Here is a 144,179-nt window from a genome sequence, read left to right as displayed (position 1 = left end):
ATGGGATGCCTTCCTACAGACCCAGAAACAATGAAGTCAAGTGAGTATGGACTGAAATCTCTGAAACTAAAAGTCAAAGTAAATCTTTCCTTTTCTCTCAGGTATTTTCTCACAAAGTTGAGTAACAACTAATTTGTATTCTTATAAAATCAGAAAAATATCATTTTGAAACTACAGAGAATATTAAGGCTTTCTGCTATATTTAAATATTATGGAATTTGGGGGGAGTTGGTCAGGAGGTCTGTTCTTTCGCTATAAGTCATTAAATACTTATATGCAAAGGTGATTTCTTATTCTGGTCACCCCTCTACTTTTGCCCCTCTCTTTGATTTCCTCTCATTTCACTTCACTCTTTGTTGACATGAATAAACTGCAACAATCAGTTGCAATTACAACCTTGACTGGACTGCACTCTGAGCTCAGATGAATGGCTGACTGTCACATGCATGTGGTAGACAGAACCAGGACCCTGGTTTTGGATACACTCATCTAAAATAAAGTAGTTGGGGAAAGGAGAAAGGAATCTTGGATTGAGGCCCAAGTATATTTCACCTACCCTGGGGCTCAGCTTTCATTCTCTGTTCCGTCCAGCGGAACCGGCACGGAGAAAGGAGACACCACCAATCTTTAGTTGACCAGATTTATTGCGTCCTCCCTGTTTCTCTGCCTCCTTTCTTCTGCTACTATCTCCTTTCTTCTTCCCTCTCCCTCTCTCCTCCCCCAGGCTCCTAGCTTATCAGCAAATTATAGCAAAGCTTTCTCTCACGCAGGAGAGCATGCAGAGGAATGTCAGCATAGCACTATATGAATCACGAGCTGTCCACGCGCGGCATGATATTAGATAGCCAATCCTAGAGCCTGGCGTCAACACGTCATAAGTCTCCAAGGAACAAGTAGGCAAGCAACCTTTATGGGTACTTCCTTATTTTGGTACCCAGTGCCCTTTGGCTCATTGCCAGGCGCCATCTTGTCCAAGACGGCCCTCAACAGCTCCCCCTTTTTGTTATAAAAAGAAAAGAACAGCGACTGTGCCTGTCTTAGGTGCCAGAGTCAGACTTTATCCTTACCCATCATTGGGAGTCAAAGAGCTGTTGGCATGCTTTGATCCCTGTCTTAGGTTGGTATAAAGTCCACCCTGTGCTTACCTGTCATTGACTACCAGTCCTGTAACTGGGAGGGCCAATCTGAGGATCAGAGCCTTGGTCCATGGCCATAAGGGCTTGCCGCACCACTAAGGCTTGCCGTCTTTGACGACTCCTTAGAGACATCAGATATCTGAGCAGCAATAATAACAGCAAGAACAACAATCCCATCATAGCAAAACTTCCCATCCATTGTTATCAAATTGTAACGCTGACTGTAAGAAACTAATGGCTTCTGGCATACCCGAGACCTTGACCTGAGTACTATTTACCACAAATATAGAATTTCTCAATAGGGTAGTCAAATTAGTAAACTCTTTAGTCCAAGTCCCATTAAGCATGCTACCAAGCTGTTTGGACAGATTGGCAGCAGCAGTAATATTAGAATAGGGTATCGGGTAATGCATACTGCTTGGGCATGCACTAGACAGCTCATCTGTGTGGTAACAGTCAACATGTCCTCTTGTTCTTGTAGTAAGTTCACTCTTTGGTTAGAATCAGGATTCCCATGGCGAGATGCACATTGATGTTTTCCTGGGCTGTCAATGCTTCGGCAGTGGCTCGTGACAGGTTGTTGAGCGCGTGAGCAGTAGGAATAGCAGTTCCTAGGGCAAGTCTAGCAGCAGTGGCAGCAGCTGCAGCAACCACCGCAGCAACAGCGATGGCTATAATGGTTGAGATACCAAAATCTCTTTTTGCTTTCACGGGTAGGAAATTCCACTCACTATGTATTAAGGTCACTGGGACTGGAATGAATTTTGGAATCCCGGCAATCACAGCCAGAGGAAATATTGAAGCATCCCAACAACTAGACACATAACACTCTTAACACATAACACAGTTAAGGACCTCAGTATCATTATCATTGTTATTAGTAATGTTAATATCAAACTTAGAACTCTTAGACAGAATGAACACAAATGGAGACGTGACACATATGGGAGTAGGGGGGAAAACCTGATAAAAGGAAGAGTAATTGGCCTCGCACCCTGTATAACTATAAACAGGTGTATTACTTCCCGTTATATAGGTTTGCTTTAGACTGTACCTTAATGAATGAGAGAGAGATTGCCTCCCTGTATTATGGCAGTTTCTGAGGTGGCTAACCAGAGGAAGCAAAGACTACCTCTTAACTTGAAGTTTAGACTAGTAATAAGTGACTATACAGTGAAACCAGCTGGTAGGTAAGGAATACCTAGAAGTTCTGTACTAGGAAATAATTGAGGGAAAATTTGTGTGCCATGAGTGATATATCCCCAAAAGTTTTAGGAAAGTTAACAACAGCAGGCTTACCACCATCACCATCATTTTGTGTTTCAGTGCCATTTTCTTTCTTATGGATAGTTCTTACCAAGCGCTCCGGAACACAGATAGGTTGTTGTTGGTCCTGAGGAAAAACACAAACAGATCCTCTCCCCCAAATTAATATTGGGTCAGGTCCTTTCCAGGACCCAGTCAAGATGTCTTTCCACATTGCTTGTGGATGGCCACCAGACTTTTCACTAAAATGTCTATCAGCCGCAGTACAGCCCATAGCATCCAAAGTTAAAAAGTTGAGGGTGAATAAAGCAAGGTTAAGTCTGTTCTTGGGAGGGGCTAATGCCCCTATTCCCCCTTTTTGTTTAGTTAAGCAGACTTTCAAATGTTTGATTAGCCCTTTCCACAATAGCTTGTCCTTGTGGATTGTAGGGCAATCCTGTAGAATGATAGATATTAAACTTTGAGCAAAACTGTTGAAATGAAGAAGAAGTATATGCAGGCCCATTATCTGTTTTAAATGATTTTGGCTTTCCCATAGCAACAAAGGCTTGAAGGCAATGACTGATTACATCTTTTGTCTTTTCCCCTGTATGGGTGGTAGCAAATATATATCCTGAGTAGGTATCTACAGTTACAAGTACAAATCTTAAAGTACCAAATTGAGGGATATGGGTGACATCCATCTGCCATAGATGATTTGGAAGGAGTCCTCTAGGATTGACTCCAAAATGAGGAACAGATAAATGAGGCACACAGGCAGGACACTGTTTTACTATATTTCTGGCTTGCTCTTTTGTAATGTTATATTTTATTTTGAGAATAGTAGCATTGACATGAATATCTTTATGGAAATTAATTGATTTTTGTACAATGTTAAACGCATGAGGATCTCGAGTAGCTGAGTCTGCTGTAGAATTTCCTTGAGCTAAAGGCCCAGGTAAGCCTGAATGTGCTCTGATATGGCCTATATATAAGGGTTCTTTGTGAGCCCACAGAAGAGTTTGCACTTGATAAAAACATTGTTGTAAGGTAGATTGGGGACTAATGCGTCCAGCTGTCTCAAGCCGTGGCACTAGCTGGACAATATAGAGACTGTCAGTATAAATATTCAAAGGATCCTCAGGAAATGTTTGTAAGGCAGTTATAATTGCTTCCAGTTCAGTTTTTTGAGCAGACTTATGAGAAGTAATAAAAGTCTGTACTTTATCAGAAACTACTGTAGCTGTGCCGGAGGAGGAGCCATCTGTAAAGATTGTATTTGCTGCTGGAATAGGTTGAGCCTTAACAACCTGAGGGAAAATAACAGGATGTCTTTTGAAGAAGCTGACAATAGGTGAACTCGGCAAGTGATTATCAAAAGTGGCCATGGTGGAACAATAGACAATGGCCCAATCTTCATTATTGTTAACTAGTATTTCAATCTGTTTTGCCGTGTATGGGACAATAACTGTCTGAGGATGAACTCCAAAAACTCGAAGGGCTGTCCTAAGTCCCAATGTAACTAGATTTGCTACCATCACAGGATACGGGGAAACAACATTTTTTGGAGACACCGGCAAATGGATCCATATCAGGGGTCCAGTTTGCCACAACAGACCTGTAGAAGTATATTCAGAATCTAACACTATGAGGCTAAAAGGCAAGGATAGATCAACTCTATCACTATGAGCATTTTCTAAAGCTTGTTCTACCAACCTCAAGGCTTTTCTACCTTCAGGAGTTAAATTTCTGGGGGATGTAGGGTCTGAATCTCCTTGGAGAATATCAAACAGAGGCTTAAGTTGACCAGTGGTGATTCCCAAATTTGGTCTTATCCAATTTATATCACCTAATAATTTTTGGAAATCATTTAGAGTCTTGAGTTTTCCTGTGGCTAATTGAATTTTTTGTGGCCTAACACAGGTATCTAATATTTGATGTCCTAGAAAGGTAATAAGGCTGCGGGTTTGCACCTTTTCTGGGGCCACATGTAATCCCCATCTTTCTAGGGTTTTGATGATATCATCAAATACCCCTAATAAGGTCTCCTGTTCCTTATGAGCCAAAAGAATATCATCCATATAATGGAGACAATAAAGCCCTTTACAATTTTGTCTAATCTGTGATATAGCCTGAACAACATATATTTGACACGTAGTAGGACTATTTGCCATTCCCTGGGGAAGGACCACCCATTGGTATCTAGTATTAGGTCCTTCATTATTCAAAGAGGGAATGGAAAAGGCAAATCGAGGACTATCCTCGGGATGCACAGGAATGGAAAAGAAACAATCTTTTATGTCTATAGAAATGATATGATAATGTTTTGGAATAGCAGCTAATGAGGGGAGACCCAGTTGCACCGGGCCCATAATCTGCATACTGGAATTTATGGCTCTCAGATCTTGCAAGAGTCGCCATTTCCCAGACTTCTTTTTTATGACAAAAATGGGTGTATTCCAAGGGGAAGTGGAAGGAATGATATGATTTTCCTTCAATTGTTGATTAACTATTTCATGGGCCGCCTCTATTTTTTCTTTAGAAAGGGGCCACTGGGGGACCCAGATAGGATTATTGGATTTCCATGTTATCTTTAATGGTTCAGTGGCTCCTCCAGAAAATCCAGCCCCTTAGTCCCTGCAGACCTTTATATATGTACTTAAATCTTTATTTTTCCATGGTCTTATAGCTTCTTTACACCATCTATTTGCTTGCTCATAAGCTAATTGTTTTATTAAGGGCATAGCTTGTTCTGAATCCCCAAATACTCTAGCAGCCGTTTGGAGTAGTCTGTCAACAAAATCTGCAAATGGTTCATTACTCCCCTGAATCACCTTAGACAACTGCCCCTGTAAATCTCCTGTCCCTTGAATTAACCTCCAGGCTTTAGTGGCAGCAGCAGCAATTTGTGCATACACTCCAGGATCATAAATAATCTGCTGTTGAATACCTTCATAGTTTCCTTCCCCTGTTAACATTTCTACATTTCTTTGAGGAAAGCCTGCGGCAGCGTTACAGCGTGCCGTTTCTAATGAGGCTTCCTGCCATGCAGTTTTCCACACTAGGTACTGCCCCCCTGATAGCACAGCTTTACATAGCCTTTTCCAATCTTCCGGCATTAGATTTAGCCCTGATACTGATTCCAACATACTAATTGTAAATGGGGCCTGTGGACCGTACGTAGCCACTGCTTCCTTAAAGTTTTTTACTGTTTTGAAATCCAGAGGTTGGTGGAATCTTTGTCTATTTTGGTCCTCTAGCACAGGGAAGATTTTTGGGACTGCTGAGGTTTCCTTAAGGGGGGTTTCTTCTCCTCGAGGTGAAAAACCCATCTGATTTACAGCATGAGATAACTCCTCCCAAGGGTACTTTGGAGGACATAGGGGACAGGCTGCTTGAGGGGGAGCGGCTGCCTCCAAGAAGGGATTGGTATTCCTTCCCGATATAACTGATGGGGGCGACCGTGTCCTTGATGCTCTTTCTAATTCCTCCCTAGTAAGCCTCTCCTCCTCTTCTTCCTCTTCAGGAGAAGTTACACTTAGTTATTCCTTTATCTCTTCCAGACACATATTTCCTTCTTCTACTAAAGTTTTTACTCTGCCTTTCTCAGATTTTGGACATTCCTTAATGAGCTGCCACATGGGAAAAGTACCTCTAGGTAACGGGGATTGTTTTTCTGCTTTAATAAGATCCTCTTTATGATGTTCCCATTGTGGAATATTTAGGATTCCCTCTTCCAAAAACCAAGGACTAACCTTGGCCAGTGTAGTTACATATGCTGTTACAGTAGATCGTTTTACAGCAGTTCCATTAGCCTTAAGTACATCTTGTATGATTCCTATCATATGATTTCTAGACACTTGTGACCCCATCCTGGAGCTACGAGACCTCCCTTATCGGGGCTATGTAGACTCCCTTCACCGGGGTTATGTGGCCTCCCTTTACCGGGGTTATGTGACCTCCCTTTACCGGGGTTATACAGACTCCCTTTACCGGGGTTATGTGGCCTCCCTTTACCGGGGTTATGCAGACTCCCTTCACCGGGGTGATGTGGCCTCCCTTTACCGGGGTGATACTGACTCCCTTCACCGGGGTGATGTGGCCTCCCTTTACCGGGGTGATACTGACTCCCTTCACCGGGGTGATGTGGCCTCCCTTTACCGGGGTGATACTGACTCCCTTTACTGGGGTGATACTGACTCCCTTTACCAGGGTGATGTGGCCTCCCTTTACCGGGGTGATACAGACTCCCTTTACCGGGTTTATGTGGCCTCCCTTTACCGGGGTTATGCTGCAGTTTTCCTATAGCTTACCTAAAGTTACTTAGTTTTCCTATAGCTTACCTAAAGTTACTTAGTTTTCCTATAGCTTACCTTAAGTTACTTACATGGGAGGACGCAGAAGGAGGAAGAAGTTCCCCGTCCGGGCCACCACTTGTTCCGTCCAGCGGAACCGGCGCGGAGAAAGGAGACACCACCAATCTTTAGTTGACCAGATTTATTGCGTCCTCCCTGTTTCTCTGCCTCCTTTCTTCTGCTACTATCTCCCCTCTTCTTCTCTCTCCCTCTCTCCTCCCCCAGGCTCCTAGCTTATCAGCCAATTATAGCAAAGCTTTCTCTCACGCAGGAGAGCGTGCAGAGGAATGTCAGCATAACACTACATAAATCAGGAGCTGTCCATGCGCGGCATGATATTAGATAGCCAATCCTAGAGCCTGGTGTCAACACGTCATAAGTCTCCAAGGAACTAGTAGGCAAACAACCTTTATGGGTACTCCCTTATTTTGGTACCCAGTGCCCTTTGGCTCATTGCCAGGTGCCATCTTGTTCAAGATGGCCCTTAACAATTCTCTCCCTCCCTGAGTTAGTTTACATCCTGGGGAACAGGGCAAAACTATAGTCAAGTGGAACATAGTTTCAGATTGTCACATGGATATGGAATGTGTTACTCAAGGCGCAAATTATCCCAATTCAATCTTAATCAACATTTACAGAGGATGAAAAGTTCCTAAAAGGTATATTTTGGATCTGGAATGTTCCCCAAGGTCTGTGGGCTAAAAGCTTGGTTTCAAAACAATGGTAGTTATTGCGAGGTGGTGGAACATTTAAGAGGTTAGGCCAAGCTGGAGGAAGTTAGGTCATTAAGGGCATAATCTTGGAGGGGCTACTGGAACTCTGGCCCTTTCCTATCTCTCTCTGCTTGAGAGTCACCATGATGTGAATACCTTCCTCCATCACATGCTCTAGTAATGATATACTGTCTAAATGCAGACCCATCAACCATGAATTGAATTTCTGAAACTGTGAACCAAAATAAACCTTTTCTCTTTGTCAGTTTATCATCTCAGGTATTTTCCTACAGAAATGGAATGATGATTAAATACTTATATATGCTTAGCAGGGATTTGACCCTGGCCCCTCAGCCCATTTATCAATAAATTTCTTTTTTCTTGTTTTAGTCAGTCAGGCCAAATACAAATCCCTTCATATATACTAATTTCATTTTAATAGCAACTTTTTGTCATAGACATCATTTCTAGCATTTTAATCTATAGACAAATGTTTACATTTTCTTCTCATCCTTTGCAAAACATACCCAGTCTCATTTAAAAAAAAAAAATTCTTCTCATATCTATTCAGTTTTTTTTTAAATGTCAAGGGCAAGTATGTTGCTCATTTTCTTAAAATTCACAATCATAAAATTACACATGTATCGAGAGTTTCTAAAAGAATGTGCTAATGAGGGAAATGGAGAGGGGGAGCTGGCCACTCCCTTTATCTTATTCCTTGGGAGAGGATCTGCAGAAAATGACTTAGGTTTGTGAAGTAAAGAAAAGAACTCATAAAACATCTGAAGAAAGCCACCTGTGCAGGGGGCATGCAACCTATCCTATATATTCCCCTAACTTGGAGGCATGGTGTGGCCCTCCATTGTATCTTTGGAGTGTGTACGTAATCAAGTGGCCAAAACCTCTCCATTGAATCCTCCAAGTTCTTCCTTTGGGATTGGTTATCAGTATGCCTGGGATGTTTGCAGCCCTGCAGTGGAACAGCAACTTTAAGGTTTAAACAAAAAATAATAAAATTTAGATTCCCTCTTCTGTCATTTGGAGACTTTCTGGATAGAAGGTCAGCCATCAGTGGGTCAGTAACACTGTCTATTCAGGCTGTTTCAATTGGACATGTGTACAAATCTAACTCAACTTATGGCCAATTTGAAGACACCTTATGTCTCTAAATGAAACCATTTCTTAATAAAAAACAAAATCCAGAATCTCCTAAGTAAGCACTTAAAATAGACTTTCTTAGTCAAAGGCAGGCTAGAATTTAGCTCCTGTGCTCTCTCAGGATGGACAGTGCCCCTCCCCACCCAGTCCCCTAGCATTAGTTACTGGACATGGTGGTGTCTGCTGTAACTCTGGTGCAGGGCATTCTGAGGTAGCTAGATGTGGGCAGATGTGCCCTTTGCTAGATGGAAGATGAAGGTCAAAAGTAAGTGTTTTGGCCTTTCTGAATGTATAGGTCATAGATATAACCATTTTAGAACGAGTATTTCCTTTCTCATGCATACAGAAAACAGATAAGAACATGGCTGAAATCAGATTAGAGAATCATCTGCACATTTTTATGTAAACATAGTGAGAATTTACATATTCAGCATGTGAAACTTCCACCACACCTCCGGATGTCTACGTATGCAATGCTGGATGTGCAGTGTGTCCAAGCAGGGACACCTGAAAATGAAGGGGATGATGAAGGTAATGAAGATGGCTTTATTTAAATATTTTATTGATTGTACATAATAAATACCATAAAAATATATTGTACTAGCAAAGAGAATAGATTTTACAAGTTCTCACAACATAGAAACAATGGATGGGGTATAGCATGTGTTCAATAACTTTATTTGGCCATTTCACAAGGTAAGTTCAGCTGATGGAGCCAATGCTTCCACACATTGCTTTACTTTCTTGGAAATAACAATGATTAATTTAGAATAACAGTCAATCAAATGATAAGTGTCCTTTACAGACTCATATACAAATATATCCTCTGCTGCCCCACGTGTTAGATTGTTGTCTTTGGAAAAATTTTCTTTAAGTAACAACTGACTTGGTCCTGGGGGTGTATCTCAGGGGTAAAGCATGTGCTCAGCATGCGTGAGGCCCTGGTTTTGATCTCCAGTGCCAAAAGCAAAACAAAAACTTCTAATTTACCAAAGGTGGCTTCTCATACATAGTCTGAAGTGGCAACTCCTCCCTGAAATGTTTATGTCTGTTAGTAGCTGCAACCTGCTAGTTTCTGCTTCTGTAACCTTGTTTGCTCAGCATCTATGGCAGGAACAGAAGATGCCTGAAGAAAGGTGGAGACATCAAGGCTACTTGCATGAGTCTTGAAACCTGGAAGTCTGTACTGTGTAAAATATTCTGAGAACAAAGGGCACTGCTCAGCCTTTGGAAAAGACTCCACTGAGCCCACACTGGAGTTGAATAAACCTTGCTCTTTTACATCTCCAAGTGTTGCTTGTTTCTTTCCAGTGTCACAATTTTCCATATTTTTCCATATTTTCCCTAACACCACTGGTCCTAGGACTACACTTTGAGAACAAGGAACTCTTCCAAGATACTGCAAATCTGGTTTAGTAATCTTTATTACCTCTGTCAGAACAAATCCTAAGAAATCAAATCTCAGGTAAAGGGATATAAAATAATGGTCATCCTTTGTTTAGAAACAAACTTAACTCCAATTCTGAAAATACATATTGAAAATACATATTTGATGTATTTCCTATGTATACAGTCAAGAGAAAAGAGCCTATTTGCCCACCAAGATTCATGTACAAGAATGCTCTTGGCAGAGTTTTCACAGAATCCCCAAATTGCAAACAACTGCAATATCTGTAGACAGAAGAATGGATGCACTATGTTTGATGGGTTCACACAATGAAATATAACCCAGAAATGTTTGTCAAAAAGAGCTTGTGTTATATGTAATATGATATGTTTTAGATACCTTGTTGAGCAACATAAGCCCCTTGAAACAGTACACGTGCTAAAATTCCATTTATGAAAATCACAAATAGTCCATATTGATCAGTGGAGGGAGGAATGACTAGGACAAGGGTAAGGGGACCCTGTGTGGATGCTAAAATGCACTAATCTCTCACTCCTGTCCCACATGGGCAAGGGAAAAGGTTCCCATTGGAAGGAGGGGCTGGTGTTAAATAAAGGCTGTGAAGGTAGAACCACAAAATGGACACAAAAGACCAGAAATATATTTTAAAGAGCAGGGTAGAGATGGGTTAACCAACCAGAAGGGTACAGCTTTTCATAAACATGGAGTCCACCCTTGCTTTATTTATAGTGGTACAGTTCAAAGGGAATTGGTAGGTGTAGGGTTTCAGTGTGGGACGAGGCTTGTCTCTGGTCTTGTTCCTTCACAAAAAGGATGTAGGTGGAGGTAAGTAGGCTCTTTGGCTCTAAGCAGGTCCCTCCCATCTCCAAGGCTGCACTTGAACTTGAGCAGTGAGCTAGGACAGGGCATCACATGAATCGGCTGTTCTTGAACCAGTGGATTCTGACTGGGAGTTCCCCAGACCAGGCTTCCCTGCCTAATGGCTCCAATGTAGCTCAGTTCCCACAGGTGGTTCATGGACGGCTCCCAGCACTCATCTTCAACTGCATCTTGGAAACATGGGTGCCTTCATACAAAAAATTTCCTTGAGCCTTAACCTTGTGATTTGAGTAGGACCTCACAGGACTGAATTTCCTACTAGGCCCAGGAAGCCCAGTACTCAGGTTCCATCGTTCCCTAGGGACCCATGAAAATGCTTTAAGTTTTCTAAAATCAAAAGAGAAAAAACTAAATATGGCCCAGTCTGAACTATATTGTCTTTAACACAGTCATAAAATACAGGTTTCAATATTTTTATGGGGGAAAATGTCCAACATTGCAAAAGTAGCTGTGCTCCACAAAAGTCATACACAGCCCTGAAACCAAACCACATGCAAAATCCCTAACAGCCATATGCATTTCCCCACATCTATGTGGTCCTAGAAGAACTTTGTTCTATCCAATTGCAAAGCCTGCTCTAGTCTGTAACAGCTTTCATTCCCTATGACAAAATTCAAAAGTCCAAATGATTCCATGCAATTGTGTCAGATAAAAGACAGAAAACCAAGAAACAGGATGTGCTCTAACTGAATGGGATTTAACAGAAAGAGGGGGTAAGAGCGAAAGGTGTCAGTTTAGAGGTATTTTGAATTAAGTTAACCTCAAAAGGAAGCTTCCAGAAAACTAGAAAGATGGTGGCCCTGTGTCCCCACTTAAAGAGGACAGCAATGACCAAGGGATGCTGGAGGACAGATGGAGGTTCCAAGATCAGGGGGTTCAGGGCTTTGCATTAACTTGATGGGAAACTTGGGTGTTAGAAGGAGAGGCCTAAGGGAAGGTTTGTGTGTGCTTGTTACAGACCTGGTCACACACTGGCAGCTGGGCGCTCCTGAGCACCCCAGATGCCCAGCCCAAGTTCTCCTCTGCAGGCACATGGAAGATCTATAAGACCCCTCAGTGTGTCACAATCCAGCTGGTGGGGATGGTGAACAATGCAGAAAGGGAGCCTTCAAGAGCTCAACCAGTGGGCACCTGGATGCATACCATGGGGATAGACAGATCCAAGCAGATCAAAGTATAGAAAATGGGATGGGAGTCAGTTCTGTCACCAACTAATCCAGCAAGGTCTCAGGAACTCAAGAGCAAAGGGCTGCATTTCAGCCCTGATTCTGACGCAAAAGAACTGGGCTTCAAAATCTGTCACCACTGTTTGTGATTAGTGTGACCAGAGACAAGTAAAGTTATGTTCTTTCTCTATCCTTCATTTCTTCAATGTGCAGAATGGGCATTATAACAGCACCTCTCTCCAAGATTTGGGGGATTAAAAGTTATTCCAAGTTAATCCCTTAGAACAATAACTGGCATAGTGTGTCAGAGTATCTTATTTTTAAATTACTCTTTTGACCAGTATGTCTCCTTTTAGTTTCCTATCTCTTAGTTGAGGCCAGGGTTTATTAACTTTCTTGAATGAACCATCATCTGGCTCTGAACTTCCTTTCAATAACCTTCCAACTGCCATACCTCACAAATATTTTATTAGTGCTGTGAGGTTTGGGTTTCAATTAAAAATCCTCTATCCCCAAGGATACAAATACTGTTCTAATAACCATGAAGATTAAAGACAGCTGGAAGCAAAAGTACTGTTGGTTTGGATCACTGAAAAGAGCCTGAGAGGGTCTGTGCATTTTTAAACCTAAGCATATTGTCATTGAAAGACCATTTTTTGTTTGGAAAAGAATTAAAAAATCATTGTCATAACACAGTGAGCACAATGTGCAGTGATAAAGAAGAGGTGAATTGATAAAACATACTCATGAAAATGTTCAGATTGATGATATACCCCAGTGATATATCACACGAAATAGTGAATGAAATGAAATGGGCATAATTTTCCATCCATACCATTTCATGTTCTTTTTTTTGAAGGCTAAAATGTTCACTTTGAAAATCATTTGAGCAGTGACATCTGGCAAAGGAAGAAAGTGAAAAGCGCTAGCCTTGGGACAACAGAAATATACATTCATAGAGCTCAGCAGTAAAACTTCAACATTCTAAGGACAGACAGACACACATGGAGTCTGGGGAATAGAGTTAGTACTTCTCCATGCTAAATATTCACAGTTAAATATTTTGAAATACCCACATCCTGATAGTAAGTACCAGCTTATTTTCTGCCGCTGTTATTTGCTTCACTTTTCATCTTTCAAAAAGATGATCACTGTGGCATTTACAGCTCTGAGAGAAAACAGATTTCCCAATTGTAAATTATAACATTCAATAAAAGGACACTTTTCCAATTCTAACAAGGAAATGGGGCCTTCTAAGGCAGCAGTGATTTCACAGACAGCTGCCAGCAGTTGCTAGCACTATAGATTCCAAAGGACACTTCTTCCAGGTCTGCAGGTGATCAGGGCTCTTTGAGTTTCCATTGTAACTCAGAAATGAATAAAAGAAATGAAAGTATAAAAGATACTGAGAACAAAGGGCAGTGTTCAGCCTTTGGAAAAGACTCTGCTAAGCCCACACCAGTGGAGAATAAACCTTGCTCTTTACATCTCCAGGTGCTGCTTGTCTCTTTCCACTTCCCTATTGTTTCGTTTTAGTCTGCATTTTGTGTAACAAGTTCACAACACAGGCAGGTGGTTGACCAGGAAAGCGTCATCAAATGATTCTCTACCCAATCTGGAAGACTTACTTGTACCTAGCCAGTCAGGACCAAGCATATGTTTTTGTATCAGAGAGTTTGTCCTTTATATATTGTCTTTGAAGTGGGAGATTTCAGCAAAGTGTCAGTGAGGTAGAAACAGATTCTCTGTTTGCCTTTTTTATTTAACCAAGGTTAAAGTGAGACCCAGTGCACTGTTGTTTTGGTTATCAATTTATTGTCTCATGTCACCTTTCCTTGGCATGTCTGTAAAACTGGAGTTGGATTATGAGCACTTTACCAGCTATGACAATGCAGGGTGTTGTCAATAGAGGGCACTGGTGAGACACTGCCAAGACATAGTAGAAAAGCTCTTCCCTTCTAGGTTCTGGCCCTGCTCTGATTATTCAGTGCAGGGGCCCAGCAGTCCACTGACCATCTTAGCCACACACCCTTAAGCTGTCCCTGTGCAGTGGCCATTTCTGTAGTCACGATGGCTGCAACCTCAAGTGACTCTATCCCTACTTGGCAAATTGTACAGACCAGCTCCATTTATCCTGCCCATACCCTGCTGCTAAGGCAGAGAGCTTCTGTGGGCCAGCTGCCCTCAGGTCAGTGCCTTTACCAGTGGCCAATTTCTTGTTTCCATGGCAGCCATGTCCTCCTCAAAAGTGCTTGAATTCAGCCTGAACTCTGTGCATGTGGGTGCATGTAGGTCTCCGGAGACCCCAGACTTTTCATTCTTCACTTCTCCTTGTCCTAGAAGTTACAGCTGTCCTCTTTACACATACTACTTCTCTCCTTTCCCTAAACAACACTTTTATTAAATCTCTTCTGGTCAAATAACTGATTTATTGTTGGTTTTGTTTTGAGTGGATCCTGTGTGAGGGTCAGCACAGGTAACTTATATGCTCTTAGGAAAGACTGTGGCAGAAACCTGAAGTACAAGTATAGTAGTACTCCTCATCTAAGGTTCTTTTTTCTGTGGTTTCAGTAACTTGCAGTCAACCAGGTTTCAAAGTTAGCAGATGGAAAATCCCAGGTTTAAACAATTCTTAAGTTCAAACTTGATCAGCATTCTATGTATCATGATAAAATGCCACACCATCCTGCTCTGTCCTGCAGAATCATCCCTTTGTCCAGTGTATCCACACTGTATATTCTACCTGCCTATTAATCACTTAGTAACCATACTGACATTCCAGCACTGCAATTTGGGTTCAACTAACCCTCAGTTTACTTAATAATGTCCTCAAAGTACAAGAGTAGTGATGCTGACAATTCAAATGCACCAAAGAGAAGCTGTACAGTTCTTCATTTAAGTGAGGAGGTGAAAATTCTTCACCTAAGGAAAACACATGGTATCTATAGGGTTCAGGATTATCTGTGGTTTCAGGTATCCACTGGGAATCCTGGGATATATCTGGTGGATAAGGGGACCATTGGAAAGATCTGACACACATTCTCCTGTACTTATTAATAAAAATACTTCATTAAAAATGGAAAAAAGTGTTCAGTGTTCAAAAGGAAAGGACACCAGGGTAACAAGCACAACTGAGACCTCAGACAAACCAAGTTGCATAGTCATCCTGTAGATATGCTGTATTCCAAGAGAATGTGATGATTATATTTCCTATTTAAATTTTCTATCTAGAGCACACCCAATCAAGGCACCCCCAAAAGTAATGGATATGTTTAGAAAACAAACATCCCCTTTTTGCAATCCAACTACTTGTTGTTTAGTACTTTCAGGCATTCCCTTAGAATTAATGGGGAAAATAGAAAGGCAGTAATGACAGGCACCAGATGGGGTCATGTGAGAAACACTGTTTCTCTCACAATTTCCTTCAGACACAAAATCCAATAAAGTAACTAATAGGATGTCTACAAACTGACGTTCCCACTGGTTTGCATATTCCTAGGATAGTGCTGAGTTCACATCATTTCTCTCTAATAGCATGCTTTCATTTAGGGGACATCGTAAACCTTTTCATATTAGTATGTTTTGGATTATGTACCTGACCACTTTATAGCTGAGCACTCAACTTTCAGACTGTGTTGATGTTGAGCACTACTAATTTAATTATGGCAGATAATAAAAAAAAAAGGAGTGCAGTAGATCTTAAATAAATGACCCATCAACTCTATGGACAGGCCAGGTGGTATCTAAGAAGGTTCTGTAATCATCTGAAAAGAGCGAAGTGGTATGAAGAGAGAAAAGATTTGGGTCAACTGAATATACATCTTAGTATAGTTGTATTGATTTCCATCTAGTCAGCATCAAACAGTCCATATTATTTAATTATAAAATAGCAATGTAACTTCCATAAAATGGGATCATAGATCACGTGGAAGGAGCCATCCACCCTGGCTCCGCTTGCAGAAAATGAAAATTCCATTCCTTACAAGGTACTCAACTAAGAACCTCCTCTTCCTCCTCCTCCAGGGTGGGGGAGATGAAACCCAGGGCCTCACATATACTAAGAATGTGTCTACCACTGAGCTGTCCCTACTCTGGCCCCTGATTTTATCAGTACCTCTCATCATAATTATACTCTTCCTCCCTCAGTGAGTATGTGGAACACTTTGATTGTTTACGACAACATTATTTCACAGGGCTTGGAAGAAAAAGCTGTGATCTGGCAAGGAGGACACAGGGACCTTGGGCTTGTTTCTCCCAGGAACTCTCCATGGGAGAAACACTCATTCACCATCCCTCTCCTGTGTTAGACAAAAGGAGTACAGTCGACAATCCCCTGAGCACTTTGTAGCTCCTGCAGTGTGTAATGTTCTGGGATTAATTAACGGAATGAACGTGCTTTTACCTGATGACTTCTCAAAACCAGGAGAGCCTGATGTAGATCTCATGGGGAGAGATGAGACAGGGACATAGGCAGTGACCCCTGCTGAAGAACAGGGCCAGTCACTGAGTGTTGGGACCTAGTTAGAAGCCAAGTATGCTGCCTCATGATTAGTGCCAACTCTTCTTTCTCAGGCATGGGGTTTCTTCATCTCACCACAAGGAGTCAAGGGATTTCAACCCATCCTGGGGACTTGGATGGTGTCTGGCTCCACTCTTCCCCTGGGACAGAAGAAGTCTGAGGGAGAGGAGAGATGCTCAGAACCCAGACTGAGGGTTTTCTTAGATGTACAATGTCTGGAGCTGAGGGAATTGGAATTGTGCAGGGTTGACTGGGGTTTGAGCAGCAATGAATCATAGATTCTCTCCTGGACCAAGCTCTAGCCAGGCTCTGCAGAGTCTCCTTCTCAGCTAGGCCTCAACTGTGGCCTATAAAAACTGCACATGATTTTGTTAATTTCTTTCTTCCACATTAAAAGACTTCGACAAACACTCACGTGGTTTCCAACAACTCAAGGCCACATCTGTAGGATGAACCTAGCCATTTTCCTTAAAGAACCCACCTGAGAAAACTCAAGATTGCTGAAGGAATTTACTGTTTGTTCAGCTAACATTTGATGAAAAGGCCCTGACATTTTTCCCCCAAAGCATTTTCTAAAAAGGATTTTTCATTGTAAATCTTTCCTGCGTCCCTCCCTTGGAATACAGAAGTATGCATCTCCTACAACCCAGGAGTGTATTTCTCAAGAACCTGAAAGCCATTCCTTTGGAATGCAATCATCAAGAGGACAGGGCCTCTGTCTCAGTCTCTATGAGGGGACAGAACCCTCACTTGGACAACTATGCTTTGCAATATTTTTATTTCCTTCCTCCCCCTTTCCCCATCCTCCCTCCTACTCTTTCAGTTCTCCCTTTAAAACACCCAGGCATCTCTGCACAAAGTTGAATTTGGTTCATGCTGGACCCTCTTCACTACTGTAATAGTATATTATTGATTAAAACCACAACTGGTTTTATTTATCTTTGACATAGATACTCCAAAGTCTTGGCTGAAGAGCTGTGAATGACACAGGACAAGCTGGAACTTCACTGGGGACTGTGATCTCGCTGGTGGCTGAGGCCTCCGCATACTGCTTGCCCAGGTCCCATTTCACCTTTCCTCTTTCTCACCATTTCCATGACCAGCAGCCCTCCAAGAAATACTCTTCATAATGCAGTCTGGGAACCTTTCTAAAACACAGGTATGATAATTTTCTTCCCCTTCAGAATCATTTCATGGTCACCAATGAGAGAGGAAAAACAGAAATCTGCTTTCTGTGTTGATTAATTTTATGTGTCAGCTTGGTCATCATACTCAGAAAGTCAGTCACCCGCCAGTCTAGCTACTGTTGTAAAGGTATTTTGCAGATGTAATGAACATTTACGTGAGATTTCCTTCCACAGTGTGCATGAACCTCATCTAATCAGCTGAAGTCCTTTAAGAGGAAAAGACTGAAGTCAACAACCACACAATGGAATATTGCTCAGTCCTAAAAATAATGACCTGTCAAGCCACAAAGAGGCATCAAGGAAACTTAAATACATATTACTAAGTGAAAGAGGCCAATTTGTCTCTGCAAAAGGTAAAACTATAAAAATGGTTAAAATATCAGTGTTTGCCAGGGGCTGTGGGGCAGGAGAGGGTGACCTGCATAGCACAGAGGATTTTCAGGGCAGTGAAATGATCTGATTATTCTACAGTGGTACATATGTGTCATTATAAAATTGTTTAAATTCATAGAAATATCAACATGTGGTGAACCCAAGGTATAGTCTTAGTTATAATAATGTATCCATGTATGTTTCTTGATGGTAACAAATATGCCATCATCTGTTGGGGTACTGATAATGGGGAAGTTGTGCATGTGTTGGCAGAGGGGCACATGGATATATTCTGTTCAATATTGCTGTGACCCTAAAACTACTCTTAAGAAAATAAAGTTTTCAGCCAGGTGTGGTAGTACACACCTGTAATCCAAGCAACTCAGAAGGCTGAGGCAGAAGGATTGCAAATTTGAGGCTAGCCTGGGCAATGCAGTGAGGCCCTGTCCCAAAAAGGGCTTGGGATGTAGATTCATGGTAAAGAACCTCTGAATACAACCCAGTACTGCAATCAATCAATTAATCAATCAAGTTTTTAAAAAAAATTCTGCCTGTCCTTGGGATTTGGATTTGAACAACAGCAGTTCTTCTTTGGGTCTCCATCCTGTCAGTCTACTCCTGAAATTTAGGGCTTTCCAGTCCCCACAATCACATGAACCAGAACCAAGAGGTTTGGTGGATCTCCAACAGTTAAAACACAGAAAAAGACAACATTTCAAACCTAGCTTCCAAATGACAGGTATTGCTATAATATGGATCATAGAGGTTCCCCCAAAGGGCTGTATGTTCAAAGTTTGGTCCCAGAGAGGTACTACTGTGAGATAGTGAGACCTACTGGGAGGTGCCTGGGTCATTGGGGATGTGCCCCTATGGGGAATAGTAGATCACAGCTCTCTTCTTCTCTCTCTTGTACTCCTGGCCATGAGGTGATCAGTTTTGCTCTACCACTCAGTTCCTCCCGGACTTGCTAAAGCCATAGGCCCAAGTAACCATCAACTGGGACCTCCCAAAATGAACCAAATTAAACCTCTTCTAAGTTGATTGCCCAGGGTATTTGTTATAGTAAAGGGAAGCTGAACAACACAGATATTCATGGTAATCAATGGTTGGTGCTGGCTGGATTTCATCCTAAAACCTTTGCAGAATTAGCACATAGATAAAAACTCCATAAACCTTTACCAGAGATGTCTTTATTCTATTTTAATCAGCTCATCTTTCTGAGAAAATTTTTCCTGTGACAGTCGTTAATTCAAGTGTGGAAATAAAGGAAACTTAAAATCAGTTCTTTAAAGTACTGTTTTCAAAGCATTAAACCCAGATTTAAGAAAAGATAGACACCTATTCAATTAGACATACTTAATAAGTTTCAATCTTTGTAATCAAAGAAAAATATTCTTAAAGAACATAGTTCTTCCTTCTCATTAAAAAATTCTACTTGTGTCTTATAACTTTTATAAAATATCAAAATGTTACCACATTTAGTTTAATAAAGATGTATTCAGGATGTGTGCTCAAACATTGTACCAATGGGTAGAAAGTACTGATTTTAGGAAACTTTAACCTCTGGTTTTGCTTTTAGTCAGTTTTCAAAATACAGCCACAGTTTTGAAAGTATTCTTGTATATGCACACCCAATCTAAAGACTTTGGACTGGAACGTTGAGCAATCTTGGAACTGTTGAGATTATGGGGACTCTTGGGAATGACAAACTTATAATGAAGGAGGCCAGAGACCCAGAAGACCCATACCATAATTAAGCAGAAACACCCACTATATTTGTTACATGTAAGTTCCTCTTCATCAGAAAGTCTTCTGTCAGCAAAACCTTCTGCACATGAGGATATTGTGATTGGTAGTTTCCTCTTTTTCTAAATGTCAGGATTACTGAATAAAAGAACCTGTGTCTGTCTAGGAGATGGAAAAGAGAGCACTTGTCATGTAAACCTCCAAGGTCCGCCCCCACCACTGGATATAAATTCCTCAGATATCCAGTCTTTTCTGTCCTACTTCAATAAAGGAGAGGAATAATCTTATCTTGTTTATTTTATCCTATATCTAGGACTGTTCCATACCCAATGAGGCAACTGATTTTTAAGGTCTTGTATCTATTTCTCCTATTCTTTGACCAACAATAAACCTTTCCTTGTTGCTCCGTTGGATCTGGGTGTTATTTATCGGTTCTGTATTTTTAAGAGGGAAAAAGAACTCCAGTTTGGGGTTCAAATTGGTAATAACTGATGCTTTTTTTTGTTTTTGTAGCAGGGATTGTACCCAGGGGCACTTCACCTCTGAGCCACATTCCAAGCCCTGTATTTATTTTTTAAAATAATTTTTAATAATAATTGCTGTTCTTTATAGACAAACATCTTTGTTCCTTTCTTCCTTCCTTCCTTCCTCCCTCCCTTCCTCCCTCCCTCTCCCTCCCCTCCCTTTCTTTCTGAGATGAGGTCTTGCTGTGTTGCCCAGGTAGGTCTCAAACTCCTGGGATCAAGTGGTCATACAACCTCGGCTCCTGAGCACTTGGGACTACAGGGCATGCCACATGTCCAGGTAATTTCTATGCTTTGGTCTGGTCATGTGTGAGTTCCAGACTTATGGTCTGATGCCAAGTCCACCTTGAATTCAGTAAGCTAAATATGGGTGGCAACATTCTTTTCCAGTGTGTCTTTGTCAATATAATATATCTAACAAACTAACATTGCTTAGAAATATGCAACATAGCAGGGACTGGGGGTATAGCCCAGTGGTAAAGTACATGTTCAGCATGCCTCAGGGCCTGGGTTTAATAATATAAAATAAAAATGAATAGAACACAACACAGCAAAATGAAATATTTACTTGAAATAATTCCAGATACAGAAGTAAACCAAACTGTTGTTATGATGAGATTGCAATATATCTCCAAGTCCATCTTAAAGCAGGAGATGGAACATTTATTCACCAGCTGTTAGTCAGGATTCACCAGCTGGCAGGCGAAGGGGCAGGCTGCAAGTCTACACCCATCAATCCCGCCCAGGGGTCAGAGCACACCTTTTATACTGTAAGTAAAGCATGTCAGTACATTAATCATTGTCCGTTGGTGTGATTCAAAACTACAAACATCAAGAGATGTAAAATCGTAAGTGGAAGGAAAAGTGGGTCAAAACCACCCAAGTTGAGTACAAGTTAAAGAATGGTTCCTAATGACTAGACAAACATTAAAATTCGATGTTGTTAGGGTACATTGCCCAAGAAAGATGGGAACAAAAAAGAGAACGATTTTATGTAAGAAAAACAGATCCATTTGCATTTCTAAGCAGGGTGTGCTAAGCAGGATCAGGATGGCAGAGAGGGAGTTCTCTCATGGGAGAAGCATTTCTTACATGACTTGGAGTCTCAGGGTAAAATGGAGTCTGTTTGGTCATTGCCCCATATACCTGATCCATAACTGTGTTAATACTCATGACCGAGATTCCTGGTAAATCTTTATTTCCAGTTTACTGATTGTAAATTCAGTTTGCTGTCTAGCTGTCCAGAAGGCTTTGTATACTTTTATTCTGCATGGAGTACTGAAGTCCTTTCAAAACCAAAACGAACCAGCTCTGAACCAGGGATGTTTGGGAAAAGAAAATGTCAAGTTGTTACTGCGTGCGAGCTGTTGCCCCTCATTGTTAGCATCCGGACCAATTAAAGTTGGAGTTAGTGAAAGATCTTTCTTGGAATCAGGTCTTTCTGTTGACATCCTTAGGTATGCAATGAATTTCCTTAGTATTAGACACCAAAGTATCACTGGGTACCACTGAGTCACAGGTGAGCGATTTTCTGCAAATGACTGGGCACCCTTACATTCCACTGCTTATTGTCCTCTGATGGTGGCACCCCCTTCCTCCAGCGACTGCCTGGCACTGAAATGGCTTAGAGGCCCTCCAAACTCAGCTTTCGGGACACTCACCTGGGAACACCACCTGGGTGAAGATAGAGACACAAAAGTCTTGAGGAAATCTACCAAGCAGATGATCCTCAGGGCTCAGGATTTGTTCCTGTTTATCTTTCCTTCCACTGTCTGGACCCCACCTAGGGAGAGGAATACATTTATTGATTGTTCAATTCTTCATTAAATGAGGAAGAGGGGATAGAAGGAAAAAGGACAGAAAAGTTCTGAGATAGCAAGTGTTAGCCTTTACTCTTTATCATGAGTGGGAACGTTTAGTCTTTATCTGGAAAATGGTTGTCAAGAGTCATATTAAAGATGGCCAGGATATTGACTGTGGGGGTGCAGCTCAGGGGACAGCATGTGCTTCACATACAGGAGGCCCTGGGTTCAATCCCTAGGATGAAGAAAAAAAAAAAAAGAAAAAGCAAACAAAACAGAAAAGCAACAACAACAACAAAAAAGAGAGCGGTTTCCAGCACCCCCTCCTATTCCCTTTAGTAAATGGCTAAAAGGAAAGGAAGAAAGACCCTCTAAGCATTTCCAGTGGTGCCACATCAAACTGCTTTTCATGTTGGGTTATAGACAACCCAAGCCCCAGGCCTTTGTCACATGAACACCAGAACCACTTACTCACTAGAATAGTCTCCAATTGTGTATTCCTATCATATATGATTAAAAACCTGGTTACTTTTGATTTTGGTTCTGTTTTTCATTATAAGCCTGTTAGGATTGTGTTACAAAAAGTGAGAAAGATATGCTAAACAACTTCATGTTGAAAAAGTTCCTTAGAAGGCTGCAGAGTTTCATGTGATTTAGAAACATTTCTGTAATTTAAATAACTAGAATCAATCCTTCAAATTAGAACTAGTCCTACAACTAGTCCTTCATGAATATCACAGAGACCTCGTGCAGACATCAAAATCTGCATGTGCTTGAGTTCCTTGTTTAAAATGGAATCTATACATCCTCCCATATATTTAAATCATCTCAAGATTACTTTTAATAACCAATACAAAGTAAATATTGGGTATATATTTGTTATGCCGTGCATGTTCAGTATAGACACTGTTTCCCCACCCCCCAAAATTATTTGGTCAAATATACCCAGAATACCTTGCTTAGAAACCCTACATTAAGGTACAAATGTTAATTCACAATGAAATAATGTGTAAAGTCAATGTATATGTATAAGGTTGTATGAAGTCCCTATTTTTAGTACTTTATTTAGAGACAGGGTCTTGCTAAATTGTTTAGGGCCTAAATTGCTGAGGCCGGCTTTGAACTCATCATCCTCCTGCCTCAACCTACTAATCTGCTGGGATTACAGCCATGTATCACTGAGCCCAGCCTCTTTTTTTTTTTTTTTTAATTTTTTAAGCTAGAGCTAAGCAGGTTGACTCTCAAGTTTGTGTGAAGAGAAAAGCAGGAAAGGTAGCCAGGAAAACCTGAAACAGAAGAGCAATGCAGGGGACTAGCCATGAGCCACTAAGCCACATCATTCATTACACTTCTGAAATTGAGAGTGTGACCAAATATAACAGTCCAGAAACAAACTTAAGTACCTGTAGCAATTTAGCATGGTAAGAAGGTGGCATGTCAAGCCAATGGTAAAAATACAATTTTTTAAAATAAACAGAATGGGGGAAACTGGAAAACCACTTAGAAATGAGTTAAGGTGAGACCAATATTTCTGATAAGCCAGAATAAACTCTACATGAACCAGCAATCTAAATAGAAGATGTGAAACCACACAAATAATGTGGAAAAAATGGTAAAACAGGTAATCTAGGCAGAGACTTCCCACAGTGACTCAACTCTAGAAACAAAGAAGGAAAGTCACTGAATTTGGCTTGGTGAAAAATTGTATGCCAAAGTCACCAGAAGCAATGTTAGAAAACAGATGAGGAGTGGGATGGGGTTGAGGGGGTGTGATTCAGGAATCACAAAGTACTAATTATGCTTTACATAAAGAGATACTAAGAACCAAGAAGAGCCTGGTGCAGTGGCACAGGCCTGTAATCTTGGAGGCTGCGGGGGCTGAGGCAAGAGGATTCCCAGTTCAAACCAGCCTCAGCAACTCAGCAAGGCCCTAAGCAACTTAATGAGACTCTGTGTCAAAGAAACACAAAACCAAAACCAACAACAACAGAAAGAATGGGCTGGGGATCTGACTCAGTTATTAAGCACCCCAGTTTCCATCCCTGGTACCAAAAAAGAAAAAGAACAATTACTAAAAGTGAACATAAGCCAGGAATAATGCACAGGGAAAGAGAATCAGAAATGAGGTGATTTCTTTCAAATACATGAAAAGATGTAAAATGTTCAATCTCCCCTGTTTTTTAATTGTAGAGGATTAAACCCAGGGATGGTTTGCCCTGAGCAACATCCTCAGCTTTCTTTAATTTTGACACAGGATCACTCTAAATTGCTGAGGCTGGCCTTAAACTTGTGATCCTCCTGTCTCAGCTCTGTCAGTCACTGGGGTTAGAGCCATGTGCCACCTCAGGTGGCCCACTCTCACTCCTAACAACAAAATGTTAGGCCTGAGGTGGGAGTTTAGTGCTAGAGACTGTGCTCAGCATGTGAAAGACTCTTAAATTCAATACCCAGCACCAAAAAAAGATTAAGACACAAAATAAAAAAGAAGAAAATGTTGACTAGAACCACACTGATTTAATAGTTCTCTCCTATGAAATTGGCAAAAATCAAAACGTTTGACAGTAACTCTATTATAAGGCTGGGGATACAGCTGGTGAGAGAATGTTAAAGGCAAACATTATTGAATGATATTTGCAAAGTATGGGAAGAAAAACATCTGTAATAGGTGTTAGAGATGAGTGCAATGGAGATGTGCAGTGGGATAAGAGAGATTGAGCTCAGTTTTGAATATGGCATGTGCAAGTGGGAATTTATAGTCAAGAGTAGTGTGTAGGGCTGGGGTTGTGGCTCAGTGGTAGAGCACTTGCTTAGCATGTGCGAGGCACTTGGTTTGATTCTCAGCACTGATATAGATAAATGAATAAACGTCCATTGACAACTAAAAATAAAAAAAAAGGAGGAAAAATCAGGGTAAGGGGGATTTCGGATGAACTGATCTAGCAGGCTTCTTACTGAAGATAGGGGATGAGGAAAATGTTCAGATCAAGGCTGATGAGACACTGAAGTTGAGAATTCTGGCTAAACTGATTTAGCAGGATTTTGGTTAAAACTGAATTTAAGAAGGTAGGAGAAGGCTCAGAAACCCAAGATTTGGTCAAGAGGTTGTGGAGGAAAATGTACACTCATATATGGCTGGTGGGATTGCAAATTCATGCAGTCATTCTGGAAAGCAGTATGGAGATTCCTCAGAAAACTTGGAATGGAGCCCTCATTTGACCCTGCTATCCCACTCCTCAGTTTACACTCAAAGCACTGAAAATAAGCATACTACGGTGACTCAGCCAAATCCATGTTTATAGCAGCTCAATTCATGATAGCTAGATTACATAACTAATCCAGATGCCCTTCAATAGATGAATGGGTAAAGAAACTGTGGTATATATACACAATGGAATATTACTCAGCCATAAAGAAGAATAAAATTATGGCATTTGCAGGTAAATGGATGGATTTGGAGAATATCATGTGAAGTGAAATAAGCCAATCCCAAAGAAACCAAAGGCCAACTGTTTTCTCTGATAAGAGGATGTTGATACATAATGGTGGGGTGGGAGCAAAGGAAGAATGGAGAAACATTGGATTGTGTAGAGAGAAATGAAGGGTGGGAAGGGGTTGGGGGAAGGAAAGATAATGGAATGAAATAAACATAATTACCCTATGTACATGTCTGATTACACAAATGGTGTGACTCTACATCGTGTACAACCAGAGATATGAAAAGTCCTACAATGTGTACAAATGAAACGTGTACAATTAATCAAAAAAAAAAAAAAAAAAAAAAAAAAAAAAAAAAAAAGATTTGGCCAAGCAGAGAATGTTTGTCAAGAACAAAAAGGTAGAGCACTTGCCTGGCCTGTGTGAAGCAGGGGATTCCATTCTCAGCATCACATATAAATTAGTAAATAAAATAAAGGTCCATCAACAATTAATGAATTTTTATTTTAAATAACAAAATGACACAATCTCTATGAAGGGGAATTTTGGTTTAGGAACCAGGGGTTGAACCTAGAGGTGTTTTACCACTAAGACACATCCCCAGCCCTTTTAATTTTTTGAGACAAGAGTGTTGTTAAGTTGCCCAGGCTGGCTTTAAATAAACAATCCTCCTGCCTCAGCCTCCTCAGCTGCTGGGATTACAGGTGTGTAGCACCATGACCAGCTATGAAGGGGAATTTGACAACTAAAACATGTATATCTATCTTTTGACCTTGCAATCCCTTTTCAGAAATCTGGGAATCTGGATTAGTGGATATTTCTCCATTAATACAAAACCATATTGACACTAAGTTCTTGCCATTCAGAGTTTGGTCTGTGGACCAGCAGGATTAGCCACAGATGAACTTGTTAGAGATGCCCAATCTCAGGATCTACTGAATTAGCATCTGCATTTTGACAGCATCTCCAGATGGTCTGCATGTGTGCTAAAGTCTGAGGAGAGTGGCCCTAGGTTACTTATGGTGGCATTATTTCTAATGACATAAATTTGGAAGCAATCCAAAAGGCACAGGAAGGAATACTGTGCAGTCAGGAAACAGAATAGGAAAGATCTCTTCCCAAATTAGAAGGATTTTCAAAGCACACGGAATGAAAACAAGTTGAACAGTAATTGATAGATACTAGAATGTTATGTTTTGTAAGAAAGGTAGAATTAGATATATAAAACTCTAATACATACACAAACATATACACACACATTGTTTATTTTTGCAAAAGATAAGCTAGAAGGATAAGCCTGAAGCAAATAAATGTGGACTAAAAAGGACTGAAGCGGATACAGGTGAGGCATCTTTGAGCATGCCTTAATGTTTCCTTATCCCCAAAATAAAATCAGACGCCAAAAGGGGTGGAGGAAGGAGGTGGTTTGCTATTGCCATCTATTTGGTACAGGGGTAGGGACACTATTAAACATTCTATAATGCTAGGGCAGCCATGCACAACCAAGAATTATCTGGTTCTAATATTAAGATTGTCAATGTTCAGAAACGCTGGCTTACGGTGAGGATGAAGGAGGCAGAACAATAGTCTGGTTTCCAAAACTGAATTTTAAACCTGGTTGGCATTCTCCCCACCTACAGTCACTTGAGAACTTTCTACTGCACTGCGAGTGGCAGTATTGTTCACATTGTCATTATTTGTCAGTAAGTTGGGGCCTCATTCTTACAGAGTACTGGAATCTTTGAATACAGGCAACGAACACCAGAACTTTGCTCATTATTTTCTCTCTCTTTTTCTTTTCCTCCATAGCTGGGGATGGAACCAGGGGCCTCCTGCACGCTAGGCAAGCTCTTCGAGTGAACTCTACCTCCAAGTCCAGTGTTAGACTTTTTTTTCCTTCTCATTTTAAATTTCTGTTCTGCTCTCATTTATGCCCATGAAGAGCTGGCACTCTCTGGTCACCGTGGTCATAATTATTCAGAGTCTGTACAGTAAACAGGCTGGTGGGGCCGCGCACTGACGCCCCCTGCTGGAAAACTCCCAAAGACCAGGTCATGGTTTGGTCCACCATTTCCCTGAAGGTGAAGTCCACACAACCGCGACCTGAAAGGATGCAAGGCGCTCCCAGCAGCAAGGATGGAGCCCGCAGATGGGGCAGATTGCCAGCAGGACTGGCGTCACAGTGCAGTGGCTACCTGGTGCACACCTGGGCTCTCCCAGTGTCATCTTTCCTTCCTTCTTTCTGCCTCCCTCTGCGGAGGCTGCTGCTGGCCCCGTGACATGCTGGCTCTCTTTCCGGGACTCCGCCCCGTTTCCCCGCCCAGCCGGTATTAGAGGCCCAGAGGCCCCTGGCGTCTTCTTACTTGGGCTCTGCCTGATCCCGGTCAGTGGCAGCTGCGAGATCCAGGACCGCTGGTAGCCCCGCCCGCCCGTGTCCGCGTCCGCAGGTATCCCGGCCCGTCAGGAGACCACAGGTGATCCTGCCACGCGCCTGCTAGTGGTGACCTCTCCCTCCTGTCTACCCCAAGGCTGGGCATTGGGAACCTGCAGGGCTGGAGGGGAGAGATAGGCCAAGGGAATCTTGCCAAGTGCCAGCGCCTTTTCTCTGCAGGAGCCATGGTCTCCCCACTCGGGTTGGCCTGGGCTGCCCTTTGACAGGTTCTAAAACACAGCAGGGCGCGCGTTTGGGTTTTCAGTGTTGCAAAGATTGAAAAGGGAGCTGAACCGCGGCCATGACAGGCTGCGTTTACGGCATGGAAGATTTCAGGCCTAGATTTCTATTTGCTGGAGCTCAGATAGTCAATTCTACAATACCACATGAGTCAAGATTAGGACTGGCCTTTGGCAAACAACCAATTGGGAGCCAACGAGCCAATGCCTAACTTTCCAAACCATATGTCAATGTGTTAAGACCTGGGTACCCTAAGCCAATGGAAATGTGCCAACCCACACTTGCTGAAAGATCAGCCAATCGTGTACTTTGTTTTGTTCAAATTTCCTGCTCTACTGTGAAGCTCATAAAAATCCAACTGAATGTTTTGGGTTTGTGTGCTGGATGAAATTGGCATTTAAATTACTTCCTTCTCCCTTTTTCCTTTAAGCTCAATTTTGACAGACTTTATGGAAAATTAATATTCACATGGGCTCAGGAATACTCAGATGCCAGGGGGAAGCTGGGTCTGGTTAGGTACCTTGTTGCTTGGGTGGGGTGCGGTTGTACTGATGTGAGAACAGGCCCCTGACTGCCTGCTTCCTGCTTGGGTTATGATTGCTGGGATGAATTCAGATGAATTAAGTAACCTTTGGATTCAGGGCCTGTGGTTGGGGTATTGCAGTGCTGAGGCTCAGTAACATGCACTGTGATACCCGGAATGACTACTGTTATCGGCATATATTGGGTGTGTGCCAGCATTTCAAGACTACCCTTGCATAATTGCATCCCTTATGATTTGGTGCCTTGACAGAGAAAGTGGGTAGTTGTTTCCATAAACAAAATAGAGTTGGTGCTCCATATACACCTGTTACCTTATCCACAGATTTAACCAGCAATGGATGGAAAATACTGGGGGGGGGGGGTTGATTCTGCACTGAACATATGCAGCCTTTTTTTCTTGTTATTCCCTAAATAATATGTTTAACAACTGTTTATAGAGCACTTAGCTTGTATTAGCTGTCATAAGTAATCTAGAGATGATTTGAAGAGTACAAGAAGATGTGCATAGGTTATATTAAATACTACTACCGAGCATCTGAGGTGTTTTGGTTTGTATGGAGGTCCTGGAAAAAATGTCCCTCGGATACCTAGGAATTACTGTATTTTAGATTTCATTCCAGGGCATTTTATTACAGGTCAGTGAATTACTTTTAACTCAGATCAGTAACAGAATGAAATTAGAACAAATAGCATCCATGTTTTCCCCCTTATATCTGATAGGAAGGGTAACCACGTGGATGTTGTAGGATCACATGGAAGACCACTCACCTTACATTTCCAAACCTTCTGGACAAGGGAGTGTGCCAAGAACGCAACTGCTGCTCAGAAAAGTTACACACAACCACACATATCCAGACACACCTTCAACGGCACAAGAAAGCAGAGACAAAGCAGGAACCCAAGTTTCCATTTAGACCAAATTTACATGGTTACATTGTTGTAGGAAATGAATGTATCATTAGTGGAAGAAGTCAAGAATATAATTAAAGAGTGATACCTTAAAACTTTCTAGATTTGATCAATTGAATAAATTCAGTTGTGAACATGAGCTGCTCGAAGTTACTGGTGATGATACAGAGGAAGAAAGGACCCTAGGGTAGATTTATTACATGTTTCGAATATGTGTAAAACAGCTCATTATAAAAAACCTTTATCTCTTTTTTATGTCACTGATTAATATTTTAATTTGTAAAAGGAATGCTATCTTCAAAGCAGTAATTTTGAAATGTATAATGAATTTTATGTGTGTGTTTGTGTGTGTGTATGAAGCGTCCGCATCTTATTTCCTGCAGCTGTAGAAGTAGGCACTTGGAAAGCCATTGTACGTACTGAGTTAGCAATGTGAACAGTGAAATATGTATCTTTCTTACTGGCACATTAAGAGGTAAGAGAAAGACCTCAGTTAAAAAAAACTCATTAGGCTAATGATTTGCGTTATTTTGGAATACCTTAGTGAGGGGTAAACTTTTAATTCAGATTATTTTCTCTTTTTAGGATTGGAACTCTCTAGTCCTTTTATAATGGATTGCTAAGGATTTATGTATTATTACAAAGTGAAAATGAAAATGGTTTTATGATTATGTACTAGTGCCAGTTTATTTTCGAATTCATGTTTCAGGGAAAAGATTTTAATACATGGGACTTAATGCTTGGACATAAATTTTAATATTAAAAGAGGGACAAAATAATAACTAAAGAAATATGACTTTTAAACATTCACATATATTCTACTCTGCTCCCGAAAAGTTTGTATATTTGTAGCCGCATGTATTCATCTCCTTGTGCTCATAAAACCCTGCTAACCCAACAGTCAAAGAGCACTTTCAATCATTTAAACCAAGGTCAAAGACAATGACAGAGGAGTTGAACAGTGGGCAAAAGATGCCAGCAGAGTTTTGGAGCAGGAAAGTGGCTAGAGGAAGGAGTCAGTGTTTGGAGGGAGGAGGGAGGAGCAGCCCAGGAGCTGACAGTGTCAAACTTCAAGGCCCTGGAGAGGGAGGCTGAAGTGCAGGGTGGCACTAGGGCCCTTGGTAGAAAGTCTGTGCATGGAGTGCTTTGAACCCCAGCTGCCATCCCCTCTGCTCTGGCAACCAGGCAGCCCCCTCTTCCCTGGCAGCCCCCTGATAGGAGGTCAGGTCTCACCCCTGAAAGAAATGATGCTCCAACTCAGGGTCCCCCAGACACTGAGTGTTGGGAAAAGCACTGGGCTGAAATGAGGGGAGTAGGTGTCCAGCACAAGCACCCCCAGCCCCCACTCCATCTATGTAAATGTCACCTCCAGCAGCCAGACCAGGGTATTTTCCACTTGCCAGTGTGTCAGCAGACTACTGTGCTACTGTGACTCCTCGATCATATCAGCAGAGAAGTCCCCAGCTGACAATTCCCACTCATGTAAACAGAATTTCCAGCAGTGTTTTGCATTTTCCCCCAAATATGGACTGATACCCAGGGTTTGGCAGGCACTTTTGGGAATCCTAAGTGTGAAAGAGAAACCTGCATAAAGTAAAACAAATACTAGACACAACCACACCCAAAACCACACTAACAAAAGCCAGAGAAAGACAAGGCAGGGTGCAGAGGAGAGCTCAAGAGAACTATAGTTGATGTTCTTTGAGGAACTGGAACCAGGGACATCACAGAACAACAAAGCCTCCTTGGAAATTTAAAAAAATAACAGCTGACATTGACAAAATAATCAATAGAATGATTGGATGATATGGGTTGGCCTTTCTCAAAAAATGGGATGAAATGTAATTGTTATGGAAAATGCAAGAGAAGAAAGAAGGTCTGAGTCGAACTTTTCACTGTGTGCTGTGGCATTGTGCTGGGACAGGTAAACAGATGTGTCAAGGTGCTGATCTCTCCAACTCAGGGCAGTAGGAGGGGGCAGCCTGGTGGCTGGAACTCTCAGCTGGACACCTCTACAGCAAGTAACCTTGCCCCAAAGTGTAGTAGTAGGATCGCTCTTTGTGTGTGCTGTGATGTGCAGAAGGTTGGAAAGTCCCAGATGAGGTCATTCCAAGAGTCTCAGTGTCTAACAAACAGGAGGTACAAAATCAAGAAAACAGAGATTCTGCAGGAAATGAGAAAGTACCTCAATTTTTTTCCCGAGAGAAGAAAGGAAAATTTTTTACATTGCTTGTGGCTAGGGTCCTCCAAGTGTCCAGCATAAAGAATGAACAGGGCCAGAGCAGGACACATCACTGGGCCCTTTCTGACTATCAGGGAGGAGGATAAGTGCCAGGGGAAGCAGCACCCAGGAGAGCAGGTTCCTGCTAGGACATGTGAGTTGCCTGGGGAAATACCAAGTGTGAAGTAGTCAGTGAGAAATAAAGACAAAGCCAGAGATGAGATTTAGAAAGTGGGCGCTTGATGGGTCTTCAAGCCCTGATAGGAACTGGAACTGAACCAATGGAAAAACTCCCAATGTTTTATTTCACAGGAAGTACATCAAAGGCAGGGATAAGGTTTTAATGTGGGAGGCGTTTTGTTTCTGTGCTTGGCAGGTTAGGCCCATCTTCAGGAGGCTGTGTCTGATACTAAGGCTGTGAGCTAAGGTAGGGTGGCAGCATGACCTGACTTCCTCAAACCAGGGAATTTTACCCAGGACTTCCCAGAATGGCAGCTTCCAGGCCTCATGTTGACTCAGACAATTCCATATTCATATACAGCTTCCGAAAAATAAGATTTCTTAAGCTTCCAAAGCGTAGGGGTGCTCTGGGGTAGATGGAACTGGGTTCAGAATGTCATAGGACTTCTCAACAGTAGAGCTGGAGGTAGAGAAGCAATGAAGTAGTACCTGAAAACTCTGGATGCAAAATCCTGTGCAGCTCATTATAGACCTGCTGAATGCTTTCAGGCATGCAAGAAATCAAAACACCTGTCTTTTGTTTTAGAAAGCTATTGGACCATTTACTCCATCAAAATAAGGGAGTCAACCATGAAGTAGGAAGTCAACCATGAATGTTATTGCCAATGGGAATTCCCTGTATGGCCCAGGGGCCTGGGAAGTACACAGAGCAATGGACCCATCATGGAGTCGTGTCAGAAATGTGGCTGATAAACCCTGGTTGGTGTGACACATAGGTATAATGAAAGAATAGTACAGTTGAGTCCAGATAAAAGCCACTTAGTGCATTCATGTTTTAGAAGCCTCAGGTTCATAAAAACTTTCAGTGGTGATCTAATTTGTAGCATGATACATGAGGGGCTTAAAGGGAAATATCTATCCCAGCTTGTCACTGGTGTGCCCAAAGCAGCAACTATATTTTCTAACAGCACCAATACTCATCTCAAGTATTCATATTTTATACTTTACAATTCCTTCATTAAGAGAAACCAGCAGATAGGTTTTATTGTCACTGGAAGAGGTCTGAGGAGTTTCTGGGGAGGTACACCTGAACTTAGATGAGTGGGGTTCTTGATAAATGTGCAAAAAAGGACTGAAGAACATGTCTGAGGCAGAGATTTATTTAGGAAAGCCAGGAATAGACATTCAGGGGAGAATGTGGGCCATTTTGAGAGTGACAGATGCTTTGGGAATTTTCATGCTCTCCCTTTAAAGGAATTTTGGTGAAGGGTGGACATGGGAATGTATGTGAGGATGACATCTCTCTGATGATCACAAGATGTTTCATGATGGTCTGGAAGTTCTCAGGAATCTTAGACAGATGTGGTCTCTGTTAAGTGACCAATAAATAACATTAGGAAGTAGCCTGGGTTATAAGTTTCTTAAAATATTGTCTCTCTCTGCTTAATCTATTTATTACATATGACAACAGTGCATGAGGAAATTTTCATAAATGGGTGAATTTCCATCAAGTGTAAGATTGACAGTATTCCCAGAAGTTTGGGGGTAAAACTAAACTGGTTGACTTGGGGAGTGACAGACCTGGGAAGAAACATATGCAGAACATCAGCATAAGGCATAAGACTTAGATTAAAGTCAGTATCCTTGTTCTTCCTTCTGTCTCCTTTCTACCTTTCTTTTAGTTCTTCTTTCCAATCTCAGTATCACATTGTTGGACTAGAAAAATTCAACATGGGCGCATAAGGCCCTGTTGTTGACATAAAGCAAGGGAGTTTCAGACCAACAGCTAAGGATAACGTAGCCCATTTGAAGAGCACTCCACTAGCCAAGTTAGTATGGTTTGAGCACCAAGAAGCAAACATCAGTAAATTGAAATATATTATTTATAAAAAGCCCTGAGTCCATTAATTAGTTCAGTTGAGGTAAACAAGGCTTAAAAAGTAATAGAATTCAGTAATATTTGCATTCCATTTAGGATTTCTTTATAAAAAGTTTAGTTATTACAGGTTCCCAGGTGAATAAACAGTCATCATTTTTCTATAAACTAACCTAATGGTATAAGAAGTTAAACCAAAAGTCGTAAGAGCCAAGGTATATGATAGAACTACAGTCTTGGCAACTCAGAGAAAAACCCAAATAATAATTTCCTCTAAAGAAACACAAAGATTACAAGAATCTGAAGTTTGGTGTTTGGCCAAGGCCTTGTAAATCCCATTAAAAGTGAGATCGAAGCCCAGAGATCCACTAAGCAGTCAAATGTGCTGGTTATAAAAAGTGTGAGCACCCAGTGCCAAGCAACAGTGGGGAGGTACAATGACTATGAACCAGTAAGCCCAGCTCCCTTGTTTCTGTAGACAGGAAATGGTCCCCTGAGATTAATTCCATCCTAGAAAACCATTATTTTAAAGTAAGCATGGGCATAAAGTAAAATATGCTTGGGATTTTTTTTTTTTTTTTTGGTACCATGTATTGAGTCTGGGGGCACTTTACTCCTGTGCCACATCCACACTCTGTTTAATTTTTCATTTTGAGACAGGATCTTGCTATGTTGCTAAGGCTGAATTTGACCTTGTGATCCTCCTGCCTCAGTCTCCCAAGCCACTGGGATTACAGGCATGTGCCACTGCGCCTGGCTGCTTAGGCTCTTATTTGTCATTACAAGTTCCTCTGTGGTCTCATCCTCTCCACCCTCACTCCCATGTCTTTGATTTTCATAGTCTGCCCACCCTGGTTTGAAACCTTTACTAATCTCAATGAAAATCTTTTGTTCTAGAGAGCCTCTCTGAGTATCTTTTCTTTTTTATTCAGGTTGACAACTCTTTTATAAACTACTTGTAATTACATTTGGGGGCCACTCAAATGGTCCCTGATAATCTCTCAATCAGAAGATTCTTAGTCACAGCTGCACAGTCTCTTTTGCCATATGAGGGAACTTTCACAGGTTCCAGGGATTAGGACCTGGATGTGTCTGGGGACCTTGTCGAGTGGACAACAGCTATACTTGTAAAGGGCTGCTTTGTGTTCTCGTCACAGTCCTTTAGTTAGGTGCACCTCCCACTCCTGTGTACTCTGAAACACTCTTTTCCCCCTTTCCTTGTTCTGTGGGTTTCCACCCACTGCTCAGGGGAATCACTGGGAATGTCTTAGAATGCTAGCATTCTCCAGCTGGGAAATGAGTTTGGCAGACACCTGTGACCCGTGCAGGAACAGACAAGTCCTGCGCCCACAGACATCTGCCTCTGGCCTGCTCCGCTGCATGTGCAGACGTCCTGGCTGACTGAGCCCTTTCCTTCCTTTTGTCCTCTAGCCTGATTCCTTGCAGGCTCTTCCAGAAGTTCATGACTTCTCCAAGTGCATTTGAAAGAGTTAGTCCATCTACTCAGCTGCAATCATTTCTCTTTAGTGAACTTGAAGATCCCTGTTGACAATGGGAAGTTGTGAAGAGGGATCACTGAAGTCCTGCTGTGCTCTGACCTTTTGTGCTTCTGTGATTACAGCTGGCCTGAAGACACCTCCACCCCACCCACCTCTGACTGGCCAACTGTGATCCTGCCCTTGACCTTGCCAGGGCTAGCAGGGCTCCGGACCCCCCTGAGCTCTGACTCTACAGGTGGACATCGACAAGCACCATGACCACAGATGAGGAGGTGCTGTGAGCACATGGGCCTAGTGCCCTTGCCTGTGGCAGCAGAGGCCATTACCGTGGCCTTAGATTTGGGCTTTGTCACATGCATAGTTTCCTAGGAGAACTGGGGATTAAATGGTGTCTTGCTGAGCACCCCTGTGTGAGCACCCTCATCTACTGGGAGTGATGTGTGGGTACATGATTCAGAGGAGAGAAGGGTCTCATGTGACTTTACTTTCCATATTTATTTCACGTTTCATGTTACCCTAAAATGGGGAATTCTCCCAAATTATAAACACTTGTCTGTCTTGTATTAGTTACTTTGCAAGTGAATTTATAATTTGAAGTGATTTTCAAACTAAATGACACAATAAGCTCTTTCAACACACCAAAGCACAGACATGGAAGCCAAAGTCAGGAACCCCTTCCCTTACCCACTCCAGGAAGCGACTGCAGTGATGTGGTGCGTGTGCCCCTCCCACACTTTCCCATGCACACCAAGGAGTGTGCAGATACAGGTCTTCACAAGACAGGATCGTATTATCAAATTTTACTGTTCTTTTTCATTTGATATTAGAACATAGAACTTGAGACACCAAGAGAGACCCTCAGAGTTGTGCGTGTGTCTCGTTTGCTTACTGAACCGCAGCAGCAGTGGGGTTAACAGGAGTGAGAAAGCAGATGACCTGTGGGCCTGTGTTCCTGTGACACTGACCATAAACCCATCTTTCCAGGCTCACCATCATGGATCCTGTGTTGGAAGGAAGTGGCACCTTTGCCTTAAACCTTCTGAAAATGCTGGGTGAAGACAGTTCCAAAAATGTGTTTTTCTCGCCCATCAGCATCTCCTTGGCCCCAGCCATGGTCTTCATGGGGGCAAAGGGAAGCACAGCAGTCCAGATGGCTCAGGTACCTGGTGTCCTTTGGGAGCAATAGTAAATGCTGTTAATTGTCAGTTGAGCTGATTCTCCACACTTCAGATGCCAAAGGGATTGCTCTTGATGGATATCTGAGGGTATCACTGGGGTGTGGATGGAGAGTGGACAGGAAGCACATGCTACCCCTGCTGAGCACCCTGGTGTGAGCACACTGCAGTCCCTGAACTGGAGCAGTTTCCAAACCCAGCCAGGTGTGTGTGCCAGTCTCCTCTGCTCTTGGGGTAGGAACATTACTTGATTGGCTCCACCTGGGTTTCCTGGGACTCATTCCTAGTCCTCCACATGTCAGGCCATGGCACTTCCCTGTGCATTCTGGGCTTAGCTCTTGGCAGCTCCCTTCCTTTTCCACAAGAAATGGGCCATGTTTGTTGCTCTCCTAGCCCTCCTCCTGCCAAAAGAGAGTCTGGGTCCCAATGGCTCCGCTTCACTTTGAACTGTCTCACAGACAGGATACACAGAGGGATCCTGGAAGGGGCAGTGGAGAGGGAGCTTTCAAGATACTTTCTGTCTTTAGTTGGATGGTGGTAAGGATCTGCCCAGCTTTTAGACCAAGTTTATTGTTTGCTTGTTTCCTGCAGTCAGGGCCTACTGAAACGGTGTGTTTTTGTTCTGTTTCTGATTTCAGGTACTTTCATTAAATAAAAGCAGCAGCAGTGGAGGTGGAGATGTCCACCAGGGCTTCCAGTCCCTTCTTACTGAAGTGAACAAGACTGGCACACAGTACTTGCTTAGAACCGCCAACAGGCTCTTTGGAGAAAAGTCTTGTGATTTCCTCTCAGTAAGTCACGCTCGTTTAGCATAAAGCAAGGTAGTGGGGAGGAGGAGAATTCATGGTACAACAGAAAAGAGTGTGGGCTATGAATTAACTCAGGTTTCTGGCTACTGATTTGTTTATACCCTTTCATTTTAAAAAAAATCAGAAAACTACTCAAGTCACAGGTGAATATATTCTTGTGCAGAATGCAAATAAAGCCAGCAAAGCAAGAGCCCTCACCAAACTCTTTTTCACAATCCACATCCCTCCCAGATTAAGAGCTTGTGTAGATGTGATATGTATCTTCCTGTACATGTAGAAATTTTGTTTTGTGGTAATTTTCCCTATATTATGCTTTTATCCAACACATGTTGTTTGGCAATTTATTTATTTTGTTCTTCAAATCTCAGTGTATGTGGCTCTACTTCAGTGTTATCACCGTCATCATCATCATCATCATCACCATTTGGCACAGGGGATTACACCCAAGACTTCAAATACACTAAGCATGAGCTCTATCACTGAGTGCATCCCCAGCTTCCCCGACTTCACTATTAGAAACCATCATCTGTCCATTCTAAGTTGGACACATTGTAACCTAGAAAACCTTTTGCTCACTGAAGGGCATTGAGTCATACCCAGTCTGGGCAGATACACAGTGTTATCGAATGTGACTTTCGTGCCTATGTGTATGTGTGTGTGCTGCTCCCAAGTGGATTTGTGGAGGAAGGAAGTAGAGCTTTGAGATTTTAATGTATTACTGAGTTTCTCTCCAAAATGCTGTCTGTATTCCCTCCAGGGATATTAGCAGAATGTTGGTTTCCATCTACCATGATCACCACTGCATGTTTGTACCTTTGGAATCCTGATTACTTATGAGATTGTACTTAAGCTTTCTGAGCATATACAATTTGAGACTCTCTAATACCTAAATCCAAAATCAGAAAATTCCCAAATCTAAAATACTTGTGCTCATAAACATTTTGGGATATTCAACCTATATATGTTTTCTGTAAGTTGTTTATTTAGATATTCTCTGCACATTTTTCTATTGGGTTGTATTCCTTTTTCTTATTGACCTAAGATTGTTTTATATGTGTGGGATTTCAACCTTTTCTATGATTTTTTCCTCATTTTTCAAACCTGTTAAGTGTTCTAAAAGGAAGGGATGTAAAATGAATATAATCAAGCATAGGCTCAAAATATTGGTAAGAACTATACACCACAGTATGGTTTTTTACAAACTGTTTCACTTATTTTATTAGTCTTAGCTACTTTATAGTATCAGCACCCTTTTAAACCTTCTATATGAACAAAAATTTCAATACACTGTTAGGGTTGACTGATTTAATTTTGTTTAATGTACTTCTTTCTTAGTGGATATTTTAAGAAAAACACTGATGTTTAAAAATTGATATTGGTATATAAAATAAGGTGATTAGAAATATTTGTCAATTATTTCTCATCAATTTAACATTCCAAAAATTTAGTACCAACCATGACATGTAATTGCATATTCCTTTATTTGATATATAATAGTAATGAATAGCAGATAGTGATTTCTCAGTGTGTTTAAAGTTTGTTAAAATCACCCACAGGTGTGGCAAGTTATCAATATCTGAGTGACCAGTTTGCTTTCAGACTACTTTCTGACATTGGAAGATTTCAAAATTTTCAAAAGCAGAAGGCTGACATTGGCAAAGCAAGAACTCTGTGAGGATGAGATGAATGATACAGGAAGCTCTCCTTTTACAGTACCTGCACTATACTGAAAATTCAGTAATATTAGATAAAGTAGCCATGATGAACATAATTCAGCTGGGCCTCAAAGTAACTGTGGAGATACAGCCACTGCTCTCTCTCATTTACATTCGACTTTCTGAATGCTATGGAGGAGTCAGAGGAGGCAGAGTCTAATTAGCCTTTTTAAGGCTACTCAGCTAATTAATCAAAGAACTTGTGTTTCTAATGACTATGTGTGTGCTGTAGTGAAGGATAAATGTGAAATCTGGCCTTATAAAGGGAATTAAATATGGAGTCACAAGCTGTTCAAAAGGAAGATGAAGAAAATTTCATAGTGCACTGTCAATGTAATGAGTTTTCAGCCTATTTATGTTCCATAGATTTTCTATTTTAACATGGCAGAATATAGGTGTTCATCAATGTCATTATTATTTCATAGGTTATATTCAACAAAATACTTTGAACTTTTTTTTCTGCTTTCTTTTTTGTGGCACTGGGGACTGAATCGTGGGCTTTGCCCTTGCTGGTCAAATGCTTTACCACTGAGCCACACGCACAGCCCTGGAGGTTTTTCAGAGTTGCTCACTACCCAAAACTGAGACGTTCAGCATTGTTAATCTCTAGACACATGTAGTGATTTAAATTCCAGTGTAATTAATTAAAATAGAATAAAACAGAATATTCAGTTCTTCAGCTACACTGACCTGATCTCAGGTGTTCTGTGGTCACTGGTGACATCATTTTGGATGATGCTGAATTTTCTGTTAACACAGGAAGTTGTGGTGGCAGGGTGGTGCTGAATGACTCATTTTCCTATATTCTACTTTCTGTCTTTAGAGTCTCTTGTTCCAGAGTGCAGAGGAGTGGTAGCTCTTGGTGGGTTAACCCTCTTACCACATTTACTACATCTCAGCCTCCCCCCAGTACCTCCTTGAGGCTCAACAACTCACATAAAGATCCAGCCATTCATGAAGTTTATCTGATACTCAGTCCATTAATGATGGCCCAAAACTAAGAAGTTGGAAATTAGGTTCATTCTACATATTTATTTGTCAATTACATCTTTAAATCAACACATCTTTGATTTTCTACTTGGATACATTAAAGAAGTAGGCTGATGGTGTTAATTATTTTTTGAAACCATGCAATTATGTTGTTCTGCCTTAGCCTTTTAAAGATTCCTGCCACAAATTCTACCAAGCAGAGATAGAAAAGCTTGACTTTCTGAATGCTACAGAGGAGTCCAGAAAACACATAAATACCTGAGTAGCTAAAAAGACAGAAGGTAAAAATGTAATTTTATCTGTTGCTGTTGATCATGATGTTGTTGTTCCTTCGTTCATTTGTTTGTAGTGGTGGGGATCTTACCCAGGGCCTTGTGCACACTGAGCACATGCTTTACCACTGAGCTACAGTGCCAGCCTGTTATTCTGTTTTTAATAGTATTTAAATCAGTCTTATTGTCAGTTCCTTCACAAGATTGTCAAATATACACAGGAACAATTTTTTTTTTGTTCTCTAAATAATAGCAGATGTTGAAAGTCTGCTTCTGAAATTCTATCAATTGATGACATTTTCCCTAGCTCTTCCCTGCTCTTATCAATGTATCCATGATGTTTTCCAATAGTCAGCACACCTCTTCCAGAACAATCACACTTTAATGCCTTAATGTTTTTGTTGGTGGCTGTTCTTTCTTTTCACCAATAGCATAAAGAAAAATTCACATGACAGGGCTCATCTGTGTCCTCTAGTGTGAGCTCATGCTCCAGTTTTCATGCATTGTTGCAAGTTGCTTGGCACTATCCTCATTTACCTGTGGTGTTTAGTGAAAACTGTTTAAAAAAAAATTTTGGTACCAGGGATTGAATCCAGAGGGACTTAACCACTTAGGGATAATATTAAGGGACATTTGTCCTAAATAAATATTTTATTTAGAGACAGGGCCTTGCTAAGTTGCTTAGGGCCTAAATTGCTGAGGCTGGCTTTGAATTTTCAATCCTCCTGCCTCAGCCTCCCAAGCTGCTGAGATTATAGGCATGCACCATTATGTCTGGCTAAACCGTGCTTTACATTTTTAAAGAGCACCTTGTAAACACTCATCCTTTTTAAAATTTAAGTATTTTTAGCTGATAACAAAATTGTACATAGTGTACCAAAATATTGTTCAAGGTATTGTACTAAAAATAATAAAATTGTATGTGATACTTCTGTATATAAAGTATATGTATGAAATATAATATATATAGTGTGTAATGTTAAAATCAGGGTAAACATATCTAGCCTCTCAAACATTCAAGTTTAAATTTATAATCACTTTTTTAAACAGTCCTTTAAGTTCTTCAATTTATAGGCACCAATCACTTTTTCCTATCTCATATGATATGAATTCACTTACTAATATCTACTTTTTCCTTTTACGTTTTATTCAAATGATGGAAATTTATTGCTAGAATTTTTTCCCCCCAGTTTCAGGGATGTTGGGTTGTTTTAAGGACAAATTTACCTTTACATTATTCAGGCCATAGTGAGATCCTTTATCTCTGTACTTGACCATTCGAGGAGGTGGACCCCTCTCCATATCATCCCTGATGTACCCAGCAGGAAACTCTTAGCTAACTGGCTCTTTAATTCTTCCTTTCAGATAAAATTCCAGAGTTGCTGTCTGCAGGTTCACTGAGTGCAAACACTAATCTGGTTCTCGTGAATGCCATCTACTTCAAAGGAAACTGGGATCAACAGTTTGACAAAAAGCTCATCAGAAGAGACCATTTAAAGTCAGCAAGGTGAATGTTGCACAGTAACAAAGGAGGTTCCTGGACATAGTGCCTGTGTTTATGTGGGTTTCTAGATCATGAAGGCCACCACATGGAGCCTTACATGGAGTAGGGTAGCCCTGCAGCAAGGAGTTCCCCAAGCCTTGCTTCTCTTCCTTTGTATGTCACCAAGGGTTCAGGTCGGGGCCCCCTCTACTGTCACCTGCCATACTTTCTCTGGTGTGTTGTTAATCTACAAGGCAAATCTGATGGTGTAGCTCTCGGGCTTACTTTAGGTCTTTCTTGGCTTCTTACAACTTTTGAGAGAAAATTCAAAATCCATGTTTGGTGTATGAGGGTCCTTGTGGACCTGGATCCTCCCCATTCTCTTCAGTACCTACACACTCCTTTCTTAACAGTGGTGCCCCTCTGGAAGTTGCATCTGATTTCTGCCCCCTTCTCTAAGCTCCCACCCAATTCCTGCTAGTCTCCCCAAGACATTGCCCTGGTTGAGATATTTCTCACCTCCTTGAAAAACAATCCCAGGATAGATGACTGTCTTTTAAGTGCTTGGCTCATAACTGGTGTTCAGGAAAGGCTGAACCAATCACTTGTCTTCAGTCTTGTTTTGTTTGTAAGAATAACGTAAGTACATAATTTTGTTTAGCAACAAGCAAAGGAATATGTGCACAGAATTAGACTGAGTTTAACCACCTCCCCCTTGCAAGGTGTTGTTTACTAATGCCCTGGTGTTTCTTTCATAGAATCAGGTTTTTTTTTTTTTAAGTCTTTAATTGTAGAGGTTTTGTTTATTGTTTTTTTTTTTTTTTTCCCCAATATACTCCAAAGCAGACAGAATGAACTCATTCCAGTGTGTCCTTGATCACTGACCCTAAGTGAGATCTTCCAGGCCCACTTGAATTTGAACCTTCAGTATCTCAAGACACGCATTTTGTGCTGAGATTTACTCTGAAATGAACTGTCCTTTTATCTCCTAAAAATATAATTTCTCTCTCATGGAAATTCATCTTTAACAAGATACACATTAGGGCTTCATTCAGCTGCAAGCAACAGAAACCCCAGGTCTCTGTAGTTCAGTTCACAGCTCACCTCAGCACCCAGGAGGTCTGGAGGTGAGGAGAACCCCAGCCGATGTGGCACTGTGGTGATGCTCTTGGGAACCAGCTCTCCCTGCTCTGCCACCCTCAGTCTGTGGCCCCTTCCTCATGCTCACAGGAGGGCTCAGGTGATTGGCTCCACAGTCCAGGCAGGAAGGAGCAGGAAGGACTGAAGATGGAGAGCAAAAAGCCTTTATTGGAGGTTCTGCCATTGTATTCAGAGGGAAAGCAGAGCTGCTGTCCTGAGGCTTCTGCTAGATACAGGGCAGTGAAGATTTCACCTTGCTTTCTGCAGCAGAGAGAGAGAGGATGGAGCTGCAGCAGGGGTTGACTGTACCAGCCCATAGTGTGTGTGGGAGGGTGTCTCCAGGGGCATAGAGTTGACAAGGATTTGGATTTTAATTCCTCATTTCTAAATGAAATAAAGATTACTAACATAATTATATATTTAGTGAGTCATTAAATTACTAAGATTGGATTCTTTTCTATTATAAGATTGGAGGCTTTGGGTCCTAGAGTGGAAAACAGAGAAATTGAATAAGGGGGGGTGGTCAGCACCCTAAGGCCTGTGGGCCAGAGTCAGCCCATATCTATTTTTTCAGATAAGGTTTTGTTGGCACAATACATACTTAGTTATTCATATATGCCCCAATAGCAGTTGTGATAGGAACTATGTGTATCATGAACCACAAAATACTTACTTTCTGGCCAGTTATGGAAAAAGTGTGCCAATTTCTGGCCAAGGACACGACTGAGGAGCCAAAGGCAGGAAACTCTTGTGGCTGAGGCCTAGTTCAGGCAAACCCGACAAGGTGGAGACAGAAAGTGACAGCAGATATGTCTTTGGTTTACTCCATTTGATACAGAATGGTGTGGTGTGCCAGAGAAGTATAATGTCCCTCAGCTGTGTCTGTCACGTTACATTAAGAAAATTCATAGTGGCTGCTGGTATCAAACTACAGAGTAGTCCTGAATTAAGGGGGGTTGTTGAATAGGATGTGGTCACTGTCCTTTTTTTCTCACAATCTAAGGGTGCACTGGTGATAAATGCAGCTTTTCCTGAGAAGATGTGTTAATCTTTCTTGGCCCTTTGGTATTTCTGCTCATCAGGTTGTTTATTCATTTATTCAGCAGATGTTAGTTGAGTGCCTACTATGTGCCAGGTATTGACTAGATGAGCATGGCTGCCTCATGAAGCTTACATTTTCCTGAGAGAGAGACCAGAAGCTTAAATAAGAAATAGTAGTTATTAGGCAGTGGTAAGTGTTGCAGAGACACAAAGTAAGCAGACAGAAAGTTGTGTTTGGGGGTAGAGTGGCAGGACAGATCTGTCAAGGAAGCATTCACTGAGAGGGTGATATTTGAGTAAAGACCAGAAACAGGCAAAGGATACACTCTCTAGATTCCAGGGATGAGCTGGCAGGGGAAAGACAGAAGGAACCTGATTTGCCATGGAGACCCCTGTGACTGTGGCAACCAGCAAAGGGAGTGAGGTGAAGAGGGCAAGGAGTGGGAGACGAGCTCTTGTGATTATAGGACGTACTGAGGACTTCCGATCTTGCTCTTAGGAGAGAGGTGTCACGGAAGGGGGTTCAGCCAGACTGGTGTGATCTGACTTATGTTTCACTGGGACCCTCTGAGGTCATCTCTGTACTCTATGGATAGGTTGATGGCAGTGGAATAAAGAACAACAGATCAGGTTTTGGTTGTATTTCAAAGGTAGAGCCACTGCAATTTGCTAAGAGATGAGATGGGGAGTGTAAGACAAAGATATGAATCCAGGATATCCCATGGCTTTTGACAACTGGATGGATGACATCACTGTCAACTGGGATGGACAGAGGTGTAGGTGGAAAAGGAAAGGGCTATAAGGAGCCCACAGTCACGTGTCACACTAGCACCTTCTTTCTGATCAAAATGTGGTGTCAAGCAGCCAGTATAATACATGAGCCTAGAGTATAGGGGGAGGTCCAGGCTAGACATGTAAATCTGGGGATTATGCTCACAGTCATGAGACTGGATGAGATCACCAGGAAGGGGGTTGGGGATGAGCCAGTGTTTGCAGGTTTGTTAGTCAGCATTCTATCAGTATAACAATATTGAGATAATCCACTTATAAAGGAAACAGATTGATTTGGACTCAGAGTTTTTGAGTTTCCCATCCATGGTGAGACAGACCCATTGCTCTTAGGATGGGGGTTGTGCATGGCAAAGGTGGGAGCTGTCGGGGTTTCTAGAGCCCCCGGCCTTAGACATGGTCAAGATGGTGCCTGACGCTGAGCCAAAAGCGGCCAGCTATACAGTAAACAACCAGCGAATTCCAATGATTGGCTAGTTAACGATGTGACTAGAGCATGCCCCCTCGTGTACCCATCCTGCGCCTGCAGCTGTCCGCGTTTATCTCGTGTACTCTCCCCTGATTGGTTGAAGTGTATATAAGCCTGGTGGGTGGGAGAGTAGGGGGGAGAAGCTGAGGAAGAGGCAGAAGCGGCGGGGAACGGAACGGAACGGACGGAGCGGAAGCGGCGGCGGCGGCGGCGGCGGCGGCGATGGCGGCAGCAGCGGCTGGAGCGGAGCTGGAAGGAGGGAGTACGCGGGAGTGGAAGAAGCTGGGAAAAGGGAAGCTGGGAGTGCGCAGAAGCTAGGGGTAAGAGAAGCGTAGGAAAGGAACTGTGCACAATAAACTTCCAAAGCTTCAGACATTTGTCGTGTCTCTCTCTGCGGCCAGAGGGGACCCGATAGGGAGCAAGTGATAAAGCAAGACCACTCACCTTGATCAGGAAAAAGAAGGAGAGAGGAGTGGGCAGAGTCTCAGTCCCCTTGAAGGACATGCCCCAATGACCTAACTTCTGCTAGGCCCTGCCTCTTAAAGGTTCCACCGCCTCCCAATAGCTCCACACTGTAGATAAAATCTTTAACACAAGGGCCTCTGGGGGACACTTTGGGTTTAGGAGGAACCTCATGGCGTGTCCTAGAAGCTGGATCAAGAAAGTGTTCCTGGGGCCAACAGGGGCCACCTCTGTGGGATTTGACCAGTGTGTCAGCTGGGTCATGTTTCTATTTAACAGTTGTCCATTTCCTTACAGAATGAGGAGAAGCCTGTGCAAATGATGTTTAAGAAGTCTACTTTTGGGTTTTTCAAGATGGCGGACTAGAGGGTGGCTACATTCCATGTTGCTCCAGGACTCAGGATTCAAGAGGAGGAGATATTGAGAGACTTGGGACCAACTCAAACCCGCCAGGTGAGTCTCTCCTGTTGGGGAGGTGTCCCGGAGGGGGCAGTAGTCCCGGAATGCAGGGAACTTTGTGAAATAGAGCTGCCCGGTGAGACCCCATCTCCCCACTGGAGCAGTGAACTTGGACAACTGGGATCATTGGAGAGGAGGCCGCTCAGCACAGCGCTTGGACTCGGAGCAACCACTGGGGCTCCAGGCGGCTTCCCAGAAGAAGAGCTGCGTGGTGAGCTGTGTGGACTCAGAGCGACCGCTCCTGAACACTGGGGGCTGCCCAGAGGAGGAGGAGGAGTGTGGCGCTTGGACTCAGGGCTATGGGTGGCTGCCCAGAGGAGGAGCTGCATGCATCAGGGCTGCGGGTGGCTGCCCAGAGGAGGAGCTGCATGGCAAGCTGTTTGGACTCATAGCGACTGCTCCTGAACAACATGGGGGCTGCCTGGAGGAGAAGGAGGAGTGCGGTGGGTTGCTTGGACTCGGAGTGACTACATCAGGGCTACGGGTGGCTGCCCAGAGGAGGAGGCACACGGTGAGTTGTTTGGATTCAGAGCGACCGCTCCTGAACACCCAGGGGCTGCCCAGAGGAGGAAGAGGAAGGGGAGCGTGGCAGGTCACTTGGACTTGGAGTGACTGCACCAGGGCTACGGGCAGCTGTCGGGAGGAGGGGATGCGCAGTGAGTTGCTTGGACTCCTAGTGACCGCACCGGAACACCGGGTGGCTGCCCGGAGGAAGAGGCATGTGGCGGGTCGCTGGGATTCAGAGTGACTGTACGGGGCTCCAGATGGCAGCTCAGAGGAGGGGCCGCATAGCCAGGCGATTAGGTGCAGAGCAGGGTCCCAGGACCTACACAGCTTCTTGGTGGAAGAGCCGCACAGAGACACGCTTAGGGGTGGAGTGAAGGTTCCAGGACTGCGGGCAGATTCTCTGAGAAGAGGCAGCCTAAGCGAAGGGTGAGGTTCCCAGGTCCAGGAGGTAGGTCTGGGCCCCTGGGAACATTGCAGAGGAAGGCTGCCCAGCCCAGGTGGTAGTTGTGGATTGAGGGGAACCTCTAGGAGGGGAACTGACCAGCGAGACCTCCCCACCAGGTGAGTCTTCCCCACTGGGTGAGGTTTTCCCACAAGGATGGTAAAACCAGAGAAACAGGCCCAAACAGGCCTTGCCTCAGCCCGCAGCCTAGTTCCCCTTTGGATGACCATTGGTCAACAAGTGGAGGCACCTCTGCCCACTAGCAGGGAATATACCCCACCTGAAGACCACCACCCTAGAGAGGCAGCTTCCTTGTGGAGCTCTGCATTATCAACTTCCTCCAAGACTTCAGGCTACTGAAGGATAAGAGGGGATATACTAGCAATCTTCAGGGACATTATAAGTCAATAGAGGAAATCTGCAACATCTCAGCAGTCCACTGATACCTGAACAATATGAGAAAACAAGGGAAGAAAATGCCCCAAACAAATCTAGATGATACATCAATAAAATCCAATGACAGCATGGCAGAAGAAACGACTGAAAGGGAGTTCAGAATGTACATAATTAAAATGATCAGGGAAGCAAATGATGAAATGAAAGAGCAAATGCAGGCACTGAATGATGAGATGAAAGAGCAAATGCAGGCATTGAATGATCACACCAATCAACAGTTAAAAGACCAAATACAGGAAACAAAAGATCATTTCAATAAAGAGTTAGAGATATTGAAAAAAAACAAACAAACAGAAATCCTTGAAATGAAGGAAACAATAAACCAAATTAAGAACTCCATAGAAAGCACAACCAATAGGATAGAACACCTAGAAGACAGAACCTTAGATATTGAAGACAAAATATTTAACCTTTAAAACAAAGTTGACCAAACAGAGAAGATGGTAAGAAATCATGAACAGAATCTCCAAGAACTATGGGATATCATGAAAAGACCAAATTTAAGAATTATTGGGATTGAGGAAGGCTTAGAGAAATAAAACAAAGGAATGAACAATCTTTTCAATGAAATAATATCAGAAAATTTCCCAAATCTGAAGAATGAAATGGAAAATCAAGTTCAAGAGGCTTAAAGGACTCCAAATACACAAAATTACAACAGACCCACACCAAGGCACATTATAATGAAAATACCTAACATACAAAATAAAGACAGAATTTTAAAGGCTGTGAGAGAAAAGAACCAAATTACATTCAGGGGGAAACCAATACAGATATCAGCAGATTTTTCAATCCAGACCCTAAAAGCTAGAAGGGCCTGGAACAACATTTTTCAAGCCCTGAAAGAAAATGGATGCCAACCAAGAGTCTTATACCCAGCAAAACTTACCTTCAAATTTGACGATGAAATAAAATCCATGATAAACAAAAGCTAAAAGAATTTACAAAAAGAAAGCCAGCATTACAGAACATTCTCAGAAAAATATTCCATGAGGAAGAGATGAAAAACAAAGAAGCAATTCAGTAAAGGGAGGAATTATCCTAAAGAAATTGTCAAATAAAGGAGAAACCAAGTCGTGTCAAAAATAAATAAATAAATAAAATAAAATTAATGAACCAAATGACCAGGAATACAAATCATATCTCAATAATAACTCTGAATGTTAATGACCTGAACTCATCAATCAAAAGACATAGATTGGCAGATTGGATTAAAAAGAAAGATCCAACAATACATTGCCTGCAAGAGACTCACCTCATAGAAAGAGATACCCATAGACTAAAGGTGAAAGGATGGGGAAAAACATACCATGCACATGGACTCAGCAAAAAAGCTGGGGTATCCATCCTCATTTCAGATAATGTGGACTTCAAACCAAAGTTATTCAGAAGGGATAAAGAAGGACATTTCATACTGCTTAAGGGAAGCGTAAATCAGCAAGATGTAACAATCATAAACATCTATGCCCCAAACAGTGGCTCATCCATGTATGTCAAACAAATCCTTCTCAATTTCAGAAACCAAATAGACCATAACACAATAATACTAGGTGATTTTAACATGCCTCTCTCACCATTGGACAGATCTTCCAAACAAAAATTGAACAAAGAAACCATAGATCTCAATAACACAATCAACAATTTAGACTTAACAGACATTTATAGAATATACCATCCAACCAAGAGCGAATACAATTTCTTCTCAGCAGCACATGGCTCCTTCTCTAAAATAGACCAGATATTATGCCACAAAGCTAATGTTAGCAAATTCAAGAAGATAGAGACACTACCTTGTATTCTATCAGATCATAATGGATTGAAATTAGAAATAAATGAAAGAGTAAAAAACAGAAACTACTCCAACACCTGGAGATTAAACAATATGCTATTATATGATGGATGGATAACAGAAGATATTAGGAAGGAAATTAAAAAATTCTTAGAGGTAAATGAGAACAAAGAAACATCATATCAAAATCTCTGGGACACTATGAATGCAGTGCTTAGAGGAAAATTTATTTCATGGAGTGCATTTAATAAAAGAAGTAAAACTCAACAAATAAACGACCTAACACTACAGCTCAAAGCCCTAGAAAAAGAAGAACAGACTAACACCAAAAGTAGTAGAAGACAGGAAATAGTTAAACTCAGAGCGGAAATCAACGAAATTGAAACAAAAGAAACAATACAAAAAATTGACAAAATAAGTAGTTGGTTCTTTGAAAAAATAAACAAAATTGATAAACCTTTAGCCACACTAACAGAGAAGACGAGAGAAAATCCAAATCACTAAAATTCGGAATAAACAAGGAAATATCACAACAGACACGACTGAAATACAAAACATAATTAGAAGCTATTTTGAAAATCTATACTCCAACAAAATAGAAAATTTCGAAGACATCAACGGGTTTCTAGAGACCTATGAATTGCCTAAAGTGAACGAGGAGGACATACACAATTTAAATAGACCAATTTCAAGTAATGAAATAGAAGAAGTCATCAAAAGCCTACCAACAAAGAAAAGTCCAGGACCAGATGGGTTCTCAGTCAAGTTCTACAAAACCTTTAAAGAAGAGATCATTCCAATACTTCTCAAAGTATTCCATGAAATAGAAGAGGAGGGAACCCTCCCAAACTCATTCTATGAAGCCAATATCACCCTGATACCTAAACCCGACAGAGATACATCGAGGAAAGAAAATTTCAGATCAATATCCTTAATGAACATCGACGCAAAAATTCTCAACAAAATTTTAGCAAATCACATACAAAAACATATTAAAAAGACAGTGCACCAAGATCAAGTGGGTTTCATCCCAGGGATGCAAGGTTGGTTCAACATCAGGAAATCAATAAATGTAATTCACCATATCAATAGACTTAAAGTCAAGAATCACATGATTATTTCAATAGATGCAGAAAAAGCATTTGATAAAATATATCCCTTCATGCTCAAAACACTAGAAAAAATAGGGATAGTGGGAACATTCCTTAACATTGTAAAGGCTATCTATGCTAAGCCCATGGCTAATGTCATTCTAAATGGTGAAAAACTGAAAGCATTTCCCCTAAAAACTGGAACAAGGCAGGGATGCCCTCTTTCACCACTTTTATTCAATATCGTCCTTGAAACTCTAGCCAGAGCAATTAGACAGACCAAAGAAATTAAAGGGATACGAATAGGAAAAGAAGAACTCAAACTATCCCTATTTGCTGATGATATGATTATATACTTAGAGGAACCTGGAAATTCCACCAGAAAACTTTTAGAACTCATAAGTGAATTCAGTAAAGTAGCAGGATATAAGATCAATGCACATAAATCTAATGCATTTTTATACATAAGTGATGAATCTTCAGAAATAGAAATTAGGAAAACTACCCCATTCACAATAGCATCGAAAAAAATAAAATACTTGGGAATCAATTTCACAAAAGAGGTGAAAGACCTCTACAATGAGAACTACAGAACACTAAAGAAAGAAATTAAAGAAAACCTTAGAAGATGGAAAGATCTCCCATGTTCTTGGATAGGCAGAATTAATATTGTCAAAATGGCCATACTACCAAAAGTGCTATACAGATTCATTGCGATTCCAATTAAAATCCCAATGATGTACCTTGCAGAAATAGAGCAAGCAATTATGAAATTCATCTGGAAGAATAAAAAACCCAGAATAGCTAAAGCAATCCTTGGCAGAAAGAGTGAAGCAGGGGGTATCACAATACCAGATCTTCAACTCTACTACAAAGCAATAGTAACAAAAACGGCATGGTATTGGTACCAAAATAGAAAGGTAGATCAATGGTACAGAATAGAGGACACGAACACACACCCAAATAAATACAATTTTCTCATACTAGACAAAGGGGCCAAAATTATGCAATGGAGAAAAGATAGCCTCTTCAACAAATGGTGCTGGGAGAATTGGAAATCCATATGCAACAGAATGAAACTAAACCCATATCTCTCACCGTGCAGAAAACTAAACTCAAAATGGATTAAGGACCTCGGAATCAGACCAGAGACCTTGCATCTTATAGAAGAAAAAGTAGGTCCAGATCTGGCTTAGGACCAGACTTCCTCAACAGGACTCCCATAGTACAAGAAATAAAAGCAAGAATCAATAACAGGGATAGAATCAAACTAAATAGCTTTCTCTCAGCAAAGGAAACTATCAGCAATGCGAAGAAAGAGCCTACAGAGTGGGAGAAAATCTTTGCCACTCATACTTCAGATAGAGCACTAATCTCCAGAATCTATAAAGAACTCAAAAAACTCTACACCAAGAATGCAAATAACCCAATCAACAAATGGGCTAAGGAAATGAATAGACACTTCACAGAAGAAGATCTACAAGCAATCAACAAACATATGGAAAAATGTTCAACATCTCTAGTAATAAGAGAAATGCAAATCAAAACTACACTAAGATTCCATCTCACCCCAATTAGAATGGCGATTATCAAGAATACAAGCAACAACAGGTGTTGGTGAGGGTGTGGGGAGAAAGGTATATTCATACATGGCTGGTGGGACTGCAAATTAGTGCAGTCACTTTGGAAAGCAGTGTGGAGATTCCTTAGAAAGCTTGGAATGGAACCACCATTGACCCAGTTATCCCACTCCTTGGCCTATAACCAAAGGACTTAAAATCAGCATACTACAGAGATACAGCCACATCCATGTTCATAGCTGCTCAATTCATAATAGCCAGATTATGGAACCAACCTAGATGTCCTTCAATTGGTGAATGGATAAAGAAACTGTGGTATATATATATACAATGGAATATTACTCAGACATAAAGAATGATAAAATTATGGCATTTGCAGGCAAATGGATGAAATTGGAGAATGACATGCTAAGTGAGATAAGCCAATCTCAAAAAATCAAAGGACGAATGATATCGCTAATAAGTGGATGATGACACAAAATGGGGGTGGGAGGGGTTAGTGTTAGGGTTAGAGTGAGGGTTAGGGAGGGGGGCAAGAATGGAGGAAGAAAGGACTGTAAGAGGGAAAAGAGGGGTGGGAAGGGTGGGGGGAAAGGAAAAAATAATAGAATGAATCAAACAATATTACCCTATGTAAATTTATGATTACACAAATTGTATGCCTGACTCCATGTACAGAGAAACAACATGTATCCCATTTGTGTACAATAAAAAAAAAAAAGAATTTTACCCATGCAAAAAAAAAAAAAGATGCCATTATTTCTTCACTTTTATAGGAGGTGTCTCTGCTGATACAATGTGTGTGTACTCTTTCAAACAAAGGACTTTTCTCATCCTAATGTGCCTTTGAATAAGACCACTGTGAGCAGGAACCTTTGTGGGGAGAAATCATGTCAAAGGATAGCATCCTTCACCCTCCTCTCTATCACACTCTGGGTATTTTCTGAAGAATTGAGACAAGGGCACTCGGAACAAGGACTTGAGGATGAGGCATGATCAGTTTACTTGATGATTCTGAGAACTTGGAGAGACAAAATGCTGGGACAATGACATGAACTCCTGTGCACAATAAACTGTCATCCATGTAGCACAGCACATTTTTCTCTACTCTTGTGCCCTTTTCAACATTGTCACCAAGACTCTGAAGAAAACAGAGGCCAGATATTTGCACAAGATGGAATTGTTAATAGTGAACTTAAAAATCACTAATTGAAGGTCACACAGCTGGGTGCATACATTACTGGTTTCCTACTATACTCTAGATGACACCTCTGATGTGGGTTATAATGATAAAGTTTGCTAGCTGACATTTTGGGGACTTGAGGGCCACTTTTGTTGAAAACACCAACTTCACTGGGCCTGCAGATGTCTGATCGTGACTGGACTGGAATGAAAAGGCTTGCCATCTCTGTCTTCATGTTAACCTCTGTCCCCTCTGCTGCCTTAGCATGTGGGTCAGATTCCACTCAGCTCTGCTTGGAGACTTACTGATTGCTGGTGGGAGCTGGTCTGTGTTTTCTTCACCCCACGCTTGGGCTATGCCCCAGCTGTAGCAGCACAAGCACACAAGGTCCTGTGTGCTATTCTAAGACCCAGATCAAGCCACAAGGCAGGACATTTGCACAGGATGTTGGTGCCAGGTTCTGGACCAACAGCAGGTCCTGGGGGACTCTACTGTTACCACCTGGTGACTGAGTCTCATACAAACGACAGTGTCTGGAGTCCCCTGGGTCAGTGGGAACTTACCAGGCCCCAGCCCGCCCAGCCCATCAATTAAAATCTTACATCTCCCTTTGTTAGGGAAGCTGCCTGGTTCATCCGTCAATTCTATTACCCTTCAACAGAAGCCCTACTTATTCCACAATTAAGTCCTGCCTGCATATGCTCCAAAACTTGGTTCAGTTTTCTTTCTACCACTTCTGAATCAAAAGTTCCCATCTCGGGGGATCATGCGGGCGCCATGCTTCTGGTGTCCTGAGCTTCGGGCTTCGAGTCCTGCTGCAGGGCACTGGGGTGGTCTCACAGGCATCAGGATCATGGTGTTCTACTTTACCAGCAGCAGCGTTAATTCATCTGCTTACACTAATTACATGGGGAAGGATAAATATGAAAATGAAGATCTGATAAAGTATGGCTGGCCCGAAGATATTTGGTTTCATGTGGACAAACTCTCTTCGGCGCATGTATACCTTCGATTACATAAGGGAGTGAAAATAGAAGACATTCCAAAGGAAGTACTGATGGACTGTGCCCACCTTGTGAAGGTCAATAGCATTCAAGGCTGCAAGGTGAACAACGTTAATGTGGTATATACGCCGTGGTCTAACCTGAAGAAAACAGCTGACATGGATGTGGGGCAGATAGGCTTTCACAGGCAGAAGGATGTAAAAAATTATGACAGTGGAGAAAAAAGTGAATGAGATCTTGAACTGATTAGAAAATACCAAGTTGGAGCGGTTTCCAGACCTAGCGCAGAGAAGGAAGGCAGAGACTGGGAAGAGAGGAATGAGAAAAAAGCCCAAATTCAGGAAATGAAAAGGAGAGAGAAAGAAGAAATGAAGAAGAAGAGGGAGATGGATGAACTTAGGAGCTATTCATCACTAATGAAAGTTGAGAATATGTCTTCAAATCAGGATGGCAATGATTCAGATGAGTTCATGTGAAAGGAGAAAAGGACTTTTGAAAGACATGAATGCAGAGACCATTGCGGACTTTGTGATTTCATCTGTGTTCTAAATGATAAAAAACAAGCAACCAAAATTCTGCCTTCATTCTACAGAGATATTATTCATTTTGGAGTTTAAAAAATCCTTTTTTTGCTGACAGAAAAAGAACAGATATATATTATAGTTGAACTTAAAGACAGCTTATAACTTTAGGAAAACAAAAATATTTTTGCCAGAACACATCTCAGTACCTCATGAAAGCTGACTGCCCTTGTTCTTGAGATAGACTTTAGAATGAACCAACTCTGAAAAGTATTTTTGTGGCTGTGGTCCATCCCTGAAAACAGATGTCTTGAAACGCTTTTCATATCCTAAAATACCTTCACTTCTGTTAAGAAGAATGTGTTGGTAGGCAATTCAGGCCAAGATTCCCCTGGTTTCCTGATTAGAAAAGCAGGGTTTTGAAGATAGTGATATTTGAAAAGGTTGCTGGCTTCAATATTCTTGTTCCCTCGTGTCGTGGAGTCTATTAGTGTAGTTATCCTCAGCTTGTCCCAGCTTCTTTGTCCTCCCTTTCTTGGAGTAAAGGCCTTCATCTTAGTACCATCATATTGAAAGAAGTAGTTGGTCTTAATAAGATTTGTGCCATGTGGAGGTTGTTATCTGAGCACCAAGTAACCCAAGCTACAGGTGTGACAACTTCTAGGCTCCAGAGCCATTTCGCTATACCAAGGGAGACTGGAAGGTTGCTCTGAGTGGAATGGGAGATATAGGTTATCTGATTTTTGTCTTGAAATACAACATGAAGCAAAAGTGTACACTGAATTATCAAGAATTTCCCTAGCCAGCCAAGTAATTTGTTTCCTTACCTTGAAATAATATTTATTTTTGAGTTGTAACCCCTGAGGTTGGATCTCTCAGTTATAAGCTACTAACTTAGCTAGCATTATTACTCATCTGAAACACTTGCTATCCATTGTGATTCTGACCAGAAGATACTTTTTTTTTGGATATTTGGGATTGAACTCAGGGACACTCAACCACTGAGCCACAACCCCAGCCCTATTTTGTATTTTATTTAAAGACAGGGTCTCACCAAGTTGCTTAGCACCTGCTCGCTGTTGCTGAGGCTGGCTTTGAACTCACCATCCTCCTTCCTCAGCCGCCCGAGCCACTGGGATTACAGGCATGCACCACTGCGCCCAGCTGGAAGATAACCTTTTTATTGCTGCATGTAAGGCAACTCCTGAAGGAAGAGACAAACTAAAACAGTGAAAGAGCCTGTAGGATAGCCCGCTTGCAGATTGTAACACCCAGAACCCTGCCTGGTGCTGTTATTCTAACCTAACAAAAAGTGACTTGGCAAACCTTGTAGCTGTCTAGCACTCTGGAAGTGTGGATAAAACCAGAAGACATTTCCTTTTGTTCTAGGTTGGTGTGTGGGGTTGAGCTGGAAAATTCCTGAGGCATAACTCATTGGCCAAATTTTGAGGGGTATGAAAGACAGCACCAGACGTCAGTGTGTGGGAGTGTGTGTCTAATGTTTTAGACTGGAATTCTGCGATTAAAAAAATTATAATAAAGTATCATTTAAAAAAAAAAAGTTCCCATCTCAAGTTATGCAGGGGTGGGCTCTTCAGGGAAGTGCATCATGTGGTGTGAGCTGAGAGTGAAGCTGGTAGAGCAAGAGGACAGATGAGCAGCCTGATGCCAGAACAGCATTTGTAATTGCTTGTGTGCTTAGCCTCATTACACCATCTACATGGCAGCCTCAATTGGCACAGACTTTGGGTATGAATACTAAAGTCCAGTTCAAGAAAATTCAAGTGATTTGAAAAGAACCATCTGGGAAGACTTCACTAGTGATGAGGAAGATGAAAGACTTATAATGATGCACTTTTCTGATATAATGGCACAGTAGGAATATGGAGATGGTGGATCACTATACCCAAAACCACACTTGGTATGCTCCACCAGAACTGACAGAGTCATTTGATATGGTGACAAAATGCACGAGTTTCACACTAAGTGGGCAGTTTACGGAGAAATTTGTTGATCCCGGAAACCCTAATAGAGGAATTGATCTACTTGGGACCTATCTTTGGAGGTGCCAGTTCCTTTGCCCTTTTGTTAGTATCCCACCATTGCCATGGGTATTCTCCGTCTCCTTGCAGGTCTGTGTATACTGCACTCAGCAGGCTGTTTCACTGGTGGAATTGAACTACTCCATGAGAATCTAGAGCTGCCTGAGAGAAAGTGACTGATGAATTTGGATGGTCCTTCTGCCTGGCTTGTGTTTCTGCTCCCTTACAGTTCATGGCTTTTCTTCTGTCCATCTGGGCTCCTCACACTAACTGGAAAGAGTACATTTAATGAAGGCATATCGGACGGCATGAACAGAAAGTTTCCTGCTTTATGTTTGCCATTTTTAATATTTTTGATTTTGATGTTTTCCCTTGCCTCCCCCACAAATGTTTTTAACTTTTATTTCATGAGTATACCATTGTATTCTGAACATCAATATTATATTTTTTATATATATTCACATGTATATATGTATGTATACACACACACACACACACCCCACTAAATATACAGTAAGTACAATTAAATACATGTGATTCCATTTCTCAAACTAACCTAAGTTCAATGTCTAGACAGAAAGCAATAGAGTCTGACACAAATTTGTGACAGAAAATTGGCAGTGGGAAATTGACCCAGAAAAAGTTACATTTATGTCTATTAGACTTTCCACCAAAAGCACAGTAACTATCTGTTGAACCAGAAACAAATTTCTTTGGTAAACCTATTACTGTCAGAACTTCATGTTCACTTCAGTGTGCAGACAGATGGTCAGCCAGGCATATTAGTGCTATTGTCAAAAACCGAAAAAGTTCCCTACGAATGGAAAATTATCTATGATTCTTTTCTCTCAACTTCAGCACACAGCTTCACCTGAGGTGAACTATGGCAACTGTTTGTATCTACAAGGAAAGAAGTGAAAAATACACTGTTTACTTGAAATTTTCCCTTTGTAACTGCAAATGTTCCAATTCAGCTAGACAAACGGGTTAATCTTATTTTACTGTATTGCTTTTTTTAAACTCCTTTATAGCATTTTCAGTACCACCAAACCATTTCTAATTTTTTCCCATCTCTCTTAAATATCAGGCTTATTAAAAGAGTGCTTTCTTTTTAACATTGTTGGGATCAGAGTAGAAATTTCCCAACTTCCATTTATTTCAGTTAAGTACCATAGAGAAGATTCTACCATAAAGACTCTACAAAGCTGAGAATTCTACCACAAGATCTAAAGGTGTGGCTGTCAAGATAAACTCCAACTATGGTCTTTAATTCTTGTGATAAAATTATGTGCCTTTTCTTGCCTAAACCCCTTCCTGATTTATATCATCATTTTTTATGCTTTCTAATTCAGTCATTTTAAAAAATATGTCTAAACATTGAACTTTAAAACAAATCTTATTTATTCTGTTACTGTAGAATTGGACAAATTAAAAAAATAATGTAACTTACTAATTTCTTCCCACATCCTAAATCATTTTTAAAAAATAAAAATGAGAAGAGACTCAGAGAAAGAGAAAAAATAATTCCCATCTCTGGCAACAGCCTGATGTCCACATAGCCTTGCAGAGGGTCTGACTGGCTAGGAGGAAGGAGGGGCCCAGGGTTGGTGGTGGTTGAGTGGAATAGTTTGTAACCATCCAGGGATCAAGGGCACCTTTCCCTGGGATAAGGACCTTGGGGCCATTAACACTACTGTATTATGAAGGTGAATGCCAGCGGTCCTATCCGTTATAGATCTATGACAATTACAGACCCGTAAGCAGCAAGCGTCTTGTGTGAGAGGCTTTTTGGTACTTTCTGAGTTACTTCACTTCAGTTGCCTGTTAAATTGCCCACTCAGAATCTGACTACATATCAAGGGGAAAAAAAACCCACAATCACCTAAATTATACTCCTCCATCTTTTATGAAAGATACTGGGACACTGGGGGTGATATGTGCCTTAATTTTACAAATTTTTTTAATATTTAAATTTTCTATTTAAACATTTTTATTGTTCATACTCTTTAGTTATACATGACAGCAGAATGCATTTTTTAAAGCAAAAACCATATTCTTTTAATATAAAACACGTTTTTGTCATTTAAAAAAAACTATTACTTGCAAATAACATGAAATTTTTTAGCAATAAGACAGACGATATTCTCAACCTTCAGTGAAAAAATTTTAATCTTTTCCAGCAAAATTCAGTAATGCTTTTACCGTCAGCGCATGGCAGTACTCTTGTGCCACCTGTGTAGCACTCTTTTTCTGAGCAACTAAACCAAAATACAATCTCAAATATTTTGGGCTCATCTCACATTGTGCCTTAACCACCCTCTCAAAAAATTAGGAAAAAAAAAAAAAAAAGCTGAGAGAAGCTCCTTAGAACAGGTGGCTCTTTGTGGCTCTAACCTGGTTCCAGTGCATGCAGCTCTCCGCAGTTCTTGCATTAACTGACCAGTACATTCCAGGTCTTTACTGGCCGCCTGCAGCACTGCTTCCTAAATGTATGGGGGTATTTCTTTTGAGGAGATTCTGCCCGATGCCGCCTGTATTTCCTGCCACTAAGACATTTGACACGGCTCTACTGGAGTAGACGCTCTGACACTTGACAGTCTGTTGGAATAGAGGACTCAACACTTGACACAGTTCTGTTGATCGTCCTCCCTCTTGGGGGCCATAGGCATGGCATATCTCCACTGTAGTTGCTTTTTAACATTAATAATCAATATATCATTAGAAACTTATTGGAAAAACATTGGGAAGGCTTTACTGTATTGGGACACAAAATAGTGCACAATAAAAATTTAGTAGTAATACATAGATAAAATAGATGAGAATAAACAATTGTAGCTGTGCTCAAGTTTAAAGGAGCCTGTGATTGCTTAGTATAATAATAGATGGATAAAGAGGCATTCCTCTGAGCTTGGATGCGGTGTTTAGCCTTTGTTGCTTTCCTAGTTTTAATAGTTGATTCTAGAGATACTTTATATATATAATAAAAACATTTAGGTTAGTCATAAATATAATTTGTGCTTTTTCTAGGTTTAGTCTAATTCTTTTGAGAATCTGAATAATACTGTATTCTGCCATTATGTGAAATTACAATAGACTAAATATTAACTATAAGTTGATTTCTTTGCCCTTTAATAATAGTAAAAACTTTTCACTGTTAAACACTGGAGTTCATGGTGGGGGTGGTTTCTTAGAAAATCTAGTAACATGTTTGTTCTGAAGGTTGAAGGCTGGCAGATCATGGTGCCCTCAGTTTAACTGGGAGACAAGTTTGTTTTAATCTAGCTGGGAAATAAGGTTGTTACGGTCTGGGCTGTCATACAGAGAGAATGTGTACTTTGAGAAGAAGCATAGATTGTATTTTTGAAGGTTTTTCTTATTTTAAACTAACCATAAAATGATATAATCATTACTAAAGAAAAATATCTATAAAAAGGCTGGCAGAAAAATAAAGATTCAGATTCAGCCTCAGAACACTTGGTGTCTGTGTGTGCTGTTTCTCCACCGCACCAATACCTCCCATCCACCTAGGACCCCCAACCCCTGCTAGGGCTGGACCCCAGCAGCCCCTTCCAGGTGGCAGAGGTGCTTGTATTTCTGCTGAAAGTAAGTGCAAAGTTGGGTCACTCTAGAGCCCCTACTCTCCACATCATCGTCATCTGGCATGTGTCTTTCATACCTGAGGGTTTCGCCGGCAGTCAGTGCAACCTGCTATGGGGAGCCCTGTTCTAGTCCTCCAGTTCCTCTCCGTTTTCTTCAGACCAGTCCCACCCTAAGTGGGGAAACAGATCAGTGTCCAACTGATGTTTCTGGGTACAGTTTCACCAGTCTCTGCAGTTGACTTATACAAGAGAAGTGTGGAAAGCCAGAGTCTTTCATAAGACTGGGGGGTGCACAAGGGAAGTACTCCTGGATGGCAGGATGGGCAGAGGTCTTTTGTGAGACAACTGCCTTGCTTGTGTGTGTGGTGGGGGCCACTCCCTGCACTGGTAGGCTGGTGTTCTCAGGTTGAGGTGACTTGCAGTGGGAACCCCCTGAGGCGCTGGAAATTTTAAAGATGTGGATATAGGTGACAGGTGAGAGTGCTGCTGTGGAGGCAGCTGCTGGGAAGGTGCAGAAGGGGGACTAAAGTGCTCTTGTCCAACTTTTAAAATCTGTGTGTCTCTCTGGCACTGCTGATTCTGGGCCAAGTTGCTCTGCAACTTCTTTCTCACATTTGACCCTTTCTTCAGATCACCATCTTCCTAGTTGAAAGCAAATGAGTCTTCCAACTAGATTTCCAGGTAATGGAGAGGGACCTTTGCCCCAGGTGGAGACAGGGACATTCCATCAAGCATCTTCAAGGCCAGTGTGGGCACTGTCAGGCTAAAGGCCATGGTATGCATCTGGTGCCTGACCTTCTCCTCATCTATAGGATCATTCCTTTTCTTCCTCTCTTGTTTTGGGATAAAGTCAAGTACCTGGCTGTTGCAGTACTGTGATCATCTGATTTGGGGATGGTGTTGGTGCAGTGCTGGCTGCTGTACTTGGCCACATATTCACATTGCTTGAAGCGGGTAGTCTTGTCCTCCAGAATGTGACTGGTAAGAAAGCATAGCCACGGAAATGCTGCTAAGCATCTCCATGAGCACAAGGGCTCATTGCCAACCTCAGAGAAGTGTATATATTTCTCTTCATAACATCACGTGACTCTATTCCTTGTGAACATCGGCTGACTTTGAATTTTCTGCACCATAGCAATGTTAAGAGAACCCCAAGGATACCACGGTTTGGAATGATGCTGAATCAAGATGAAGCAGATTGTTGTGTGAACTTGAACAAATCATTTAACCTATATGAATCTGTTTGCTCATCTGATTTATTAGAAAGGCAAGGATAGTTATGCAGCAGTAGAGATCACTCATTGGATTTGGTAGGAATCAGTGATGGGCTCAAATCTGGTAAGTTTTCTCATCCTTTCACCCTTGGGTCTCAGCAGAATGCATTTCAATTCATTGTACACAAGTGGAGTACAGCTTTTCATTTCTCTGGTTGTACACGAAGTAGAGTCAGAGCATTCGTGTAATCATACTTGTACATAGGGTAATGATGTTTGTCTCATTCCACCATCTCTCCTCCTCTTGCCCTTTCTCTCTTCTCTTCATTTCCCTCTACACAATCCAATGTTCCTTCATTCTTCCTTTACCACCCCCAGATTAGGTATCAGCATCCACAACCAGAGAAAACATTCAGCCTTTAGTTTTGTGGGATTGATTTATTTCACTTAGCATGATATTCCCCAACTCCATCCATTTACCTACAAATGCCATAATTTTATTTTTCTTTATGACTAATATTCCATTCTGTATATATACTATGGTTTCCTTATCCAGAAGGTCTATTTTTTTCCAAATGAATTTAATGATTATTTTCTCTATTTCAATGAGGTATGTCATTTGGATTTTAATAGGAATTCCACTAAATTTGTATAGCACTTTTGGTAATTAGTATGGACCATTTTGATAATATTAATTCTGCCTACCAAGAACATGGGAGATCTTTCCATCTTCTAAGGTTTTCAATTTCTTTCTTTAGTGTTCTGTAGTCTTCATTGTAGAGGTCTTTCACCTCTTTTGTTAGATTGATTCCCAAGTTTTTTTTCCCTATTTTTTCTAGTGTTTTGAGCATGAAGATGTGTTGTATTTTATCAAATGCTTTTTCTGCATCTATTAAAATGATCATATGATTCTTAACTTTGTCTATTGATGTGGCGAATTACATTAATTGATTTCCACATGTTGAACCAACCTTGCATCCCTGGGGTGAACCCCACTTGATCATGATGCAGTATCTTTTTAATATGTTTTTGCATGTGATTTGTCAGACTTTTATTAAGAATTTTTGCAACTATGTTCATCAGGGATATTGGTCTGAGGTTTTCTTTCCTTGTGTCTTTGACTGGTTTGGGTATCAGGGTGATATGAGCTTCACAGAATGAGTCTGGAAGGGTTCCCTCCTTTTCTATTTCATGGAATACTTTGAGGAGTATTGGTATTAGTTCTTCTTTGAAGGTCTTGCAGAAATTGGCTGAGAATTCATCTGATTCTGGGCATTTCTAGATTGGTAGACTTTTGATGGTTTCTTCTATTTCATTGCTTGAAGTTGATCTGTTTAAATTGTGTATGTCCTCCTGATTCAATGTGGGTGGATCATAAGTCTCTAGAAATTTGTCAGTGTCTTTGAGATTTTCTATTTTGTTGGAGTATAGATTTTCAAAATAGGTTCTAATTATGTTTTATATTTCAATAGTGTCTGTCATGATATTTCCTTTTTCATCATGAATTTGAGTAATTTGAATTTTCTCTCCTTTTTGTTAGTGTGGCTAAAGGCTTATCAATTTTGTTTGTTGTTTCAAAGAAAGAAATTTTTGTTTTGTCAATTTTTTCAATTGTTTCTTTTGTTTCAGTTTCACTGATTTCAGCTCTGATTTTATTTCCTGTCTTCTCCTACTTTTGGTCTTGAGCTGTTCTTTTTCTAGGACTTCCAGATGTAATATTAGGTCATTTATTTGTTGACTTTTTATTCTTTTATTTAATGAGCTCAATGCAATGAATTTTCCTCTTAGTACTGCTTTCATAGTGTTCCACAGATTTCTATATGTTGTATCGGTATTCTCGTTTACCTCTAAGAATTTTTTATCTCCTCCCTGATGTCTTCTAGTGTCCATATATCATTCAATAGCATGTTATTAAGTCTTCACGTGTTGGAGTAGTTTCTGTTTTTTATTTTATCATTTATTTCTAATTTCATTCCATTATGATCTGATAGAATGCAAGGTAGTATCTCTAATTTTTTGTATTTGCTAGGAATTATTCTGTGGCATAACATATGGTCTGTTTTCCAGAAGGATCCATGTGCTGCTGAGAAAAAAGTATATTCACTTATTGATGGAATAATCTATACATGTCTGTTTTGTCTAAATTATTGATTGTATTATTGAGTTCTGTGATTTCTTTGTTGTTGTTGTTGTTGTTTTTTTTTTTTTTTTTTTTGAAGATCTGTCCAGTGGTGAGATAGGTGTGTTAAAGTCACCCAGTATTATTGTGTTGTGGTCTATTTGATTCCTAAAATCGAGAAGGGTTTGTTTGGCATACATAGATGCTCCATTGCTTGGGGCATATTTATGATTTTCATGTCTCATTGATTTGTGGTTCCTTTAAGCAGTATAAAATATTCGTCCTTATCTCTACTAATTTTAGCTTGAAGTCCACTTTATCTGATATGAGAATGGAAACCCTTGTGCTCTTACTGAGTCCATTTGTGTGATATGTTTTTTTCCCATCCTTTCACTTTCAATCTGTGGATATCTTTTCCTGAGATGAGTCTCTTGAAGGTAGCATATTGTTATGTCTATTTGTTCAATCCAATTTGCTGGTCTATGTCTTTGATTACTGAGCTTAGGTCATTAACATTCAGGGTTATTATTGAGATATGATTTGTATTCCCATTCATTTTGGTTTATTTTTGGTTTTTAACTCTCCTTTGATTGGCTTTTCCTTTCGTGTATTTCCTCTCTTTGCTGACTTTCATTGTTGTTTTTCATTTCCTCCTCATGGAATATTTTGCTGAGAATATTCTGTAGTGTAGGCTTTCTATTTGTAAATTCTTTGTTGTTTATCATAAAAGGTTTTTATTTCATCATCAAATCTGAATGTTTGTTTTGCTGGATAAAAGATTCTTGGTTGACATCTATGTTCTTTTGGAACTTGGTATATATTGTTCTAGGCCCTCCTAGCTGAGAAATCTACTGATATCCATATTAGTTTACCACTATATGTACTATGATACTATCTTCTCATGGCCTTTAAAATTCTATCTTTATTTTGTATGTTGGGTATTTTCATTATAATATGCCCTGGTGTGGCTCTGTTGTAATTTTGTACATTTGTTGTCCTATAAGCCTCTTATATTTGATTTTTTATTTCATTCTTCAGATTTGGGAAATTTTCTGATATTATTTCATTGAATAATTGTTCATTCCTTTAGTTTGCATCTCTGTGTCTTCCTCAATCCTGATCATTCTTAAATTTGTCCTTTTCATGTTATCCCATAATTCTTGGAGTTTCTGTTCATGATTTCTTACCATCTTCTCTGCATGATCAACTTTATTTTCAAGAATAAATACTTTGTTTTCATTAAGTGAGATTCAGTCTTCCAAGTGAACTAGATTGGTGATGTGTTCTATTGAGTTTTTAATTTGGTTTATTGTTTCCTTTATTTCAAGGATTTGTTTGCTGTTTTTTTGTTTTTTGTTTTTCCAGAATCTCTCTTTATGGAAATAATCTTTTGCTTCCTGGACTTGCTTTTTTTTTTTTTTTTTTTTGCGGTGCTGGGGATTGAACCCAGGGCCTTGTGTTTTTGAGGCAAGTACTCTACCAACTGAGCTATATCCCCAGCACTGGATTTGCTCTTTTAACGCTTTATTGAAGTGATTTTTTGTTGTCTTCATTTGCACTCTATTATCATCCTTTACTTCACTGATCATTTTAATTGCGTATATTCTGAACTCCTTTTATGATATTTCTTCTACCTTGCTGTCAATGGATTCTATTAATATATCAGCTTGGTTTGTTTGGGGTGCTTTCTTCCCTTGATTTTTTTCACGTTATTCATGTATCTTCCCCTCTAACAGTGTGGATCCAAGGTATTACAGTTTCCACCCTACAGATTTATAGTGTCCCTACAGGTTTTCAATACCTTGTCTTTAAGGGGGGAATCAATATTAACAACACCCAATGCAGACAACATGCAGCCTTAAACCAAATAGTTCCTATTAAGATGTTAACAGTATTGTCATAATAAACAGAGAAGATGTGTTCATTTATTATGTATAGCATAAACAATAGGTTTGCAATAAGGTCTAGCATTTCTAATGGTGGACAAAGAGGATGGGGGATGGGTGTAGGATGCGATGTTAGAAGTGAGAATATAGAGGTATTAGATCATAGGAAGTGTAAAAGCAGAATCAAAAGAAGTTGGTTGTTAGCAGGAGAAAAGAGAGAAAGAGACTCCAGGGAAACAGTTAAATAAGAGGAAAATACAGTGAGTGAAAAAAAAAAAAAAGAATCTACAACAAAACTGTAATATACTATTCAAACCTTCCAGTCTTTGGTAGCCTGATACATGAAAGGTACTTGATTTCAAAGATGATGGGGATCTAAAAGCAGAAAACAAAAAAAGACAAAAGGACAGAGTCTTGAAGGAAAATTGAACAACTGTTCCTGTTGGAGTTCAGCATCTTCTCTGCCTCTCTTCTCTTCTGAGAGGCAGTGTTGTCTGGAGTTTGCTGGTACTCCACCCTCAGGATGATGACAGTTACTAAGGTGGGGGATTAGACTTGGAGGTGGACTCCTGGAGGCAGGGTATAGCAATTGCCAGTTCCTTTGGAAGACTGCACCCCAGGACTCTTCCTTGGGTCCACTTATGTGACACAGGAGCCTGGTCTTAGCCCCTTCCCGCACTTGTGGACCCCCACAGTTGCTGGCCTATAATTTAGCCTCTAAATTGTATCTCTCCTGCTCCTGCCCTTTCAACTTCCCAATCAGGAACCTCTCTCTGGAGGTCCTGAGGGCTGAGTGCTGGAATCTTGGGCCTATCCCAGAAAGCTGTTCTGTATTGGGTAAATCAGGACTAGGCATGAAAGTTGTGTGCCAGCCATGTGGTTGCAGGCACTGGACCAGTTGGTGGCCAGGGTGGTTGAGAGACAGGGAATTGAGGAGTAAGAGGTCCCAGTTGGTTGCCAAACCAGTGGGACCAGGTGCTCAGTAAAATCGTGGAACAGGCTGATGTCAGGTCCCAATAAGTGCTCCCTAGGTGTCTCTGGGATTCCAGTGAGTGCCGGGCTGGTTGGCTGGATGAGCTGGGATTAAGATGCTCTCATGCCCTTTTCCCACCTCCCAACCCCTTGCAAGGCTCTCTCCTGCCTGTGCAGCAATATGGTGGCTTTTAGGACACCTAGCAGGGATACCTCAGATGCAACCAAGCCTGCAGGGCCCTTGGTGATGATCTTTCAGGTCCTGGCTGTTATCCTTTAATGTAAGTGGCCTTGTCCCACATTGGTGACAGCAGCAGTAGCTAACCTGTAGGTACCTTGATAATGAGCTTCTCGTCTCTGGCAGGTGTCTCCAGATGGAAGCTGCCCCAACTAAAGATGGCAACAGCAGTGGTGGGGATAATCCAAGATGGTGGCAGAGGCATCCCAGGGTGTTGGTAGATGGGGAGCCACAGCAGAGTGCTGGAGATCCTTGTGGGCAGGCCTGTGCTGGAGCAACTTTTAAATTTCCTATAAATATTAGGATTTGGATCTGAAATATCCCCCCAAAGCTAATGTACTGAAGGTCTGGTCTCCATGTAGGGACCAGAAAACACCCACTTTAAAGTTTAAACAAGAGAGTAAAGTTTAGATTCATTCTTCTGTCATTTGGAGACTTTCTGGATAAAAGGTCAGCTATCAGAGGGTCAGTAACACTGTCTCTTCAGTAACATTGTCTCTTCTACACTGGTCATGTGTACAAATCTAACTCAACTTACATCCAATTTGAAGACACTTTATGTCTATAAAAACAAACATTTCTCAAGAATAACAAAACCCAGAATCTCCTAGGTAAGCACTTAAAATGTACTTTCTTAGTCAAAGGTAGGCTGGAATTTAGCTCCTATGCTCTCTCAGGAAGGACAGTGCCCCTCACCACCCCGACCTTGTAGCTCTAGCTGCTGGACATGGTGATGTGAGGTATAGCTCCAATGCATGGCATTCTGAGGCAGCTAGATGTAGGCAGATGTGTTTTTTGCTACATGGAACATAAATGTCAAAATAAGTGTTTTGGCCTGAATGTATACATCATGGAACATATGCATTTTAGGAAGAATATTTCCTTTCTCATGCTTACAGATAACAGATTAAGAACATGGCTGAAAAGAAACACCTGAAAGAGAAGGGGATGATGAAGGTAATGAAGATGGCTTTATTAAAAAATTTATTGATTTTACATCAGAATTACAATTAATAGCAATATATTCTACAAGCAAAGAAAATAGATTTTACAAGTTCTCACAACATAGAAATAATTGATGGGGTAAAGCATGTGTTAAATAGCTTTATTTGGTCATTTCACAACATAAGTTTGGCTCACGGAGCCCATGCTTCCACACATTGCTTTAGTATTTTGGAAACAACAGAAATTTATTTAGAACAACAGTCAATCAAATGATAAGTGTGCTTTCCAAACTCATATATAAATATATCCTCTGTTGCTACACGGATTAGATTGTTGTCTTTGGAAAATTTTCTTTAAGTAACAACTGACTTGGTCCTGGGGGTGTATCTCAGGGGTAAAGCATGTGGTTAGTATACATGATGCCCTGGGTTTGATCCCCAGTGCCAAAAGCAAAACAAAGACTTGTAATTTTTAAAGGAGATGCTGTTATTTACTTGTATTTTAAAGTCTTCTTGTTTTACATGATCAGAGATAACACTATGGTATCATCAGGAGATAAACAATAGTATTTTGTGTACGTTAAACATTCTGTTACTTGAGATATGAAATCTAGTACTAGATTTGTGAGCTCACTGTTTGCTGAAAGGATTTATCACAGAATTTAAAAAAATGTAACTAAATAACAAAATACATGGTTAGAGATTTTTACTATTCAATGAGGGAAAAAATCATTGTAGCAGAGAGTTTGGTCTCTGTTGCTACTATACTCTTTAACTTCTATTTTCCTGTACCTATTTTAAATGTGTCTAAACTATAATTTTCCATATTTCCATTGAGTTTACCAAAGTGGCTTCTCATACATAGTCTGAAGTGGCAACTCTTTCCTAAGATGTTTCTTTTTATCTCTGTTAATAGTTGCAACCTGCTACTTTCTGCTTCTGTAACCTTGCTTGCTCAGCATCTATGGCAGGAACAGAAGATGCCTGAAGAAAGGTGAAGAAATCAAGGCTACTTGCATGAGTCTTGAAACCTGGAAGTCTGTACTGTGTAAAAGATTCTGAGAACAAAGGGCACTGCTCAGCCTTTGGAAAAGACTCCACTGAGCCCACACTGGAGCTGAATAAACCTTGCTCTTCTACATCTCCAAGTGTTGCTTGTCTCTTTCCAGTGTCACAATTTTCCATATTTTTCCATATTTTCCCTAACACCACTGGTCCTAGGACTACACTTTGAGAACAAGGAACTCTTCCAAGATACTGCAAATCTGGTTCAGTAATCTTTATTACCCCTGTCAGAACAAACCCTAAGAAATCAAATCTCAGGTAAAGGGATATAAAATAATGGTCATCCTTTGTTTAGAAACAAACTTAACTCCAATTCTGAAAATACATATTGAAAATACATATTTGATGTATTTCCTATGTATATAGTCAAGAGAAAAGAGCATATTTGCCCACCAAGATTCATGTACAAGAATGCTCTTGGCAGAGTTTTCACAGAACCCCCAAATTGCAAACAACTGCAATATCTGTAGACAGAAGAATGGATGCACGATGTTTGATGGGTTCACACAATGAAATATAACCCAGAAACGTTTGTCAAAAAGAGCTTGTGTTATATGTAATATGATATGTTTTAGATACCTTGTTGAGAAACACAAGCCCCTTGAAACAGTACACGCGCTAAAATCCCATTTATGAAAGTCACAAATAGTCTATATTGATCAGTGGAGGGAGGACTGACTAGGACAAGGGTAAGGGGACCCTGTGTGGATGCTAAAATGCACTAATCTCTCACTCCCATCCCACATGGGCAAGGGAAAAGGTTCCCATTGGAAGGAGGGGCTGGCTGTTAAATAAAGGCTGTGAAGGTAGAACCACAAAATGGACACATATGACCAGAAATATATTTTAAAGAGCAAGGCAGAGATGGGTTAACCAACCAGAAGGGTACAGCTTTTCATAAACATGGAGTCCACCCTTGCTTTATTTATAGTGGTACAGTTCAAAGGGAATTGGTAGGTGTAGGGTTTCAGTGTGGGACGAGGCTTGTCTCTGGTCTTGTTCCTTCACAAAAAGGATGTAGGTGGAGGTAAGTAGGCTCTTTGGCTCTAAGCAGGTCCCTCCCATCTTCAAGGCTGCACTTGAACTTGAGCAGTGAGCTAGGACAGGGCATCACATGAATCGGCTGTTCTTGAACCAGTGGATTCTGACTGGGAGTTCCCAAAACCAGGCTTCCCTGGTTTGAGCTCCAATGTAGCTCAGTTCCCACACGTGGTTCATGGACGGCTCCCAGCACTCATCTTCAACTGCATCTTGGAAACATGGGTGCCTTCATACAAAAAATTTCCTTGAGCCTTAACCTTATGATTTGAGTAGGACCTCACAGGACTGAATTTCCTACTAGGCCCAGGAAGCCCAGTACTCAGGTTCCATCGTTCCCTAGGGACCCGTGAAAATGCTTTAAGTTTTCTAAAATCAAAAGAGAAAAAACTTAATATGGCCCAGTCTGAACTATATTGTCTTTAACACAGTCATAAAATACAGGTTTCAATATTTTTATGGGGGAAAATGTCCAAAATTGCAAAAGTAGCTGTGCTCCACAAAAGTTATACACAGCCCTGAAACCAAACCACATGCAAAATCCCTAACAGCCATATGCATTTCCCCACATCCATGTGGTCCTAGAAGAACTCTGTTCTATCCAATTGCAAAGCCCGCTCTAGTCTGTAACAGCTTTCATTCCCTATGACAAAATTCAAAAGTCCAAATGATTCCATGCAATTGTGTCAGATAAAAGACAGAAAACCAAGAAACAGGATGTGCTCTAACTGAATGGGATTTGAACAGAAAGAGGGGGTAAGACAGAAAGGTGTCAGATTAGAGGCCTTTGAATTAGGTTGGCCTGAAGAGGAAACTGTATGTGCTACCTCATTACCTCCTTAATGAGGACAGCAATGACCAAGGGATGCTGGAAGACGGTTCGAGGTTCCAAGATCAGGGTAGTTCAGGGTTTTGCATTAACTTGATGGGAAACTTGGGTGTTAGAAGGAGAGGCCTAAGGGAAGTCTGAAGTGTGCTTGTTACAGACCTGGTCACACACTGGCAGCTGGGCCTTCCTGAGCACCCCAGATGCCCAGCCCAAGTTCTCCTCTGCAGGCACATGGAAGATCTATAAGACCCCTCAGTGTGTCACAATCCAGCTGGTGGGGATGGTGAACAATGCAGAAAGGGAGCCTTCAAGAGCTCAACCAGTGGGCACCTGGATGCATACCATGGGGAGAGACAGATCCAAGCAGATCAAAGTACAGAAAATGGGATGGGAGTCAGTTCTGTCACCAACTAATCCAGCAAGTTCTCAGGAACTCAAGAGCAAAGGGCTGCATTTCAGCCCTGATTCTGACGCAAAAGAACTGGGCTTCAAAATCTGTCACCACTGTTTGTGATTAGTGTGACCAGAGACAAGTAAAGTTATGTTCTTTCTCTATCCTTCATTTCTTCAATGTGCAGAATGGGCATTATAACAGCACCTCTCTCCAAGATTTGGGGGATTAAAAGTTATTCCAAGTTAATCCCTTAGAACAATAACTGGCATAGTGTGTCAGAGTATCTTATTTTTAAATTACTCTTTTGACCAGTATGTCTCCTTTTAGTTTCCTATCTCTTAGTTGAGGCCAGGGTTTATTAACTTTCTTGAATGAAACAACATCTGCTCTGAACTTCCTTTCAATAACCTTCCAACTGCCATACCTCACAAATATTTTATTAGTGCTTTGAGGTTTGGGTTTCAATTAAAAATCCTGTGTCACCAAGGATACAAATACTGTTCTAATAACCATGAAGATTAAAGACAGCTGGAAGCAAAAGTACTGTTGGTTTGGATCACTGAAAAGAGCCTGAGAGAGTCTGTGCATTTTTAATCCTAAACACATTGTCATTGAAAGATCATTTTTTGTTTGGAAAAGAATTAAAAAATCATTGTCATAACACAGTGAGCACAATGTGCAGTGATAAAGAAGAGGTGAATTGATAAAACATATTCATGAAAATGTTCAGATTGATGATATACCCCAGTGATATATCACACGAAATAGTGAATAAATTGAAATGGGCATAATTTTCCATCCATACCATTTCATGTTCATTTTTTTGAAGGCTAAAATGTTCACTTTGAAAATCATTTGAGCAGTGACATCTGGCAAAGGAAGAAAGTGAAAAGGGCTAGCTTTGGGATAACAAAATATACATTCATAGAGCTCAGCAGTAAAACTTCAACATTCTAAGGACAGACCCACACACATGGAGTCCGGGGGATAGAGTTAGTACTTCTCCATGCTAAATATTCACAGTTAAATATTTTGAAATACCCACATCCTGATAGTAAGTACCAGCTTATTTTCTGCCGCTGTTATTTGCTTCACTTTTCATCTTTCAAAAAGATGATCACTGTGGCATTACAGCTCTGAGAGAAAACAGATTTCCCAGTTGTAAATTATAACATTCAATAAAAGGACACTTTTCCAATTCTAACAAGGAAATGGGGCCTTCTAAGGCAGCAGTGATTTCACAGACAGCTGCCAGCAGTTGCTAGCACTATAGATTCCAAAGGACACTTCTTCCAGGTCTGCAGGTGATCAGGGCTCTTTGAGTTTCCATTGTAACTCAGAAATGAATAACAGAAATGAAAGTATAAAAGATACTGAAAACAAAGGGCAGTGTTCAGCCTTTGGAAAAGACTCTGCTAAGCCCACACCAGTGGAGAATAAACCTTGCTCTTTACATCTCCAGGTGCTGCTTGTCTCTTTCCACTTCCCTACTGTTCCGTTTTAGTCTGCATTTTGTGTAACAAGTTCACAGCATAGGCAGGTGGTTGACCAGGAAAGCGTCATCAAATGATTCTCTACCCAATCTGGAAGACTTACTTGTACCTAGCCACTCAGGACCAAGCATATGTTTTTGTATCAGAGAGTTTGTCCTTTATATATTGTCTTTGAAGTGGGAGATTTCAGCAAAGTGTCAGTGAGGTAGAAACAGATTCTGTTTGCCTTTTTTATTTAACCAAGGTTAAAGTGAGACCCAGTGCGCTGTTGTTTTGGTTATCAATTTATTGTCTCATGCCACCTTTCCTTGGCATGTCTGTAAAACTGGAGTTGGATTATGAGCACTTTACCAGCTATGACAATGCAGGGTGTTGTCAATAGAGGGCACTGGTGAGACACTGCCAAGACATGGTGGAAAAGCCCTTCCCTTCCAGGTTCTGGTCCTGCCCTGATTATTCAGTGCAGGGGCCCAGCAGTCCACTGACCATCTTAGCCACACACCCTTAAGCTGTCCCTGTGCAGTGGCCATTTCTGTAGTCACAATGGCTGCAACCTCAAGTGACTCTATCCCTACTTGGCAAATTGTTTGTACAGACCAGCTCCATTTGTCCTGCCCATACCCTGCTGCTAAGGCAGAGAGCTTCTGTGGGCCAGCTGCCCTCAGGTCAGTGCCTTTACCAGTGGCCAATTTCTTGTTTCCATGGCAGCCATGTCCTCCTCAAAAGTGCTTGAATTCAGCCTGAACTCTGTGTATGTGGGTGCATGTAGGTCTCCGGAGACCCCAGACTTTTCATTCTTCACTTCTCCTTGTCCTAGAAGTTACAGCTGTCCTCTTTACACATACTACTTCTCTCCTTTCCCTAAACAACAATTTTATTAAATCTCTTCTGGTCAAATAACTGATTTATTGTTGGTTTTGTTTTGAGTGGATCCTGTGTGAGGGTCAGCACAGGTAACTTATATGCTCTTAGGAAAGACTGTGGCAGAAACCTGAAGTACAAGTATAGTAGTACTCCTCATCTAAGGTTCGTTTTTCTGTTTCAGTAACTTGCAGTCAACCAGGTTTCAAAGTTAGCAGATGGAAAATTCCAGATTTAAACAATTCTTAAGTTCAAACTTGAGCAGCATTCTATGTATCATGATAAAATGCCACACCATCCTGCTCTGTCCTGCAGAATCATCCCTTTGTCCAGTGTATCCACACTGTATATTCTACCTGCCTATTAATCACTTAGTAACCATACTGACATTCCAGCACTGCAATTTGGGTTCAACTAACCCTCAGTTTACTTAATAATGTCCTCAAAGTACAAGAGTAGTGATGCTGACAATTCAAATGCACCAAAGAGAAGCTGTACAGTTCTTCATTTAAGTGAGGAGGTGAAAATTCTTCACCTAAGGAAAACACATGGTATCTATAGGGTTCAGGATTATCTGTGGTTTCAGGTATCCACTGGGAATCCTGGGATGTATCTGGTGGATAAGGGGATCATTGGAAAGACCTGACACACATTCTCCTGTACTTATTAATAAAAATACTTCATTAAAAATGGAAAAAAGTGTTCAGTGTTCAAAAGGAAAGGACACCAGGGTAACAAGCACAACTGAGACCTCAGACAAACCAAGTTGCATAGTCATCCTGTAGATATGCTGTATTCCAAGAGAATGTGATGATTACTATTTAAATTTTCTATCTAGAGCACACCCAATCAAAGCACCCCCAAAAGTAATGGATATGTTTAGAAAACAAACATCCCCTTTTTGCAATCCAACAACTTCTTGTTTAGTACTTTCAGGCATTCCCTTAGAATTAATGGGGAAAATAGAAAGGCAGTAATGACAGGCACCAGATGGGATCATGTGAGAAACACTGTTTCTCTCACAATTTCTTCAGACACAAAATCCAATAAAGTAACTAATAGGATGTCTACAAACTGAGGTTCCCCCTGGTTTGCATATTCCTAGGATAGTGCTGAGTTCACATCATTTCTCTCTAATAGCATGCTTTCATTTAGGGGACATCGTAAACCTTTTCATATTAGTATGTTTTGGATTATGTACCTGACCACTTTATAGCTGAGCACTCAACTTTCAGACTGTGTTGATGTTGAGCACTACTAATTTAATTATGGCAGATAGTAAAAAAAAAAAAGGAGTGCAGTAGATCTTAAATAAATGACCCATCAACTCTACGGACAGGCCAGGTGGTATCTAAGAAGGTTCTGTAATCATCTGAAAAGAGCGAAGTGGTATGAAGAGAGAAAAGATTTGGGTCAACTGAATATACATCTTAGTATACTTGCATTGATTTCCATCTAGTCAGCATCAAACAGTCCATATTATTTCAAGATGAAATAGCAATGTAACTTCCATAAAATGGGATCATAGATCATGTGGAAGGAGCCATCCACCCTGGCTCCGCTTGCAGAAAATGAAAATTCCATTCCTTACAAGGTTCTCAACTAAGAACCTCCTCTTCCTCCTCCTCCAGGGTGGGGGAGATGAAACCCAGGGCCTCACATATGCTAAGAATGTGTCTACCACTGAGCTGTCCCTACTCTGGCCTCTGATTTTATCAGTACCTCTCATCATAATTATACTCTTCCTCCCTCAGTGAGTATGTAGAACACTTTGATTGTTTACGACAACATTATTTCACAGGGCTTGGAAGAAAAAGCTGTGATCTGGCAAGGAGGACACAGGGACCTTGGGCTTGTTTCTCCCAGGAACTCTCCATGGGAGAAACACTCATTCACCATCCCTCTCCTCTGTTAGACAAAAGGAGCACAGTCGTCAATCCCCTGAGCACTTTGTAGCTCCTGCAGTGTGTAATGTTCTGGGATTAATTAACGGAATGAACGTGCTTTTACCTGATGACTTCTCAAAACCATGAGAGCCTGATATAGATCTCATGGGGAGAGATGAGACAGGGACATAGGCAGTGACCACTGCTGAAGAACAGGGCCAGTCACTGAGTGTTGGGACCTAGTTAGAAGCCATGTATGCTGCCTCATGATTAGTGCCAACTCTTCTTTCTCAGGCATGGGGTTTCTTCATCTCACCACAAGGAGTCAAGGGATTTCAACCCATCCTGGGGACTCGGATGGTGTCTGGCTCCACTCTTCCCCTGGGACGGCACAAGTCTGAGGGAGAGGAGAGATGCTCAGAACCCAGACTGAGGGTTTTCTTAGATGTACAATGTCTGGAGCTGAGGGAATTGGAAAAACTATGTGCAGGGTTGACTGGGGTTTGAGCAGCAATGAATCATAGATTCTCTCCTGGACCAAGCTCTAGCCAGGCTCTGCAGAGTCTCCTTCTCAGCTAGGCCTCAACTGTGGCCTATAAAAACTGCACACGATTTTGTTAATTTCTTTCTTCCACATTAAAAGACTTCAACAAACATTCACGTGGTTTCCAACAACTCAAGGCCACATCTATAGGATGAACCCAGCCCTTTTCCTCAAAGCACCCACCTGAAAAAACTCAAGATTGCTGAAAGAATTTACCATTTGTTCAGCTAACATTTGATGAAAAGGCCCTGATGTTCCTTTCCCAAAGCATCTTCTAAAAAGGATTTTTCATTGTAAGTCTTTCCTGTGTCCCTTGGAATACAGAAGTATGCATCTCCTACAACCCAGGAGTGTATTTCTCAAGAACCTGAAAGCCATTCCTTTGGAATGCAATCATCAAGAGGACAGGGCCTCTGTCTCAGTCTCTATGAGGGGACAGAACCCTCACTTGGACAAATATGCTTTGCAATTTTTTTATTTCCTTCCTCCTCCTTTCCCCCATCCTCCCTCCTACTCTTTCAGTTCTCCCTTTAAAACACCCAGGCATCTCTGCACAAAGTTGAATTTGGTTCATGCTGGACTCTCTTCACTACTGTAATAGTATATTATTGATTAAAACCACAACTGGTTTTATCTATCTTTGACATAGATACTCCCAAGTCTTGGCTGAAGAGCTGTGAGTGACACAGGACAAGCTGGAACTTCACTGGGGACTGTGATCTCGCTGGTGCTGAGGCCTCCGCATACTGCTTGCCCAGGTCCCATTTCACCTTTCCTCTTTCTCACCATTTCAATGACCAGCAGCCCTCCAAGAAATACTCCTCATAATGCAGTCTGGGAACCTTTCTAAAACACAGGTATGATAATTTTCTTCCCCTTCAGAATCATTTCATGGTCGCCAATGAGAGAGGAGAAACAGAAACTTACTTTCTGTGTTGATTAATTTTATGTGTCAGCTTGGTCATCATACTCAGAATGTCAGTCACCCGCCAGTCTAGCTACTGTTGTAAAGGTATTTTGCAGATGTAATGAAAATTTACATGAGATTTCCTTCCACAGTGTGCATGAACCTCATCCAATCAGCTGAAGTCCTTTAAGAGGAAAAGACTGAAGTCAACAACCACACAATGGAATATTGCTCAGTCCCAAAAATAATGACCTGTCAAGCCACAAAGAGGCATCAAGGAAACTTAAATACATATTACTAAGTGAAAGAGGCCAATTTGTCTCTGGGAAAGGTAAAACCATGGACATGGTTAAAATATCAGTGTTTGCCAGGGGTTGTGGGGCGGGAGAGGATGACCTGCATAGCACAGAGGATTTTCAGGGCAGTGAAATGATCTGATTATTCTACAGTGGTACATATGTGTCATTATACACTTGTTTAAATCCATAGAATGTCCAACATGTGGTAAACCCAAGGTATAGTCTTAGTTATAATAATGTATCCATGTATGTTTCTTGATGGTAACAAATATGCCATCATCTGTTGGGGTACTGATAATGGGGAAGTTGTGCATGTGTTGGCAGAGGGGCACATGGATATATTCTGTTCAATATTGCTGTGACCCTAAAACTACTCTTAAGAAAATAAAGTTTTCAGCCAGGTGTGGTAGTACACACCTGTAATCCAAGCAACTCAGAAGGCTGAGGCAGAAGTATTGCAAATTTGAGGCCAATCTGGGCAATGTAGTAAGGACCTGACCTTAAAAGGGCTTGGGATGTAGATTCATTGTAAAGAACCTCTGGATTCAACCCAGTACTACAATCAATCAATAAATCACTCAAGTTTTCAAAAGAAAAAAATTCTGCCTTGGGATTTGGATTTGAACAACAGCAGTTCTTCTTTGGGTCTCCATCCTGCCAGTTTATTCTGGAAATTTAGGGCTTTCCAGTCCCCACAATCACATGAACCAGAAACAAGAGGTTTGGTGGATCTCAGAAAAAGACAACATTTCAAACCTAGCTTCCAAATGACAGGTATTGCTATAATATGGATCGTAAAGGTTCCCCCAAAGGGCTGTATGTTCAACGTTTGGTCCAGAAAGGTACTACTGCGAGATAGTGAGACCTACTGGGAGGTGCCTGGGTCATTGGGGATGTGCCCCTATGGGGGCTAATAGATCACAGCCTCTCTTCTTCTCTCTCTTGTGCTCCTGGCCATGAGGTGATCAGTTTTGCTCTACCACTCAGTTCCTCCCAGACTTGCTAAAGCCATAGGCCCAAGTAACCATCAACTGGGACCTCCCAAAATGAACCAAATTAAACCTCTTCTAAGTTGATTACCCAGGGTGTTTGCTATAGTAAAGGGAACCTGAATAACACAGATATTCATGATAATAAATGGTCGTTGCTGGCTGGATTTCATCCTAAAACCTCTGCAGAATTAGCAGATAAATAAAAACTTTGTAAACCTTTACCAGAGATGTCTTTATTCTATTTTAATCAGTTCATCTTCCTGAGAAAACTTTTCCCTGTGACAGTTGTTAATTCAAATGTGGAAATAAATGAAACTTAAAATCAGTTCTTCAAAGTAAGGTTTTCAAAGCATTAAACCCAGATTTAGAAAAGATAGACACCTATTCAATTAGACTTACTGAGTATGTTTCAATATCTTTGTAATAAAAGAAATATATTCTTAAAGAACATAGTTCTTCCTTCTCATTAAAAAAAATTCTGAGTGAGAGCCTTTCTGACCAGAACAAGCTCCGAGTCCCGGAGCCCCTGCAGCGCAGCGTACTCCAGCAACGAACCAGCGGAGAGCCGCGATCCGCAAACAGCCTCTGGGATTAGGGCAGGGCAGCCAGAGACCTCTTCAGGCGGCTCTGCCCACTCCGGCTGCGGGCTCTCTTCACGGGGCGATCCAAGATGGCGGCCTAGAGGGAGACTGCACCCCCAGTCGCTCCAGAACCCTGGAGATAAGAAGGGGAGGCATTGAGAGACTCGGACTGAAATAGAGCCACGGGTGAGTCTGCCCACTGGGTAAAGCTCGGTCCGGGTGGCAGGCCCAGATAGAGGTGGCTTATCGGAGCCAGGCAGGGCAGCTAGAGTCATCCACAGGCAGCCCTGCGCATTCCGGCGGTGGGCCCCGCCCACACAGCCAGCTTCTCCAGGTTCTCGGAACGGAACTGGCCCGCTAGTGAGAGCCTTTCTGACCAGAACAAGCTCTGAGTCCCGGAGCCCCTGCAGCGCAGCGTACTCCGGCAACGAACCAGCGGAGAGCCGCGATCCGCAAACAGCCTCTGGGATTAGGGCAGGGCAGCCAGAGACCTCTTCAGGCGGCTCTGCCCACTCCGGCTGCAGGCTCTCTTCATGGGGCGATCCAAGATGGCGGCCTAGAGGGAGACTGCACCCCCAGTCACTCCAGAACCCTGGAGATAAGAAGGGGAGGCACTGAGAGACTCGGACTGAAGTAGAGCCTCGGGTGAGTCTGCCCACTGGGTAAAGCTCGGTCCGGGTGGCAGGCCCAGATAGAGGTGGCTTATTAGAGCCGGGCAGGGCAGCTAGAGTCTTCCCAAGGTAGCCTTCCACACTCCGGCAGTGGGCTCCTCCCACACGGCCAGCTGCACGGCGCAGGCCCACAGTGAGAGCATTTCCGCACAGAGCCAGTTCCAAACCGTGGAACCAGTAGGGGGCTAGGGGCAGTTTTCTTCGGATGAGCTGCTTTATCAGATTCCTCCAAGACATCAGGCTACTGAAGGCTGGGAGGTGATACACTGGAAATCTACCGGAACACTATAAGCCAGTAGCGGAAAACTGCAATCTCTCAGAGTCCCACTGACCACTGACCAATATGAGAAAACAAGGGAAGAAAATGTCCCAAACAAACCTAGATACTACATCAATAAAACCCAATGACAGCACAGCAGAAGAAATGTCAGAAAGGGAGTTCAGAATGTACATAATTAAAACGATCAGGGAAGCTAATGAGGAGATGAAAGAGCAAATGCAGGCATTGAAGGAGGAGATGAAAGAGCAAATGCAGGCATTAAATGATCGCACCAATCAACAGTTAAAAGACCAAATACGGGAAGCAAGAGATCATTTCAATAAAGAGTTAGAGATACTGAAAAAAAGCAAACTGAAATACTTGAAATGAAGGAAACAATAAACCAAGTTAAAAACTCCATAGAAAGCATAACTAATAGGATAGAACACCTGGAAGACAGAACCTCAGACATTGAAGACAAATTATTTAATCTTGAAAGCAAAGTTGGCCAAACAGAAAAGATGGTAAGAAATCATGAACAGAATCTACAAGAATTATGGGATATCATGAAAAGGCCAAATTTAAGAATTATTGGGATTGAGGAAGGCTTAGAGAAACAAACCAAAGGAATGAACAATCTATTCAATGAAATAATAACAGAAAATTTCCCAAATCTGAAGAATGAAATGGAAAACCAAGTACAAGAGGCTTATAGAACTCCAAACATACAAAATTACAACAGACCCACACCAAGGCACATTATTATGAAAATACCTAACATACAAAATAAAGACAGAATTTTAAAGGCCGCGAGAGAAAAGAATCAAATTACATTCAGAGGGAAGCCAATAAGAATATCAGCAGATTTTTCAATCCAGACCCTAAAAGCTAGAAGGGTCTGGAACAACATATACCAAGCCCTGAAAGAAAACGGATGCCAACCAAGAATCTTATACCCAGCAAAACTTACCTTCAAATTTGACGATGAAATAAGATCCTTCCATGATAAACAAAAGCTAAAGGAATTTACAAAAAGAAAGCCAGCATTACAGAACATTCTCAGCAAAATATTCCATGAGGAAGAGATGAAAAACAACGATGCAAATCAGCAACAGGAGGCGCTAGCCTAAAGGAATAGCCAAATAAAGGAGAAACCAAATCATGTCAAAAACAAATATGAGTCAATTGACTGGGAATACAAATCATATCACAATAATAACCCTGAATGTTAATGGCCTGAATTCATCAATCAAAAGACACAGGCTGGCATATTGGATTAAAAAGAAAAATCCAACAATATGCTGCCTGCAAGAGACTCACCTCATAGAAAGAGACACCCATAGACTAAAGGTGAAAGGATGGGGAAAAACATACCATGCACACGGACACAGCAAAAAAGCTGGAGTATCCATCCTCATCTCAGATAATGTGGACTTCAAACCAAAACTAGTCAGAAGGGATAAAGAAGGACATTACATGCTGCTTAAGGGAAGCATAAATCAGCAAGACATAACAATCATAAATATCTATGCCCCGAACATTGGCTCATCCACGTACGTCAAACAAATCCTTCTCAATTACAGAATTCAAATAGACCACAACACAATAATACTAGGCGATTTTAACACACCTCTCTCACCACTGGATAGATTGTCCAAACAAAAATTGAATAAAGAAACTATAGATCTCAACAACACAATCAGCAATTTAGACTTAACGGACATATATAGAATATACCATCCAACAAAGAACGAATACACTTTCTTCTCAGCAGTACATGGATCCTTCTCTAAAATAGACCATATTTTATGCCACAAAGCTACTGTTAGCAAATACAAGAAGATAGAAATACTACCTTGTACTCTATCAGATCATAATGGATTGAAATTAGAAATAAATGAAAGAGTAAAAAACAGAAACTTCTCCAATACCTGGAGACTAAATAATACACTATTATATGATGAATGGATAACAGAAGACATCAGGAGGGAAATAAAAAAATTCTTAGAAGTAAACGAGAACAAAGACACATCATATCAAAATCTCTGGGACACTATGAAAGCAGTACTTAGAGGAAGATTTATTTCATGGGGTGCATTCAAAAAAAGAAGTAGAAATCAACAAATAAAGGACTTAACACTACAGCTCAAAGCACTAGAAAAAGAAGAGCAGACCAATACCAAAAGTAGTAGAAGACAGGAAATAGTTAAAATCAGAGCCGAAATCAATGAAATCGAAACAAAAGAAACAATTGGAAAAATTAACAAAATAAATAGTTGGTTCTTTGAAAAAATAAATAAAATTGATAAACCCTTAGCCACACTAACAAAGAGAAAGAGGGAGAAAACTCAAATTACTAAAATTCGGAATGAACAAGGAAACATCACAACAGACACGAGTGAAATACAAAACATAATTAGAAGCTATTTCGAAAATCTATACTCCAACAAAACAGAAAACCTCGAAGACATCAACAAATTTCTAGAGACATATGAACTACCTAAACTGAACGAGGAGGACATACACAACTTAAATAAACCAATTTCAAGCAATGAAATAGAAGAGGTCATCAAAAGCCTACCAACAAAGAAAAGTCCAGGACCAGATGGGTTCTCAGCCAAGTTCTACAAAACCTTTAAAGAAGAGCTCATTCCAATACTTCTCAAACTATTCCATGAAATAGAAGAGGAGGGAACCCTCCCAAACTCGTTCTATGAAGCCAATATCACCCTGATACCTAAACCAGACAGAGACACATCGAGGAAAGAAAATTTCAGACCAATATCCTTAATGAATATCGATGCAAAAATTCTCAACAAAATTTTAGCAAATCGCATACAAATATATATTAAAAAGATAGTGCACCACGATCAAGTGGGTTTTATCCCAGGGATGCAAGGTTGGTTCAACATTCAGAAATCAATAAATGTCATTCACCATATCAACAGACTTAAAGTTAAGAATCACATGATTATTTCAATAGATGCAGAAAAAGCATTTGATAAAATACAGCATCCCTTCATGCTCAAAACACTAGAAAAAATTGGGGTAGTGGGAACATTCCTAAACATTATAAAGGCAATCTACGCTAAGCCCATGGCTAATATCATTCTAAATGGTGAAAAACTGAAAGCGTTCCCCCTAAAAACTGGAACAAGGCAGGGATGCCCTCTTTCACCACTTCTATTCAACATCGTCCTTGAGACTCTAGCCAGAGCAATCAGACAGACCAAAGAAATTAAAGGGATACAAATAGGAAAAGAAGAACTCAAACTATCCCTGTTCGCTGATGACATGATTATATATTTAGAGGAACCTGGAAATTCCACCAGAAAACTTTTAGAACTCATAAGTGAATTCAGTAAAGTAGCAGGTTACAAGATCAATGCTCATAAATCCAATGCATTTTTATACATAAGTGATGAATCTTCAGAAAGAGAAATTAGGAAAACTACCCCATTCACAATAGCATCGAAAAAAATAAAATACTTGGGAATCAATCTCACAAAAGAGGTGAAAGACCTCTACAATGAGAACTACAGAACACTAAAGAAAGAAATTAAAGAAAACCTTAGAAGATGGAAAGATCTCCCATGTTCCTGGATAGGCAGAATTAATATCGTCAAAATGGCTATACTACCTAAAGTGCTATACAGATTCAATGCAATTCCAATTAAAATCCCAATGATGTACCTTGCAGAAATAGAGCAAGCAATTATGAAATTCATCTGGAAGAATAAAAAACCTAGAATAGCTAAAGCAATCCTCAGTAGCAAGAGTGAAGCAGGGGGTATTGCAATACCAGATCTTCAACTCTACTACAAAGCAATAGTAACAAAAACGGCATGGTATTGGTACCAAAATAGACAGGTAGATCAATGGTACAGAATAGAGGACATGGACACAAACCCAAATAAATACAATTTTCTCATACTAGACAAAGGTTCCAACAATATGCAATGGAGAAAAGATAGCCTCTTCAACAAATGGTGCTGGGAAAACTGGAAAACCATATGCAATAGAATGAAATTAAACCCCTATCTCTCACCCTACACAAAACTCAACTCAAAATGGATCAAGGACCTCGGAATCAGACCAGAGACCCTGCATCTTATAAAAGAAAAAGTAGGTCCAAATCTTCAACTTGTTGGCTCAGGATCAGATTTCCTTAACAGGATACCCATAGCACAAGAAATAAAAGCAAGAATCAATAACTGGGATAGATTCAAACTAAATAGTTTTCTCTCAGCAAAGGAAACTATCAGCAATGCGAAGAGAGAGCCTACAGAGTGGGAGAATATCTTTGCCAACCATACCTCAGATAGAGCACTAATTTCCAGAATCTATAAAGAACTCAAAAAACTCTACACGAAGAATACAAATAATCCAATCAACAAATGGGCTAAGGAAATGAACAGACACTTCACAGAAGATGTACAAGTAATCACCAGATATATGAAAAAATGTTCAACATCCCTAGTAATAAGGGAAATGCAAATCAAAACTACCCTAAGATTTCATCTCACCCCAATTAGAATGGCGATTATCAAGAATACAAGCAACAATAGGTGTTGGCGAGGATGTGGTGAAAAAGGAACACTCATACATTGCTGGTGGGGTTGCAAATTAGTGCAGCCACTCTGGAAAGCAGTGTGGAGATTCCTCAGAAAGCTTGGAATGGAAACACCATTTGACCCAGCTATCCCACTCCTTGGCCTATACCCAAAGGACTTAAAATCAGCATACTACAGAGATATAGCCACATCAATGTTCATTGCTGCTCAATTCACCATAGCCAGATTGTGGAACCAACCTAGATGCCCTTCAGTTGATGAATGGATAAAGAAACTGTGGCATATTTATACAATGGAATATTACTCCGCAATGAAGAATGATAAAATTATGGCATTTGTAGGCAAATGGTCGAAATTGGAGAATATCATGCTAAGTGAGATAAGCCAATCTCAAAAAACTAAAGGTTGAATGATCTCGCTGATAAGCGGATGAGGACATATAATGGGGGGTGGGAGGGGCTAGCATTAGGTTTAGGGTTAGGTTCAGAGTTAGGCTAAGGACAGCGGCAAGAATGAAGGAAAGAAGGACTGTGTAGAGGGAAAAGAGGGGTGGGAGGGGTGGGGGGAGGGGAAAAATAAAATAAACATCATTACCCTATGTAAATGTAAAAAAATAAAAAAAAAATTCTACTTGTGTCATAACTTTTATAAAATATCAAAATGTTACTACATATAGTTTAATGAAGATGAATTCGGGATGCGTGCTCAAAAATTGTACTAATGGGTAGAAAGTACTGATTTTAGGAAACTTTAACCTCTGGTTTTGCTTTTAGTCAGTTTTCAAAGTAGAGCCACAACTTTGAAAGTATTCTTGTATATGCACACCCAATCTAAATATTGCCCACACTAACCCAGTCCTCCCTTGGTACCTTAAAGGGGATTGGTTCCAGGACCCCGCACAGATACCAACATCTGTGGATGCTCAATGGCCTTATACAAAAGAGTGTGATATTTGCATAAAACCACACAATCCTCTTGGATCTATATCATCTGTAGGTGATCTGTAATACCTAATACAATGTAAATATTATATAAATAGTTTTTATACTGTATCGTTAGGGTATAATGACAAGGAAAATAAATTTGTGTCCAGTACGGATGTATTTTTTTCTGGTGCTGGGGACTGAATCCGGGGTTTTGCGCATACTAGTCAAGTCCTCTAATACTACTGAGTTAAATTGCCAATCCAAGATGCAGTTAAAAAATGTTTTCCATTCACAGTTGGTCAAATCCATGGATATGGAACCTGTGGATGGAGGGCTGACTGCAATAGTAATAATGAACCGTTAGTAGCAGCAATAGAGGCAGATGTAATGCTAGTGGTAGTAATAGTGGTGCAGGCACTGGCAGTGGTGAGAACAGTAGCAGGAGAGCAGTGACAATAACAGTAGAGGTAGAGGTAGAGGCAGTGGCAGTGGCAGACACCTCCCAGGTGCCAGGCTCAGAGCACAGGCTCCTTGCACTTGAGAGATACAGGATTATGGATAATTGATCTCTTGATTTTCCAAAAGGCCCTCAATAGTAACAGCAAGGAGACTTGGAGAAACAAAAGTGCATTGATGAGTTTTGATATTTTAATGAGGTTCAGCCTGGCCAAAAAGAACTCTATTGTTACTGAGTAAGGGTTACTAGAAATAAAGGATTTAATGCTGACATAACAATTTGCTAAAATTATAACAACAAATAGTAAGCTTTAATAACTTTGGATTTAGTTATACAATTTTTATAACAGGAACTTAGGAACTGCTTTTTCTAAAAGGTAGTGTCACTTCACTTGGGCCTGAAGATGTCTGATGGATAACTAAAAGCAGGATCAAAGGGTAGGCATCTCTTCCTTCATTTTTTGTCTGTCTTCTCCTCCAGTAACTTAACCTTTGTGTCAGATTCTTTCCCAATCATGCATGTAGTCATGTTAATCATTAAAAAAAAGCTCATCTTTAAGTTGTAAATCCTCCCACATCAAGGCTGAAGAGAGTAAATTGGAGTAACTAGGTTATTTCTTTTTTTTTTTTTAAATAGCTTTTACGTTTTAAATTTAGAATGTGCATTACAGAAACAATAAGAACACAAGCAAATAGCAAGTTTGTCCGGTCACAAGCAGGTTTGTTGGACATGACACTCCAGGTCGTGTATGTACATACACAACATCCCATTTCTTGTGAGTGAGATCATAGTGTGTATCATGCTTTTCCACACATCATGAGTATTCACCAATTCAAAATCCCAAAGCTACATGAATATTTTTGATAACCAAGAATATACCACACCAACTCAATCTGTTACCAAAAAGTGTAATCCTTTCTTGGGTACAAAAATTTCACTGAAGACAGAAATGGCAACAGACCTCTAGATAGACATAGTGGTAGAGTTATCACTAAAATAATGCATTATCTTCATGCTCAATTTTAAATGAGACAAAGTAACAGAAAACACCAAGCTTGTTTCTAAGATGCTTCATTACCAGATTTCTACTACTAAAATATTAGCAAGAATGCATGTTCCCAGTGAATTAAAGTATTCTCTGGCACAGCCAGAAGATGCACACATACCAATGGCTCACATCAGTACATAAATCCTTGAGCACCTGCTCGCATCTTTCCCTGTGCGCTTCCATCTACCAGTGTGTTGCCAGCCTGATGCAAAAGTCCTGCTACACACTGTCCAGAAAAACCATTTCCAAGTCCAAGATGCATCTTTTCTATCAATTATAACAAAAAGATACTTACAAGTTGGCTAATTCACTAGCTCTACTTTTTATGATACACTGTCACCTCAGGACATCTAGAAAGCTTAGATGTTATAAAATAAAGTATGAACTTTGTATACAAGAAACAAAACTACTTTACCAAAAATGCACATATAGATAATGGTTATAATCTTAAATGGTCTTCCAGAGGTGGAGATAGTAGCAAAGTGCACTTCCTCTTCCTCTTCTCCCTCAGCACCATTCCGTTGACTAGGTCAGTGCGACCCCTAGCTCCAAGAGTGGATTAACAAAGATCATTCCCAGAAGACAGTTGTTCCTGAAACTAACAAAAGAATACTTACATAGGGATTATTTTGCTACTTCTAACAAAGTTTGGGCTTTAGGACTTATTCTTTCAAAACTCAGAAATATGAACTAAAATGCACACAGAACACTGTCTAGACAATCTGATCTAATCTAAGGGGCACAGGTTACTTCTCTCCATATGCTTTCTCCTCCCCCAACCCACCACCCTGTGAACCTTCAACATACTCTCCAAGACATCAAGTTCAACAAATTTCATTCTCCTAAATGGCAACCATTCCTATGTAGTAACCAAAAATACTTAAAGGGCATTATTTTAGTCCCCTACTTTTACCATGTGATGTACACTTTTAAACATCTAGAAACACCACGTTTCCCAAAAGAACTTAAGTTTCCAAGTATACATTCAGTAGCACTGAATAAATTCCAACACTTACTTAACAAAGGATAGACCTTGAAGCAAAAAATCCCTCTTCTTCTGTGGGACGGGTACTGGAGATTGAACTCAGGGGCACTCAACCACTGAACCACATCCATAGTCCTATTTTTTATTTCATTTAGAGACAGGTTTTGCTGAATTGCTTAGTACCTCACTTTTTGCAGAGGTTGGCTTTGAACTCGCAATCCTTCTGCCTCAGCCTCCCAATCCTCTGGCATTACAGGCCTGTACCACTACACCCAGCTAAAAATCCTTCTTTTGAAAGGCAAGAATTTGAAAGTGTCTTACAAACAGGAACATTCTGGCCTAGAACTCTTCTCCTTCTCATCACTAATCAACCCAACGTTCATATACATACACGTGTAAGCTTAGAGATGACTGACAATTTCACTTCCTAAGTGGTTTTAAGAACAGTATTTCCTATGAATTTTAACACATCGTGTACTTGGTGTTAGTTTACTAACTCTACTTTTCATATCTGGCAACCTCTTTAACGTCTAGATAGACTAGATTTGTCCTTTATATACACTATTTACATAGCACAGTAAAACAAAACTCACAGATATAAGGGACACTGGTCAATCTAGCTTCATAGAAATACACTGGTATATAGCATTTGCATTTTCTTTTCCTTCTCCCTGAAGCAGCACAAATACAATATGCACTGCTCACTGATCATTCCATTTCCAAAACATAGTTATTTCATTGTGAATTTTAACAAATAGATATCTACAAAGTGTTTTATTTACTCCCTCTACTTTTAACATACATTATGCACTTCTAAACATCTACAAAGACTAGATGTTTCAAATAAGGACTTGAGTTTGTCAACTATGTACATCATAGTATTGAAAAAACTGCACACATGTAACAATGGTTATATCTGAACAAGTGTCTTCTAAGTAGAATCATTCTGGCCCAGAATCCTTCATTTCTTCCACTTCTTTCTCCTATGTCACATGTAATAATAGGCACATTATCACTCAGAGGTGATGTTACACTTTCACTTCCAAAAGTGCTTTCACAAGAATGCCTTTCTATGAATTTTTACACAAAGTGTACAAAATGTTAGTTTACTAACCCCACTTTTGTCATACATTGGCCACCTCTTTCATATCCAGAGACTGAACATTATAGAATTGGGACTGCTTTGCCCAGGATATACAAAATATATACAGTACAGTAAAGTTAAATGAAACGTACCTTACAGGGCAATGGGTAAGCTGAAATTTTCTGGCACATTCTAACAAAACACCTTGTGCAGCTTCTTCCCTCCCACCTCCCTCAGCCCAATGAATGCATAGGCAATAAACTATTTGGATGTGGTTTAACAAATCCTAACACAGTTTTTCTCATTAGTTTTTCAAAGCTATTCACAAAAAGTTTTATTCTACTACTTCTACTTTTAAATGTATCAAACACATCTAAATATATAAAAGGATTAGATATTCCTCTTATGAACCTGTCCTTGATGCACACAGCACTAGTAAATAAAATTGCACATGGTAGCAATGGTTATAATCTGAGGTATCTTCTCACATGAGCATTTTGTCCTTGAACTTTTCCCTCCTTTCCTTCTCTCTACTTTCAGTGCAGTGGACAATACAGGCATATGCAACACTTAGAGATGGCTAAACAACTTCAGGTCCAAAAGTCATTTACAGAGGACAAGCTTCTTACGAATTCCAACTCAAAATGTACAAAATGTGCTCATTTTACTAAGGACTTTGTCTTCTACCAGCAACCCCTTTAATATCTAGAGAATGGATGTTGCAATTTGGGACTAATTTGTCCACTATATAAACTATTTACACAGCAAAACAAAATGCACAAAACATACAGCAAACTGATGTCTGAAAATGACCAAGTGTGAACATACTAGTTAGTATATTACCTTTTTTAAAAAAAAATTTTTTTTAGTTGTCAAGGGACCTTTATTTTACTTAATTATATATAGTACTGAGAATCAAACCCAATTCCTCACACAGGCTATGCAAGCGCTCTACACTGATCCACAACCCCAGCTTCATATTACCTTTTGCTGTTGCTTCCCTCCCACCTCCTCCACATCACTGAATAAGTACAGACAGTTCTATACTGCTCACAGAGGTGGTTTAAGAGTGCCATTCCCAAAGAACATATTTCATTTAAAGTTTAGCAAAAAAATTTTCAAAGTGATATTTTACTACCTCTACATTTAAAATACATTGGGTGCCTCTAAACATCTAGACAGACTAGATGTTTCAAGTAGGGACTCAATTTGTAGACCATGTACATGACAGTCTGGATAAATTGCACACATGTAACAATAGTTCTAATTTGAAAATGTCTTCAAAATATTAGCTTTCTCACCCTTCACCCACCCAGTGTCCTATAATGTTCAAATTTTCGGAAGACAATCTGTCCTAGGAATTTTAAGACAAAATATACAAAATTTCTTTACTACTTTTATCATACACTGGCAAACTCTTCAACATCTAGAAAAACCAGATGTAGATTAAGACTCGATTGACCTTTATATACACACAAACGTAAAACAAAACCCAGATATAAGGAACAACTCTTGCCTCACTGTAAGCACATTGGCAGTGTGCTCCTGAGAACCAGCACCCAACTGTACCACGCAACAGGAGGCTTGGTTACTGTCCTCCCTACACTTTTCATAAGAATTTTAACAAAAAGAAATTTACAAAATGTGTTCCATTTTACCACTTCCACTTCTAACATGTATCAGGCACTTTAGAACAACTAGAAAGTCTATTATTTCCCAAAAAAAAAAAAAAAAAAACTTGGTGTTGTCAACCATCTATACAGTAATGAGGAATAAAATGCACCCCATAAAACTATGTTTATAATACGAAAAGAGTCTTTCAGGTATAACCAGCCTGGCACGTGACCTCCTCCTCCTTTTCGGGGTTAAGTATTCTCCCGGAACTCTACTCCACCCAAGGGACGAGCATGGACAAGTGTGGCTCCTGCAGGTGGTCTAACAACTCCACTCCAAAGTCCCTTCCGAAAATACGTCGGATGTTTAAAAACAAATGGGCATTTACGAGGTTACTTTTGACTCTCTCACACCTTGGCAGCCTCCTGACATTGAGAACGTCCAGAGGCAGCGCAAGGTCTAAAAGGCTGGGGGCGCGGAGAGCAGCTTGTTCCTCTCGCACACCCAGGCCTTGTAGAAAGGGCCACCGAATCTTCCCAAGGGCGGCGGGCATTTCCCTTTGGTCAAATATGGCACGTCTCTCTGGTTCTCTCTGGCAGAACCAAGATGAGAACGCACCGTCCTGGGGTCGCTAACGGTTCCACCCGCGGTCCTCAGGGCCTTCACGCACCTTCCCGGGGGTTCAGGCGTTTGCCTGGTCTGACAGGTGCGGTCTCCTGGAGCGAGCGCTGGGCGGTCACCCAGGGCTCTGGTCTCCGAGGCTCCGCTGCCTAACACGTGGCCAAGCTCTGGGGTCCTCACGCGCCTTCTTTAGCCCTGGAAACCCTGGCCAGCCTCCGGGGATTCAGAACCATCCACGTCACGCCACGCCACGCCACGTCACGCCACGCCACGCTGCGCCTTCTCACGACATGCTCACCACGTCACGCCACGCCACGCCACACCACGTTTCGTCACGCCACGCCTCATCACGACATGCTCATCACGCCACGCCACGCCGCGCCTTCTCACACCACGACACGTCACGCCCCGCTTTGTCACACCACACCACGCCACGCCTGCAGCCGCCTGCAGCTGCCAAGTCCTCAGTTGCCTCTTAGACTGAAATGGGCAAGTTTGGACTCGGAACCCGCAGTCCGGGGGTCCTGGGTCCTGGGCCCCACAGGTCGCTGCCACCATCAGGTTATCCAGGGAGGGTGGTGGAGAGAGGAGGGAGTCTTGCTGGTACTTCAGGGCCTGGGCCAGTGTCAGTTTTCAATCTCCCTGCCTTGTCCTTTCCCTGCTCACCCATCATGGCTGACTAGCTACCTAACACCCTAGTCTCTGGGCTCCGTCTTTTCCTTTCACTTTTCTCTGCAACCGGTTCCTAAACCAGTAAAATTATTCCTTCCTCTTTACTGATTACTTTCTTCCCACTCCCCAAGTTCTGTCCTTGCCCCTTTCGTTAAAGATCTTCATTCCCTCTGGGGAACCAGCGGAGAAGACCCTGTTCACCTTATCTACTGGTCTTTGTCTTAATCACAGCACTCTAGTAAATGGTAGTTCTTGTCCCTTGACTGTCTTCAGACTTCTCTTCCTGTGCACAGGTCTCTTTGTCTTAACCCGTTTTTGATAAGATAAAGGCAGACAGAAGGATGTCTGAGTGGGCATCTGTGGGATCAGAACCCACATTAAGTACACGGGCAGAAGAAATTCTGTTTTGGATTTTTTCCACAGAAGGTCTCCTTGATTTGCTGGGCTACATCCTGCCTTACGAACTGTCACACTTTTTGGGATATTGGGAAATCTTGTCTGGCCCTGATATGATCTGGAAGTGCATTCTGACTTAATATAGTTGTTTTATGTGTTGTTTTTGTTTTTTAACTTCACAACATTATTTTGTGAATTTTTTACAATACAAGAAAAAATACAGAAATGTAATATGGATACAGCTAAATGCAGAATGATGACTTTTTTTTTTCTTTTTAAGAGACCATGATGCCCATTTCTAATAAAAATAAAGAGCCTGTATATAGGTAGAAACAGGTTGGTCGTTAGCTTCACAGTTTGCCTAGAAATTATCTATAAATGTGTTTTCCCCCTGCTACTTACCATAAAATGTAAAAAGGGAGTTAAAGGAAAATTTCCTTGTTGGGTCCTACCATTTGAAAACTGCTGTATTCTATTTTAGCAGGGCCAATATATGGAAAATAACTAAATTAAATGTTATTACAAAAATGAAACAGTAATGAGATTCTGGTTAATGAGGGCACTAAATGAGAATAATACATATTTAAAGACTCCACAACAAACAAAAAAGAGGTTGTTATAAAAAAGTTCTAGGTATATTGTAAGCATATAAGTTTTTTTCCATGTGTATTTTTAAACAATGGAAATGTCAAAAGTTAGGGTCAGCTGTGTTAACTAAATTACATAATTGTATAGGCTGCATTGAATGGAACTGTATATAATTATCATAGAGAAGCATGATTTGCATCCTATTATGGCAATTTATCCTTCATGAAAACCTTCCAGAGTCCTTTTATTTTGGAATATCCTGTAAACAATCAGATCACCAGAACATAATTGTACAACAGTAAAATGTTCTCTTGCATTAAATTGAAGATATCTTTTCAATAAAAATTTTAAAAAGGAAAAGAAAATGTAGAAAGTACTTAGAACTGTTACTTTCTAAGTACGCAACACCCTACCCAATTTAAGTCATCTTAATCTCCATCAAGGAAAACAAAAAAATAGTTTTTGCCATGCTGTTAAGTCCATCATTATGGATAAAACTGGTGCAAATTGGTCAAATGGATTCAACAAACACTTATGTCCACACTGTCATGTTGGCAACTAATACATAACTGGTGATCACTAGAGAATTTAAAAGATCTTCCCTTTTTTCTTGTTCTTTTTCTAGGTCCTTGAATAGTTATATTGTTCTAAAATACATTATTGACCTTCCCAATATGCTTTCTCCTCCTCAAACTGACAGTGTTTTTCCTCTGATTCCTTATGTTGGGCTTCCAATTTCTTTTTCTTTTGCTCATGCATCGCTGAACCTCAGCTTCAGACATGGTACTCAGTACAGCTGCTGAATAGGCATCTAAATGGTTCAAACATCAGGCCATCATTAATCTTAGGGGCCAACGTTGGAACATATCGCTCTCTGAAAAAGAAACAAATGCGGTTCAAATCCCAAAGGAGGGTGTTTTCAGTCTGTAGAACTGTGCAATCTGAGAAAGTCTGCAGTTAATCTCTCAATTATCTATTTATATCAAGTTCAATTAAGGGGGATTAAATGGGAAACACGAAAAATCAGTTCTCTTAACACAAAAAGATCATAGGGATAAAGACACAGATGCTAGGAAGAGGCATCCCAAGTGCATGAGTTGGGGGAAGATGAGTCCATCAGTCTGTGTCTCACATGGTACAGTCACCTGACATGTTACACAGTGAATACATATTTTAACCCTGGGAAAATTTAGAACTCCCCACAGAGATGAGGAAGTAACCAGAACTCATGTAGTTAAAAATTTGGTGTTAAAAAACTCAGTAGTAAAATAAGTACTGACCCAATTTAAAACTACACAAAAACACTTGAATGGGCATTTCTTGGAGAAAGATCCATAATAGGCCAATAATCACATGAGAAGAAGCTCGACATCCTGACTCATCAGGGAAGTACAACTCAAAACTGTAGTGAAATACCACATCATGCCCACTAGAAGAGCAACAATCAGACAATAGACCTGGAGAAACTGAAACTCTCATATATTGCGAGTGGGCATTTAAAATTATGCAGTAGCTTGCAAATTAGTTGGTAGTCCCACCAAAGGTTAAATATAGAATTATCATATGAACAAGAAATTGCACATCTAGGTCTATATTCAAGGTAAATCCAAGAAAACATGTTGACATACAAATTGTACATGAATGTTCATAGAAGCATTATTCTTAACAGATAGATAATGGAAAAAACCCCAGTGCCTGTCAATTGATGAAATTTAAAAATGAACATGTATGCATTCAATATTATGAATATTTTTCCAACACAAAAAGAGATAAATGCCTGTACCTTGAACCATCAAGGATGAACCTTAAAAATATCAGGTTAGTAAAAGAAGGCAGTAACAAAAGATTTCATTTTAAGATTCCTTACATGAAATTCAAATACATAGAGAAAGAAAATGGATTAGTGGTTGCCAGGACTTAGGGGAGAGGGAGGAGGGAATGGAGAATAATTATGAGTACCCCATTTGTTTTTTAAGTGATGTAAGTGTTCTGGAGTAAAACAGTGGTAGCAGTTGTACAGTTTTGTGAATATACTGAATATTATGACTTAAAGGGATGAATATTGTTCAACCAAAAATTTGAGATGGAGAGATCTCTGAAAAAAATGAATTTATCTAGCTGTGCAGGTTGCTAGTTTGGTCCTGGGGCAACTTCCCTAAGTTCAAATTCACCAGCAGCATAGAAAGGTAGAAACAGGAAAAAAGCCTGCTAACTATAAGAATATTTAATAGTAAAAATCCAGGGAGCAGTAGGTGCAAATTACTTTCATTAAACCTACGTTGGCTAGAGAGGGACAGGAAAACATGAAGTGAGCAGAGACCTGGGATAGAAAGAATCTGTACAGACATGTTTCTGTAACTTCTTGGTTGGTTGAGTCTGTAAGGAGAATGCAATTTTGTCTCGATGGCTAATCTTGAAAATATGGGAAAGATATATGCAGCAGTTAGTTCTTTCCTATGTTGGTTTTGCTTGAAACTATCAATTAAACACTTACCTTTTTTTTCCTCCATCCTGCTGGTAACTTAATTTAGGAAGTCTCAGATTACTTCTCATCAATATTATGTTATGCATATTCATCTTTTCACAAGCATTATTTATCTGTTTATTGGCTTGTTTATTCATTTATTTTTGGATACTAGGGATTGAACCCAGGGATACTTAACCACTGAGTCACATGCCCAGCTTTTTTATTTTTTATTGATACAGCATTTGCCATTTGCTGAGGCTGGCTTTGAACTCTAGATCCTCCTACCTCTGCCACCTAGTTGCTGGGATTACAGGCATGTGCCAAGGAAAAAAGGTGTTATTAAAAGAGTATTTTGCACCATTGACCAAAGTCCTCACTCTTAGGGTCATGCAAATGGAGACTTGGCACCTAAGAAAGTGTGCCTCTTAAATGCTTGCCTCACCCTTGTTCAGGCACTCAGGAGAGAAAACTAATTTTCACTAATTCGAAAAAGGATGGGTAATGTGCTGATGGACAAGCTTCTAGTAAAAGCTCCCTGCTTCAGAGGAAAAGGCATAGGTTTGCTCTTTTTCTGGGGACAACATGTCAACATGAAATATTTCCAATGTCTTTGAACTGGTACAAAGAGGGATGGAGGAAGAGTGTGGATCTTGGGACATAAACACTAAATCAACTTGCTAGAAATGTTTCCTGCATCTGCAACCCTTGATGGACACAATTCAGGTCCTGAGCCAATTTGATTCAGTCTCTGTTTATCTGTCACATTGCCAAAGTATAACTGCTTGTTTATACACCAGTGCCACAACTTGAGCTCCATAAGTTGGAAAAGAGTCTAGCTGCTAAGATTTGGGACTCCTGTGTTCTCTCCCTGTGAGGGTCCTGGACTAGTACCAATTAGTTGGAGAGGACTGGAAAAAAGGTTTTTTTAAGAAAACATTTTTAAAATGTTTATGAGCACATAGCAATTATATAAAACAAGGGGTTTTACTGTGGCAATTTCATACATGCATTTAAAGTACTTTGATGGAATTCACTCTCTTACACTCTCTTCTCTCCTCTTGCCCTTCCCCTGACCCCATCCCATTCCCTATTAGTCCCTCTTCTACTTTCTTGTCATTTTGTATTATCCCCTAGATTGTACATATGAGAGAAAGCATAAGATACTTGTTTTTCTGAGATTGGCTTTTTTTGCTTAACATGATGGTGTCTAGTTCTATCCATTTTCCTGCAAATCACAATTCCTTCCTTTGTATGGCTAAATAAAACTCTACTGTGCATATATATACCACATTTTCTTTATCAGTTCATTTGCTAACGGGCACCTAGGCTGATGCCATAACTTGGCTTTTGTGAACAGTGCTGGAATAAACATGGGTATGTGGGTATCTCTTGTACTATGCTGCCTTTGACTTCTTTGGATATACACAGAGAAGGGTTATATAACTGGATCATACAGTAGTACTACTTTTAGTTTCTGAGGAACCTCCCCACCCCTGTCCATTGTGGTGGAGCTAAGTGACATTCCCAAGACCAGCCTATAAGGGGAACAAACACATTGCATCTCGCTGAATCTCTCCTTTGTGTAAGGTAGGAGGCTCAGAATACAGACTTAACAGGATTTTCCTCCTCTAAAATCCCAGCCTGTCATTCTGCCTTTGCTTTTTGGAAGCAGGAAAGCCCAAAGTTCTAGCTTCTGTGCCCTTCTGCAGTCCACATTGTGTTTTTTCCCCTGCTACTGCCCCAGGGAAACTTGGTTGTCAGTCTCAGAGCTTTTGGTTTCAGAATCCTGTAGGAAACATGTGGGACCAACTGCAGTTCCCCCCACTTCCTCCCCTGCCCCAAGAATGGTCTGGTGTTCTAGGGCTACTGTTAGGGGAATCAAGCAAGAAGCGGCAAACAGCATGGCACTGGAAGAGTGGGAGAAACCAAACTATTTTACACAGGTGGGCCCAGAGGAGATTAGCTCTCCAAATTCCGAGCACCACTTACCAGTTTTTCACAACATTTATAGGCTATCTAGTGTGCTAAATTTTCTAGTCTAAAGTGATACATTGTTGTGCACAAGGTTAAAAAAAAAAAAAAAAAAAAAAAAAAACCACACGATAAATCGATAAATTGTGGGTAGGGGTTTTCAAGCAGAAGTGTGTTTACAAAAGTAGAGCACAATAAGGGAGACTGGCTCCTCTTACAAGGCCTATGGTAAATCTCTAGCCTAGGGCCAGCCTTCACAGGGACGTTTACACTTCAAAGGAAAAATAATTAGATCCTAGGGAAAGTCCCTTACAATCCAAAAGGAAGGAGTGAATGGTGCTAATTAGGTTCCCTGAAAACCAGCTGGCAGGAACTGGGAGGGGAACTCTCCCTTTCCCAGGCACTAATTTTTAAAGATAGTGTCCTTAATTTACTTTATATCCAGGCCTGGGTCAGTTACCCACTACACTACCAGTGGGTGACAGAGGCCAGGCGAGGGGAGCAAGAGCAAGGGGCGTAGTGACCCATCCCTGGGCAGGAAGGAGACCCCATCCCTGCCATGCCCCAGGTCACACTGGATGCCTTCCCTGGGTCAGTGACCTGCTGATTTGAAGACAATAAGTCCCACAGCCAAATAGGGCTGACAAAAGGTTCTGGGAGGGCAGAGGTCCCAGAGTCAACCTGAGAGAGGCACAGCTGCAGGCTCCTGGTCCTGTGATTCAGAGGTCAGCACCCCTGTGACCTGAGGCAGGGGCTGTGTAGAAGGGGCAAGTAAGAGCTTCTTTGAACAGGGCCAGGAGTGCCTGGGGACCAGGAGAGGCAAGTTTTGTAAACCTCAGGCCACCACTGGGAAATGGGATGTTAGGACCCAGAAACTGAAAAGAGAAAAACAAGAGAATCCAAGAAGGCAGTGCCTTCACTGTTTAGAGAAATGACTTCTGGGGTTATTGCAGCAGCAGTCAGTGGTGCAGCTGGTCCTTTCTTGTGGCCTGTCCCAGAGAAGAGCAGTGTAATTCCAACAAGACGAAGATGCTGCACAGCCTCCTGTCTTCACTGCTTGCCTCTTGCCTGCCCGTACCTTGCCCTGGTCATCACCCTGGTGGGTGTTCATGCTCCAACACCACTCCATCCTACTGACCCTATATAATCACCTCTCCTATCTTCTCAGGGAGTCACAGCATGACTTCTGCCTTCTTCTGTGTGCTTTTAAATCCCCATACTCCAGTTCAAAATCAGAGCACCTTTATTCATCTGAGATTTTTCCCTAATTTGCCCCTAATTGATGGACTCTTGCTTTTTCTGAGCATGCTCCCTGTGCTTAGAATCAGGATGCCAGGCACCTTTTCTGCAGAGAGCAGCCAGTCTAGTGGGTCCAATAATGGATGAGACAGGGAATTACAAGGAGTGATGAGTCAGGGCAGGGGGAGGAGGGGAGTCCAGAATAAGACATCAGAGGCCCCCTGGTGGTGACTGAGGAAGGAAGAGTGAGTGATTTGGCCTGGTGACAGGGATGAAATAGGGAGTCTTTTAATTTGGATAACAGTGTTTGCCAAGGCTCAGAGGTGATGGGGTTATCAGGGTGGGTAGAGGGTGGAGACTGAGAGGGGAGAGGCTGCAACAGGATGGGCCAGGCAGATGGGAAGCCATTACAAAAGGCATATGTATATCAGACACCAGACTGGGGACAAAGAGGAAATGTGATAACACATTTCTTGAATTGGGATTTTTGTTTTGCTCTGTTTTTATGTTTTTGTGCAGTGGGGGATCAACCCCAAGGGCTTGTACATGTTAACAAAGTGCTGAACCACTGAACTGCAACCCAGATTTTCAATCAATTATTTTTAATATTAAAATAAGCTTTCATTTGAATTATTGTTAATAATAACATCATATTGATTCAGCACCTGCAGCTTCCTACAATTAAAATTGAGTGACAAAGGCCTTAGTCAACTGTGAGGTATAACTTTAATTAAAACAAATATTAGAATAGTTTGCCAAATTCCCTAATCCCTTAAAATGCAATTTAATGCAATAAGGAAGCTGTATGCATGAAACTACTCCCTATCTGTATAAGGCATGTTTTAGATATCTGTTTATTAATTTGGGCAGTGCTGGACCACAGCAGAGTTGAGACTTTTCTTGCCCCTTTTCAAACTGTTTTAAATTCTGTGCTCCTTTGGTCGTTCCTGTCAGAAGGAGGAAAGGTCACTGCAGATGATGCATCAGGAAGCCAAGTTTAACTTCGCCTACATCAGTGACACAGGTGTTGGAGCTGCCCTGTGCTGGCAAGGAGCTGAGCATGGTCATTCTGCTCCCAGATGCAGAAGTGGACCTCAACCTGGTGAGTCAGAGGGCTTGCAGTCCTTTGAACTCAGAATTTCTGTGGGAGAATCAGTGACACCCTGTGCCCTTTTTCACCAGATCTCCACCAAAAGCCCAAATGGTCCATCCCTGTCCTTGCTTCTTTGTGGTATGATCCCTGTATCCACAGAGTCACCCATCCTGTCAATGGTGGGCAGTGCACTGTGATGACCTAAAGGGCCTCTGTGAGCAGAGCAGCCCCCATGGGCTCTCCCTCTATCCAACTCCCTAAATGTGATGACCAGTTTCTACACACAGTGCCAAATCCCACCTTAGGCAGATGCCCCTCTCCTGCAGTGGCTCACACTGAGAGCCCGTTTTTTCCAGTCTTTTTTTTTTTTCTTACCAGCAATGGTTTGTGGTCTTCAAAACGAAGCCTCTTTTAAAGCAACAAATACCACTAGAAAAGTGACATCTACTGGGCATGGACACTTGTCAGAATAAAACATGTCTCCATAGTGGATGGACAAGGAGAGGACATCCATAGTCCTCCTGCAGGGAAGTCACATATGGAATAGCTCGAGGGGTGATGGACAAGTCAGAGCCCCCAAAGCTTCCTGGCATATGAAGGAGCTGCCCATGCCGTGTGGACAGTCAACATGAATTGTTCATGGAAATGTCTGTGTGCTCACAGATGGCACTGAAGTCTGAATGTGAACTTGTGATTCTGGTCTTTCAGGTGGAAAATAACCTTACTTTTGCGAAATTCATAGCCTGGACCAAGCCAACCTTTATGCAGACTATTGAAGTTAAAGTTTTCCTTCCAAGGTTTAAACTGCAGGAGAATTATGACATGGAGTCTGTGCTTCAGCGTTTGGGAATGGTTGATGCCTTTCAACAGGGCCAGGCTGACCTGTCTGCAATGTCAACTGAGACAGACCTGTGTCTGTCCAAGGTTGTGCACAAGAGCATCTTGGAGGTGAATGAAGAAAGCACTGAGGCTGTGGCGGCCTCAGCCATAGCCACTGCGAGCTATTGCTCAGAATCTTCACCAAGGTTCTGTGCTGACCACCCCTTCCTTTTCTTCATCAGGCATAACAAAACCAACACCCTTCTGTTCTGTGGCAGGTTCTCATCTCCCTAAAGGTGTACTTCCTGTACATGGAGAGTTTCCCTCTTTCAGTGTCCCCAGATTCCCTCTGCAGTTCCATGAGCATGGGCCTATAGGTGAACACCAAGTTCAAAGATGAGGGCAGGGTCCTAAACCTTCTGAACAACTTGGCAGCATGAGCTCCTGATGCACCACACTCAGCTGGTCCCATGCTGCCCATTCATTTCTACCATTGAGGCAGGATCATTGAAAATAGACTGTCCTGATTCCCTGTTATATTTAGGATGCAGGTAGTACAGATGCCACAGGATAGCTTGCAAAGTTTTCCTAGATGGCTCCCAACATATTTCCCACTCATTCCACATGCAATTCACGCTTCTTACACTGTGCTTTCCTGGTACCTCAAATCTTGTCACACATGTGCCTCAACCTGAATGCCTCAACAATAATTATGCTGCTGAATACTGTTATTGCTCTTCTAGTTTAAAAAAACTCTTTAATGCATATTTTAATTTTATCTTTCTTTGGCATTCACCATTCACCGGGTATATGCTAAGTACTGCATTAGGAACTAGGGACACGAGGGGACAGAGTCATTTTCCTTGGACACCTGCTCTTTGATGTGTGTTCCCAATTTATAGTGTTTATGTCAACCAGACTGGATGGTTGAATAACTTTGCACTGACCATGTGATCCCCTTTCAGTAGGATGCCTTGCCTGGTAGTGTTGTATTTCTCATCTCTAACCCCAACAGTTAAATTCCATTCAACCCTTAATGTTCGGTTCAGATGTCATCTTCTTCAAGACATTTTCTACTCTCCATAATCAGATGTATATCTTTGAGCTTTCACAATAACCACCCATGATAGTTGCATTTTTGTTTATGAATTGCTTGTATTCTTAGTCCTCTGACTAGGCCTTAAATTCTCCAAGGGTTGTAATTATATCCTGCTGTGTTCATGCTACTTATAGTGCAATAATAAATAATTTGATAATGTAAGTCCTCTATAGCATTGTTTTAGTGGCTGAATATCACCAACTTTATTGTTCCTTTTAGATGTTTTTATCCCAATGACATTCACATTTACAGAGGCCAGTGCCATCTAATACGTTGTGCAAAAATGTGGTGCAACCACGAGTTTTACTGTGCCCCCTAAAGTTTTCCCTACCTCAAAGAAAATCCCATATCTACTAATCAGTGAATACTCATTCCTCCCTCCATCCAGCCACTGGAAACCATGAATCTGCTTTGTGTCCATAGATTCACCTGGTCTGCATATTTCTTATAAATTGAATCATGTTTCCTTTTGTGTCTGGCTTCTTCACTTAGTGTGATATGGTCTAGATTGAATCTTGTTGTAGCATGTATATGTATTTTATTCCTTTTTATGACTAAATATTCTATTACCTGAATCTGACACAATTATTTTATTCACTCATCAAGTGATGGGAATTTGGATTTTACCCCTTTATAGTTATATTTTAAAATTTATTTTTATTGTAAACAAATGGGATACATGTTGTTTCTGTTTGTACATGGAGTAACAGCATATTCATACATTTACATAGAGTAATGATGTTTGATTCATTCTGTTATTTTTTCCTTCCCCCCACCCCTCCCACCTCTCTTTTCCCTCTATACACTCCCTCCTTCCTCCATTCTTACCACCCTCCCACCCCCCATTACGTGTCATAATCTGCTTATCAGTGAGATTATTCATCTTTTGGATTTTTGAGATTGGCTTATGTCACTCAACATGATATTCTCCAATTTCATCCATTTGCCTGCAAATACCATAATTTTATTATTCTTTATACCTGAGTAATATTCCATTGTATATATATACACCACAGTTTCTTTATCCATTCATCAATTGAAGGGCATCTAGGTTGGTTCCATAGTCTGGCTATTGTGAATTGAGCAGCTATGGACATTAATGTGGCTGTATCTCTGTAGTATGCTGATTTTAAGTCCTTTGGGTATAGGCCGAGGAGTGGGATAACTGGGTCAAATGGTAGATCCATTCCAAGTTTTCTAAGGAATCTCCACACTGCTTTCCAGAATGGCTGCACTAATTTGCAGTCCCACCAGCAATGTATGAGTGTACCTTTTTCCCCACATCCTCTCCAACACCTATCGTTGCTTGTATTCTTGATAATCGCCATTCTAATTGGGGTGAGATGGAATCTTAGGGTAGTTTTGATTTGCATTTCTCTTATTACTAAAGATGGTGAACATTTTTTCATATGTTTGTTGATTGCTTGTAGATCTTCTTCTGTGAAGTGTCTGTTCATATCCTTAGCCCATTTGTTGATTGGGTTATTTGTATTCTTGGTGTAGATTTTTTTGAGTTCTTTATATATTCTGGAAATTAGTGCTCTATCTGAAGTATGATTGGCAAAGATATTCTCCCACTCTGTAGGCTCTCTCTTCGCATTGCTGATAGTTTCCTTTGCTGAGAGAAAACTATTTAGTTTGAATCTATCCCAGTTATTGATTCTTGCTTTTATTTCTTGTGCTATGGGAGTCCCGTTAAGGAAGTCTGATCCTAAGCCAACAAGGTGAAGATTTGGGCCTACTTTTTCTTCTATAAGATGCAGGGTCTCTGGTCTGATTTCAAGGTCCTTGATCCATTTTGAGTTTAGTTTTGTGCAGGGTGAGAGATAGGGGTTTAGTTTCATTCTGTTGCATATGGATTTCCAGTTTTCCCAGCATGATTTGTTGAAGAGGCTATCTTTTCTCCTTTGCATATTTTTGGCACCTTTGTCTAGTATGAGAAAATTGTATTTATTTGGGTTTGTGTCCATGTCCTCTATTCTGTATCATTTATCTACCTGTCTATTTTGGTGCCAATACCATGCTGTTTTTGTTACTATTGCTTTGTAGTATAGTTGAAGTTCTGGTATTGTGATATCCCCTGTTTCATTCTTCCTGCTAAGGATTGCTTTAGCTATTCTGGGTTTCTTATTCTTCCAGATGAATTTCATGATTGCTTGCTCTATTTCTGTAAGGTACGTCATTGGGATTTTAATTGGAATTGCATTGAATCTGTATAGCACTTTTGGTAGTATGACCATTTTGACAATATTAATTCTGCCAATCCAAGAACATGGGAGATCTTTCCATCTTCTAAGGTCTTCCTTAATTTCTTTTTTCAATGTTTTGTAGTTTTCATTGTAGAGATCTTTTACCTCTTTGGTTAGATTGATGCCCAAGTATTTTATTCCTTTTGAGACTATTGCAAATGGAGTTGTTTTCCTCATTTCCCTTTTAGCTGTTTCGTCACTTGCGTATAAAATTTATGCGTATTGATTTTATAGCCTGCTATTTTGCTGAATTCATTGATGAGGTCTAGAAGTTTTCTGGAGGAGGTTTTTGGATCCTCTAAATATAGAATTGTGTCATCCGCAAATAGTGACAGCTTAAGTTCCTCTTTTCCTATTCGTATCTCTTTAATTTCTTTAGTCTGCCTAATTGCTCTGGCTAAAGTTTCAAGGATAATGTTGAATAGAAGTGGTGAAAGAGGACATCCCTGTCTTGTTCCTGTTTTTAAAGGGAATGGTTTCAGTTTTTCTCCATTAAGAATGATGTTGGCCATGGGCTTAGCATAAATAGCCTTTACAATGTTCAGGTATGTTCCTACTATCCCTATTTTTTCTAGTGTTTTGAGCATGAAGGAGTGTTGTATTTTGTCAATTTTCTGCATCAATTGAAATAACCATATGATTCTTATCCTTAAGTCTATTGATGTGATGGATTACGTTTATTGATTTATGAATGTTGAACCATCCTTGCATTCCAGGAATGAACCCCACTTGATCGTGGTGCACAATTTTCTTAATATGTTTTTGGATACAGTTTGCCAATATTTTGTTAAGGATCTTTGCATCTATATTCATCAAGGATATTGGTCTAAAATTTTCTTTCCTTGATGTGTCTTTTTTGGTTTGAGTATGAGGGTGATATTAGCTTCATAGAAAGTTTGGTAGGGTACCCTCCTTTTCTATTTCCTGGAATATTTTGAGAAGTATTGGAATGAGTTCTTCTTTGAAGGTCTTGTAGAACTTGGCTGAGAATCCGTCTGGTCCTGGGCTTTTCTTGGATGGTAGATTTTTAATGGTTTCTTCTATTTCATTGCTTGATATTGATCTGTTTAAATTGTGTATGTCCTCCTGGTTCAGTTTGGGAGGAGCATATGTCTCTAGAAATTTGTCAATGTCTTTGGTAGTTTCTATTTTGTTGGACTACAGATTTTCAAAGTGACTTCTCATTATGTTCTGCATCTCAGTGGTGTCTGTCATGATATTTCCTTTTGCATCATGTATTTTAGTAATTTGAGTCTTCTCTCTCCTTCTCTTTGTTAGTGTGGCTAAGGGTTTGTCTATTTTGTTTACTTTCTCAAAGAACCAACTTTTTGTTTTGTCAATTTTTTGAATAGTTTCTTTTGTTTCAATTTCACTGATTTCAGCTCTGATTTTAATTATTTCCTGTCTTCTACTACTTTTGCTGTTATTCTGTTCTTCTTTTTCTAGGGCTTTGAGCTGTAATGTTAGGTCATTTAGTTGTTGACTTTTCATTCTTTTCTGGAATGCGCTCCATGCAATGAATTTTCCTCTTAGTACCGCTTTCATAGTGTCTCAGAGATTTTGATATGTTGTAGCATCATTCTCATTGACCTCTAAGAATTTTTTTATCTCCTCCCTGATGTTTTTTGTTATCCATGTTTCATTCAATAGCATATTATTTAGTCTCCAGGTGTTGGAGTAATTTCCCTTTTTTATTTTGTCATTGATTTCTACTCTCAGTCCATTATGATCTGATAGAACACAAGGCAGTATCTCTATTTTTTTGCATTTCCTAAGGGCTGCTTTGTGGCATAACACATGGTCTATTTTCGAGAATGTTCCATGTGCTGCTGAGGAGAAAGTGTATCCGCTCGTTGATGGATGGAATATTCTACATATGTCTATTAAGTCTAGGTTATTGACTGTGTTATTGAGTTCTATGGTTTCTTTGGTTGGATTTTGTTTGGAAGATCTATCTAGTGGTGACAGTGGTGCGTTAAAGTCGCCCAGAATTATTGTGTTATGGTCTATGTGATTCCTGAAATTGAGAAGGATTTGTTTGATGTACAAGGATGCACCATTGTTTGGGGCATAAATATTTACTATCGTTATGTCTTCCTGATATATGGTTCCCGTAAGCAGTATGAAATATCCTTCTTTATCCCTTCTGACTAACTTTGGCTTGAAGTCCACTTTATCTTATATAAGGATGGAAACCTCTGCTTTTTTACTGAGTCCCTCTGCGTGGTAGGTTTTTTCCCATCCTTTCACCTTTAGTCTGTGGATGTCTTTTTCTATGAGATGAGTCTCTTGCAGGCAGCATATTGTTGGGTCTTTCTTTTTAATCCATTCTGCCAGTCTATGTCTTTTGATTGATGAGTTTAGGCCATTAACGTTCAGGGTTATTATTGAGAAATGATTTGTATTCCCAGTCATTTGGCTTATTTTTGGTTTTTAAGTTGACTTGGTTTCTCCTTTGAGTGGTTTTTCTCCAAGGTAGTTCCTCCCTTTGCTGACCTCCATTGTTATTTTTCATTTCCTCCTCATGGAATATTTTGTTGAGAACATTCTGTAGTGCAGGCTTTCTATTTGTAAATTCTTTTAGCTTTTGTTTATCATGGAAGGATTTTATTTCATCTTCAAATCTGAAGGTTAGTTTTGCTGGGTATAGAATTCTTGGTTGGCAACCTTGTTCTTTCAGAGCTTGAAATATGTTGGTCCAGGCCCTTCTAGCTTTCAGAGTCTGGGTTGAGAAGTCAGCTGCTATCCATATTGGTCTCCCTCTATATGTAATCTGATGCTTTTCTCTCGCGGCCTTCAAAATCCTATCTTTATTTTGAATGTTAGGCATTTTCATTATAATGTGCCTTGGTGTGGATCTGTTATGATTCTGTGCATTTGGTGTTCTGTAAGCCTCTTGTATTTGATTTTCCATTTCATTCTTCAGGTTTGGGAAATTTTCTGATATTATTTCATTGAATAGGTTGTTCATTCCTTTGGTTTGTATCTCTGTGCCTTCCTCAATCCCAATAATTCTTAAATTTGGTCTTTTCATGATGTCCCATAGTTTCTTGGAGATTCTGTTCATGATTTCTTACCATCTTCTCTGTTTGGGCAACTTTATTTTCAAGATTAAATATTTTGTCTTCGTTGTCTGAGGTTCTGTCTTCCAAGTGGTCTAGTCTGTTGGTGATGCTTTCTATTGAGTTTTTTATTTGGTTTATTGTCTCCTTCATTTCAAGAATTTCCGTTTGGTTTTTTTTGAGAATCTCATCTCTTTGTTGAAATGATTTTTGCTTCCTGAAGGTGCTCTTTCAGCTTATTGGTATTATCATTCATTGCCTGCATTTGCTCTCTTATCTTATCCTTTGCTTCGCGAATCATCTTAATCATGTATAATCTGAAGTCCTTTTCTGACATTTCTTCTAACATACTGTCATTGGATTCTATTACTATAGAATCTGATTTGTTTGGATCATTTTCTTCCCTTGTTTTTTCATGTTGTTCATGTATCTTCCCCTCTAGCAGTGCAGATCTGGGGTATTGCAGATTTCCCCCTATAGGCTTATAGTGGCCCTATAGGTTTCCAAAACCCTTTCTTTAAGGGGAGATCAATATTAGCAGTGCCCAAATAAGACACTATGCAATCCTAGACCAAATAGCCCCTATGGGGACAATAACAAAATTGTCATAATAAACAAAATAAGTTCGAATATTATCTTCGGTAAAACAAACAGGTTTGCAATAAGGTTGGCAGTTTCTAATGGAGGACAAAGAGGATGCAGAGGGATGTAGAATGTGGCTGTTAATGGGATAAGAAAAGAATATACAGAAGTTCTAGAAAATAGAAAGGGTAAGAGTATAATCAAAAGAAATCAGATGTTAGCATGCAAAAAAGGGAGAAAGAGACTCTGAGGAACAGGTAAACAAAAGGAAAAGAGAGCAATAAAAGTAAAGAAATAAAAACTTAAATTTTTTTAAGAAGGAGAAAAAAGAAAATCTACTGTATAACAGTCATATACTAATGAAACCTCCCAGTGTTCAGTAGCCTGATGTATGAGAGGTACCTGACAATGAGCTTCAAACCTCCAGCAGGCGTTGCAGGATGGGATTTGCCCCACCCAAAGATCGGAGCTACGGCTTCCAGGATTATCCAAGATGGCCACTCTGGTTTCAAAATGTGTTGGCAAATGGGGAGCTGCAGCTCAGGGGTGGACGTGGTCAGCTGGAGGTCCTGGAGACAGGATGCAGTTGGTCCGGCAGGGGTCCTGAAGGTCCGGTGTGTTTGGTGTGGTTGTGGGATCCTGGAGGCCGGGTGCAATCAGTCGGTCTGGGGTCCCGGTGATAGGGCACAGTCAGTTTGGGGGTCCTGGCAGCAGGGAGCAGTCAGTCGATGTGAGGATCCCAGAGGCAGGGAGTGATCAGTCGGGCTGAGAGATCCTGGAGACAGGGCTCAGTCAGTCCGGCCAGGGGTCTACGGGGACTGGCTGTTGTCTCAAAATGCTGTAGTTATTTTTAATAGTGTTGTTATGAAAGTGCATATATGTGAATTTGCTTGAATACCTATTTTACACTCTTTTATATATATACATATTTAGGAATAGACTTACTGATCATAAGGTAATTCTATTTAACTTTTTGAAGAACCACCAACCAAATAGGCTAACATTCCTACCAGCAATATATGAGATTCCAATTCTCTGCATATCCTCATCAATACCTGTTATTTACCTTTTTCTTTTCTTTATTTAAAATCATGAACATACTAATGGTGATATTTTTCATTGTGTTGTTTCATGCTCTGCCTCATCTCAGGTCCAGAGCAGTGATTAGCCATGGACTGAGAAGCTGAAGCAGTGAGTCAAAAGAAAATTTCCTTCTTTAAGTTATTCTGGTCAGATATTTTGGCCAGAGAAATGAAGAGCTGACTAACACAAATGTCCACAGCTGATTGCAAAAGGCTTAGAATATGTGGTCCAGATAAATTCCTCCCAGTGTAGAACCTCTCTCTGGCTATCAGATTTGATAGGTTTCCATTTTCCATTGGTTTTAGGATAAAGATTAAGCTCCTTTTTAAGAGCTAACAAGAGAAACAAGAGTTTTTGATTTAACCCATTCTCCTGTCCCCACTTTGCCATTTCTCAATGACAATCCTTCACTCCAGTCTTGTAGAATTTTCTGTGGTTTCCTGACCATTCCCTGCTCTGTCATTTCTCTGGTACTGTACAGTGTTGACCAATGTTAATCAGCTTTCCATTACTGTGATGAAATACTTGAGCTGATCAACACAAAAGTAGGAAACATTTATTCTTGGTCATGGTTTCAGAGCTTTCAGGCTTGGTTGACCTCTTTTGTTGCTTTTGGGCCTGTGGCAAGACAGTTCATCATGGTGACAGTAAGTGACAGAGCATAGATGCTCTCTTGACATTGTGGCCTGGAAGGCAAATGAGGAGGTGGCTGGTATCCTAAGTATTCCCTTCAAAGACACACCACCAATGACCTAACTTCCTCCCACTAGGCCTCACCTCCCAAAGATTCCACCACCTCTGAGTAGTCCCACAGGCTGGTGACTACACCTTCAACACATGGACCTGGGGGGACATACCATACCCAAACTACAGCACCATCTTCTCCCTAGAAACCCCTTCCTTTCTACAGTCCTCTTCCACCTTCCTCCCTGCCCCACCCCATCACTGGCTACCTTCACTAGTCCTTGCCAGGGTTAAAGACTCCCCCTGAGTGCTTAATTATTTTGGAGCTGAAGCCTTTAGTGACCTGGATTAAAATGAGCTGCTCTCCATCTGCCTGCACTAGTTTGGAAACTTCCTGAGGGCAGGGTTTCCTATAGTTGTGTGCCTGCACCTAGCTCCAGGACTGGGTGTGTCATCACTGAGGCCCAGTGCAAAGTGCAAGTGAAAGGCCTCTTGTTCAGATTTCAGGATGTGGACAGCAGAGTGTCAAATCAAGGGGACCACACAGGTTGAAGGTTTCTGAAGCACACTCCCCCTAGAAAATGCTTATCATGGTGGTCTCTGAGACTGCCACTGCTTCTCAGAAAGTCAGTGCCATCTTCAAAAAAATTTTCCTGTTAATCTTCAAATGGTGCTTGTGATAGTCTCTCATTTCTATTATTGTATGGTTTGAACTATTTGTTATCCAAGCATAGCAGGTACTCTTTACAATTGATCATTAAGAATTTTGACTGTCTTCTCTAACTTTCTTCACAATTTTAGAAAATTTTCTTTGTGGTGATTTTTCTGTCATTTACTATTTTAGAAGAAGTTGAAGTAAATCCTCTATCAAAGCCAGGAAATCAACCTCCAAATGCTGTTGATCCCCTGAAAGCAGAGGAAAACCAGCCACAATTTGACTTCTGCTTTCTAGGGCACCCTTTTGGTCCTCCAAAAAATCCTCAAATGTGTCTTGAAACAAGTGTAATGAAAATGGGTGTTTTCCACCAAAATATTGCCTGAAGTCATCATCCCTGTTCCATAATGTAAAGTGAAATCCAAATGAACTGTGAAAATGACTTCTACCACGTTCTCCACTACTTAAACCTTCTTTGTCATATTTGACAAACGTGCCTTTTTTTAGCACCTGATAAATTCCTCATATGCCTCAGCTACTTGTTTGAATTTTCTCTCTGGGTCTTCTTTAGTCTCAGTATTTTTATCTGGATATTATTTTTTTTCCTTTTTTTAATTGTTTTTTCTATTTAGTTATACATGACAGCAGAATGCATTTTCATTCATTGTACACAAATGGGGTACAATTTTCATCTCTCTAGTTGTACACAATGTAGAGTCACACCATTCGTGTAACCATATATGTACATAGGGTAATGATGTCTGTCTCATTCCAGCATCTTTCCTTCCCCCCACCCCCTCTCCTCCCCTCCCCCATTTCCCTCTGCACAATCCAATGTTCTTCCATTCTTCCCTTACCCCCGCCCCCTTTACATATCAGCATCCACTTACTGGATGCCATTTAATGCCACTTTCTGGTATGCCTTTTTGATATTCTTGGGTGAGGCATGTCTCTGCATGCCTAGAACTTCATAGCAACACATTCTGTTTCAACAAATTGTTGGAACAAGTCTGAGGTCTCTGCCTCAGGCAGCAGGAAGGACAAAAGGGAACAGTGGGCCTCCTAGTTTTCCCGGGGCTCCTCCTGCTTTCCTGTCTCTTCTCCTCACTTTCCATCACCTATTTAATGTATTTGTAGACAACTTGGATAATTACAATTATTTGTATTATGTAGTAGAGTATTATGAATATCCTAAATATGTTCTCATATCCTTTGTATTTTTAAATAAATATCCCTGAAAATGGTGTTGATCAGATAAAAGTTGGGCATACTGTGAAACTTCTAAGCTGGTCTCCAAAATGTCGTACTGATTTTCTCTCCCACATACACTACCATTTATGTTAGTGACTGCTGCCTGACTTGCTTTTTATGAACTGAGCTGAACAGTGTCTGCTCCTCTTGTTTTGGACTTGTTCACAACCTCACAAACTATTCATAACACAGCTCTTACTCAAAATTTATCAAGTTAGACCATGTGCCCCCTCAGACCACATTTATTTCAGGGGACACATTTCCCAAAGTGGATATGGCAAAAAAATGAATCCACAGAACCACAGAACCAGAAGCTTGTGTCTGAAAGTTTTATTTATTTCATCTCCTCTAATTTTTAAGACATATTGTTACATTTTTATTAAGGTATAATTGTTGTGATCAACCTCACATATTTAAGGTACAATTTGATGAATTTAAACAGTGTATTCTCCAGTAAAACCATCACCTCCATTAAGGTAATGAGCATATTCATTACACTCAAAACATTCCTCTTTTGCAATCCTCTTTCCTACCCCTCCTTGGGTCACTCCACTCACATACTTTCAGAACTCATGCAACTGTCACAGGATGAGCCCTGAGGACATTGCCAGAAGGGAGGATATTTCATCTCAGCTCAGGAAGTTTCTTGACTTATATACCACAGAAAGAAATTTCAGGCTGCATCAGAACAAACAACTAGTAGTAGGAAAGCAAGGAGATGTATTCAAACAAAGTGAACAATAGAGCAGGATACACACCTAGAGGGAGAAGGAGTGTGGGTGCTCCAAAGTGAGGCACACTTTGGGGTCTCATTCTCCTTCTTTTATAATTTTACTGAATTCCAATTTATTAGATCTTTTTATTTATGCACTGTGCTTTTCACATACAAGAACTCTTTGCCTAATTCAAGGTGACAGGGATCATCTCCTATGTTTCTTATTGAAATGTTATATTATTAGATTCTACATTTGGTCCTATATTTTGTGATCATGGTTTTGCATATGTTGAAAGACCATTCTTTCTCTCCTGAATTGCAGTTGAATCTATTTCTAATTTCTAGTTGATTCCACAGATCCTTTGTCTATCATGATGCCAATACCACACTATTTTTGTTAGTTTTTTGAAGACTGGAGATTGAATCCAGGGCCTCCCACATGCTAGGCAAGTGCTTTACCACTGACCTATATCCTTAGCCCTTTTTATTTTGAGACAGGGTCTCACTAAGTTGCCCAGGTGGGTTTCCAACTTGGAATCCTCCTATCTCAGGAGTAGATAGGATAATAGGTGTGTGCTGTCACATTTGGATCCCTCCAAAGCTATTATTATCAAAGTTGTTTAGGCTGTTTTTGGTCCTTTGAATTTCCCTGTGAATTGGAGATTTAGTTTGTCCATATGTAAAAATGCCTGATGGGCTTGTTGTTGTTGTTGTAGTTGTGTTGAATCTAACTATTAAATTGGACAGAGTAGCTAACTGTCTTAATATTTAAACTTCCAACACATGAACCAGACATTTTTTTCTCCATTTCATAACATGTTCTTTAATTTTTCACAAAGTCATTTTGTAGTTTTCAATGTATAGATGTGTATAGAACATCATTTCTCAGGTTTCTTTCCAAGGGTATCCTGCTTTTTGATGCTGTTATAAATGGTGTTATTTTTTATTTCAATTTCTGATTAATTGTAGCTAGTATCCAGGAATATGATCTTTTAAAAATTTCAACCTTGTAAGCTTGCTAAAGTCACTTGGTAGTAGATTTTCAAAATAGATTACATTGGATTTCCTCTATAAATAATTTTATTTCCAGCTAATAAATACACTGACTCCCCCCTCCCTTTTTTTTAATTATTGCACTGGTTAGAATTTACAGCCCAACATGCAGTCTTTCATTGTTATTTATCATGTTAGCTATTGTTTTTCCATAGACACTCTTTATCAGGTTGGTGAAGTTGACTTCTATTTCTAGTTTGATGAGGGTTTTTGAACAGGAATGAGTGTAGAATTTTGTCAAATACTATTTCTTTACCCTCAAGATGATCATATTTTCTTCCAGGTTATTAATACAATGAATTATATTGATTAATTTTCTAACATTACACAAATCTTGCATTACTGAGTCACTTTTTACCTTTGTTTTGAGCAACTTGTAGTACGATGTGCCTTAGAGTATATTTCATCATGTCTTCTGTGCTTGGGGATTGTTGAGATTTGTGGATTAATAGGATTATAGTTTTTATGAAATTTTTAGACATTTTAGTGATCATTTCTTAAAATATTTCTCCTGTCTCCCTCCTCCCTAGGGGATACATATCAAGCTGCTGAAGCAGTCCCATACTGCCTTCCCTTCTGGATATCCAGTGGTACCTTGTCAATGATCTAAGAGCATCCTTACTAATATACTGCCTGAAGAGAGCATCAGTGGTAAAGATTCCATGAAGAAATGGGGGAAATAATGGCTCAGTCCCAAGGGAAACACTATCTTTCATTTTGACTATCTCCTATGCTAACAGAAATATGAATATTCCTAGTGGTATTCTCGGGCTTGAGTAGGACTTATCTCTGCCCTCTAGAATTCATGTTGAATGTAATCCTTATTGTAAGATATTAGGAAATGGAACCAGGTGGGTCATTTACTAGGTTCATTAGGTTCCAACCTAATGAACAAAATAATTTCTCCATTAAAAGCAAGATAATTCTGGGTTAATGAATATCTTGAGAGTGGGTCTCATAAAACAAAAAATAACTGGTTTGTGTCCAGTGTACTTCTTGTATCTTTTTATTTCCCCCCCAATGGAAAGTCTTTAAATACTTTATTGTAAGAATTTTTTAAGAGAGCACAGAAAAGTAATATTAACAATAAGAACACTTGTTGAAATTTATTGAGAATTTACTAGGTACCAGACACTATTCCTAATGTTTCACAAGATTTTCTAAAATGAATTCCTTATCAGTAAAATTTTAAGATATGGCATATGTGATCATTAGTACCTCTATTCATAGCATCTTGAATTTGTATATTTTTCATCATTTGCTTGACATAACATTACCTGTTACTGACAAAGCAGAGACAAACATTTTTTTGAATCTGAGCACAGCAGAAATTCAGTGGGTTACTAAAGTCATACACCAAAGCAGTGGCAGCTCCTGTGTCTGAGTTCAAGGATTCTCAACTACACCAATATTTCTTAAACTTTAATAATTCATATATTACTGTCATAATTACTGCTATATTTTCACTATTACTTTCTGAATACCTTTCAATTGATTCTCCCTTTTTAAAATTAAATTTAGTTTCAAAGGAAATCCAGTATTATCATATAGACTGGACACCAAAATTGTTTGCCATTAAATACACAGAAAGTGGAAAAATACATTCAATAAAACAAAGTGATCTTATTAAATTGTAGTTAGATATTGCTGCCTGCTGATATTCCTGAACAGGAGATCCTCACTGTTTCTGTTAAAAAAAAAGTAAATCAGCAAGCATTACTAATATATGTAAATTAGCATCAATCATCTTTAAACAGAAAGATTGATGAGAGGACTAAAAGCGAATTCGGCAACTTCCTTGCTGTGCTTTTTCAATGATATTTAACATTGAACTAGGTACCACCTAAAACAACTCCCTAGGACCTATAATGGTTTTGCATTTCACTGCAATACAAATTCCAAAATATTTTGCAAAATATTCCAAAATAATTTGGAAATTTCCTGAAGGATCTCTTTTACTTCTATTGTAGTCAAAGAACATCAAAAGGAATCTTTTTTCTCTCAATACACTCTCCAATATGCAGGCAATATGAAGCTGGCAGAAATGAACATATTATCTGAAAAACACTTGTCTTCAGAAGACAAGTATTGGATAGATGAAATAGTACTGATCTAGGAAGCATAATCAAATTTAACCATATGCTATCTTCTTTGACCTTAAATAGGTCAGTAAACCACTCAAATGTTTTTAATCTACAAAAAAAGGGAGGTGGATACTACCTCACCATGGAGTCTGTATACATATGGCTAAAATGAGAGACACTGGCACAACAGACACTCAATACATGACAGTTGGCTCAAAAGTTACAGGTAACCTTTAGTTTGTTATGACTGACAAAATGTCCAGGTGTTTTTATCTTGATTAAAAGAATTAAAAATTGTTTTCCTTTACTAATCCAGAAGAACTGTTATTCAGTTTCAAATACAACCTTGAAAACTAAAACTAAACCAAAGGTTATGTTTATGAAGATATGAAATACCCCATAAAAAGTTTAAAAACCTGGGTGACTGGTCATCAGTTGATCCAAAGTACATTAATAAAGTCCCTAAATGGAAAAAAAAATCAAGGTAAATATTATTACTACATAAAATTATTTCCCACATGAATAATATCTGAATTTATTTTGTAGTGGCTTGAAATAAATTAAGCAATCCTTCTTTCATTCGTGGCTAAAGTATTTACTAATAAATAAGGTATTTAAAATTACAGTGCCATCTAGAGGCAAAGAAAATAAAGATGGCAAATTTTATTCCTTTTATATTTTCTAATAGCTACTCAACATTTGCAAGAAAAATAGGATTTTAGTAATGTATATAACTCATTTTCTAATTACATGTATAGGATTTAATTTATCCTATGAAATAAAGTTAAAACATTTTTTCCTAGCTCAGTTGGTAGAGTACTTGCCTTGCACACCCAAGGCCCTGGGTTCTAATCTCCAGCAACATAAAACAAAAAATAAAAAAATCTTACTACCTGAAGAACATTACTGCATTCTCAATTTGATACATTAAAACTGTAAAGGCAATTAAAAAAAAGGTACTATAATATATGATTTTTTGGTTTTGAGATTTATTTATTCCCAAATTATATAATGTCAATGACGGTAGCTTTTCAGTATTTAAAAAAAAAATCAATCACTCCATCATCTTAACAGAACATTTCTTTTTTCTCTTTCAAACTTGCACCTGAAGACTTTTATTTGATAATAACTTAAGTGTCAGGCACTTCTTAAGGCTACTTTACATATTACATATATTAGTCAATACTCAGGAAATCCTCACAAAAATCCTATGTAGTAAGGAAGGTCTATATTAACATACCCATTATAAATGTTTAAACTGAAGCTCAGAAACTGAAGTAACTTGCCCAATGCTATAATTAGCAGAACCAGGGTTCACACTGGGGGAGTTTGTCTTCAATAATTGTTCTTTTAATCACCAGGCCAACTTGCCTGTCATTGGTAACAGTTGAATTCAGTGCCTTACTCCAATTGTAATACCTGTGTTCTGCTTTTAGGGGGCAATATTTTCTAATGTTACTAAGTCCTTTATCACCATTTTTAATGACTACATGTTTGCCATCAATTTGGTATATTTCATTTAACTTACATTAGTTAGTTAATGTTGGTCTTTCAAATTATTTCAAATTTCTTTTACTATACATAAAAATACTGCAACAAGCAAATTTTACATGGCACATAGATTTTTTTCTTCTTTTAAATTTTATTTTCTTATTCTAACATTCCCTAAATGGTTAGACTGACTTAAGTAGATAAAAGTGCCTTGTTATTGATATATAATGTTCCATACTGCTTTTTAGATTTCATTACGATATAATGCAATGAAAAGATCCTCGGATCTTCTCTTTTCAATTAATACATATAAGTCACCCCTTCCCCCTCCACACACAACTTAACTGATATAAAGTAGTTAAGAATGATTCATGATGTGGGACAGTAAAACCAACAAACATTAAGTTTTTCAAATGGGCAAAATGTTTTCTTCTTGTAGAACAGAAAAGTAGAAATAATTCTCTTATTTATCTTGATTCTCAAAAAGAATCAATAACATATACAAAATCACTGGTAAATTATCAGAGCAGGATCTGAGTACAGATCTGATTCTAAAGTCTGTGTTTTAGATAATAATCCAAAAAGTTAGGGGTCAATATACATTGAGATATAAAAATTATATGAAAGTGTTCATTTCAAGCTTGGTCAAAGATTATCTCATAAAAGGGTAATAACTAACCTGGATTAGATATTATAAAGAAGGATAATATTTTCCTCATATGTAGTTATGAGCAGTAATTTCAAAAAGAGGAAATGATGATATTATTAATTAGCAAAATGCTTCTTTTGTTTCTCTCCAACCAAAAATGATTTCTTTTTGCAACCTAGTTTTACCTACTTTCTAAGCAAGAAGTTAGAGGATATGAATACTATTTCACAATATTTTTCTTAAGTGTTAGCTTGCAGTGGTATACATTCCTAATAGTTTAAAAAATTGGAACTTTTATGACATAGAATAAATTCACTGAAGCATGATAAAATAGAAAAACATAGGCTTTCACATAGATCTTTAATTCAAACCTCTACACTTACTTGCTATATGTCCCCTGGAACTTTAAAGCATCCGATTCCAACTTCTCAGGATGTTGTGAAATTTAAAGGAGATGACAATCATGGAGCTCCTAGAACATGGTAGATACTCAAGAAATATTAGCTCCCTTTCCTTCAGAGTGACACACGCGCACACACACACACACACACATATATATATATCAAGGATATCAGTTTTAAATGTCATGCTTCATTTTTTCCCTCAAACTGTGGCATAACATGAAGTGTCAAGATCAAAAGAGATCAAAAGAGATAAAGTTGATTCATCAATGTGGGAACCTTCCATTTTGACATCATCATCTCCCATTAGTTGGTATGAGAGATGATGGGCATGTTTCAAAATCTGTCTTTGGCATCCTAGTATGTTCGATTTCAGATTAGGAACTTTAAACCTATGTGTTTGTAGTCTATTTTTGCTAAGTATTTCTGGTACCACTGCCCTCATTGGTTCTTTGGATACTGAATATTATATCCAAGTACTGGAAGAACCAACTGGTTTATTGCATATGTTTTAGCTGATTCTTCTTTGATTATCAGATGATAATCTGGTAATACTCATCAACATCTTTATCCAAACAGACCAAATCACCCTCCACTACTTTTGATCCATAGTCGGTAAGACACTGCCTCATTCCAAATTTTGGTGCTATGTGCATGAACATAGAATATGTGCATGGAATGGGGAAAAGAGAACCTTGCCTGGATACAACCCTCCTCTGTCAGGCCTAAGGGACGTAATGACTCCAATACTCTCTTCAAATCTAGGCATCAAGGAAAGTGTGCCTTTAGCATCCTCACTTTTAAGAAAATATTTCTTAAAATATTCCTGTATTTACAGGATCATTCAGGTCTTCTGGAGTAAGAAATAATTTTACGGCCTTCACCATTTCATTCTTCAGCAAAGCCAATCCAATTTGGTCTGTATGAACTTCCCAAATCTCTGCGGTCCATAGTAATTCACAAGACCTTTATTCTTAACATTTTCTGTGGTCTCCAAAATTCTCTCTCTAAGATTTGCAGAATCATTTATTTGATTTTGTAAATTTCTGATGGCAATATCAAAGTGATTCCCTTTGAGTTGTTCAAGTCTAAGAAAACTGCCTGCAGATTGAATATTAAACACACTCATTCTTTTCAATTTCTTTTTCAATATTTTTCAATCTCTCTGGAGTCACTTTTCTAACAATCATCGCTTGATGGGTGATGACTTTCTTGTCTTTAAGGCCTACATAACTAAAATCCGAAGAAATCACACCAAGTTTGATAGTTAAAAAAACCAGTGCTTCGAACATCTCAAGATTTTCCTTTCATAGTGTAAAAACCATATATATAACTTTCCTTTCCTGGCATTCAAGAAGAGACCTTTTCCTGTGCTGTGTTTTTTCCCAAAATCTTACTGTTCTCACTATATTTGGATCACCATCACTGTAATTCTCTTCAGGAAAACATTTAGTTTCCACAAGGTTTCCAAACTTCTTGTTGACAAAATGGTGGACAGCTTTTCTGTGGTCTTCTTTTGTATCAGGTTTATAAGGTAAATTTGGAATTTTCTTTCTTTGCATCCAAATATTTTTAAAAGACAAGTACTTCTTCTTTAGATACCAAATGGGAAAGTTCTTTATACTCAAGATTTGGTTTTATAACAATTTCCCTGTGTTTTCCTACAGTTACTAAGAAAGGAAATTTCTGCCTAATAGCACTGTTTAAAATAACCCGTTTGGTTTTTGTCACGGATTCTGCCTAGTGAGAATTCTGGAGATGGCCCAATTAGCTCAGTTTTTGAATTCCACTTCTCTTTTATATCACAGGCAAACTGATTCAGTAATTCTTTTTTTTTTTTTTTTTCATGTAAAAAGAAGTTTAATACGTCAGCTTTTTCTTCTTCAAACTTGGAAGTACTGTCACTGATGGTATCTTCTTTTTCTGAATGAGACCGATGATTTTGGTCACCATCAGAGTACGTAGCCAAAGTATTAAGTTCTTGGTAACTTCCATCTTTGAAGAACAAAGTTTGAAAATCTAGTTTTGGCTTTTTGGCAAAATTATTCAGCTCAGTTATTTTACCAGTCCCATTAGTTGGTTCATCAATGACTTGTTCATCTATCTCAAAGTCACCTGGTGAGCTTTTTACAGTACCCTGAATCCAACATGATCATTGATGAAACACAAACCTTTAAACCTGATTCTATAATCTGTATCCTCTTCCATTCTTAAGTAATAATGCCTCCAAAAATCCCAATTCCTTGCAGATCATGTTATCAGACATTACCATCTGCTGCCATCCTCTCTCTCCTGAAGACTTTATGGAGCACCTGATAACTTCTGGAGCACCATCTTCTTACCCAGCATACCCTCATGATCACTTAGTCATGGACACATACACAGTCCCCACGTGGTGCCAGAGCTTGCCCTGGTGTATGTCCAGGTGAAAGCATTCCTCTCTGCCTCCTTGTTTCTGGACCTGTAATAATTTGCATTGCATGGGACTCTGCCATCAAGTAGGCCATGACCAGATAAGAACCCTGACCCTGAACCAGAACTATGGCCAAAATAAACCTCTTTTTTAAAAATAATGAACCCAATCTGTGGCATTGTGTTATTAGCAACAGAAAACGAACTAAGACATGGCACTTAGTTTAACTGGTGCAGAGGCACCTGAATGCTTCAAACATCAGACCATTATTAATCTTGGGGACACAGGTTGGACCATGAGGGAAGAAAAGACCTGGGGTAGGTTTATTTTGTCTATATAGACAAGTTTTTTTGTCTTCTTGTTTGATTGAGTCTATAAGCAGAATGCAATTTTTTTCTTGACAGATAATCTTGAAAATATGGGGAAAAATATGCAGCAGTTATTTTTTTCTTTGTTGGTTTAGCTTGAAACTATCAGTTCAACTCTGACCTTTTCTTTCCCTCCATGCTGCCAGTGGCTTAATTTAGGCATCTCAGAATATTATTTCTCTTATAAATAGTATGGTATGGTATTTATCTTTGCGATGGTGTTATTTTCATTTGTTTATTTATTTGCTTATGTATTTATTTTGAGGTACCAGGGATTGAAGCCAGGAGACCTTAATCACTGAGTCACATCCCTAGCCCTTTTTATTTTTTATTGAGAAAGGGTCTCACTGAGTTGCTGAGTCTGGCTTTGAACTCTAGATCCTCTTGCCTCTGCTTTCCTAGCTGCTGGGATTACAGGCATATGCGAAGGAATAAAGGTGTTATTAAAAAAACAAAAGGTTGTGAATGCAACATTTAAAGAAGACTTCACTCTCAGGGTCATGCAAATGCAGAGTTGGCACCTGTAAGGGTTAATTTGAATTGTTGACTTGATTGGATTAAGAGATGCCCATGATTAAGAGGCTTCTGGGTGTGTCCATGAGGATGTGTCTAGAAACGATTGGAATGTGGGATAGTGAACTGAAGTGAGGCCCTCCCTAAGCATGGGCAGCACTGCCCAATAGGATGGAATAAAAGTTGGAAGAACAAGCAAGCAGATGCAGATGCAAGCTCTGCTCTTCTTGAATGGATTCTTGATCACTGCTTTGATTGTCTCAGGATATCAGACTCTTACTTCTTCATTATTCTAAGAGTGAGCTCGGCCACTGATTCTCTAGGTGGTTTCCAGAAGCCTTGGTCTCAGACTAGGGTAGCACTGTTGAGCTTTCTTGTTCCAGGGCTTCTGCATTTTAGACTGTGCAGCTGCTATTTCTTCCAGCTCTCCGGCTGCAGATGGCCATTGTGTAAGCCAATCAAATAAATCCTTTTTATAATCATACTTCCTGTTGATTCTGTTCCTCTAGAGAACCCTGGCTAATACAGCACCTAAGTGTACCTCTTAAATGTTTTGAGGTAAACATCTGTCTTGCCTCACCCTAATCAGGCCCTCAGGAGAAAACCCTAATTTTCATTAACTTGAAACAGGAGGGGCAATCTGCTCATGGACAAGCTTCTGGGAAAGGCTCCCTGCTTCAGAGGAGAAGTCATTTGTTCTGTTCTGTTCCTGGGGACAACAACATGTCAACCTGAAATACTTACACTTGCTTCCAGCCTCAGGATGAAGCTGGTACAAAGGGGCAGGGAAGAGTGTGGCTCTTGGATGACATGAACTACTGAATCAACTTGCTTGAAGTGGTCCCTGCCTCCGCACCCCTGACGGACACAAGGCAGGTCCTGAGCCATTTGACTCAGTTTCTGTTTCTGTCACATTGCCAAAGGAGAGTAGGACTTCTTATACACCAGTAGCACGGGCTGAGCACCAGAGGTGGGAAAAGAGCCTAGCTGCTAAGATTTAGGACACCTGTGTTGTCTGGGAGGGTCCTGGACTAGTACTCATTGGTGGGGGAGGGGCTGGAACAAACAGTTTTTAACAACATTTTAAAAAATAATTATGAGTGCATAGTAATTATACAGAACAATGGGTTTCACTGTGGCAATGTCCTACAAGCACATGAAGCACTTTGATTAGATCCACCCTACCTCTTACACTCTCTTGTCCCCCCATGCCCTTTCCCTGGTCCTACTCCCCTTCCCTATTAGTCTCTCTTCTATTTTGATGCCATTTTTTATTAACCCCTGGATTTCATATATGAGAGAAAACAAGTGATATTTGTTTTTCTGAGATTTATTTATTTTGCTTAAAATGATGATCACCAGCTTCATCCATTTTCCTGCAATTAGCTTGTTTTGTTCTTTATGACTGAATAAACTCGGACATACATATATGCCTATATGTGAATATATATACACATATATAATATTTTCTTTATCCATTCAACTGCTAACAGGCACCTAGGCTGATGCCCTAACTTGGCTTTTGTGAATGGTGCTGAGATAAACATGGGTATGCAGGTATCTCTTGTACTATGCTGCCTTTGACTCCTTTGGTTATACACAGAGACGAGGGGTATAACTGGATCATACAGTAGTACTACTTTTAGTTTCTGAGGAACCTCCCCACCCTGTCCATTGTGATGGAACTAATTTACATTCCCAACACCAGCCTGTAAGGGGAACAAACACAGTGCATCTCGCTGAATCCCTCCTTTGTGTAAGGTTCAGAATACAGACTTAACAGGACTTTCCTTCCCTAAAACCCCAGCATGTCATTCTGCCTTTGCTTTTTGGAAGCAGGAAAGCCCAGAGTTGTAGGTTCTGTGCCCTTCCGTGGCCCCCATTGTGTTTTTTCCAGTCAATGCCCCGGGGAACCTTGCAGCCTGCCTTTGGTTGTCAGTCTCAGGGCGCTTTCGGTTTCAGAATCCTGTAAAGAGCATGAGGTACGCGACTCCAGCCCCATCCCTGGCATACGGTTTCCTGTTCCAGGGGATACCGGTGGGTGACAGAGTCGGTGGGGGGGAGGGGGCGTGCCTTAGTGACCCCTCCCTGGGCAAGGAGCAAATCCTAGGCTGGCTGTGACCCAGGTCATCCTGGGCGACTTCTCTAGGGAAGCATGCTGCGGGCTGAAGACAGAAATTCCCCGCGGCTAAAAGGGGCTGATAAACGGTCTCTCCTAGAGCTGAAGCCCCAGACTGAACCCAAGAGACGCACACCTGCAGGCGCCTGGTCCTGTCTTTGGAAGTCTGTGCCAGGCTAGCAGCACTGAGACCTGAGGCAGCGGCGGTGCGGAGGTTGGCAGGTGAGGGCATCTCTCCACAGGGCCGGGTGTGGCAGGGGAGCAGGAGAGGAAAGTTTTGGAACTCTATGACCGCCAATGGGAGGTGGGATGCAAGGATGAGAGAGTGGGTTAAATAAACAAGAGAACCCCAGAAGGCGGTGCCATTCTGTGTTTACAGAAATAGCTTCTTGGGTGATCACAGCTGTCAGTGGCGCAGCTGGATCTCCCTTGGGGATGGTCCCAGAGAAGGGAAGCTTGATTCCCACAAGACGAAGATGCTATGCAGCCTGGTAGCTCTGCTGGCCTCTTGCTTGCCACTTCCCTACCTCCTGTTGGCCCTGACCCTCACCCTGGAGAGTGTTCATGCTCCAACACCACTCCCATTTACTGACCCTATTTGCTCACCTCTCCTGTCTTCTCAGGGAGTCACAACGTGACTTCTGCCTTACATCTTCCTGTCTCCAGTTCAAAATCAGAGCACCTTAATTCATTTGAGATTTTCCTCTAATTTGCCCCTAATTGATGGATTCTTGCTTTTTCCTGAGAATGCGCCAAGGTGCTTAGAATCAGGATGCCAGGCACCTTTCCTGCAGAGAGCAGTCAGTCTAGTGGGTCCAATAATAGATGAGGCAGGGAATTACAAGGAGTAATGAGTAAGGGTCAGGGGAGGAGGGGGATCCAGAGTAGGACATCAGAGGCCTCCTGGTGGTGACTGAGGAGGGAAGTGAGTGATTTGAGGCTGGTGATAGGGATGGAGTAGGGAGCATATTAATTTGGATAACAATGTTTGAAAGGCTCAGAGGTGATGGGAGATATTAGGGTGGGTAGAGGTGGAGGCTGTGAGAGGGGGAGGCTACAGCAGGGGATGGGGCCAGGCAGATGGGAAGCCATTTACGAAAGGCAGTTTTGAGCTTTTCCCCAGGGCCATGGGGGTTTTCAGAGAGGGGTCATAAGATCAAGAGAGCACTTCTCTCTCAAGATGCTGTGTGTCTGTCCATCTGGAGTGCTGATGGGGGGAGCCCACGTTCTGAGGCTCCCCAGCCCCCTTGATTGCATTTTACTGAGCAGGGACTGATTGTAATGGGGACACAGGGACAGGGAGGTCAGAGGCTCTGGAGAGGAGCCAAGTGGTTGGAATAGGCACAGGTCACAGGGAATGGAGTATGGAGAGGGGTAGGAAGATTTGGGAGGGGGCTGAAGGCAGGCTTGGACAATAGGTTTAGGGGGACCTGGGAGAAATGGAAGGAGTCAGGGAGGTTTCCCAGGGTCTAAGGTCAGCCACTGATGAGGGGGTCTCATTGTCCAGAGGTGCCCACTGGTGTTTACATTGCACCTCCTCTGGCTTCACCTACCACCTCCCTGCTCTTGCTCTGACCTGCCACCTTCTGTTCTTCTCTGCGTGCTTTTCTGCTCTTCCTTGCCCTGCCCGTGTGCTGTCCTACAGGCACCAGTCCCTCCCTCACACGCACTATCTACTCCCCTGGCTGTTGCTGGCACTAATAAGGTTCCGAGTTCTCAAGAAAAATGAAAGCAAAGCAGAGACAACACAGTGTTCTCAGCCCATTTCACTGTTTTCTTTCTTCTTGGCCCCCAGACCCTGCATCATGGATTCTCTTTCTGAAGCAAATGGCACCTTCGCCTGCCAGGTTTTGAAGATGCTATGTCAAGACAAACCTTCACAAAATGTGTTTTTTTCTCCCCTGAGCATCTCCTCTGCCCTGGCCATGGTCCTCCTGGGGGCAAAGGGGAATACCAAGGTCCAGATGGCTCAGGTAAGCTTTCCTGTCACCCAGGAGGAGGGACTGGTCTATAAGTCTTGTCTCCTGTCCCCTCCTTGAGTTTTTCCATAACTGTTAAGGAAGGAGGTGTGTGTGGACCATTTCAGGGAGGAGGGTGAAGGAGGAAGGAAGGGAGGAGGCAAGGAGTCTCCTCCAGTGAGATTTTTATTTTGTGTGTCAGGCATGGATGGGTTCCCCAATTACTCATCTGAATAATACTCACAAAAATTTGCCTCCCAATTTATTTAGAAAATGATACTCAGAACTGTGTGTGCAGCTCAGTGGTAATTCCTCTATCTAGTATGCACTGAATCACATGTAGAGATCATGGAAGCAGGAATAGCTCATTTGAACAAGCATTCAGTGAACATCTGGAAATGGTAAGAGTCAGTCTCTACCTCTGAAGGTTTTAGGGGCAGGGAAGAGACAGGAGCCTGAGAAAAAGCCTAAAAGCTTTTGGCATTGTTGAGCTCTACCCGCCTCTCACACCTTTATGATGGGAGTAGTAGGCACTGATGTTTCAGTGTGACTTTCTGTTTCCTGGGGGACCCTTTTGAATAATGAGTGTTCATTTTAATAATTTCCCACCTCTGATGAAGGAGTGAAGGTTTGTGCATAGAGGGGAAGTTCTGTCTGGTATGTCTTGGAATCTCTTTCTAGGTTTTAGGCTCACTGAGAAACCCTTTCCAAAAAAGTGTAAATTGTGAATTACCAGTTCAAAGTCAAGAAATAAGAAGCTGAGGGAAAGGTTGGTCAATGGGCATTACATATCAGTTTGATAGGAGCAGGAAGTTCTGGTGGCAGCTGCACAGGAGGGTGACTATAGAAAGGGATGATATAGTGTGTAGTTCAGTCTGTGAGTTTACCAGATATGACATGGGAGATCCACATGCCTCCAGAGTTCACCTGGATAATAGCCACATGCTCATGACACATTGCTGCTTATAACCAGGAGGGAAACTCTAAGGCTGTAGAAATATTCTTAAACATTATTTGTTTTCCTTTGTGTTATAAGGGGTAAAAGATCATTATAAAAATCTACATGACAGTAGAATGTATTTTGACATATTATACATCCATGGAGTATAACCTGTTCTAATTAGGATCCTATTTTTGTGGTTGTACATGATGTGGAGTTTCATAGGTGGTGTATTCATATATGAACATGGAAAATTTATGTCCAATTTATTCCTACTGTCTTTCCTATTCCCATCCCTCTCCCTTCCCTTCATTCCTTTTTGTCTATTCTACTGAACTACTATTCTTCCCTCCAACCACTTACTGTGGGTTAGCATCCACATATCAGAGAGAACATTCAGCCTTTATTTTTAAGGGATTGACTTATTTCACCTTGCATGATAACCTCCAGATCCATCCATTTACTGACAGTAGCCATATTATGACTGAGTAATATTCCATTGTGTACATATACCACATTTTCTTTATCCATTCATGTGTCGAAGGGCACCTGGGTTGGTTTGACAGCTTAGCTACTATGAATTGAGCTGCTATAAACATTGATATGGCCACATCACTATAATATGCTGATTTTAAGTGCTTTGCTTATACACTGTGGAATGGGATACTTGGGTCAAATGGTGGTTCCATTCCAAGTTTTCTGAGGACTCTCCATACTGCTTTCTAGAGTGGTTGTACAAATTTGAGGTCCCACCAGCAATGTATGAGAATACCTTTCCCCCTACATCCTTGCCACCATTATAAAAATCTTTAAAAAGGAAAGTAGAGAGAAAAGAAAAAGTCCCTGTGGACTCACTCTGAAGAGACAGTCATCTGAAAATGTTAATTATTTTCTTCTAGTTTCATGTCCTCTTTTGGGCTTTACATTTTACACTTGATGATCAATAGTATCTTTATTTTCATAAATGTTCTCCAATGAATGGGAGGCTTCAGTGAACTAATTCATCTAAAGCAAATGCTCAGTGAGAATTAGCTGTTACTATAATAGTGATATCATATTGTCATGTCAAATTGCTTTTAGCTTTCAGTTTCCAGTTGTGGTAAAACACACCCACATAATTTACCACCTAAACAATTTTTAAACCTACAATTCAGTGGCATTTGTTCTATTTTTGACAGATGTTCTCCTCAATAATCTATAAAATTTATGAACTGAATTTAGCTGATTTTTATATTTTTCTACAAGAGAGTGTGCATTGTAAGAGAAATATAGCTATAGAATATCAGAAAAAATTCATTTCCAAAGATCACCTAAGCCTTTAAAAATTTTTATCTTTTATTGTTTCTTCTTTGTATGTTCACATTTGGGGGGAATTTTTAAAATTAAAATATGTTTTAAATGATACATAGAAACATAAAAATTATTCATAATGTGGGGTAACTATGTGATGTTTTAAATCACGTATACATAGTGTAATGTCAAATCAGGGTAAGCAGATCTATCACCTCAAATGCTTATAATTTCTTTGAGGTGAAAGCCTAGAACATTCTTTCTTTTAATTTCAAGTATATAGTACATCATCATTCTCTATATAGGCCTAATGTACAGCAACCACAAGAACCTCTTGTTTCTAATGGTAACTCAGTGTCCACTTGCCAGCCTTTCCCCATGTTCATATCTCTGGACCACCATGTGGTAATTACACTTTGATGAAAATGATCTAGATTTCATTATTTTAACCTTTCCTGTGTACTCTCTTTTTCATTTATAACTTTCATTGTGGGTACTTTTAAATTTTTTCTTATAATAGCTGATGTCTATTTCATGTGGATATGTGTGCTTTCTTGGAAAGAACGAGTTGTTTTGGTCATAGACTACTTTATGTTTTTCTCTAAATTCCTTAGTAATTTTTTGGTACCTTTTCTAACATCATGAGTTGGAAGATTTGTTATTTCATTATTTCCTTAGAAATATGAAAACAATGCCGATTTTACTATCTTTGGTCTGGTAATATAATATGCATTTTGGTTATTTTCTAAACCATCTGTCATATATTTAGGATAGTAATTTAAATAATTATTTAAAGTCATTTATTCAAAAAGGAATTACTTATTTAGAACTTGTTAGTTATTTGGTTGTTCCTTCAGAGGAGTTGTATCTTTAGAAATTGTTTTCAAAAGTTAACCTACTAGGTTAATTTCCATGCTGTAGATTTGTTATTTGTAGTGTTATTGACTTTAAGTTTACTATATTGAGGTCCTTGAATATAAACTCTGTCAACTGTGTAATTTGTGTATTTCAGAATCAACTGAAACATTTCATCTAGGCTAGTATATGCCAATTGTTTTGAAATATTAAAGTAGATTATATTTTCTCTCTAAGGTGCTGGTTAAGAACTCATTTATTCTTGCTGCAGATATGGCTCAGTGATAGAGTACTTCCTGGTATGTAGGAGGCCCTGGGTTCAATTCCCAGCACTGCAAGAAATAAATCTTTAAAACTACGAATAAGTAAATAAGTAAAATTGTACAAAGGAAAAAAATGAAGTCATTTATACTTATTAATTATATTGCTCATTTTATACTTTCATTTCCTTTCAAAAATTATTATGATTGCATTCTGATCAATTTATTTCTTGGATTTTTAGTATTTTAACTGCACATTTTGTTGTTGCTGTTGTTGGATAAATGTTAGAGGCAAGTTTTCCTCTATCTCTGACCCAGTTATGCTGGCCATGGGATGCAGGACTCCACAGTCTCTTTTCTGAACCTCTCTTGCCCCTTTCACTTTTTTCTCTCATGCCTCTATAAACTATGCAGAGAGCTCGGTGCAGGTGCAAGAACCATGTCTTTCACTCACCAGTTTCCTGGCCCCTCTCTCCACCCACCCCACCAGTGTCACTTCTCAATTAGAAACAACTTCCTCTCAAAGGATAATTTTATGGACTATTTGAGAAAAAAACTGCTTGCAAATTCTTGTTGAGACCAGGATCAAAACTGAGAGAGTTTTATTGCTTTCCTTCACAGGCCATGTCTTTAAACACAGAGGAGGACATCCATAAGGGCTTCCAGATGCTTCTCACCCAAGTGAACAAGCCTAGCTCACGGTACTTGCTTAGAACAGCCAACAGGCTCTTTGGAGAGAAGACCTGTGATTTCCTGTCAGTAAGTGGAATCAGTAGAACAATAAATGTCCTATTTAAACTACCTGGTGATATCCACTGTGGAAGAAAGACCCGAGAGACCAGGCATGATGGCACACTTGGGAAAGATTAGTGATAACCATATGCCTCATGTGCTCAAGGAATTTGCCTAAAGTACTCAAGGCCCTGGGCTCAAGCCCCAGCACTACAAAAACAGGCAAATTAATGAGCAGAACCCTAGAGAACTTGAGAAACATATGGCAAACTTTTTATAAAGACCCCAATTTTATGATCATACCTTGTATTATTTCAGATTAGATCGTATCTAAAATTTCATGTCATTTCATTCATTCACCTCTGGTTATTCAGGAAGTAGGACATACCTCCTTACAAACTCAGATATTTTGTCAACTAGTAGCTTAAGATTTGATCATGTTTATGAGATATTGTGTTCTCTTTAATCAAAAAAGCATCTAGCTAGCATGCAGAGTGTCTGGAAGCTCACAGACATTTTATTTAGCAACATGGCCTCACTGAACCCTTTTCTCTCCAAAGACATTTAAGGAGTCCTGTCTTCAGTTCTACCATGCGGAGCTGGAGCTACTGTCCTTTTCCAAAGCTGCAGAGGAGTCCAGGAAGCATATAAACACTTGGGTCTCAAAAGAGACAAAAGGTCAGAATTATGAGTCATTCCAGTCTCCTTCCACCCCACATCCATCCTCCCCTCCCCTCTGGTCCCCCTCCTCCTCAGTGCTAATGTCACTGTTGTTGCAGAAGGTCAGAGCAAGTTTGCCTGGCTGAGCCTCATGGTGTGCTTGAACCTTAATGGGCTCACAGAAGATGTGATCAATGCTCAGGTTTTCCAAATCAGAGATTAATGGTGTCTGTTCTCCTAGGACCAGGCTGGCTGATACAAGTGTCCTATTTAATACTTTACATAGAACATACGGTTACTGGCCTGTATTATTCACATGGCAGGTGACTGTCATGTCTAGGAGAAGATCATTGACCAGATCTTCTCCAAGTCCTGCACTTGATCCTCCTCTTCCTGGGGTCATTTTGGACTTCCTCCCTGCCACCTCTCCATGTTAAGGTGACTTTTCTTACTGCCACTTTCCTAGCTCTCACTTAAGCAGCCTCATTAGACTTGAGAAGCCTAGACTTGATTACTCAACTACAGATCCTCTCTCACGGCTGATCAATTCCACAGACTGAAAACATCCTCCCTGGAGGGTTAAAACTTACTCATTTCTACTTCAGAGTGTGACATGTTGTAACCTTCATCCCCAAGTTCAATGATAGTTTGAAGTTTGAATCATTCACTTACACACCACTAGGAACATCCCTATTTCTGCTAACAAATGAGACCAAAAAAAAAAAAAAAAAAAAAAAAAAAAAATGGAGGTAGTCCTTTCCCCTATTTCTTCTTGGAACCTTTAGTGCTTGTGCCCTCTTGAGGCAGAAAATTAGCAGGGGTGCTCTTAGTTCCTTGGAAAGGTACCCTTTGAAGCCAACGTAAGGAGGAAGTACTTTCCCCTATCCGAATCATTATCTGTTCCAGGGATACCAGGTGCCAGGAGGATGCAATAGTAATATCTCTTCCAGTAGTTTCCAGAAACTCCTCCTGTGCCCCTGGTGTGGAGCCATTCATTCTGGCTGCCTCTGGATTGTGGCCAGGTCAGTGTTAGAATTGGTCCTGATCACAGAGCCTTAGACTTGACACTGCTCTTACCTATAGCAGGTAACTTCACCAACTGGTGTCAATTTTCTATTTTGTCCCAACCTGCTTTCCTTCAGGGACTCTGAAATCTTTTACTGTCTTCAACTTGGTGACTTTTCAGTGTCTGTCATCATGAATACCACTCAGAGGTGGCATTTTTAACTTTTTGTACATAACTACCCAAACTCACCACATTCAAAATCAGAACGTTTAGATCTGCTAAGACATCATGTCATGCTTATTCACCAAAGGTCATAAAAAGCAACTGATAGAGTCTCTTCTTTTCTTGAAAGGTAAAATTCAAGAGTTGCTACCAACTAACTCGGTTGATGAGCAGGCCAGGTTGGTTCTTGTCAATGCCATCTACTTTAAAGGAATGTGGGAAGAGCCATTTGACAAAATATGCACGTGTGAAATGTCTTTTAATATAAACCAGGTAGGGAGAATATTTAAAAACAATCATGCTAGTCTGATAAATAAATTCAATAAAAAATGTTAACTTCATAAGATGTAAATGGTTAAAAATAATTTCAAACTTAACATCTCTCTGAATGAATTTTAAATTTATTAGAAAAAAATCATAGGAATATTTATTTAATACTTGCTGTCTATTATGGTTATATCCTATTATATCTATTTCTGATTAAGTCTCATACATTTATTGGTTTAACCTCATTCTGGAAACAAAGATTTTCCAGTAGATACAAGGTGACTAGATTGAAAGCAAAACTATATATATATGTGTGTGTGTGTGTGTGTGTGTGTGTGTGTGTGTATCTGTGAAACCACAGGCAGTATACAAAGAAGGAATTTGATAACACCTTTTTTTAATAAGAGTTTTGTTTTGTTTTCTTCTTATGATTTTGCAGTACTAGTGATCAACCACAGGGCTTGTGCATGTTGAGCAACAAGGCTAAAGGACTGGACTACACCCCATTCTTTTAATCAATTATTTTAAAAATTAAAAGAAGCTTTCATTTGAATTGTTGTTAATAATAACTTCTCATATTGATTCAGCATCTGCTGAATTCAGCTACCATTAAAAATGAGTGACAAAGGCCTTAGTCAACTGTGAGGTATAACTTTAATTAAAACAAATATTAGAATAGTTTGCCAAATTCCCTAATCCCTTAAAATACAATTTAATGCAATAAGGAAGCTGTATGCATGAAACTTCTCCCCATCTATATAAGGCATGTTTTAGATATCTGTTTATTAATTTGTGCAGTGCTGGACCACAGCAGAGTTGAAACTTTTCTTGCCCCTTTTCAAACTGTTTTAAATTCTGTGCTCCTCTGGTCATTCCTGTCAGAAGGAGGAAAGGTCAGTGCAGATGATGTGTCAGGAAGCCAAGTTTAACTTCGCCTACATCAGCGAGACCCAGACACAGGTGTTGGAGCTGCCCTATGCTGGTAAGGAGCTGAGCATGATCATTCTGCTCCCAGATGAGGAAGTGGACCTCAGCTTGGTGAGTCAGAGGGCTTGCTGTCCTTTCAGGGCTGGGGAGATAGCTCAGTTGGTAGAGTGCTTGCCTTGCAAGCACAGGACCCTGGGTTCAATCCCCAGCACCGCCAAAAAAAAAAACCAAAAAACAAAAAACAGGGCTTGAAGACCTTTGAACTCAGAATTTCTGTGGGAAAATCAGTGACACCCTGTGCCTTTTCACCAGATCTCAAACCCATCAGCCCAAATGGTCTGTCCATCCCTGTCCTTGCTTCTTTGTGGTATTCACAGAGTCACCCATCCTCTCAATGGTGGGCAGTACACTGTGATGACCTAAAGGGCCTCTGTGAGCAGAGCAGTCCCCATGGGCTCTCCCTCTGTCCAACTCTCTATCTGTGATGACCAGTTTCTACACACAGTGCCAAATCCCACCTTACCCAGATGCCCTCTCCTGCAGTGGCTCACACTGGGACCCCTTTTTTTTCTAGCCTTTTTTTTCTTACCAGCAATGGTTTGTGGTCTTCAAAATGAAGCTTCATTCAAAACAACAAATACCACTAGAAAAGCCCCATCTACTGGGCATGGACACTTGTCAGAATAAAACATGTCTCCATAGTGGATGGACAAGGAGAGGACATCCATAGTCCTCCTGCAGGGAAGTCACATATGGGATATCTCGAGGGGTGATGGACAAGTCAGAGCCCCCAAAGCTTCCTGGCATATGAAGGAGCTGCCCATGCCGTGTGGACAGTCAACATGAATTGTTCATGAAAATGTCTGTGTGCTCACAGATGGCACTGAAGTCTGAATGTGAACTTGTGATTCTGGTCTTTCAGGTGGAAAATAACCTTACTTTTGAGAAATTCATGGCCTGGACCAAGCCAACCTTCATGCAGACTATTGAAGTTGAAGTTTTCCTTCCAAGGTTTAAACTGCAGGAGAATTATGACATGGAGTCTGTGCTTCAGCGTTTGGGAATAGTTGATGCCTTTCGACAGGGCCAGGCTGACCTGTCTGCAATGTCAACTGAGACAGACCTGTGTGTGTCCAAGGTTGTGCACAAGAGCGTCTTGGAGGTGAATGAAGAAGGCACTGAGGCTGTGGCGGCCTCAGCCGTAGCAATTGTGGACTATTGCTCAGAATCTTCACCAAGGTTCTGTGCTGACCACCCCTTCCTTTTCTTCATCAGGCATAACAAAACCAACACAATTCTGTTCTGTGGCAGGTTCTCATCTCCCTAAAGGTGTACTTCCTGTACATGGAGAGTTTCCCTCTTTCAGTGTCCCCAGATTTCCTCTGTATTTCCATGAGCATGGGCCTATAGGTGAACACCAAGTGCAAAGATGAGGGTAGGGTCCTAAACCTTCTGAACAACTGCTACTGAGCCAGGATCATGGAAAATAGGCTGTCCTGATTCCCTTTTGTATTTAGGATGCAGGCAGTACAGATGCCACAGGATAGCTTGCAAAGTTTCCCAAGATGGCTCCCAACATATTTCCCACTCATTCCACATGCAATTCATGCTACTTACACTGTGCTTCCCTGGTACCTCAAATTTTGTCACACATGTGCCTTAAACTGATGCCTCAACAATAATAAAAGCCGCTATATACTGTTACTTTTATTCTAGTTAAAAAAAACTTTAACACACATTTTAGTTTTATCCTTCTTTGGTATTTAGCACTCACCAGGTATATGCTAAGCACTGCACTGAGACTCGGGACACAATGTTCCTTGGACACCTGCTCTTTTATGTGTGTTCCCAATTTACATAGTATTTATGTCAACCTGACTGGATGGTTGAATAGCTTTGAACTGACCATGTGATTCACTCTCAGCATGATGCCTTGTGTAGCATCACCTCCAACCCCAACAGTTAAATACCCTTCAGCCCTTAAAGTTCAGTTCAGATGTCATTTTCTTCAAGACATTTTCTTAGTCTTCATAAATATCATATATCTTTGAGCTTTCACAGTAACCACCCATGGGAGTTGCAGTGTTTATTTATGAAATGCCTGTATTCTTAGTCCTCTGACTAAAGTCTCCAGGGGTTGTGATTATATCCTGCATGTGTTCATGCTACTTATAGTGCAATAATAAATAATTTGATCATATAAGACCTCTGTAGCACTTTTTAGAGGCTGAATATCACTAACTTTATTGTTCCTTTTAGATGTTTTTATCCCAAAGACATTCACATTTACAGAGGCCAGTGCCATCTAATACATTGTGCAAAGATGTTGTGCAATCACGAGTTTTACTGTGTCCCCCAAAGTTTTCCCTGCCTCAAAGAAAATCCCATATCCACTAATCAGTGAATACTCATTCCTCCCTCCATCCAGCCACTGGAAACCATGAATCTGCTTTGTGTCCATAGATTCACCTGTTCTGCATATTTCTTATAAATTGAATCATATATATTTTTTTGTGTTGTCTTCTTCACTTAGTGTGATGTGTTCTAGGTTGATTCATAGCATGTATCTATATTTTATTCCTTTTAATGACTGAATATTATTCAATTACCTGAATGTGACACTATTGTTTTATTCACTCATCAAGCGATGGGAGTTTGGATTTTTACCCCCTTGTGGTTATTTTTTTTAAATTTATTTTTATTGTAAACAAATGGGATACATCTTGTTTCTCTTGTTTCTCTGTACATGAAGTAGAGGCATACCATTTGTATAATCATACATTTACCTAGGGTAATATTTTGATTCATTCTGTTATTTTTTTCCTCCCCCCCAACCCCTCCCACCCCTCTTTTCCCTCTACACAGTACCTCCTTCCTCCATTTTTGCCCCCCTCCCTACTATGAAAGTGCATGTATGCAAATTTGCTTGAATACCTATTTGTTTTAGTCAGCTATTTTGTTGCTGTGACTCAAAGATCTGACCAGAACAACTTTAGGAGGAAAAGTTTATTTGGGGGTTCATGGTTCCAGGGTTCTTAGTCCATAGAAGGAGGGCTCCATTCCTCCAGTGTCAAGGTAACATTGAACATCATGGCGGAAAGAGGGTGGTGGAGGGAAGCAGCTTACATCAAGTTGATCAGGAAGAAGAGAGAGGCTCCACTCTCCAGATACAAAATATATACCCCATAGCCATGCCCAATTCCCACCTCCTCCAGTCACTTCAATTAATCCTACCAGGATTAATTCACTGATTGGGTTATGACTCTTCCAACCCAATTATTTCTCCTCTGAAACTTCCTGCATTGTCTCACATGTGAGCTTTTGGGGAATACCTCAGATCTAAACCATAACATTATTTTACACTATTTTGTGTATATACAAATTTAGGCATGGAATTGTTGGTCATAAGGTAATTCTATTAAACATTTTTTTGGGGGGTGGGTCACTGAACCTCTGAGTCACATTCCCAGTTTTAATTTGTATTTTATTTAGAGACAGTCCCACTGAGTTGCTTAGTACCTTGCTGTTGCTGAGACTGGCTTTGAACTCTTGATCCTAAGCCTCAGCCTCCCAAGCTGCTGGTATTACAGGCACTATTTAACTTTTGAAGAACTCCCATCCATATAATATTCCTACCAGCAATATATGAGATTCCAATTTATCTGCATATCCTCATCAACACTTGTTATTTCCTTTTTTCTTATTTAAGAATCATGAACATACTAATGGTGATTGTATTTTTCAGTGTTGTTTGATGCTTTGCTTCATCTCAGGTCCAGAGCAATGACCAAACATGGACTGAGAAGCTAAAGCTAGGAGCCAAAATAAAATTTCCTTCTCTAAATCATTCTGATCAGATATTTTGGCCAGAGCAATGAAGAGCTGACTAACACAAATGTCCACAGATGATTGCAAAAGGCTTAGAATATGTGGTCCAGATAAATTCCTCCCAGGGTAGAACCTCTCTCTGGCTATCAGATTTGATAGGTTTCCATTGGTTTTAGGATAAAGATTAAGCTCCTTTTCATGAGCTAACAAGAGGAACAAGAGTTTTTGATTTAACCCATTCTCCTGTCCCCACTTTGCCATTTCTCAGTGGCAATCCTTCACTCCAGTCTTGTAGAATTTTCTGTGGTTTCCTGACCATTCCTTGCTCTGCCATTTCTCTGGTACTGTACAGTGTTGACCAATGTTAATCAGCTTTCCATTACTGTGATGAAATACTTGAGGTGATCAACACAAAAGTAGGAAACATTTATTCTTGGTCATGGTTTCAGAGTTTTCAGGCTTGGTTGACCTCTTTTGTTGCTTTTGGGCCTGTGGCAAGACAGTTCATCATGGTGACAGTAAGTGACAGAGCATAGATGCTCTCCTCATTGTGACCTGGAAGGCAAATGAGGAGGTGGCTGGTATCCTAAGTATTCCCTTCAAAGACACACCACCAATGACCTAACTTCCTCCCACTAGGCCTCACCTCCCAAAGATTCCACCACCTCTGAGTAGTCCCACAGGCCCTACACCTTCAACACATGGACCTGGGGGGACATACCATACCCAAACTACATCACCATCTTCTCCCTAGAAACCCCTTCCTTTCCACAGTCCTCTTCCACCTTCCTCCCTGCCCCACCCCATCACTGGCTAACCTTCACTAGTCCTTGCCAGGGTTAAAGACTCCCCCTGAGTGCTTAATTATTTTGGAGCTGAAGCCTTTAGTGACCTGGATTAAAATGAGCTGCTCTCCATCTGCCTGTACTGGTTTGGAAACTTCCTGAGGGCAGGGTTTCCTATAGTTGTGTGCCTGCACCTAGCTCCAGGACTGGATGTGTCATCACTGAAGCCCAGTGCAAAGTGCAAATGAAAGGTCACTTGTTCAGATTTCAGGATGTGGACAGCAGAGTGTCAAATCAAGGGGACCACACAGGTTGAAGGCTCCTGAAGCAGGCTTCCCCTAGAAATTTCTATTGGGGGGGTGTCTTTCCGACTGCCACAGCTTCTCAGAAACTCACCCCCCTTCTTAAAAACAAGTTCCTGTTAATCTTCAAATGGTGCTTGTCATAGTTTATCATTTTTGTTAAATGCATGTATTGGATTATTTGTTATCCAAGCATAGCAGCTACTCGTTACCATTGGTCATTAAGGACTTTGACCATCTTTTCTAATTTCCACTCTTTCTTCACCACTCTGGAATATTTTCTTTCAGTAATGTTTCTGTCATTCCTGTTTTAGACATTGAAGTAAAACCTGTATCAAGTCCTTAAAAGTCATGTCCTAATGATGTTAATCCCCTGAAAGCCGAGAAAAAACAGTCACAACTTGGATTCTGCTTTCCAGGGCACCCTTGGGTTCTCAAGATAATCCTCTCATGGTCTTCAAGTGATTATAATGAAAATGGGTCCCTTCCACCAAAATATTGTGTGAAGGAATCATCTGGATTTTTGGATTGTGAAGTCGAATTCAAATGGACTGTGAAAATGATTCTACCACCTCCTCCATCACTTAAACCTTCTTTGCCACATTTGACATACAGTTCTCATTTTTAGCATTTGAAAAATTCCTCATATGCCTCAGCCATTTGTTTGAATTTTCTCTCTCTATCTTCTTTATTCTCCAGATTTTTATCTGGATGCCACTTTAGTGCCAGTTTCTGATATGCCTCTTTGATATTCTTGAGTGAGGCATGTCTCTGCACGCCTAGAACATCAGAGAAACACATTAACAAATTGTTGGAACAAGTCTTCTGAGGTCTCTGCCTCAGGCAGCAGGAAGGACAAAAGGGAACAGTGGGCCTCCTAGGTCTCCTCGGGGCTCCTCCTGCTTTCCTGTCTCCTCTCCTCACTTCCCATCACCTATTTGATGTATTAGTAGACAACTTGGATAATTACAATTATTTGTATTATGTAGTAGAGTATTATGAATATCCTAAATATGTTCTCATATCCTTTGTATTTTTAAATAAAGACCCCTGATAATGGTGTTGATGAGATCAAAGTTGGGCACATTGTGAAGCCACCTACACTACCATTTACACTACTAACTGCTGCCTGACTGAATTTTTATGAAATGAGCTGAACAGTGTCTGGTCCTCACTCTTATTTTGGACTCACAGTTCACAACCTATTAAACAAGCCATTCATAACAGCTCTCCCTAAAAATTTATCAAGCTGGACCAAGTGCCCACTGGGACCACATTCATTTCAGGGGACACACTTTCCAAAGCAGTTTTGGCAAAAAATGATTCTATAGAACTTCACATCTTGTACTTGCAAGTTTCATTTATTTCATCTCATTCTCTAATTTTTAAAACATATTTTTAAATTTTTATTAAGGTATGATTGACATGATAAACTTCACATATTTAACATATAAAATTCGATGAATTTTGACATTGTATGTTCCAGTAAATCCATCAAGATAATGAGTATATTCATTACAAAGCATTCCTTTTTTGCAATCCTTTTTTCCACCCCTCCTTATCTGACTCTACTCACATACTTTTGGAATTCATGGGACTTTCACAAAATCAACCCTGTGGATGTCCCCAGAAGGAAGAGCATAATTTTCCTGTGTTCATATATGAACTCCACATCATGGTCAGTACTAAGAATGGGATCATAATTAGAATAAGTCATACTCCATAAATATATATATATATATATATATATATATACACCAAAGTGCACTCATGTCATGTTTACCTAAAAAAAAGATGTTATATATATATATATATATATATATATATAAATACTATATATATATACTACATACATTCCTATCAAGCTGCTTAAAGCAGTCCCATACTGCCTTCCCCTCTGGATAACCAGTGGTACTTGTCAAAGATCTAAGAGCATCTTTATTTACTAATATACTGCCTGAAGAGGGTATCAGTGGTAAAGATTCCATGAAGGAATGGGAGAAATAATGGTTCTTTCCCAAAGGAAACACTACCTATCATTTTTGACTATCACCTATGTTAACTGAAATATGAATATTCCTAGTGGTACTCTCGGGCTTGAGTAGGGTTTATCTGTGCCCTTTGGAACTCATGTTGAATATAATCCTCATTGTAAGCTCTTAAGAAATGGGAGCAGGTGGGACATTTAATAGGTGATTAGGCTCCAACCCAATGAACATAGTCATTAATCCATCAAACCAAGATAACTAAGGGTTAATGGGTTAAGAGGGGATCTGATATGAAGGTGGTTTGGTCATGTGTCTAGTGTGTTCCTTGTTTCTTGCCATGGGATACTTTGCATTGCATGGGAACTCTGCCCTTACGTAGGCCATTGCCAGGTGAGGACCCCTGACCCTGGACCAGAACTGTGAGCCAAAATAAACCTCTTTTCTTTATAATAAACACTGTCTGTGGCATTGTGTTATTAGCAACGGAAGATGGACTAAGACATGGTACTCAGTTCAACTGGTGCTGAGGCATCTGAACAGTTCAACCATCAGGGCATCGTTGATCTTGGGGAACAATGCTAGAACATGTAACTCTAAGAAAAGAAACAAATGAGGTTCAAACCCAAATTGAGGGTGTTCTCAGTCTGTGGAACTAATCAACCCTGACAAAGGGCCTGTACTTAATCCATAAAGTGTAGGCTTCTCAAGTCTGATTAAAGGAGCTTGAATAAGACCCATGAACAAAGTGGTCATCTTAACACATAAAGGTGGTAGGGATAGAGACACAGACACTAGGAAGAGGCATCCCAAGTGCATGACTTGGGGGAAGATGAGTCCATCAGTCTGTGTCTCACATGGTGCAGTCACCTGACATGTTACATAGTGATAATTATTTCAACCCTGGGAAAATTTAGAACTCCCCACAGAGATGAGGAAGTAACCAGAACTCATGTAGTTAAAAATTTGGTGATAAAAAACTCAATAGTAAAATAAGTACTAATCCAATTTAAAACTAGTTAAAAGCACTGAATGGGCATTTCTTGGAGAAAGATCCATAATAGGCCAATAATCACATGAGAAAAAGCTCAACATCATGACTCATCAGGGAAGTACAACTCAAAGCTGTAGTGAAATACCACAGCACGATTCCTTACATGATATAGTTTCAATAAGCAAATGAATTGAGAAAAAAAAAAAAAAAGGATTGGTGGTTTCCAGGACTTGGGGGAGAGGGAGGAGGCAATGGAGAATAATTATAAATGAGTACCCCATTTGTTTCTGAAGTGATGAAGATATTCTGGAGTTAGACAGTGGTGACAGTTGTACAGCTGTGTGAATATCCTGAATCATATGCTTTAAATCCAGGGATGAACATTGTTTAACCAAAATTTTGAGATGGAGAGATCTCTGAAACATGTGGGTTTTCAAGCTTTGCAGGTTACTAGCCTGGTCCTGGGGCAAATTCCCTAAGTCAGTAGTAGCATTGCCAGGTAGTGTGATGGGCTGACAGATCTGACTCCGTGAGAATGTTACAGGCCAGACTCTAAGGGAAATGACTAAACAGACTCCATTTTGCTCTGAGACTCCATGTTATGTAGGAAATAAGCTTCTCCCATGGGAACACCCCGCCTCTCTGCCCATCATCAGTTACTTAGTGTGACACGTTTAATAATACAGAATGATAATTCCTATGTAAAGAAACATTGCTCTCTTTTGATCCCTATTACTCCTAAACAATGTACCATGTGAATGGTGATTGTGTGGATGTTAGTAACCATTCTTTAATTTGTTCCTACGTAAGGGTCATTTTGATCCACTTCCCCCTCTGTCAATAATCCCATGATGTTAATGTGTAATGTTGATATGATTAATGTGTAATGTGTTATGATTAATGTGATTTTTGGTATCAGAAAAGCCCCTACAACCCTGTGTTTTGGGCTGTTCTCCTAATAGCCCTTTTAACTTGTCCCCTCAGTGTTGGGGCATTGTGTGAGACAGTCAGCCAGCCGGCTTAATAAAGATTCTCAAATTTGGACTTCTCAGTGGTGATCGTTCTGTTCTTAAGTTGCACCCCATAACAGTAGCAGCTGAAAAAATGTCCACTGGATCTAAGGATATTTTATAATAAAAATCCAGGGAGTGGTGGGTGTAGATTATTTTCATTAAACCTACATGGATTCCAGAGGAAAGGGACAGGACAACAGGAAGTGAGCAAAGACCTGAGATAGGAAGAGAATCTGTACGGACAAGTTTCTGTAACTTCTTGGTTGGTTGAATGTGTAAGCAGTATGGCATTAGGTCTTGATGGCTAATCTTGAGTATATGGGAAAGGAATATGCAGCAGTTTTATTTTTCTTTCTTAGTTTAGTTTGAAAGTATTAGTTAAACTCACGTTTGCTTTCCTTCATCCTTATGGTAACTTAATTCAGGATGTCTCAGAATACTTCTCTTATCAATATTACAGTATGCATATTATATATTTAAAAGGCATCATTTTGTTAATTACTTCATTTATTTACTTTTGGGTACTGGGGATTTGAGCCAGGGATGTTTAAGCACTGAGCCACATTCAGAGCCCTTTTTCCTTTTTGTTTTGAGACAGGGGATCACTAGGTTGCTGAGGCTGGCTTTGAACTCTAGGTCCTCCTACCTCTGCCTCCCTAGCTAATGGGATTACAGGCATGTGCCAAAGAATTAAGGTGCTATTGGAAAAGAAAATATTTAAAAAGTATGGCACCTAGGGTGCAAAATTTAAGGAGGACCTAGATTTGGAGCCTCCTTAAACTTTTAAGAAATTTTAAAAATTATGACTCTTAAATGTTTTGTGGTAAACATGTGTCTTGCTTCACCCTCATCAGGCCCTCAGGAGAAAACCCTAATTTTCATTAACTTGAAACAGGAGGGGCAATCTGCTCATGGACAAGCTTCTGGGAAAGGCTCCCTGCTTCAGAGGAAAAGTCATTTGATCTGTTCTGTTCCTGGGGACAACAACATGTCAACCTGAAATATTTCCACTTGCTTCCAGCCTCAGGATGAAGCTGGTACAAAGGGGCAGGGAAGAGTGTGACTCTTGGATGACATGAACTACTGAATCAACTTGCTTGAAGTGGTCCCTGCCTCCGCACCCCTGACGGACACAAGGCAGGTCCTGAGCCATTTGACTCAGTGTCTGTTTCTGTCACATTGCCAAAGGAGAGTAGGACTTCTTATACCCCAGTAGCACAGGCTGAGCACCAGAGGTGGGAAAAGAGCCTAGCTGCTAAGATTTAGGACACCTGTGTTGTCTGGGCGGGTCCTGGACTAGTACTCATTGGTGGGGGAGGGGCTGGAACAAACAGTTTTTAACAACATTTTAAAAAATAATTATGAGTGCATAGTAATTATACAGAACAATGGGTTTCACTGTGGCAATGTCCTACAAGCACATGAAGCACTTTGATTAGATCCACCCTACCTCTTACACTATCTTGTCCCCCCATGCCCTTTCCCTGGTCCTACTCCTCTTCCCTATTAGTCCCCCTTCTACTTTGAAACATTTTTTATTAACCCCTGGATTTCATATGTGAGAGAAAACAAGGGATACTTGTTTTTCTGAGATTTATTTTGCTTAAAATGATGATCACCAGCTTCATCCATTTTCCTGCAATTATCTTATTTTGTTCTTTATGACTGAATAAACTCAGCCATTCATAAATGCCTATTTGTGGCTATATATACATGCATATAATATTTTCTTTATCCATTCAACTGCTAACAGGCACCTAGGCTGATGCCCTAACTTGACTTTTGTGAATGGTGCTGAGATAAACATGGCATGAGGGTAATCTTAGTATGGTGACTTTGATTCCTTTGCTTTGATATATACACAGAGAAGAGGGGTGTAACTGGATCATATGGTAATACTACTTTTAGTTTCTGAAGACAAAAAAAAAAAAAGGTGTTATTTTACTTTTAGGTCAATTGTGGTGAAGCTAAATGACATCCCAAACTCCAGCATGTAAGGGGAACACACACATTCCATCTCATGGAATCCCTCCTTTGTGTAAGGCAGGAGGCTCAGAATACAGACTTACAGGACTTTCCTCCCCTAAAATCCCAGTCTGTCATTCTGCCTTTGCTTTCTGGAAGCAGGAAAGCCCAGAGGTGCAGGTTCTGTGTCCTTCCCCAGCCCCCATCCTGTTTCTCCCAGCGGAAACTGCTTCCTGCCAGAGTTGGTTATCAGTTTAAGAGTACTTTTCGGTTTCAGTTTCTACAGAGCAGGCAGTGCGCAACAATAGCCCTCAGCAGGCCTCTGGCGTGGGGTTCCAGAGCATACCAGTAGGTAACAGAAGGTGATAGTGACCCATTCCTGGGTAGGGAGGAGACCCTATCCGGGCTGTGACCCACGTCACCCTTTCGCCTTCCCTGGGGCAGTGTGCTGCGGGTTGCAAGACAGAAATTCCCGCAGCCAAACAGGGCTGTTAAAAGGTCACTGCAAGCGCTGAGTCCCCAGAGTGCAGCTGCCAGAGGCACAGCTTCAGGATCCTGCTCCTGTGATTCGGACGGAGGTCCTTATCCTGACCAGGCACTGCAACTAGAAGAGGTGGTGTTGCAGAAGGTGGCAGGTGAGAGCTTGGCTGGGCAGGGCAGGGTGTGGCCAGGATCCAGGAGAGGCAAGTTTTTGACACGTGCTGGGAGGTGGGATCCTAGAATGGGGAAAGTGAGCAGGGTGAACAGGAGAACCCCAGAAAGGGTGCCATCCTGAGTTTACAGAAATAGCTTCTTCAGTGGTCACAGCTGTCAGTGGCACAGTTGGACCTGGCTTGGGCTGGTCTCAGAGAAGGACAGCATGATTCCAACAAGACAAGGATGCTATGCAGCCCCGAGACTTCTCTCCCAGCCTCTGGTCTGCCCCCTGGTTGGCCCTGGCCCTCACACTGGTGGGAGTTTATACTCCAAAATCACAACCACCTACTGGCCCTATTTGCTCATCTCTCCTCTCTGCTCAGAGAGTCACAGCATGACTTCTGCCTTACCTCTTTCTGTCTCCAGTTCAAAATCAGAGCACCTTTATTCATCTGAGATTTTCCCTTAATTTGCCCCTAATTGAAGGAGCTCTTGCTTTTTCCTGAGCATGGTCCCAGGTGAATCGGGTTGCCAGGCACCTTTCCTGCAGAGAGCAACCAGTCTAGTGGGTCCAATAATAGATGAGACAGGGAATTACAAGAAGGAGTGATGAGTAAGGGTGGGGGGAGGAGGGGGCTCCAGAATAGGACATCAGGGGCCTCCTGGTGGTGACTGAGGAGGGAAGTGAGTGATTTGAGGCTGGTGACAGGGATGGAGTAGGGAGCCTTTTAATTTGGATAACAATGTTTGAAAGGCTCAGAGGTGATGGGAGATA

The 144,179-nt window shown here is 40.5% G+C and overlaps 3 protein-coding genes and 5 pseudogenes across 5 annotated transcripts in view; 6 read left to right on the top strand and 2 right to left on the bottom strand.

Moving 5' to 3' along the window:
• Window positions 1–27,996: 27,996 nt before the first annotated feature.
• LOC124989113 (serpin B6-like) lies at window positions 27,997–59,790 on the top strand (annotated as a pseudogene).
• LOC124989112 (coiled-coil domain-containing protein 25-like) lies at window positions 53,991–55,310 on the top strand (annotated as a pseudogene).
• Window positions 55,971–57,275, top strand: LOC124989114 (claudin domain-containing protein 1-like; annotated as a pseudogene).
• LOC124989442 (INO80 complex subunit D-like) lies at window positions 57,845–90,995 on the bottom strand (annotated as a pseudogene).
• A 53-nt stretch (window positions 90,996–91,048) lies between these two features.
• On the top strand, window positions 91,049–100,710 carry LOC124989441 (serpin B9-like). Its single transcript, XM_047559280.1, is given in 5 exon segments — window positions 91,049–91,148; window positions 91,257–91,624; window positions 99,351–99,412; window positions 99,414–99,498; window positions 100,198–100,710. Coding segments are annotated over 5 exon segments (1,020 nt in total). The 3' UTR covers window positions 100,603–100,710.
• A 16,858-nt stretch (window positions 100,711–117,568) lies between these two features.
• On the bottom strand, window positions 117,569–119,574 carry LOC124989439 (pseudouridylate synthase 7 homolog-like protein; annotated as a pseudogene).
• A 3,016-nt stretch (window positions 119,575–122,590) lies between these two features.
• LOC124989630 (serpin B9-like) lies at window positions 122,591–134,542 on the top strand. Of its 3 annotated transcripts, none has more exons than XM_047559529.1 (8): window positions 122,591–122,697; window positions 122,880–123,001; window positions 124,575–124,752; window positions 128,704–128,841; window positions 129,375–129,492; window positions 130,833–130,975; window positions 131,852–132,007; window positions 132,819–134,540. In XM_047559529.1, exons 3-8 carry the CDS (start codon window positions 124,585–124,587, stop codon window positions 133,221–133,223), a joined length of 1,128 nt encoding a protein of 375 aa, XP_047415485.1. In that variant the 5' UTR covers window positions 122,591–122,697; window positions 122,880–123,001; window positions 124,575–124,584; the 3' UTR covers window positions 133,224–134,540. The 3 variants fall into 3 exon arrangements, with proteins under 3 accessions (XP_047415485.1, XP_047415486.1, XP_047415487.1); XM_047559530.1 differs by having other exon boundaries at window positions 122,622–122,642; XM_047559531.1 differs by lacking the exons at window positions 122,591–122,697; window positions 122,880–123,001; window positions 124,575–124,752 and adding an exon at window positions 127,852–128,121 and having other exon boundaries at window positions 132,819–134,542.
• An 8,508-nt stretch (window positions 134,543–143,050) lies between these two features.
• LOC124989710 (serpin B9-like) overlaps window positions 143,051–144,179 on the top strand; it is a 12,096-nt gene continuing 10,967 nt past the window's right edge. The window contains exon 1 of the mRNA XM_047559686.1: window positions 143,051–143,403. The gene's annotated coding sequence lies outside the window, so the exon portion shown is untranslated. The remainder of the gene's footprint in view (window positions 143,404–144,179) is intronic.

The sequence above is a fragment of the Sciurus carolinensis genome, chromosome 7 (assembly GCF_902686445.1).
Source record: "Sciurus carolinensis chromosome 7, mSciCar1.2, whole genome shotgun sequence".
Classification (NCBI taxonomy): domain Eukaryota; kingdom Metazoa; phylum Chordata; class Mammalia; order Rodentia; family Sciuridae; genus Sciurus; species Sciurus carolinensis.
The sequence above is the reverse complement of the archived record's forward strand: the minus strand, read 5'-3'. Positions and strand labels throughout refer to the sequence as shown.

What these genes read in the sequence shown, in the direction of transcription:
- LOC124989630 (XM_047559529.1), top strand. Translation starts at nt 124,585, where the DNA reads ATGGATTCTCTTTCTGAAGCAAATGGCACCTTCGCCTGCCAGGTTTTG. An exon ending in GGTCTCAAAAGAGACAAAAG is followed by an intron (nt 129,493 to 130,832) that starts GTCAGAATTATG and finishes TTTTCTTGAAAG; the next exon opens with GTAAAATTCAAGAGTTGCTA. An exon ending in AGGAAGTGGACCTCAGCTTG is followed by an intron (nt 132,008 to 132,818) that starts GTGAGTCAGAGG and finishes CTGGTCTTTCAG; the next exon opens with GTGGAAAATAACCTTACTTT.